Source organism: Ochotona princeps, chromosome 8, assembly GCF_030435755.1.
Source record: "Ochotona princeps isolate mOchPri1 chromosome 8, mOchPri1.hap1, whole genome shotgun sequence".
Taxonomy (NCBI): domain Eukaryota; kingdom Metazoa; phylum Chordata; class Mammalia; order Lagomorpha; family Ochotonidae; genus Ochotona; species Ochotona princeps.
The window spans coordinates 44,041,563-44,150,553 of NC_080839.1; the positions used below are offsets into that span (position 1 = coordinate 44,041,563).

At 44.1% G+C, this 108,991-nt stretch overlaps 2 protein-coding genes across 2 annotated transcripts; both read left to right on the forward strand.

Annotated features, from left to right (window-relative positions):
* The first annotated feature begins 2,395 nt into the window (after positions 1-2,395).
* On the forward strand, positions 2,396-60,696 carry ANXA4 (annexin A4). The gene is made up of 13 exons (XM_004580068.3): positions 2,396-2,500; positions 30,553-30,605; positions 37,415-37,502; positions 40,259-40,353; positions 42,455-42,568; positions 43,268-43,358; positions 46,310-46,389; positions 47,278-47,334; positions 50,525-50,618; positions 53,334-53,429; positions 53,978-54,036; positions 55,514-55,636; positions 59,679-60,696. Exons 2-13 carry the CDS (start codon positions 30,597-30,599, stop codon positions 59,736-59,738), a joined length of 966 nt encoding a protein of 321 aa, XP_004580125.1. The 5' UTR covers positions 2,396-2,500; positions 30,553-30,596; the 3' UTR covers positions 59,739-60,696.
* A 3,258-nt stretch (positions 60,697-63,954) lies between these two features.
* GMCL1 (germ cell-less 1, spermatogenesis associated) lies at positions 63,955-103,443 on the forward strand. The gene is made up of 14 exons (XM_004580067.4): positions 63,955-64,463; positions 71,961-72,084; positions 74,105-74,201; positions 75,474-75,571; positions 77,511-77,623; positions 78,250-78,315; positions 79,660-79,744; positions 81,985-82,075; positions 83,539-83,676; positions 89,676-89,745; positions 91,270-91,345; positions 96,176-96,321; positions 98,649-98,736; positions 102,768-103,443. The coding sequence occupies exons 1-14, from the start codon at positions 64,207-64,209 to the stop codon at positions 102,894-102,896; spliced, it is 1,578 nt and encodes a 525-aa protein (XP_004580124.2). The 5' UTR covers positions 63,955-64,206; the 3' UTR covers positions 102,897-103,443.
* The last annotated feature ends 5,548 nt before the right edge of the window (positions 103,444-108,991 follow it).

Consider the following 108,991-nt stretch of genomic DNA (forward strand, 5'->3'; position numbering starts at 1 on the left):
CTACACTATCACGTTGCTCCCTATTTGGTGAGGGAGTCAGCTTCCTCAGGCGTGCTAAGCCGGTTACCACCTGTCGATCTGCTTCCCAGGCTCCAGAGTTTTATTATTTTTTCCTCTCTTATGCCCTTGTCTTTGTAAGATTTTTTTTTTTAAATCTACTCTTGCTTTAATTGGATTTCAAGGAAGAGTAGAGATGAATGCATGTTTTCTTTCTGGCATCTTTAATTTATGGCTCTGTTGGTCTTTCATTGCAGCCATTGTATCACTTTGTAAAATACTCCGTCTTGGATCAGGTGCCTAACAGAGGGATTCTGGTGTACAAGCTCTAGCGAGGGAAATCTTTGGAGAAAGAAATCTTTGGTGAATGAGAGAGAGACATGGGTTGGGCTGAGCTGAGGAAGAGGCTGAGCAAAGACTTTGCTTCTGCTGAAGTGTTTCAGATAGTGTTTATTTGAAACACACACACACACACACACACACACACACACACACACGGAGTAAGCTAGCTCCCATCCAATGCCCCACCCCAAACGCCCACAGCGGTAGGAGTTGGGGACTCAGTCCAGGCCCCCTGGTGGATGGCAGAAACCCCATTGCTTGGGCCATTACCTACTGCCTCCTGGGTCCAGGGGAGCAAGAAGCTGGAACGGGGAGCAGATGTGCGGCTTGAACCCAGGAATTCTGATATAGAATATAGGGGTCTTCACGAACAAGTCAAACACCCACTTCTTGGTTTCTGGGAAGGTTTTGAAGACTTTTTTATTTTAAATTTGAAATGTGGAGCTAAAGAGAGGGAGAAATAGAGGGGACATTTTTATCTGTTGGTTCAACTCCCGAAATGACAGCAACCTGGAGTTCCACCTGGGTCTCCCTGGTGGGTTAAAGGGGCCAAAGGGCCTGGGATAGCTTCCATGCCTTTCCCAGGTGCATTAACAAGGATCTGAAGCTGAAGTGGAGCAGCCAGGACACCAACTGGTGTCCGTCTGGGATGCTGATGTCCCACGCAGTGCCTCTATGGAGGTTTAAGCTCAGTTTGATCCCATGGGAGGGTGTCACTGATTTGTTCCTGGTGTTTCCTATTTCACAAGAGGTAGCCTCTGACCTTGGCTTCCCCAGCCTGGTCTGAGGGCCATTAAGGGAGAAGCTGAGGCTCAGTGCAGTGGCCTAGCCGCCAAAGCCCTCGCCTTGAACATGCCAGGATACCATCTGGGCGCCGTTCTAGTCCTGGAGGCCCCGCTTCCCATCCAGCTTTCTGTTTGTGACCGGGAAAAGTAGTTGAGGACAGCCCAAAGCCTTGGGACCTGGAAGAGGTTCCTGGCTCCTGGCTTTGGATCGGCACAGCTCTGGCCATTGTGACCACTTGGGGAGTAAATCATCGGACGGAAGATCTTCCTCTCTGTTTATCTGACTTCACAATAAAAATAAAATAAATATTTAAAAATAAATGCCCAATTATAAAATAATAAATAAATAAGGGAGAAGCTGGCAGCTGAGAGCTCTGTGTACCCAGCAGTAAAGGTTATCGCCAACTAAGAGCACCTGTATGTTCCATGCTTTTGAGCCACATAATGGTCATTTTTAAAAAGACTTATTATTTATTTATTTTATTTTTGGAAAATGAAGGTACCTTCTGCCAAGTCAGCATGAAGTGATTTCTTCACTTACCCCTCCAGCTGTGCATGCACACACACTGTCACAAGTTACCTGTCCTCTAATTTGAAAAATCTAAATGTGCTTGCATACTCAATAGATTCCGCTTACATTCCCTGTGGGGTGCACACAGCACTGGACGCGGAAGCAAAGACTTACCAAACCTGGTTGGTGACTGATGTCCAGCTAAGCGAGCGAGAGGAACACATCGAGCCGGGTTACAAGGCCAAGGCTGTCCTAGGGACTGGTTCTCAGCTAAGCTGTGGTTCGCAGGTGAAGCAGAAAAGTTAGGCGGCTCCTAATTCCTACCTATTGCTAGTGGATTCCCCAGGACCAGCTGGGAGCACTGGGAAGGCGAACTGTCCTCCTCCAAGGAGGTACGAAAGTGCTGGAAACTTGGTGGGATGCGTGTTCCAACGCCAAGACCATGGGCCCAGCGTGGGCCTGTGGTGGACTGGCAAGGCGGTTTCACAAAAGTTAGCTTTGATTTGAGATGCGGGCTTCGGAGCGTGTGGGGCGCCCGGGACCCCCGAGGGGCCACGTGCTTGTAGCCTGAGCGGGCACCGCGGGCACCGCAGGACGAGGCCTCCTGGGCTCTGCCCTGTGCCAGGCACATCCGAGCCGCCCCCGAAAGGGCACAGTCGGCCCCTCCCAGGAATCCCGGCAGGTGCGCGGCTCCTGGGAGGGACTTTCCGGTCCCGTGAGAAGAGGGAAAATCAGGAACTCCGGCGCAGTCTCCACCCCGCGGCGGGGCGGGTCCGTTCCGGGATAAGACCCACTGCCCTGCCCCAACGAGGGTGTGACCCGCACGGCCACGGAAGACAAGCGCATCCCCGTCTTGGCAGCAGAGGTAAGGGGACTTGCGAGGCCGGGGTCGGGTAGCCGCGCCCGGCAGCGACTGGCGGTGGAGCCCGGCCCACGCCGCGCCCAGGACCGGGGCCCGGCTGCAGGCCGCGGGATGCCGGAGCCGCCGGGCCCGGGGCTCGTCCTCGTGGACAGGAGGGTGGCCAGCTCCGCCCTTCCCCGCCAGCACCGGGCAGGGGCCCCCAGAGCAGTCCCTGCGCTCTCAAAGCCGGTCGGAGAACCCGGCGCTTGGGTCTGGAATCCTCGTGCTGGGCTTGGGCTTTCGGAAAGAAAAGGCTGAAGATTTGATTTTGAAATCTTTTATTTCCTCCTGTTAGGAAGCGCGCTCCCGGCTCCTAGATTGCCGCTGCGTTCACTTCTGCCCTTTTCCTGAACGCCCCCGGCCCAGAGGCTGGCACAAAGGAATCTCACTGTTGGGAGATCTTGTGCCTGCCAGCGGTACCGCCTCACCCTTCGGTCCTGACTGGGGGCCTGGGAGCCCAATCTTCTGTCAAGTGCTTCCTTGGTTGGTACGAGCTGCTTGGAGCATTGTAGGCCCCTAGGAACTTGCACTGTTCCTCAGAACTGGCCGTATGCTCTCCTCCTGCAGGATGGTGGAAAGGTGTCCTCCCACCACGCCTGCGTTCCCACACACCCACTCTCCAGTGGCAAGAATCTCTGTGGATAGCCCAGCCCTGGCTCTGTAGTTGTCGGGGAAGTCTCAAAAGACAGATGGCCAAGTAGAAATAGCCACAGGCTTGTTATGTGTTGGGTCAAGGCAGTCTGTGGATTTTCCTCCAAGGCCTCCTTATATTCCACGAGGGGACCTTCTTGATGAAAGGGACTGAGAAAGCAGCAGGCATAGTTACGCTGGACCACACCAGTCCGCCTCCCATGCGTCCCCAGGTTCGGATCTTGTGACCTGTCTGTTTATGTCCAACCCCTCTTTTATTCTCCCCTCCCTCCCCCCTTTTTTGGGTAAGTTTGGTTAATTTGAAAGGCAGTCTCTCTCTCTCTCTCTCTCTCTCTCTCTCTCACACACACACACACACACACTTATTTTTTCAGACCACTGTTTTCCAAGGAAGGTCAGAGTGAATGGCCAGCCCGGGGGAAAGTGGAACTGTGCTAGGAGGTGCCTGAGGCTGCAGAATAAATGAGTGAGGGCTTTGTCCTAGAGTGTTCCTGTAACCCAACTATTTGAGGATAAAACTGCTTGTATATTAACACAACCAGAGATACATCATGGGATAGAAACCAAACATTATAGAATTTTCAAATCTCCAAGGAGAGACTTCAAAGTGTTTTGCTTGGGCTTTGGGGTGCCCTTTGGGCTAGACCTAGCCCTTGAGGGGTTGTTTTCATTGCAATTAGAGCTACAATGCAGGCAGTTTGATAAGCGGGGCAAGTGTCTGAGTGACTTGGAATAACTGCCTTGCTGGACTCCCACTGACATCGCTAACCTTGCTTTTCCTGTGAGGGAGCTGAAGCAGAGGCATGATCCTTGGTCAAGGCCGGACCGCTGGTGAGCTGAGGCTAATGCCATCTGCTGGACAGCATGCCCTACTCTCCTCTTCCCTATCTTACTGTGGACTCCATCAGTGCCTAGTCCATTGTGATTCGGGATTTGTGGCTTTCTGGTTGACTTCCTTGTTTAAAATTCTTTGGTGATGGTGGAGGGGGAGGCAGGGAGATCACCTATACCCGAGTTCACTCCTAAGTGACTCTGATGGCTGGGGCTGGACTAGCGCCAAACCTGAGAGGCTGCAACCCTGTGCAGGTCTTCCACATAGGTAGCAGGAACTCAGTTAAGCCACAACTGCTGCCTTCCAGGTTTCCCCAGCAGGAACCTGGGGCTGGGCACTGGAGGTGAATTTCAGCAGGATGTAGGCAACTTACCCAGCATTTTCACTGCTGGATCCACCGCCTGCCCCTGGCCTGTTAACTACATCATCAGATGTTTCTCTAGCCCTCCTTAAATTTCCTTTTGACCAACTGACATGTGGAATATAGTCAAGAGATTAGAGCTGTTTTGACTAGAAAGGGAGACTGGCTGGGCGGGTGTGGAGGAGCACATTAGTGGTCTTAAATTCTCCAGGGTCTCGGTGTCCACAGGCTGGGTGCTGTTAGTGTTGAGAACTGGCTGATCAGAGGGGTCTAGGCCAAGGCTCAGCAGCTGTTTTCTTTCTTTTTTAGATCTATAATTAATTTATTTTTATTTATTTGGAAGGCAGAATGACAGAGAGGGAAAATCAGAAAGAGAGAAAGAGATCTTCTATCCACTGGTTCATTCCTCACAGTGGCAGAGGCAGTGCCAGGCTGAAGACAGAAGCTTGGAGTATTCTATTTGGGTCTCCCATGTAGGGGACAATGACCTAAATGCTTTTGGCTATCTGCCATTGCTTTCTTAGGAGCGTTAGCAGGGAGCTGGATTAGAAATGGAACAGCTGGGATTAGAACCAGTTCTCCAATATGGGATGTCAACAATGTAAACAGCAGCTTACTCGCTGCACCACAGCACCAGACCCGTGTATGCATTCTTGATAAATTGAATAAATCGGTAACAGCATGGATTTCCCAAGGAATCTTAGGCCTATCATTATGGTGTAAACTAGGTAATGGAGTAAATGTTAAAGTCTTCCCACTCTAAGAATAATTTTTAAAAATATATTTATTTTTATTTGGAAGACGAAGTTACAGGAAGACACAGAGATCTTCCATCCGCTGGTTCAGTCTCCAAATGCTACTACAGCCAAAACTGAGCCATTCCGAGGCCAAGAGCCTAAAACGCCTTCCCAAGTGTGCCGTGTGGATGCAGGGTCCCAAGATCTTTGGGCATCCTCTGCTGCTTTCCCAGGCCCTAAGCAGGGGGCTGGATCAGAAATAGAGTAGTCAGGACTCAAACCAGCATCCATGTGGAATGCTGGCACCAACAGTGGAAGCTTAACCTACTATGCCATGGAGCTGGCACGCAGAATAATTCTTTTTTTTTTTTTAAGATTTATTTTTTAATTTCTATTACAAAGTCAGATATACTGAGAGGAGGAGAGATAGAGAGGAAGTGGAGCTGCCGGGATTAGAACCAGCAGCCATATGGGATCAAGGCAAGGACTTTAGCCACTAGGCCACGCTGCTGAGCCCCGCAGAATAATTCTTTAAAAAAAAATTTTATTTTTACTTATTTATTTAAAAGTCAGAGTTACAGAGAAAGAAATATTTTATTTACTGATTCAGTGAATCACTGATTTAGTTGAGGAGCTGGCTACAGTGGCTGAAGAAAGAAGCCGAGAGCTGCTTTCAGGTCTCCCATGTGGTTGGTCTTCCAGGTGCTCCCATGCAGGTAGCAGGGTCCAAAGCACTTAGGAAATCTACTGCTGCTTTTCCCTGGCCATCATCAGGGAGCCAGATCACAAGTGGAGCAGCTGGGACTCAAACTGGTGCCTATATGGGATGTTGCTTAGGACTTTAGGATTTCTAGCTAAGGTCTGTTGTTGGCTTTATATATATATATGTGTGTGTGTATGTTTATACATATATATGTAAAGATTTGTTTTTATTATTGAAAAGGCAGATATACAGAGAAGGAGATACAGAGAGAGAGAAAAATATTTTGTTTGCTGGTTCACTCCCCACATGGCCTCAACGGCAGGAGCTGCGCCAATCTAAAGCCTGGAGCCAAGAGTTTCTTCTGGGTCTCCGATGTGAGTACAGGGTCCTGAGGCTTTGGGCTGGTCTCTACTGCTTTCCCAGGCCACAAGCAGGGAGCTGGATGGGAAATGGAACAGCTGGGAAACAAACCGGTGCCCATATGGGATCCCAAAGGATGCAAGACGAGGATTTAACCACTAGGCTATCACACCAGGCCCTGTTGGTTTTATGTTTAAAATTTATTGATTTTGAAAGGCAGCAGTGTTGTGGACATGGGTGTATTCTAGTCTGTGCCTCACACAAAAATAAGTATTCTAAGTGCAGACATGGTTGAAGTGTACAAGGTGATAGCAAGGTTTATTCACAAGGTGAGAAAATAAACACACACACTTGCATGAATATAGGTTGCACCATGTGGAGAAAATCCCATTCTGATGGGCCAGAGAATTTCCCAGAAGGAGAAGGTGGGGAAGAGGAGAGCAAGCAGCCAAACAGAATTTCCAGATGTGGTCCCTCGGTCAGAGAGGGGCCTCTCCCTAATTGTTGGCCTCTTTTACGAGGTGGGAGGTAGCGCCCTGTCCGAGCTCTCATGGTTAATTCCATCTGTGTAGCTGAGTGGTAGACATGGTATAACGTGATGTGTTACTGTCCATCTCTTTTCAACTCCATGTTTAATGACAGCCATTAGCAGTTTAAAATCAGTCATGGTAGAAAGCTGTACACCAGAGAACAGCTGTACAACAGGGTTTTCTTTCATTGAAGAGCCAGCTCTTAATGGTTTCTAGCATGCCGTGACCTACCATATCTTATGTATAGCTTGGTCTAAGTTGTTAGGAATCTGTACCAGGCACTTGGAATCTGCCATCCCAACTTTGCTTGGTTCAGTTCTAGTAACCCTTTTCAACTCTTCCTGCCTGCCGGTGTTTTGCCATGCCTTAAAAAGAAGAGGTAATAGCAAAGTTTAGTTGGAGGAAGGGAACAAGATGACTCATGTTTAGCAAGTTATTTTAACCCCGTAGGCAAATGTCTGCATTGTAAAATGAAAGGAGTTGGAGAGACTACTAGCAGTAGCACTAGGTAAGGATACTGTTTTTCAAAAAGACTTATTTTATTCGTATTGGAAAGTCAGATATACAGAGAGGAAGAGAAACAGAAAGATCTTCCAAGCGATGATTCACCAAGTAGCCGAAATGGCCAGAGCTGCACTGATTTGAAGTCAGGAGCTAGGAGCCTCTTCTGGGTCTTCCATGCAGGTGCAGGGTCCCAAAGCTTTGGGCGGCCCTCAACTGCTTTCCCAGGCCACAAGCAGGGAGCTGGATGGGAAGCTGGGCCTCCGGGATTAGAACTGGAACCCACATGGGATCCTGGCGAGTGCAAGGCCTGGACTTTAGCAGTTAGGCCACCGTGCCCGGGCTGGAAGGATTCTTTTTTATACAGTTTTTATTATTGGCATTTTCCAGGATCCACCCCAGTGAGAAAATAGCAAAAAGAACCCACACACACCTATTCATCACTCAGCTCAGCTCTTAGGAACATTTCCCCCCAAAAAAGAGACTTCTAATTGCTGAAGGAGTAAGAGGGAGGACTACAAAGGGGAAAATGTATAGGTACATTTACAATGTTTCTTCTGAATTTTGGCTGTATAAAACTAAAATGAACATATTAAGTTGGAAAAATACTTATGGTTAACCTTAGACACAAAATACATTTATAATACAGTGTAATCTTATAAGTTCAGTTTATATAAACATATCAGTTAAGCGCCACCATTCTAAAAACAGGCCAGAAATGCAACTGTGTAACTCAAAATGCAAACAGCGGAAAGAGGAGGGAGTTAACATTGTGGCACAGTGGGTCAAGTCACTGCCTGTGGCGCCAGCATCCCATACTGCTGTTCTGGTTTAAGACCCAGCTGCTGCACTAACTGTCCAGCTCCTTGGAAATATACCTGGGAAGGTGGGGAAAGGGCCAAATGCTTGGGCTTCTGCTACCTAACTCAGAGACTTAAATGAAGTTCCAGGCTCCAGACCTTTGCCTCACTCAACTGTGGTTATTGCAGTTGTTTAGGAAGTGAATCAAAAGGTGGAAGATCTCTGTTTTTCTCTTTCTCTTTCTGCCTTTCAAATGAATAAATATTCAAGGAATGGGACAAAATAAGAAAATATCTATAAAGCTAATAATAAACATTTTGGTCATGGCATAATATTTCTGAGTAGCCAATAGTAAGGTCATTGAGAAAATTATATCAAAATTATTGAAGAGCATATTTCAGTAAAATCATAAATGTCATGATCATGTAGAATATATAAAATTAAGTGGAGAGAGTGAAACACTGAAGTGTGTGTGTTACATACACCGTGGCTGTAACTGCTAGAAACCTGGAACAAACAGAAAACAAGAGTGAATGGCAAGTTCCCACTGCTTTAAAGTTTCCTATTCAGTATTTAAACTTGATTTAAAAATGTACAACATTAGACGCAAGGGGAAACTAGATGCTGGCGAAAGCCCTTCCAGGCTGTAAATTCCGTGAGAGCCTTTCTCATTGGTAGGTAGGGGAAATGCGTTATTCCTAGCATTGCAGTGGGAAATCCTAACTTCACTCACATTCTGTAAAACTTGGGAAAACAAGTTTGTCCATCACCCGGGCAACTGACTGAAGGGAGGGAGACGTTAACCCTGGCAAGCCAGCACAGCTGCCCAGACCCCGGCTTCCTTGTTCCCGTGAGGTCCTGAGTTTGCTAAAGCAGAAATAAAACCCAATGGCAGGATTTCTGTTACTCATGAACTATCGTTAAAAATCCACAAATAGTTAAATGTGATTTTTCAAAAGCTATTTATCTTTCCTGTGACTTCTTGAGGTGTTAGTATTACATTTTCCATGACTTCTGTGGTCTGTTTCTTTTAGAAGTCCATTTTTGTGAAAAATGATGTAATTGAGACCAAACAGGAGTAGCAAGATGACATTTCAAAACTCTTAAGCCCTTGTAAACATACATGTGCTTAAAATCTGGAATCTCCTCTCACTTGATTAAGGGGGGAAAAAAACAACAACAAAAAAAACTAGGGCCCGGCGGTGTGGCCTAGTGGCTAAAGTCCTCGCCTTGAACACGCCTGGATCCCATATGGGCGCCGGTTCTAATCCCTGCGGCTCCACTTCTCATCCAGCTCCCTGCTTGTGGCCTGGGAAAGCAGTCGAGGACAGCCCAATGCATTGGGACACTGCACCCGTGTGGGAGACCCGGAAGAGGTTCCTGGTTCCCGGCTTCGGATCGGCACAGCACCGGCAGTTGTGGCTCACTTGGGGAGTGAATCATCAGACGGAAGATCTTCCTCTCTGTCTCTCCTCCTCTCTGTATATCTGACTTTCCAATAAAAATAAATAAATCTTTAAAGAAAAGAAAATGTATTTATTTTTTATTGGAAGGGCAGATTTAGAGAAGGAGATACAGAGAGAAAGCTCTTCCATCCTCTGGCTTACTCCCCTCCCAAATGGCCACAATGGCCAGATCTAAGCTGATCCAAAACCAGGAGCCAAGAGCTTCTTCTGGGTCTCCCACATGGGGGCAGAGTCCCAAGGGTTTGGGCCGTCTTTGACTATTTAAAGCCACAAGCAGAGTGCAGCAGCTGGGATATGAACCGGTGCTATTTGGGATTCTGGAAGTTGCAAGGCAAGAATTTAGCCACTAGGCTATCATATAGGATTCAGTAAATAAATCTTAAAGAGACAACCACATCTTTCATATAAATTGCCTAGGACAGTATTAGACCACAATGAATATTCGATTAGCATCGGCTATAGTAATTATTAAAGAAGGTGAATTATACTTAACCAGTAACAAATAACAGAAGGACAAAATGAGCTACAAATGTCAACTTGAATTATACAGTAGTTACTAGAAATAATGTTTTAAAAAGTAACAAGAATACTGGCTGTTATGGCCTAGAAGGGTAAGTTCCTACCTGGGACACTGGCATTTCATATCAAATTAATCTTTTTTAAAAAATTCATTTCTTTTTATTAGAAAGGCAGATTTACAGAGAGAAGGAGAGACACAGAGAAAGATCTTCCATCAGCTGGCTCATTCCCCAAGTGGCCGCAACAGCTGGAGCTGAGCTAATCTGAAGCCAGGAGCCAGGAGCTTCTTCTGGGTCTCCTGCAAGGGTCCAGGGGTCCAGGTACTTGGGCCACGTTCTGCTGTTTTCCCAGACCACAAACAGGAAGTAGATGGGAAGCAGAGCAGCTGGGACACGAACCAGCACCCATATGGGATTCTGGTGCGTGCAAGGCAAGGATTTAGCCACTGTGCTATCACGCTGGCCTCATCAAATGCATCTTTTAAAAAAATGTACAGGCAGGGGCCTGGTGTGATTGCTCAATGCTTAGTCCTCACCTTGCAGGCACTGGGATTCCAAACAGTCACTGATTTATGTCCCGGCTGCTCCATTTCCCATCCAGCTCCCTGCTTGCAGCCTGGAAAAGTGGTAGAGGACGGCCCAAAGCTTTGGGACTCTGCACCCATGTGGGAGATCCAGAAGAATGTCCTGTCTCCTAGCTTTTTGCGGAGGCTCAGCTGCTGGGGCTAAGGCAGACTGAAGCCGAAAGCCAGGATCCAGGAACTTGGTGTGGGTCTCCCATGTGGGAGGCAGGAACCATCATCTACTGTCTCCCAGTCACTTTAGCAAGAAACTACCTGGGCAATACAGAGTAGCCAGGACTGAAACTAGCGTTCTGATAGGGATGTGGGGTGGGAAGCCTAACTACTTGTACCACAGTGCCAGCCCCAGTCTATCATTTGTCCAAGTCAAGTCGTCAGCCCCTGTGCTGTAAAATTAAACACGCAGTTTCTCCATCTTTCCAGCCACATTCCAGCGACTCTGCAAGTGCATGTGTTTCATGGCAACAGTGGGTGTAGAGACTGGCAGAGGGCAGGGTGAACAAAGCGCCCAAGACCCAGTGTAGTAGCTTTTTTTCTGTGCTGGCATCAGCTTTACAGAACAGGTTGACTGCCCGGGTCTGCTCTCCAGATTTCTAGCTTTTTCTTCTCTTTTTCTGTTTCTACCCCAGATGCCTGCCTCTCTGCATAGCAATAAAAACATGTACATATTGTACTCCCAGCATGCGTTTCTGCCAGGGTTCTTCCCACGGAGCCTGACTTTATTCTGCCACCATGGCGTCTAGCCCTATACCTCTTGGCTGGTGAAGGGAGGATCCGGGCAGTGATTGGCTCTGGGCATGACTCTCAGATCGGACATTGCCGGTAGAGAGAACCGGTCTCCTGTCTCTCACCCACTCCATCTGACTTCAGGTCGTTTCACTTCCTCTCAGCTGCTGCCACAACTCGGCCGATGTTAGTCCTCTTGATTTTTGTACTGAGTCTTCCATTCCTTCCCCCACGTGTTTGCGAGGGTTCCAAGGAGAAACTGAGATCACCTGCGTCAGAAATAGCAAAGCCCCACCCTCCTCCTCCTTGTGAATCCCAAGTCCCCCACGGAAGGATTGGAATAGAAGGGTTTTGTGTTCTGCCACCAGTCAGCCAACCTTCTGGGAAGATGTGGCGACGGAGCGCTGTCCTGGCCCAGGGAGAGGGCACTGACCTGGGGAGGGGGTGTGTAGTCCTCAAAGCTGGGACTTACTTGTTCATAGCGTGTGGCTGAGCAGGTGTCAGTCTAGGGAGGAAAACCAAGCTTTTTCTCATGACAAACAGGGATGATGGATATGTGTTGTAACTTTTTTTTTTTTAGAGATTTGTTTTCATTGGAAAGGCAAATTTAGAGAAGAGACAGAGAAAGAGCTTCCATCCATCGGTTCACTCCCCGAAAAGATCAGAGCTGAGCCAATCCGAAGACAGGAGGCAAGAGCTTCCTCCGTGTCTCCCACACTGTGCAGGGTCCCAAGGCTTTGGGCCGTCCTTTACTACTTTCCCAGGCCACAGCAGGGAGCTGGATGGGAAGTGAAGCAGCCTGAGCAGGAACTGAACCAGCCCCTGTAGGGGATGCTGGGGCTTGCTGGCCAAGGTTTAGGTCGTTGAACCTTTAGGGGCCACCCTGGCTTTGTGCTTTTAGAGCCAGAGGAAAAGAAAGAGCTGCCTAATGTCTCTTACCCTTACTGAGAACAGGCCCCAGCAGGACAACTGGCAGTCTGGCCTCTCCATGGCTTTGTCACTGGATCCATTGCAAATCCCTTCCCTTCTGTCTTAAAGGTTGGTATAGTTGTCTAGATTTATGGGTTACAAAGTGAGTTATAATGTATGACTGTGATGTGCAATAATTAACTAAAGCTACTTAATTATGACCTCAGATACTTAATTTTTCTTCTGGTGATAACATTTGATTAGTGTCTTAGTGATTTTGAAATCTGTAATGCATTGTGGTTCAGTATATTGACCGACTATGCACCAGATCTCAAGGCACAGAGCCTGAATCTGTCTGGTAGAGGCTTTGTGCCTGTAACCATTGTCTCTCCATCCCACCCCCAGCCCATGGTAACCACCATTCTGTTCTCTGCTCCTTTGAGTTGGGTTGTTTTTCATTTTTGAGATGTGTTTACTTGAATGTCAGAGTTACGAGAAAGAGAGAGAGAGAGAGAAAGAAAGTCAGTCAGTCTGCCATTACTGATTCACTTCCCAAATGGTCATTCTGCAGGTGATCACACAATGGCCAATACTGGGCAGGCTGAGCCAGGAGCCAGAACTTTCTTTCCGTTCTCCCATGTAGGTAGCAGGGTTCCAAGGCCTTGGATCCTCTACTGTTTGTCCCAGGCCATTAGCAGCGAGCTGGATTGGAAGGAAACAGAACACAAGCCAATACTGATATGGAATGCTAACATTGCAGGCAGTGGCTTTAATCACTATGCTACAACATACAACACTGACACTGTTCTTTTCTTTTTATGGTGAAAACCCCCATATACTTATAATTAGTAAGCTGGAATAAGTTTAGGTGACCCGAATTATGTTAGCAGCGTTAATGGCACCAGGATCACATGCCTTCTTCTCTCCATCAGGCCTGATCAGGGTTTGACTTTGGCCACATCAGTGTCGTAGGTTTCTTCACAGTCTGTGTGATCTGCTGCTTGTTGGCCTTGACATCACAATGAGCAGACATGTGTGGCTGTGTCCTGTCTCCTTCAAAGCTGCCTTGGTGGTCCCTGGGAATCTGAGGATGCCATTGTATTCCAGCTAGTTTCTCCTGGGCATGCTCTTTCATGGATATCAAGGAGGGTTAGCGTCTTGGACCACTGGAAGGTGGGTGACAAACAGATCTTTGTTGGTGGCTGTGGACATCTTTCAGCACTGCCCTTTTGGCCTCACCAGGATCCCATATGGGTGCCAATTTGTGTCCTGGCTGCTCCACTTCCTATTCAGATCCCTGTTGTTAAATCTTTTTGTTTTTCTTTTTTATTGGAAAGGGAGATTCACAGAGAGAAGGAAAGACAGAGAGAAAGATCTTCTACTGTTGGTTCATTCCCCAAAGTGGCCACAATGGCCAGAGTTGAACCAATCCAAAGCCAGGAGCCCTGGGCTTCTTCAGGTCTCCCATGAGGGTAGAGGGTCCCAAGGCTTTCGGCCATTCTCTACTGCTTTCCCAGGCCACAAGTAGGGAGCTGGAAGGAAGTGGAGCAGCCAGGACACAAGCCAGCACCCATATGGGAAGCCCATGCTAGAAGGCAGAGGATTAGCCTTGGATTCTAAAATGACTCTGAGAACAGAGCTGGAAACAGAACCCATAGCAGAGCCTAGTCATGCTTGACAGAATTTTATTTTAAAATAATTGTTATACCTGAAGACATGAAGGTACCCATAATGCTAGGCAAAGCAATATAGATTTTTGGATTTTGCTGAGTTGAATTTTGCCTTAGAGTGGGTATTGCTAATGACAGGGCAATAGCAGTGTGCTATGGCTAAGAAACGAATGTTGCTTCACACAGCTGTGACCTTGGCCTTTAAGTTATATTGATGTCGATATCTTTATTGAGATATAATAAACATGCCATAAAACATACAGATCTTAAGTGATTAGGTTTGATGAGTTGCTTTTTAAAAAAGTTTACATTTTAAAAAAATTCAAAATTATAAGATATCCATCAGATAAAATTCATTATCTTACCTGTTTTAAGTGTATAGTTTAATAGCATTAAGTACAGGCATGTTTCACAGCCATCATGTGCCTAATTCTTTTAATCTCTCAAAAATGAAATTCGGTTCATGTTAAACTGTAACTCCTCATTCTTCCCTTCCCACAGTTCCTGTCTACTTTTAGACTCAGTGATTTTTATTACTCTATGTGCCTCACCTAAGTAGAATCATACTACATTGTTTTCATTTAGTGACTAGCTTATATCACTCCTTCTAAGGTTCATCTGTCTTGCAACATGTGGGAATTCCTTTCCTTTGTAACAGTTGAATAATGTTTCCCTACATTAGTTTGAGGGTCACTCAGTCATTCTACATTTAGCTGTTGCCAGTAACGCTACTGTGAATATGGTGTACAAATCACCCTTGTAGCACCTGCTCTGTCTGTTGGGCATATCCACAGGAGTGGGGTTGCTGGATCATACAGCAATCCTATATTTAATTAAAAAAATATGTATTTATTTAATTTATCTGAAAAACAGTCACAGAGAAAGACAGCAATCACTACTCACTAGGTCACTCCTCCAATGCTTACAATCACTTGGGTAGGGGCAGGCTGCAACTGGGAGCCAAGGGACTCAATCTTGGTTTCTCATGTGGTGACAGGACACAACCCCCTGAGCCATCACCCACTCCCCCCTCCCCAGGATGCATAATGCTGAGAAACTGGGTTGGAACTCACACCTAGGCAACTGTGTGTGGGATGGAGGTGTCCCAAGTAGCATCTTAACAGCTGAGCCACTCACTCACCTATATTAAAAAAATATATATATTTTTTTCAATCATCAGTTTGGGCCTGGTGTGATGGCTCAGTGGCTAAATCCTCAACTTGCAGGCACTAGGATCCTATATGGGCAGCAGTTCATGTCCCAGCTGCTCCATTTCCCATATAGCTCCCTGCTTGTGGCCTGGATAAGCAGTGGAAGATGCCTCAAAGCCTGGGGACTCTGCACCCATGTGGGAGACCCAGAAGAAGCTCCTGGCTCCTGGCTTCAGATTAGCTCAGTGTTGGCCATTGAGACCACTTGGGGAGTGAACCAGCGGTTAGAAATTCTTTCTCTGTGTCTTTCCTTCTCTCTGTAAATCTGCCTTTCCAATAAAAATAGATAAATCTTAAAAAAATAAATAAATAAAAAAGAATCAACAGTTTTCTAGTGCATGCACCATTGTGAATTCCCAACATTGCCCAAGGATTCTCCACATTTTATCACTGTTGCATTTTCTAAGCTTTTCATAATTTTTTTAAATAAAAGCCATTCCAATGGATGTGAGTTAAATTCATTGCATCTTGTCATGATGACTCCAGTCAAGATAGAGGATGTTCGCATCACTTTGTAAGCTCCCTCCCTCTGCTTTGCCCTCAGTATCCTGTGTGTCTCACAGCACTCCCTGTGCCTGACCCCATGCAACCACTACTGTGCTTCTAGCACACTTACATTATATTTACATGTTCTAGAACTTCTTATAAGTACTTTTTTGGCTTCCTTAACCCAGGCTAATGTTTTGGGGCCTCATCCAAACTCTAGGATAAAATCATATGTGATTAGAAAATTAAAGCCAGTGTGATGAGAATTTGAAACCATGCTGGTGATTGGTCACAGAGTAGCTGGGGCTCAAAACAACGTGAGAGGAGGAGCTGCTGGGAGGACTCTAGAGGGGATGGAGACTGGAGCCCTTCCTGGGGCCGAGGCTTCCTGGAGGCTCAGTAGTTAACCCATCTTTTGGCTACAGGAGCGGCTGCTCAGTTATCTCACACTGTTTGTGGGCCCACTGTGTGCAAGGCAGCACTAAGAATTAGAAGCAGGGAAAATGGAGGCCATAATGGGAATTCAGACTACTGTGAAGACAGGCACACTGAGGGCCTACTGACTTGGTGGCCAAAAGCAGCACAGCGGAAATGCTGCATGTTGGTAAATGGGAAAGCCTGAACTCTGTACACTTCAGATGTTTTAATATAAACATGTTTGGTAGCCCCACCTGGAGCAACTCACTAAATAGTGTGTACTGGAAATGACAGTATTTCAGAAGTTTTGAGGATAAATGGAATGGAAGGATGGTTATTGGAACTGGTGCTATGGTAGAGTGGGTTAAGCTGTCTCCTGCGATGCCCATATTCCACATTGGAATATGTTTTCAGTCCTGGCTATTCTGCTTCTGATCTGGCTTCCTGCCAATGCATGCTGGGAGGCCAGGTGCTTGGACTCTGCCACCCACATGAGAGATCCAGAAGGAGTTCTGGGTTCCTGACTTTGGCCAGGCCCAGCTCTGCCAGGAGCAGTCATTGGGAAGTGAAGCCTGGATGGAAGAATCTCTTTCTCCATGGCTCTGCCTTTCAAACAGATAAAAGTAAACATTCTAAAAGTGATGTTTATTTGGAAGTAAAACTTTTTTGAAATCTGTGCACAGTTTTTTGATAACACTTTCCATGAATTCTTTGAAGATCCTTCATATGCAGATATGGTGGATAAAGTTAGAATAGTAATAACAATTTAGAGGCTGACATTTGCTGAGTACATGTGTGTATCGTTCTAAGCCTTGACATCACATAAAACTGGATTAATCTTTGCAACAACTCTGCAAAGGAACAATTGTTGTTATACCCATGTTACCAGTGTTGCAGTCGATTCCCAGATCCCATAGTTGGGATGTGTGTGGGCAGATTACAAACCCAGGGGTTGCACTGCAGCACCCCACCCCATTTGTCACAGAGGAGGGATGGTGAGGTCTGTGAAGGAGGAGCATCTACTCATCCCAACAGACGACAAGCACAATTACTGACTGGGTTGGAAAGCTGGCTGTGCCATCCTGCACCTGCATGAATTTTGCTCTTTGAGGCTGAATCTGTACTGCCTAGGATTCCAGACTTAGAGTCTCCCAAGAGAATCCAACGTGTTGGTAATGTGCAGTTATCCAGAAGGTGAACCCGTCACCTGCCTGTAGACAGGGCTGAATCCTCTCTTCCCAATGAAGGGGCAGCTGGATACTCTAGAGTCTTCTTTCCCCTGCCAGTTCCAGCCTTGGCAGAAGCACAGTCTTGCAGGAGCAAGCATCTCCTTGCTAATTCTACCATCCCTTCTTTCTGTCCTTACATCTCAGACTTGGAATTACTCTCTCATGTGTGACTTGTTTGACTTTTTTATTTGAAATAGGGGAAAAGTCATGTCTGAGTGATCAGAATGTCTATTTTTAGGCAGGGACAGGTATTTCCTCTAACAGCGCAAATAACTGCCATGTCTTAGGCTTGGCATGAAAGCCCTTAAGGTTTTTTGTTCTTAGCAAACGCTACAAGAGCTGTTGTCTGGCATTCCTGTCTCTCGCTACTAGTGTGCACTAAAGTCTTTAATAAACATGGCCAAGGGGATCATTTTGTCCAGCCTCCTCTGATGTGGGATTCAGATCATTCCAAATGGCAAGACATATCTCCAAAGCACACTGCTGGTTGGGTACATTAAAGCTGTGGTTGGATCCACCGTGACCTCCCCACATGTGCTCAGCACAGGATGCTGGGCCCTGTTATAACAAGAATACAGAATGTTCCTGGTGGAACCCTTATGTCCTCTCAGCCAGAGATGGCATGACTCTGGCTATCTGTTCCAAGAGCTGTGTCAAATTGTTCCCCCACCAGAAACGCCATGTGGCTGAACTCTGGCAGGTGCACGTGGGAACTTGGAAAAGGGCAGCTTTCTTTAAATGGCTACCAGCCTGGTTTTAAGAGGAAGCTTTCTGTCTGCCCGAGGGTGGCCCCATTTCATCAGATGAATCTGGGAAGAGTGTTACAGTTCTTTTTTTTCCTATGTAACTTATGAGAGATATGAAGCATAAGGAAGCATGTAGCTCTGTAAAAAAGCATAACAAGCCAAAGGCTTTATTCCATTATTGTTCTGAAAACTTTTAGAATTGTTGTCTACTTTTCCAGTTAACTACACAAGTATATGCACACATGTGATTGGTATAATATAAAGATCAGATAGAGCTGTGAAGACACAGTTCCTACTGCCAACTTGTGAAGGACCTGAGGCACTGTGCTTAATTTCTCTTGAACTTAAATAATCATGCCTGCTACTCTGGACAAAGAAAGGGCAACATGATACAATACTGATGAAACACCAAAGCACTTGTACAACTAAGGAGTTAATAAATGTGTATTTAAATGTAAAGTCCCTTGGGGTTGGCGCATTGGCTCAGCTGGCTAATCCTCCACCTTCAGCACTATATCCCATATGGTCACTGGTTTGTGTCCCAGCAGCTCCACTTCCCTTCCACATCCCTGCTTGTAGCCTGGGAAAGCATGGAGGATGGTCCAAAGCCTTGGGATCTTGCACCTGCATTGGAGACCTGGGGAAATCTCCTGGTTCCTGGCTTCAGATAAACTTAGCTCTGGCTGTTGTGGTCACTTGGGGAGTGAACCAGCAGACGGAAGATCTTTCTGTCTCTCCTTCTCTCTAAAATCTGCCTTTCTAATAAAAAATAAATAAATCTTAAAAGAAATAAAGTCCCAAGGATTTGGCATTATGGTAAAGACACTCCTGTGATGCTAAGGGGAGTGTGCCCTGGGTCTCTGCCATGTGGGAAACTTGAATAAAGTTCTGGGTTCCTGGCTTCTGTCTGGCCCAGTCATTTGGAGAATAAACCAATGGATGAAAGATTCTCTCTCTCTGCTTGTCTCTTCCTCCTCTTCCTCTCTATCACTCTGCCTTTCAAATAAATAAATAACATCTTAAAATAATTCAGATGTGGGCTCAGCACAGTAACCTAGTGGCGAAAGTCCATACCTTGCATGCGCCCAGATCCCATATGGTCACCAGTTCTAATCCCCTGACCCACTTCCCATTCAGCTTCCTGCTTATGGCCTGGGAAAGCAGTTGAGGATGGCCCAAAACTTTGGGATCCTTCACTCATGTGAGAGTCCCAGAAGAAGCTCCTGGCTCCTGGCTTGGGATTAGCTCAGCTGTGGCCATTATGGTCACTTGGGTAGTAAACCAGCAGATGGAAGATCTTTTAAAAGAAAGAAAAGAGAGAGAGAGAGAGAGAGAGAGAGAGAGAGAGAATTCAGATGTGAGTCAGAGAATGGTGAATAGCAAGCAGCAAACATCTTATTGAGTCAGCAAAGGCAGACACTCCCCATAGTGTGGGCTGGCTCTGAAGGGAGGAGCCCTGTCTCTAAACTGAGTTTAACATTTGCATGACTTGTTTAATGCAATGGGGAGGTACATTTTATAATAAAAGGGTGAATATTCATGATTTCCCTGAGAAACAGATGGAGATTTTCCCGAATCTAGCTACTGCCCAGTTGTACTCCTTACGTGGTCCAATGTTTAGTGTCATGGCAGCTGATAGATATGTTGTTTAGCATGCTAATGTTTTAGAATGAGCTGGGGGTGGGTGTAAGCCAATCTTGGTCTATTAAACTGTTATAAGACACGTCCAGGCAGGGGGTCTGTTTATCTTCAGAGCAAGAGGAACAAAATCCTGTGGGCTTATAGACAGCAGGAACTCTCTCCATGTGGCTCAACTGTGCCTCTCCTCCCACTCTCACTGGGTTGGAGTACAGTTTTAGGTACCTAATTGCTTAGGGAACAGATGTTAAAAAACAAACCTTTGAGTCTGGCACAGTAGCCTAGTGGCTAAAGCCCTCGCCTTGCATGTGATGGGATTCCATATGGGTGCCGGTTCTAATCCCAGTAACCCTGCTTCCCATCCAGCTCCCTGCCTGTGGCCTGAGAAAACAGTCGAGGATAGCACAAAGCCTTGGGACCCTTCACCTGTGTGGGAGACCTGGAAGAGGCTCCTGGCTCCCGGCTTCGGATTGACTCAACTCTGGCCCTTGCAACCGCTTGGGGAGTGAATCAACAGATGGAAGATCTTCCTCTCTGTCTCTCCTCCTCTCTGTATATCTGACTTTCCAATAAAAATAAATTTTGGGCCCGGCGCTGTGGCCTAGCTGCTGAAGTCCTTGTCTTGAACACGCCTGGATCCCATATGGGCGCCGGTTCTAATCCTGGCAGCTCCACTTCCCATCCAGCTCCCTGCTTGTGGCCTGGGAAAATGGTCAAGGACGGCCCAAAGCCTTGGGACCCTGCACCCACGTGGGAGACCTGGAGGAGGTTCCTGGCTTCAGATCTGGGCGGCACCGGACATTGTGGTCACTTGGGGAGTGAATGATCGGATGGAGGATCTTCCTCTGTGTCTCTCCTCCTCTCTGTATATCTGACTTTGTAATAAAAATAAATAAGTCTTTAATAAATAAATAAATAAATCTTAAGAGAAAGATTTAATACATTTCACATTTGTAGAAGCAGACAGAATTATTCATTGTCTAGCCAGTATATCTGTATATCTGCCTTTCCAATAAAAATAAATTTAAAAAAATGAAATAAAGTTTGAAGAAAAAAAAGCAGATTAGGTTAATGTCAGGTTGCTTTCCTGGGGAGAGTTTCAGCAGAGGGAACTTCCTTACATTCAGGCTCAAGTTCAGTGGAGCCTTCGTAGTTGGTTGCTATGAATTACCTGGTTTTGGGGAGATTTACTGTTTTATTTTTAAATGTCAGTTTGATTGCATAGTACAAAGAACTTCGTTTTGGTTTAAGTTAGGAATCAATGCAGAAGCTCATTTTAAAACAATGGCTCCCTGCACATTTTATTTAGTACAGGCTTCCAAACAGGTTAATATCTACTTAGCATACATGCTCAGCCTCTGAATAAATGTTTGAAAACATTGATTCCTTACAACTGTAACTCTGTTTTCACAACAAAACTTGCTTTAGTTTTAGAAGGATCTAAGTTCCAAGCAAAAGATTTGCTTTCATTTTCTTGTTTCGTGGACAGCTTTCAAAGCCGGACTTGGATGGGACCAGTTACACCCTCCCCACATTCAGAGACCAGAAGTTTAAATTTGTCATCCTCATGGGATGTAAAATGAAACCACATACCAAAAGAAAAATGGTGACTCACTCCCATGTGACCTTCCAGGGAAGTGAGAATGTGCCAACCCGAGTGTTTTCTAAGGACAGCAAATCCCTTCACCATGGCCACTCGGGTTGCTTGTCCTGCAACGTGGGTCACTGTGATGAACAGGAATGGACGCTTCTGGAATGAGTTGGGCTCACAAAGGAGACGTGTTATTTCCAGGGTGACTTCTGCATAGGATGATGTGAAGTAGACCCAGAGAAATCGCATTCAGCAGCACACCAGGGCAAGGTTCAACTCTTGGGCCTAGATCCATACCTGCGCACATACATGCAAGCAAGCATCTACTGCTCATTTATGTGTTTCCATTAACAAATCTATTGTTGTACAGATCCCTAAAATCCTCCTGCACCAGGGGTTATAGACAGAGCCACCTAGGAAGCCATCCTCTAGTCCAGAGGTTTCTTGGCAACCAAGGAGTTAGAACAGAGTATTAGATGAGTAAAATGAATCTTTATAGTGGAGAAATATCTGACCACTGGATCCTCCCTTTCCTTAGGGTGGGGCCTTGAAGAATATTTCTGTAACTGCTTTGTGTGGGGTTTGCATTGCTGATGGGCAGTTTTTAAAAATATGTTAATGCCATTCTGCAAGGCTGCTTCAACCCAGGGACCTTCTGCATTGAAATAAGTTTGCATATCCTTGTTTTGATTGGTATTTGCTGATTTTACTAGCCTGCTCTGGGAAAGTCCACTTTGCCTACTTTCCAAACTCTGGGTGAGGGAGGAGCACCACATAGTTGCCCATTCAAAGGCTCTGTACTTGAAATCAGAGGTCCTTGCTCCACTACCTGTAACTTACCACAAGGACCAAGAACCCTTACGTTTGACCAGCATCTACCTCCTGATTTTGGGCAATGTGTGGGCTAGTGTATAATTATTGGACATCTAGTTGGAAAGCAATAGAGATGCAGAAGATTGCTTCAAGAAGTTCATGGCAAAGTTATTTAAAAGACATTTATTTTTAGGCATAGTGGCATAGAGGACAAAGACACTGCTTGCCATACACCATTCCATATGGGTGCTGGTTCGGGTCCCGGCTGCTCCACTTCTAATCCAGCTCCCTGCTAATGCATTTGGTAAAGCACCAGAAGTGACTGCAATGGCCAGAACCGAACTGATTCAAAGCCAGGAGCAAGGAGGCTCTTCTGGGTCTCCCTTGTGGGTGCAGGGTCCCAAGGCTTTGGGCTGTCCTTGACTCTTTCCCAGGCCACAAGCAGGGAGCTGAATGGGAAGTGGGGCCGCTGAGATTAGAACCAGCACTCATATGGGATCCCGGCGCATTCAAGGCGAGGACTTTAGCCGCTAGGCTACGGCACCCACCCACCCTTTTTATGATTTATTTTATTCTCATTGGAAAGGCAGATACACAGAGAAAGCGATACAGAGAGGAAGATCTTCCATCTGCTGGCTCACTCCGCAAGTGGCCATAACGGCCATAAGTGAGCCAATCCAAATCCAGGAACCTAGCAGCTTCCCCTAGATCTCCCACCTGGGTGTAGGGTCCCAAAGCTTTAGGCCATCCTCTACTGCTCTCCCAGGCCACAAGCAGGAAGCTGGATGGGAAGCAGAGCATTTGGGACACAAACCAACAGGAGGATTCAACCACTAGGTTACCATACTGGACCCACCATCCTTCCATTTGAAAGAGTTCTGTAACATTAAGGGCTGTCTGCACCATTCCTGAAGCTTTTTTTTTTTTTACAGATGTCACAACTGAAATATCATTCCTCATTCTTTCTACCACATTATGGGCCTCAAAAGAGATTTTACACCTGTAGCCCAAAGGCTGAGTTATGATGAGCTGCTCAGTTGATGGAGTCATAGGAAGGGATTCAGAGAGAAAGAACAAAGGAGTCTTGAAAGGTGAACAGCGAGGAACTTCCCACAGAGGCTCCGTGAGAGCAGGTGGAAATGTAGGAGTGTTACCAAGGGATGCTGGAGGAGAGAGCTGATTGTTTTCTACAACTAAGCAAAGCTCTTGCTGTCCCACTTCCTGCCAAGTCACTGAGGGCTTACCAGGTGCCAGGCGCTGCGCCAGTTAGCACGTCTGTGGGCTAATCTTGACATGTTCGACTTGATATCTAATGAAAGAATCAAAGCAAGCCTTTTTTTTTTTTTTGCTCTCCTTTCTGGAATTGAAAACTCATTCAGTACTCATAATCCTTTAATAAATAATGTACTCCAGCTGTCTCAATTTCAGTGCTGTCCACATTTAAAAATTAATTTTCTGGCTAACAGTGCCCAAGGTTCAGGTATGATACTCTTTTTTTTTTTTTTTCCTTTCTGGCTTCTTGAAGAATGACCCCATGCGTTTCCAGAGGACTTTGCTCAGTCTTTGCACTACTTGACCTGGCAAAGGGGAGTGGAGGTTTGGGGGAGGAGTCCTTGTCCCTTACGCTGCAGGTGTCCTTCACCCCTAAACAACCTGGGGGCCCAAGAAGGGCTCTGGTTCCTGGAAGCTGTGTCAGCCAGGACTCAGCCAATCTGTTGCAGCTTTAACTCCCGGGCAGGTCCTGTTTAATGAGGACTTTGTGAGTGCACGCTAATCGTTCCTGTCATTGGAGACAAGGCCCTCAGGTGAAGGCGTGACAGAGGCCTTTGTTCTTTCTGAAAACTCTGCTGGTGACTTTTCCTATTTTGCTTTTATCAAGGTTTGTTTTATTCACCTTACTTCTCCATCATTTAAAACTACCCATCCTGCTAAGAACAGTTACCTGATTCTCTGTGCCGGTACCCGTTCCCTTGTGGATCAGCCTCGCGTGTTTTAGGAGCATCTTAAGCGGAAGCTGAGAAAGCGAATTCAGTAACGCTTCCTAAGCTGCAATCTGACTCTTCAGCCCAAAGGCTTCTAGGAGCACTCCCTGTACCTGCTCGTGTTCATGCCTGTGCTTGGTAGGCAAGCACTTGCACATTACCGTGAGGTGCTAATGGCATCTTCCTGGGTAAACATCCCGATTAGCACATGGCTTACCCAAGAAGTACATCAATTTCCCCATCTGGGATGGTCTTTTCAAAGTGGATCTGGCTTTAGTGACCAAAGCTTAGAACCACTGAATCTACTCTCAAGGTCCAACATATTACTCTCTTTTACTTTCCTTTAAGCTACTGATAACAATAACTGAAAGATCGAATATTTAACCTTATCCTATTTATTAACCCCTCTTGTGGATCCAGTGAAACAACTTCTTGGGAGTTGGATATATATATTAATGTTTTAAAATTTTTTTTATTATTATTATTTTTTATTCATTAATTACATTGTATTACATGACACAATTTCATAGGTACTGGGATTTCCCCCCCTTCACCCCAAACCCTTCCCCCATGGTGAAATGTTTTAAATTTTTAAAAAATATTTATTTTATCTATTATCAGAGTGATAGAGAGAGATCAGCCATTCACTGGTTCATTTCTCAAATAACCACAATGACTGGGACTGGACAAGGCTGAAGCCAGGAGTTTGAATTCTATTGGGTCTCCCATGTGGGTGATAGGGATCCCAGTACTTAGACCATCTTCTGCTGCTTTCTCAAGCAAGTCAGCTAGAAGCTGGATCAGAAGAGTAGTTCGGGGGTAGACAGGAGGTCAAACTGGCAGTCCGATATGGAATGCTGATGTTTCAAAGCATGATTTAACTCATTGCACCACACTGCCAATGCCTGGATCCATATTTAAATTCCATTGGTAGCTTTTACCTTTGAAAATTCTTTTTAATTAATTTTACTTGAGAGGCATAGAGAAAGAGAGACTCCCGCATCCACTGATGCACTCCCCAAATGACCAGGAACCCAAAACTGAATCCAGAGCTTGGATCCAAGGTCTCTTACCTGGATGGCAGTGACCTCATGCTTGAGCCTTCACCTCCTACTTCCCAGGCTGCACCTTAGCAGGAGGTTGGATTCAGGGGTGCAGCAGGGACTTGAACCCAGGCATTATGATATGGGATGCAGACACCCCAAATGATGGCTCAGCTACTGTGCCAAATACCCAGCCCTAGATTTTTTTTTGAAAGATTTATTTTTATTACAAAGTCAGATATACAGAGAGGAAGAGAGACAGAGAGGAAGATCTTCCGTCCGATGATTCACTCCCCAAGTAAGCTGCAATGGGCCGGTGCGCTCCTATCCGAAGCCGGGAACCTGGAACCTCTTCCGGGTCTCCCACACGGGTGCAGGGTCCCAATGCATTGGGCCATCCTCGACTGCTTTCCCAGGCCACAAGCAGGAGCTGGATGGGAAGTGGAGCTGCCGGGATTAGAACTGGCCGGTGCATATGGGATCCCGGGGCTTTCAAGGCTAGGACTTTAGCCGCTAGGCCACGCCGCCGGGCCCCCAGCCCTAGATTTAACCTGCCAGCTCAACACAGCAGCTATTTCACATCATGGGTGATCACCCAGGAACCAAAGGCTTCTAGTCCCCAATCCTCTCTTTTTCCTTTCTGAGCAGCATGATTTGTGAGCCAGGGGCATTCTAACTAATCCCATTTCTGGTATCGAGTGTACAGGAGAAACAGGCTTTATCTTCATGCAATCAGCTGTCCATATTCTTGTTAACTCCAGAGATCCAACCAACTAAATATGTTTTTTAGGACGGTTGAATCTTGGGAATAAGCATTATGTTGCATCAGATTAAGTCTCTGCCTGCAGTACCAGAATCCTATGCAGGTACTGGTTCAAGTCCCAGATGCTCCACTTCTATTCCAGCTCCCTGCCAATGTGCCTAAGTAAGCAGCAAAAGATGGCCCAAGTTCTTGGAGCCCTGCTACCCAAGTGGGAAATGCATAGTTCGAGCCTCCTGGCTTTGGCCTGGCCCAGCCCCAGCCCAAACTTTTGTAGCAATTTGGAGAGTCAACCAGCAGATGCTTGTTCTTTCTCTCTGTAATGCTAACTTTCAAATAAATAAATATATATATTTTAAAAGATTTATTTGTTTTTATTCAAAAGGCAGATTTACAGAGAGAAGTAGAGGCAGGAAGATTTTCTGTCCATTAGTTCACCCTCTAAATGGCCACAGTGGCAGGAGCTGAGCTGATCCAACATGGATACAGGAGCCCAAGGACTTGAGCCATCCTCAACAGCTTTCTCAGGCTATAAACGGAGCTGGTTGGGAAGTGCAGCAGCTGGGGTCCAAACCAATACCCATTTGTGATGCTGATGCTAACATTAATTAAAATTGCATCCATATTGAACATATACACATGTTTTTGTTTCCTCATTATTCCATAAATAACACAGTAGAGAAGCTATTCACACAGAATTTCTGACACTGGTTAAAATCACGCCCATGTTCTTTGATGCTAGACAACCAAAGATGAGTTGATACAACAGAACGGGTTTTATTCCAGAAACTAGAAGATTTGTAAGTTAAAAGGAGGATTTTTAAAAAGAGAAGTTAGAGTGAGGCGTGGCTAGGGAAATTGGTTCCAGAGGTTTCCAGGATCCTACTGACCCCTCTTGGCTGGAGCTTCTTGGAAATGAAGCTTGGCTGGTTTGGACTGGTGGGTGTAAACGCCTCCCTTCCCTGGGGTCTGCTGTTCCAGCATCTCCTTGCAGTCAGCTCCTGCTGAGGTCCACGTGTGTTGAAACAATCTGAGCAGCCACAAGAATAGCAGTTAGCATTTATTAAGTAAAACATGAAAAGGAAAGGAAGACCTACTTTATGGTTGCAAATGTGTGGCTGGTCACAGGGTTAGATTGTGAAAAGGAGGATGTAGTCAGTAACATTTCCACTGTGTAGGGATTGTAAATATTCCTGAAAGAATGTGCACCAGTTACAGAAAAATACTCCTGCAAGTACACCCTTCTACCTTTCTGGAACTTGAGCAGTCTTGGACTTTAGTATCTGTGGTGAGCCCAAGAACCTATCCTCCAGAGATCCCCGGGGAAACTTCAGAAGCTCCATCCCAAACCCTACTTGTAGGCTACAGAAGTGTGAAGTGTACTCTGGGCTTGTCACTTCTGGCAACACTTAGGCAGAAAAGTGTCATGCTTTTCTTTACTCATGCTAAGGGTTACAGCCTTCACTTCTGTAATGGAAGACAGGTGAGCAAGATTAAAAAAAACTAACTAATTTATTCAATCCAAGTAGTTTTATGTGACATGGAAGCCCTGAAAGGAAGGCCCAAAGTCCCAGAGAAAACTCTGTTTTGATGCTTAGGCTCCATGAAGAATGGACGATTGGGTGGAAATGTGATTGACAGAGAGGTATGCCCAAGGGTAAGAGACAAGGAGGCGGGGTAGAATCCAGCAAGGCCTGTTTGTCCAGATTCTTCTTGGTCTCTCTGTAGAATTTCTTTCTCCCAAGTGCCCACTAGTACCTAGTACCCCTTTGGAGTGGGTATCTCGTGACCCGCCAGTAGACAGAGTCCAAGCGCTCAGAATTTCTTTAGGACTAGCTCCTGTACAGAGGAATGAAGAAAGGTGAAAGCTGTGTTTCTAGACCTTGAGGCTTTGGAGGAGAGGGGCTTCAGCTTCTTTAACCTACCCTGGGCAAGAGGATTCCTGGTATCTATGACTGACATCCTGGGAGAAGGAGGGGATGAGACATAACGGCGGGAGAAGGTCAAATCTGGGCTGGATGCTGCCAACAAGGCCTTCTAACCTCCTTTACTTCGAATCACTCAGCAAGCCAAAGCACCAGACTGAGCCACCACAACCACGTGTGTGGGGATTATCCCCACTGCAGGCAACTCTCCGGTTCTCCACAGATGCCTATGGGGTGGCCTGCGATTTAACTCCATTCTCATGCTACTTCCCTGGAGTTAGTGTCATACCACACAATGAGGGGCTCAGTCCCACAACACTGCCTGATGTCACATGCCAATCCCATGTCAATGCTGACATCCTTGCTTCTGATCAGCTGACTGTGAATATCTGAGGCTCACACAGCCTCTCCCCATGTTTAATCATTTGCTAGGATGTTTCACAGAACTCAAGAAAACAGTTTACTTAGGGACTTTTCCAGAGTCACTTTCTTAGCGTCACTCACATGTAGTTGTAAGAGGCTTTGTTACAGAGAACAGAGGACACTCCTCTCACCCTCATTGCTCTTCTTGCTAGGGAATTCCACAGGTTTGTCCTGTGGCAGGGCTAGGACAAAGACCAACCATATGTTTCTTGTTCTAAGTCACAGCATCACCTAGCCTTACTCATGCTGCTGTTGCTGCTGTTCATCATGCTTTGGTCCAACCCTCAAAGAGCAAGCTCATCTGTGTCCCAGGACCTTTGCACTAATACTCCTCTGCCTGAAAGTGTTCCCCTGCAAAACTCTGGCTGGCCCCATCCGTTCACTCAGGGTTTAGTCCAGCTGTCATCTCAGAGGGGCCTTCATGGTCATGCTGTCCAGTCAACGCCTATCTGGTAAGCTGATCACATGAGGTGGCAGATAGTAAATACATTCAGCCTTATGGGCCACATGATTTCTGTCACAACTGTTTCTGCTGTTATAGCAAGAAGCAGCTTGTTCTTGTACGTTATCTTCTTTTCAAAGCAATTATCTCTGTCAACTAAAATATTGGCTGGACTGTGGCCATGCTTTTTTACTATTTGGTGATTGAATGAATACATCTATATAGCCCATGAGCTGCTATATGCAATAACATCAAGTTCCAGAGCTCTCATGTATGTCCTATCCCAGGTGCTGCTTGCCACCTCTATTTGTGCCTGTGGTGCCTCCTGACTTCTTGTCCCTCAACAAGTCTCCCTCAGTCTGATCTTCCCAATGGTACAGTACCTTGGTAGAGTATGTCTTTTGTTATAACTCTTCTCTGCAAATAACAAAGGACTTTCCACTCTGTTCCCATTTCGTAGTATAAAGCTGAACTGCTCTGACAGGTCCTCATGGCTCTTCCCCTTGGTTCTTGCCAGCTTTCCCAACTGTGTCTCTGAGCCTTGTCTGGTGTGAGTTCTACTCCTGGGGCCTCATCTCCTCTTGGTCCCTGTGTCGGCTGCTTATTCCCCACTCTGCTCAGACCTCGTACTAGAACCAGTTGGCTTTCTTTTTGTGTAGGTAATGTATCTGTGTGGCACAAGAGGTCAGTCTGCAGTGAAGGGTGGGAAACCAACAAGAAAGAATAAGGCCTGTGGATGGCTGGAAGAGGAGAGGTGAATGTGACCTACCTGGCTTAAGTGCTAATAAAGAGGGTTATGTAGTACGTAGTTATCACTGAAAAGCACCGGTTGATTGCATTGTCTAGACCAGCGCTTTTCAAACTGCTGAGCAGATAGATATTTGGGGAACTTTGTTCAGATGTGGGCTCTGGCAGTGGGGCTATGATGGGGCCTGAGATTAGGCACTGTTATCAAGCTCCCAGGGCTGCCCACACATCCAGTTCTAGGACAGCTCTTTGAGAATCATTGATCTAACTAACTGCTCAAAAAGGAGCCTGTTCTGTATGACTTCAGTCTGGGAAGAGGAGGCCATTGCCTTTCCCTGCACATGCTGGGTATTATGAGGATCCCACAATGAAAATATCTCTTGCAGGCCCAGTGCAATGGCTTGGTGGTTAAGTCCTTGCTTTGTAAGCCCTGGGGTCCCATGTAGGTGCTGGTTGGTGTCCAGGCTGCTCCTCTTCCCATCCAGCTCCCTGTTTGTGTCTTGGGAAAGCAGTAGAGGATGGCCCAAAGCCTTGGGACCTGCAGCTGCATGGAGATCCCCAAGAAACTGCTGGTTCCTGGCTTCACATCAGCTTGGCTCTGGGCATTGAAGCCCACTTGGGGAGTGAACTAGCAGATGGAAGATCTGTCTCTCTGCAAATCTTAAACAAAAAATTCTTGCATTCTGAGTAATTGGAAAAAAAAAATCTCTGATGATTCCAGTCTTCTTGATGCAGCAGGGGCAGTGCTGGAAGCTGAGCACAAAGCTGAGTGTCATGGTTACAGCTTAAAGGGAAGAAGTAAAGAATCCTGACAATGCAGTCACTGGGAAACGAAACAGTTCCAGTGTTGACTGGGCTTGCAGCCTGTCTATATACACACATGCACCCCAAAATACACACATGACCTATCTCTCCTCTCCAGAGGCCCATACAGCAAATCCTTCAGAATCCATGTCTGGAGGGAATTCCCAACAAAGCAATAGGAATCCTTTCTGTAGGGTGTATCTTCAGACAAAAGCAAGTGGGAGAGTGTTTCACTGATATGATAAATTTGACTGTTGCAATCATTTCTCTCTGATGATTAACCTGGCCCTTATTTCTTTAGCTAATCAATAGCCGTGTGTTATTCTTAACTTCATGCAACTGCAAGATATCCTGATGAATGATTTTAAGGCCACTTCCTGCAGCCAGTTATTTCCCCTCTGCTTTATTCATAGGATCTTCTGCTCAGGCGGCTGAACTCTGACTTTGGGATAACATCATGGCCATGGTAAGTCATGGGTTGCCTCACCCTCCCTGGTGCCAGGTGCAGACAGGCACAGGATGTGTACTCAGGGACTGTTGGTTTAAACAAAGGTCTGTTTGCTTAGCAGTGGATGGAAGGTGGCAGGGGCAGATGTGAGAAAGGCAGGTTCTCCCCACCCCCACCCCCACCCCCCCCCCCGCTTCCCCGCCCCACATGCTCCTCCTCAATGCACTATTCTAATTTCTTTCATGAGTAATGAGTAATTCGACCCTGAAAATGATGTCAAAGAGAAAAATCCTTGAAATCCTTTTAACATCCTGAGAACATGAAAACAAGTTATAGTTTTGACTCTAACAGAAAGCTATGTGTTTCTTTTACAACATTTAGACTAATAAAACAAAGAATTCCTGCTCCTGTGGCTTCTGCCCCCAAGGGGTGGCCAGTGGGGACACTTTGGAATAGCCCACGTTTCAGCCTCATTGTACCTGACATCACAGGCTCCTCCTTCACCTTTTGCCTGCCTTTGGGATCAGGAGTCTCAGATTTCATCGAATCTTTGTGATGAGTATGAAATTGGATCCCTCTGAGAGTTCCGTGCGGAGGTGGGAGCCAAGCTTCCTGGGTGCCAGCACAGCTCCCCTGAGGCTGGCCGTCTGCTCTCTTCCTCTCCCCAGGGGCTTCTGGATAAGCAGTGGACTCCTGTTCCCACTCTCCAGGGAGGGAATAACGCAGGAAAGCCTCGTACCTGGCGAAGTGGCCATCCTGCCAACTGTAGACAGCTTCCTTTTGGAAGATGGATGTGCAAATTACACTGAATGAAGAGCAGCATACTCTTTTTTTTTAAATGCTTATTTATTTATTTGAAAGGGCTATAGAGAAAAGGAGACGGAGGGAGGGGGAGGGCAAGAGAGGAGAGAGAGAGAGAGCTGTTTCATCTGCTAGTTCGCTTCCCAGATGGCCACATCAGCCAGGGCTAGACCAGGCCAAAGCAAGGAGCCGGGAGCTTCATTTTGCTCTCCTGCATAGAGAGCTGGGATCCAAATACTTGAGCCATCTTCTGCTTTTCCCAGGCCGCTAGCATCCCTGCTGGGTCAGAGGTAGAACAGCCAGAGCACAAACCAGTACCCCTATGGGATGCTACCACTGCACCAGAACACCAGTAATATACTTTTTCTTACATTAAACATCCTAAAATTTTCAAAACTTATTGAAATCTAACTAAAATCTCTTATGCTTTACTTAAAATCAATTTCTTCTTTTTTAAAGATTTATTTTTATTGCAAAGTCAGATATATATAGAAAGGAGGAGAGACAGAGAGAAAGATCTTCTGTCTGATGATTTACTTCCCAAGTGACTGCAATGACCAGAGCTGAGCCAATCTGAAGCCAGGAACCAGAAGCTCTTCTGGGTCTCCCATGTAGGTGCAGGGTCCCAAGGCTTTGGGCCATCCTCGACTGCTTTCTCAGGCCACAAGCAGGGAGCTAAATGGGAAGTGGGGCTGCTGAGATTAGAACCTGCGCCCATATGGGATCCTGGTGTGTTCAAGGCAAGGACTTTAGCCACTAGGCTACCGCACTGGGCCCCTAGTCTTCCTTCTTTTCTTTCCTTTTTTTTTTTTAAACTTACTATCTTTTAAATTTTTCCATATAATATTTTAAAATTACATTATAGTTAAAGGCTAAAGGAAAAAGATCAGAGTCCTTAGCAGGAAAATAGGTAATGCTATAAGCAAAAATCAAATGAAAAGATCTTCAGCTTCTCTCAGATAAACTCTGAAAAGAGTCACGAGATCTTCTGACAAGGCCACAATGTCAAAATCCTCAACTATTTTCATCATTTTGTTATAGACCCTATTTATATGTATAAAGATTTTAAATAGCAGTAATGAGAATGGTAATAGGTTCTACTTTTTTTTTTTTTAATCATTCCCTTAGTCTAGGAGAATGATGATATGAGGCTGGCATTATGGTATAGGTAATCAAGCCGCCAACTGTGACAGTGGCATCCCATGTGGGTGCCAGTTCAAATCCTGTCTGCTTCACTTCCTACCCTGCTCTCTGCCAGCGCATCTAGGAAAGCAGAAGAGGCCCGGGTGCTGACTTCTGCTACTCTCGTGGGAGACCCAGGTAGAGTTTCTGGCTCCTGGATTTGGTCGGGCCCAGCTCTGGCTGTTGCAGCCCAGTGAATTACAATTCAGTCTTTCTGACATTTATCCTTCTCATTATTATATAACAATGATATTTCATCAATTGTGATATAGATTTTTATTTTTGTCATCCTCTCTGCTTATTTTGCCTTACTGGAATGGACCTTACTGGGATGGAATGTTTTATGTTTCTAGAATGGATGACAGCAGTTTATGCTTTGTAATTTAATCAATGTAAGGTTTATAAGATTAACATTTCTTGACATCTCTCCTGGTACAGAAACAAGCACGAAGGAGGCTAGCATGTGGCATTAGCATGTTAAGCTACTACTTGGGATGCCAGCATCCCATAGGGACAGCTGCTCTACTTCCAACTCAGCTCCTGCTAGTGCTCCTGGGAAAACAAAGGAGAATGGCTCAGGTTCTTCATCCTTGCACCCACAGAGAAGACCTGATGAAGCTTTAGGCTTCTGGCTTTGGCCTGTCACAGCCCAAACAATTGTAGCCATTTGGGAACTGAACCAAAAAATAGAAGATCTTTCCCTCTCTCTGTATAACTCTGCCTTTTAAATAAATGAAAAAGAATTTTTTTTTATTTATTTTATTTTTATTACAAAGTCAGATATACTGAGAGGAGGAGAGATAGAGAGGAAGTGGAGCTGCCGGGATTAGAACCAGCGGCCATATGGGATCAAGGCGAGGACCTTAGCCACTAGGCCATGATGCCGAGCCCCAAAAAGAAATGTTTAAAAAAAAAAAAAGAAGGAAGAAAGGGAGGAAGGGAGTCAAGGAGGAAGGGAGAGAGTAAGGAAGGGAGGGAGAGACAGAGAGATAAAGAAAAAAGGGGAGAGGGAGGAAGGGGGAAGGAAGGAGAGCCCTGCATGATAACCTAGTGGCCAGTGTCCTCAGCTTGCATGTTCTGGGTTCCCATATAGGCACTGGTTCATGTCTCAGCTGCCCCACTTCCCATCCAGCTCCCTGCTTGTGGCCTGGGAAAGCAGTAGAGGATGGCTCAAAGCCTTGGGACCCTGCACCCATGTGGGAGACCCAGAAGAGGCTCTTGGCTTTAGGTTGGTTCAGCACCGGCCTTTGCAGCCACTTGGGGAGGAGCCAACTGATAGAAGATCTTTCTGTCTCTCCTTCCTTCTGTAAATCTACCTTTCCAATAAAAATAAATAAACCTAAAAAGAAAAAAAAAAAGAAGGAGTCACTGAAAATCCTGATAGACTGCACCGCTCTGCAAGTCTTTGTTGCCTCATTGTGTTAGATACTCATTTAAGCCCTTTGCAATTGACTTTAAAGTTGAATGCAGTGTTTGAGTACCATCCAGAATTTTTTTAGTCCTGGAGTTCCAAACAACCTTGTGAAGCCTTTAACTCAGAAAGCTGCCTCATGGTGGGGCCAAAGGCCATGCTGGAACTTTGACAGCAGATCACCAATTTGCTTATTGTAGTGACAGACACCAAAGTTGCTGCATTCCTTTTTTGGGACTGTCATTGTAAAGTACTGTGGACCAGGCAGCTTAAAATAGGGATTTTTCGCCTTTTGACTCTGAAGGCCAGGAAGCCAAAATCAAGGTGTCAGCAGGAGCAGGCTCCCTCCGAACCTTGTTGAAGACACCGCCCTTGCTGGTGGCTGTCTGCTGGAAGTTTGCTGACAATCTCAACGGTGCCTCAGCTTGCTGCTGCATCACTCCCGTCCACCTCTGTTATCACAGAGGCTCTCTTCACACGAGTCATATTGGGTTAGAAACCTACCCTCCAGTGTGAACTCATGTGAACTAATTCTTCATTCCTATAATAAGGCCACGTTTTGTGGTCCTGTAGTTTAGGATTTCAACAGGCATTTAGGGGGCTGGGGGTGTATTTATGGATGGATAGCAGCATCCAGGGAAGATGATATCACAGATCTCTTTCTCTGTCAAGGGTGCAAAGGGTGATGGATCGCCGAGTGCAGGATGCTTAACTTAATGCAGGAAAGCCTGATGCTATTTCAGCAGAGGAGCTCTGCTTGCGTGCTATACCTGAGCACTTGGCTGAGCTTCATACGGACATAATGAATCGGACAAGTCCAGGTCAAGGTAACTTACTGGAGAACTTGCCCAAGGGCCTGGAAAGCCCCCATTCCCTTTAATACCCTTAGTGTATCCTTGGAGCAAATGAAATCACCAGAATGCTTTAGCTCCATTCTGCACTGTGTTCGCCACCTGGTGCAAATGCTCTCTTCCAGATTCTTCCTTGTCGTTACTCTCACAAGTTACATTAAACAATACTATAACAGATCGGAGCTTCTCACGGTATTTATTATGGTGGTATGGGCAAATTCATATTAAATGATGATAGCCATCTCATTTGAATTTGTTTTACTTTTTTTCTGAGTTTTATGCTAAGTGCTTTCCTGTATTATCCTGCCTGATCACAATGCTCTCAGTTGATATCATTAGTTACAAAATGTAAGTGAGAAAAAAGAAACTTGCCTAGGAAACACAGTTGAAAAGGGTTGAAGATAGGATTTAAACCAAGTCCATTCCACTCTGGGGTCTCTTCTTCCCAAGTAAGCTGCTTACTCTGGTAGGTGCTTCCCAGCCTCTGGACAACACACTACCCTGGTTTTCCTTTTACCTCCAAGACTGTTGCTCCTCAGTAATTCTTTCTCTGCAGGACCCGACCCTTGGAGAGACCCAGGCCCATCCAAGACCCTGTCCTCTTTATCTTCTCCTGCTCCCCAGGCCATCTCTCCAATACTATCCAATTGCTGGTGCAGCCCACATTGGTCATCTGGACTTGACTTTGGATTGAATAACTGACCACCCCTTTGACAGCTCCACCACAGGATGGTTAATAGACATCCTAAACATAACATTCTGAAAGTAGCACTTCTAAATCCCATCCCCACCAGCACCCCAAATCTGGCAGTCGGCCTCCAGTTCTCCCCATTAGACAAATGATCCCCTTCTGCACTCAATGCGGTGAGCTTAGACTTGCTGCTGCTGCTGCTTTTCCTTCCTCAGCTCCCACAGCAGTCCAACAGCAAGTTCCATTGCTTTTGTTCATTCTGGATCTGTTTATTTCCATTGCAACCACTTCACCCTTGTCTAGCATGGCATCCCACCCCCAGATCTTGGCCCAGACTCTTATCTGATATCTGCAGCTCCCCCACAGCAGGCTAAGTAATCTTTATAGTGTGTGAAGCAGCCCCCATGTCCCTCTCTTCTTGCTTGAAACCAGTCAGTGGCTTCCTACTGCACTTAGAATAAGATGCAGTCTCCCTAACCAACTTGGAAGGCTGCCTTGCCACATCTCTGGTTTTCATTTTTGCTTTTCTTTTTAATAAAAGTTTAATCATTTATTTTTTAGTTCATTTGAAAGGTATAATGTGTATGTATGCACACACACACACACGAGAGAGAAAAGGGAGAGCTTTTCCATCCGTTAATTTGCCTTCCAAATGGTTACAACAGTCAGGGCTGGGATAGGCAGAAGCCAGGCTGCTGGAACTCCATCTGGTCTCCCACATGGGTACCAGTGAGTCAACCACTTGGACCATCACCTGTTGCCTCCCACTGTACACATTGACAGGCAGCTGGCATGGAATGGAGCTGCAACTCAAACACTGGCACCCCAGGATGAAGCCGGGATCCCAAGTGGTATCTTAACTACTATTCCGCAACAGCTGCCCCTTTATCATTGCTTTTTTATTTTGAATTTTTACTACAGATAAGTTTAACTACATATAAAAGTAAACAGAACTCCTTTGTGTATCTGTCATAAATTATTAACTCACGATCAATCTTGTTTCTTCCTAATCTCTACTTCTCTCTCACTTCTGTTAATTTGAAAAATAATCAGACATCTTATCATTTAATCCATAAACTATGCTTATATGTATAATATTAAACCTCTTAAAAGTAAAATATAACCATAGTTATATGTTCCTTAGTGTCATTAAATAGTAACTTGATGTCCAAGTTCCCAATTGTCTCATAAATGTCCTTTTGTTTAAGGATCCAAATAAGGTTCACATGTACGATCGTGAATATGCCTTATTTTAAAATCTCTTTTAACTGTAGCTCCCTCTCTCTTTTTTCAAAATTCCCTTTACAATGTACTTTCTGAACAAACAGATCACTTGTTAAGTACTGATTTTGCTAATGCAACACTCTGTAATGGTTTCACATTCCTTTCTCTGTTTATTGTAAATTGGTTTTAAGCTCTATTGGCTTAATTGGATCCAGCTTTAATTTTTTCCCCTTTTGGGGGTTGGGAATAGGCTACTTAGTACATGGGGATGTACCTGCTCTTACCACTCCTCTCTTTGCCCACCACATTGGGCCACCCTGGCCTCTGACCCGCCTACCCTGGTGGTAACAGTTTCCTTGCCTGTAACACTTGCCCCCTGTCTCTCCATGGTCTGCTGCTTCATGTCACCCAGCTCCCAGCCCAAGCTTCAACCCTCAGAGCAGCTGCTCTGGGACCTCTTGTGGGTTTTGTAGCCTCTCTCACCACCAGGCACTAAGAGAACATTTATTTATGCCTGATTCCCCTGGCCAACTAGAACATTTACTCATGGGGAGCAAGAGCCTCGTGTCTTGTAGCCACCAGCACCTGGATCCCCAGCACTTGGAGTGATGTCTGGCCCACAGAGGAGCTCAGCCAAGGTTTGCTCAGTCCTTCTCTGTGTCCTCAGGCATCCAAAGGAGGAACTGTCAAGGCCGCTTCAGGATTCAATGCTGCTGAAGATGCCCAGGTCCTGAGGAAGGCCATGAAAGGGCTAGGTAAGTATCCTCTGGAGGGAGTCCCAGGCTGCCATGTTCACAGGCACCTGCAAGTAGAGCTGCCTTGAAGAAAATACAGTGGTTGGGAATGGGGAGGCAGCATGGTATAGCAAGCTACTCCTCTGCCTGCAGCACTGGCATCCAATATGAGTGCCTATTCATGTCCCAGCTGTTCCACTTCCCATCCAGCTGCCTGCTTATGGCTTGGGAGAGTAGCAGAGGATGGTCCAAAGCCTTGGGACTCTGTACACATGTCGAAGACTCAGAAGAAGCTCCTGGACCCTAGGCTCAGATCAGTTCGTTTCTGATCATTGCAGCCATTTAGAGAGAAGTGCTGGATGGAAGACCTCTCTCTCCATTTCTCCTTCTGTCTATGAAAATCTTTCAAGAAAAATAAAGAAATCTTAAAACAAAAGAAAACACAGTGGGGACAAGGTGGCCTTTGAGGGTAAAATGGATGAGAAGGCACAGATTATATTTTTTCTTTAGTGAAGAATTAGAACTCCTGGAGTGAGGGCCCGTCTCTGTAGAAAGAAATGGCTTGCAGCAGGAAGTTCTTGCATGGCAGGGTAGGCAAATTCTGAAGGGAGGTCCTGGGGCTTCTACTGAGAATGCCATCTGCAGAATCACAGACATAGAGAATGTCCCAAAGCAGTGGGAACAGCAAATGCCAGAACTGCTGTGCTATGTGGCAGCATTCAGGAAACGGGTAAGCCACCGAGTCTGGTGATGAGGAGGAGAAGGCAGTGCAGTACAGCTCCGCTGAGTGAAGTCCAGTAATTCAAGAGCTCCGTCACTGCGTTTGGCTGCCTGGTTATGCATCCATGCATTGTGTACAGCAGGAATGGGGCAGGAAGTGTCGAGGCCCCAAGCACAGGGACCATCCAGCCCAGGGTGGGGAGACAGTGTGGGTGTTAGAGCCAGGCAGGCACGTCATGAGAAGTTTCCTTTTAGGAAAGAGGCGTGTGGCAGAACTCTGGGCAGACTGGTTAGGAGGAAAGGGTATGGGCTGGGTGGGCTTTTATGCTTATCGAAGAAGAATCCCCCAAATCCTAAATTGGATCAAAGTGGTAGGAATTTATGGAGATGGGGGAACAGAAAAAGGCTGCTGAGCAAGCTTTTGCATGACTTGGCAGGAAGTTTGAATGTGGACGAAGGGAAAGGATAAAAAAAAAAAATCAAAGCTATTTCGAGGTTCAAGCTTGGTCAATGGTAGTGCCTTTCACAGAGCAAAAGGTCATGAGCCCAGAAGCTTCTTCCATTCTTGAGAATTCCAAAGAAGAAAAGGATGGTTTCTCTCTCTCCTCTCTCTCTCTCCTCGTAAGAGCAGGTAGTAGTTTCCAAAGACATATAAACTTAAACTTCCTAGCTTTCTCTCCATACCCCACATTTTTTTTTTTTTTTAGCATCTCTAATTCTGGTGAACCAATTTTTTTTTTCCTTTTTCCTAGACCTATTTCAGGAGACTCACTTCTGTAATCCACTACAACTTCTCATTCAGTACAAACTCACCAAATGTGCATGCATGTCCAGCTGCTACAAGGATGAGAGACACATTTGAGAAATCAGAATAAAGTCCCCTTGTAAAAGCTGCTGCTGCAAGAAACAGGCTGGCTTTCATAACTTATCCCTTTGTTTTGATAGGATGCTGTGCCATGGGGTTTTGCTTGCCATTTTAAAAAGGGAACCAACTGAGATAGGGAGACACACTTGGAAATGAAAAACACAATTGCAGATTTTTTTTTCTATTTTCATTTCGCCTACCCCACCCCACCCCACCCACCCATCAGTTACAGATTTTAAAATATTCTGAAGCAGCCTGCTTTGTCTTACTTTAGGATGTCCCCAGACACTTTTGGAACTTTGCAGGGTCCTCAGCAACAACAAGACTCTCACCAAATATGATCCCTCATCTTTGGACTAAATTTCTTTTATTAAAACAAAAAAAAAATTTTAAAGGCTGATGTGGTGACATAGCAAACTAATTGTTCAACTTCATTGTCAGCATTCCATTTAGGCACTGGTTCAAGTCCCAGCTGCCCCACTTCCCATTCAGCTCCTTGCTTACGGCCTGGGAAGGCAGCAGAGGACAGGTCTGATGCTTGAGACCCTGCACCCAACATGGGAGACCCGGAAGAAGTTCCTGGATCATGACTTTGAACCAGCCTTTGCAGACATTTGGGGAGTAAACTAACAAATGGAAAATGTCTGTTTCTGTCTCTCTTTCTCTCTCTCTCTGTGACTCTGCCTTTCCAATAAAAACAAGTATATGTTTTAAAATGTATGAATGCAGGAAGCTGCCAATTAAACTGCAAAATCAGGGAATTAAAATCATGTTTGAGTTGTTTCAAAACTCAGAGGAAATGATTGAGAGAAAAGGCAAGCCAGGGCAAGGCAGATGACAGGTGATCCAAAAGACAGAGTGTGGAGGAAGCACGGTCCTGGTCTGCATTGACTGAACCGTGAGTGGCCGGCACTGCACTTACTCGGTGATTGTATAAAACACCTGCAACAAGCCTGCAGGGAAAGTGCTAGGATGGGTCACATTTACAGAGTTGGGGCAGTATTTTGAGTGGTGGTAAATGCTCATCCAGCCTTCTGGCCCCAGTGACACAGGCAGACCCTATGAACAAAGGCCTCCGCTCTTAGCAAGCAATTAGTGTGTCTGTGAGAACTGCCATGTCCACATAGACCGCAACTGTCTGGTTCCTCTCTCAAGTGTGCTCACCCACCTGCTTTCTCACTCTTGCCCACAGGCACCGATGAGGATGCCATCATTCAAGTCCTTGCCTACCGCAGCACGGCCCAGCGCCAGGAAATCAGGACCACCTACAAGTCCACCATCGGCAAGGTAGGCACAGGTTCTCCTGCCGTTGGGGGTGGGTTGATGAGGGACATGGCTGACCTCTGCTGAATGGAGCTGCCTGCACTGGCCCCGTGCTTTAGAAGAGTAGGACCTTTGCTCTTATTTAAAGATCTTCTTGAAAGAAAAAGCAAAATGATTACAACACCTGTGTCCTCCTCTAAACTTGGCCGCAAGTGACTTCTGGGAGCTCTCAATTGTTGGAGTTCCCTTCCCTTCCAAGCCCTTGTGTGGGTGCCCCACCACCCTTTGGAGAACTGTGCCAGTCTGTTTCCAGACCTACTTCTCTGGCTTCAGTGACTTCTTCTAGGCCACTATGGGTTATAATTTGCCAAACTGACTACAAAATTTAAATCCAGTTTGCTTTCAGTAGATTTAGTGTCTATTCTGACACATCCACATAAACCCATTTGTAGCTTACGTTTAGTACTTTGATGAGTCACAATGACGGACACCACCAAGGTCTGGAATGGGCTTTATGTGTTTATGGGTGGCTGTATAACTGTATGAATGTACATGGAGTAGCTTGAAGGTCTATGCCTGCTGCATAGTCATATCTAAGTTTAATAGTAGGTTACACACTCAGAGGGTGTTTCCTCCCTCCTCAGGAAGCTTCTCTTTAGTCTCCATCTTCAATAATTCACTGATTGGAATAATTCTATCCAATCTTTCCACATCACTGAGAGCCCATCTGTGTGGTCATTGATACACTTTTTTATTGAGGAAACATGACCAGTGTCTCCAGCTCTTACAGTTACATAGTAACCCTATAGTAAATGCTTTTATCTTTGAAATACTTTACATCCAGTGAGACAAAGGTACTTCTCAGAGACAGGAAGGGCCAGCTCCGCTGTTGCCCAGAGCACCTGCCTGTAAGCCTTGGGCATCCCTGTAGGCAGTGGAACTCCTAGCATCAGAAATGATCAGACTAAGATCAGTCATGAATAATCACAAAGATACAACTAAATATTACTGTGTACCTAACAGTAGAAATATAGAAACAGAAAACTCAATAAAACTCAGACAACTCTATACATAGAATTTAACTGTTAAAAAAAAAGAATTTAACTGTTAAAATGTCATAAATACTGAATTGAAAATATACTCAGGTTATATTATTAAGAAAGTAATACATTTAAGTCAACATCTCCGATGTTTCCACCCTGAAATATCAAGGACTTTTTATGTGTTTTAAGTGATGTCTATTAACCAACTGCTGCCATATTAGCATTAAAGCTGAAGACATTTGGTACAGGCTTTGTGTCACAGCAGGTTAATACCCACATTCCATGTCAGAGTGCCGGCTCAAGACCCAGCTACTCCATGAGCTTCCTGGCGATGCATCCTGGGAGGCAGCAGATGATAGCCCAGGTGCTTGGACAGCTGCCATCCATGTGGGAGACCCAGATGGCATTCTGTGCTTAGGACTTGGCCTGGTCAGCCCTGGCCGCTGTGGATATTTGCTGAGTGAACACTCGATTGGAGATTCTGTCTCTTTTGTCTCCTTCTGTCTCTTTTTCTCTTTCAAAAATATGAAAATAAATAAACATTTGTTAAAAGTGACATTTGCAAATATGTATTTGTTCATTTAAAAATCATAAAAGTATTACATGTTACTATATTTATTTTAGGAGAAGCAGCTTTACGTGCCAAACAACAACAACAATTTAGTGAGAAGTTTCACATTCTGCAAATCTCCTGAAAGTCTGGCTTAAGAGAAGACAGCTGGGTTTTCATATCTGCTTTTGTATTCAGTTTGTTGTAGTACGAGTTTGTGTTGTGATTCTTGAAAAAATATCTGGTGAAGTACAGATGTAGAGTTGTAAAAGTGGTGAATATTTTAATAGTATTTTAATATTACATACATACATGGATTTGTCACGTCATCTTAGAAATATTCCACTGCTCACTTAGGAGAGAATGACAGCAAAAAGGCAGGCAGTGCTTTGATGTGCTTATGAAGGCAGCTTTGGCTTGTCAGTCCCTGCAGGATCTCGAAGCCCCAGCCATCCCTGCCCACCCCCCGCCCCCAGTGAGGGGCTGGGTGTGTGTCCCTAGCAACTCAGCAGAGTCCCTCTCTTGATTGCAGGACCTGATAGATGACCTGAAGTCTGAACTGAGTGGCAACTTCGAGCAGGTGATCCTGGGATTGATGACGCCCACCTTGCTGTATGACGTGCAGGAGCTGCGAAAGGCCATGAAGGTGTGTCTTCAGGCCCCTGGCCTGGGGCTGTCAGTGCGGAGCCACTAAGGTGCTTCCTCAGGAAACTGTAACAACTGACTTCAGAGAGGGGGATAGGAGAAAGAGTTGGAGAAGCATCTTCCCTCCTGCCAGACAATTTGAAAGTGTTGTAACAACTGTAGTAGCAAAAGTGTTCTCTGAAACCTTAGGAGTCATTGGCTCCATCTTGTGACTCAGTAATGTGACTTTATGGCAGACAGCATGTCTGCTATAGACCTAGCCTGGCCAAATGCCTCCCTAATGAGCCACTGTTTCCTGGGTGAGGTCTGCTGGTTCTCAGTGATAGAGTGTGACATGCAAATACAGTTACCTCTCTGTACCATGGCAGCCCTCAACCCTGAGGAAGGTTCTGGGGAAAGCAAAGAGTGAACAAAGTCTCTGCCATAGGATACTGCCCTTCCGAGGAAAAGAACAGGGGAGAGCAAAGAGGTATTAAGTACCCAGGAAGCAGGAAGCATGTTTACACCTGGCACGGTCATCAGTGCTGAATAAACCACCTGTAGACCTATTGGATTTGGGCTGAGACAACTAAAAGTTAACAAATTCAGTTGACAGAACCCAGTGCGTTGCCTTTCTTGGTGGATTTGGGACTGTGGTCCTGCTGTGCCTGGGAGTTTGTAAAGTGCCTCACCCTGAGCTGTCCTCTGGTTTTGTCTTCAGGGAGCAGGCACAGATGAGGGCTGCCTGATTGAGATCCTGGCCTCCCGGACCCCAGAGGAGATCCGGCGCATCAACCAGACCTACCAGCAGCGTGAGTAACGTCCTCCTGGCCCCAGCAGAGGTTTCGCTGTGATCTGCGAACAAGACCAACAGTGAGGGGTTCACCCACTGACAGTCTCTTCATATATGTCCATGGGAGTCATCCTAAGCTCTGCTTTGAGGCACATCCTTCTGTAGGAAGATACTTGGGTTGGCCTCATTTTGTTCAAATGAAATCTTAGGGGAAAAAACTTTGTTTATTTGAGAGACAGATTGAGACACCCAGAAAGAGAGAGAGGGAAAGACAGAGTTTCCCATCTGCTGGTTCATTCCCCTTGTGCCCACAAGAGTTGAGATTCTAAAACTCCAAGTCTCCCATGTGCGTGGTAGGAATCTGAATACCTAAGCCAGCATTGCTGCCTCCCAGGTCTGCAGGGTCAGAAGTTGGGGCAACATATCAAATCCAAAACTCTGATATGGCAACAAGTTTCTGAACTCCTGCTCAAACATCCACCCATGGGTTTATTGCTTATTTTTTCTTTTTCCTTCTGTTTTATTTTTAATTTTATGATACAATTCCATAGACTCTGGGATTTCCCTTATCCCCTCCCCAAACTCCCTTCCTCTAACCTGATCCCCATATAATTACAAGAGTATAGTCTTCCATAAGCAGACATAAGTCCATCCCTGCTATTTAAGTGTATTCAAACATTGCGGGTACAGACAGTGGCGGAGAGTCCAGCATCCTGTCAACAACAGAAATGAAGTTAAAAACATTTATAACACTATGGAGTTAAATAACATGCCCCTGAGTAACCAATGTGTTGATGAAGAAATGAAAAAGAAAACAAAAACCTTCTTGGGGTTGGCTTCTTAAGACTCGGGCTATCCACATAGTGCTTTGCTGCCCTGGAAGTTGGAATGCTGGAGGCTGGCACCATGGTTCAACAGGCTAATCCTCTACCTTCAAGTGCCAGCATCCCATATGGGTGTTGGTTCGTGTCCCTGCTGCTCCACTTCTGATCCACCTCCTTGCTTATGGCCTGGGAAAGCAGTTAAGGATGGCCCAAGTCCTTGGGCCCCTGCAGTCACATGCAGGATCCCAGAAGAAGCTCCTGGCTCCTGGCTTCAGATCAACTCAGCCTTGGTCATTATGGCTATTTGGGGAGCAAACCAGTAGATGGAAGATCTTCCCCTCTGTCTCTCCTCTCTGTAAATCTGCATTTCCAATAAAGATAAACAAATATTAAGAAAAAAGAAAATGAAGCTTGAATGCTGTCCCTTGTTATTAATCCAAGAATCAAAGGTGTGTGCTAATCAGCAGTGGCACTAGCAAATCTTAGCACTCCAAGGAACACCACAGAGGGCCGTCGGGCCCAACTCTGACCTTCAGACCGAACTGCCTGTCCTCCACCCAGCTCAGATTTATGTGCATTTACTCTCCTCTTAGAAACTGCCAGGGGCCGGCATTGTGGTTTAGAAGACTAAGCGTCAGCCTGCAGTGCTGGCATCCCATATGGAGCTGGTTTGAGCACCAACTGCTCCACTTCTGATCCAGCTTCCTGCTAACGGCCTGGGAAAGGAGCAGAAGAGCAAATGGCCCCTTACACCCTGGTAGGAGACTTGGAAGAAGCTCTTGACTCTTGACTTCTCACTTTGGGTTAGCCCAGCTGTGGCTGTTGCAGCCATTTGGGGGAATGACCGAGCAGATAGAAGATCTTTCTCTCACGCTCTCTCTTGACTCTCCTTCTTTCTCTGTAACTCTGCCTTGCCAATCAATCGATAGAAACTGTCGAGGTTGATAGGTCTTTAAAAATACTTACTGCCAGGCCTTTCACTGTAGCCTAGTGGCTAAGGTCCTCGCCACTATATCCTTCCATCTGTTCACCAGTTTGTGTCCCAGCTGCTCCACTTCCATTCCAGCTCTCTGCTTGTGGTCTAGGAAAGCAAAGCAGTAGAGGATGGCCCAAAGCCTTGGGATGCTGCACCTGTGTGGGAGACGTAGGGAAAGCTTCTGGCTCCTGGCTTCTGGCTTTGGGTCAGCTCAGCTCCGGCTGTTGTGGCCACTGGGGGAAATCTTTCTGTCTCTCCTCCTCTCTGTCAATCTGACTTTCACAATAAAAATAAATAAATCTTAAAAGTACTGCCTTAAGAATATAATAAAAGGATGTTTGTTCAGTGTTGTTGACACCAACAACATTAACAGCAGCAGATTGGCTAAACACAATGTGATACACCCACACAATACTATTCAGTTACATAAAATGATCTAGTGTATGGATCAGCAGAAAAGACAAGTCAAAACACAGTGTGCTGTTATCTCATTTTTTTTAGAGAAAGGGAAATAATATGTGTATATGGGGAAACATGATAAAATATATTTACTAAAATAGCCTCACTGATTATTTTAGGTAGTTATATTTTGGAGGCTTTCCACCACCCATCCCTTCCCTCACCCCCAACACAGTGTTCAACTTTTATGGGAAAAAAAAGGCAGTAGTTGCTTGCTGCTAGGTTTCAAAGCAGGAGATCCTAACCATGGAAGTCTGTGTTTGGAGCCCACTTCCCATTAGCACCCCATTGAGTTTCTCCTGGGGGACCCTCAGCACCTCCCTGGGGCAGGGGAGGGTATTTGGTGGAAGAGGCCTAGGCTAGGTCTGTGCTGCCCAGTTCCCCCTCCGTTCCCCCACGTGGGATTCTTGTATGATGGAGCAGTGGCCCCCCAGGGCTGCTGTGCTCTGTGTTACTGAACCCCACATCCAGAACAGACACTGGGCCATGGAAACCACAGAAATCCAGGATGGCCACCCAGTTTTAAGGGACACGAATGTCTCATTCCCACTGGGATAATGCATGTTGGCTGTTTTTCACCAGTTTAACTTTTGAAAAACTGTTTGGGATGTGAAAAATCTTCCTGATCTTGGAAGGGCCAGGGCAAACTGGAGGGTGACACAGTGCTGGGCTGCAGTCAATTCTAATGTAGCTAATTCCGTCTCTCCCTAGAGTACGGCCAGAGTCTGGAAGATGACATTCGCTCTGACACGTCATTCATGTTCCAGCGTGTGCTGGTGTCCCTTTCAGCTGTGAGTCGCTGCTCCTTCTGATGGGGATGGGCTTTGAGAAACCGCACACGCTCTGTGCCCTTGCCAGCCTCCTCTCAGGGCCCTCCCCCCCCCTCCCCCGGTGGCTACTCCCCAGATGTTGTTCTCAAGCCCCTCAGTTGTTTTCTTTCCCTTGGGAGAATTCGACTAGTCATGTGTGCCCATTTGTTCTACTTTCATTCAATATTTACAAGTACCCTATACCTGCCCAGTGTTCCTATTACTCAGTACTCTGAGAGTTGGCGGCGGTGCACTGGGTTTCTAGTGTCATAAAGGAATCTATCAGGTAGATATCCATGGGTTTCTCTGAGGCTTGAAAAGATCAGGTGCTACAGAAGAAGCCCATAGGAAAAGGAAGACTCCAGAAGAGACTTTTGTGGGCAAAGCAGAAAACTTTCAGGGCGTAAACAAAACCCTTGGTGGCCTAGATGGTGTGTGAGCAATCTGATGGGTTTCTAGGATTCCATGAAGCGGAGACAGGGGTGGGTAGATTACATGTGAGAAAACTGGCCAAAGCGAGGCAAGGAGGTGGGAAATAGTGTGTTTGGGGAACCATGAACTGAACAGCAGGGCTGGTCATTCTCAAAGCATAAAGTGGGATTTTGTGTTGGGATGAGTTGATACTTCAGTAGAAGAGGAGATACTTCAGTAGGGAGCCACCAAAGGGCTGGCAGAGCAGATAACTGATGATGATGATGGTGATGTGGTGGTAATGGTGATGATGATGTGTGATTGGAGCTGTGTTTTCAGCAATGCAGTAGTGACACGTTGGATGCCCCCAGGGGCTCAGGGACTCTCAGCCTTCTGTTTGAACAGTGCATGAGCTCTCCATGGCACTGCTCTCATCACCCTTGTTCTTCTCATCCTTAGGGGGGCAGGGATGAAGGGAATTACCTGGATGATGACCTCATGAGACAAGATGCCCAGGTTGGTACAACCACAGCTCCTTTCTTCCAATCTCTCTCTCTCTTTTTTTTAAGATTTATTTATTTATGTATCTATTTTGGAAAGGCAGATATACAGAGAGGAGGAGAGACAGAGAGGAAGATCTCCTGTCCAATGGTTCACTCCCCAAGTGACCGCAACGGCTGGAGTTGAGCCAATTCAAAGTCAGGAGCCAGAAGCTCTTCCGGGTCTCCCATGTGGGTGCAGGGTCCCAATGCATTGGGCCGTCCTCGACTGCTTTTCCAGGCCACAAGCAGGGAGCTGGATGGGAAGCGGGGCTGCCGGGATTAGAACTGGTGACCATATGGGATCCCGGCGCATGCAAGGTGAGGACCTTAACCACTACACTATTGTGCTGAGTGCCCAAATGTCTTTTTGCCAATAAGGCTGGCCTTGCTTGGTGGACAGTCTCTTATCTTTCAGAGTATACTAGCCAGGCTGGAGTACATTACGAAAAAAATTTCCCCATGGTTTCATGTAGAGGAGACTGGAGCTCGGGGGTAGCAGCCACTGGACATAACTGTATTTTAAGGTTCATAATTCTATCACCCTTGTGTAGCAACTCCGGAGAACTGCTGAGTATTTCACTTGGAGGTGAAGCGACCTGCTGTTGCTTTGTTTGCCGCACATTTTCACTCCCCAAAGAGAGAGCATTTCGTGGGACCTATGTAAAGTAGTTGGGCATCATTGGTTAAATTATCAGCAAACCTCAAGAGGCAGTTGCGTCCCTGGCATTCAGCTCACTACCAGTTGCCAGGGTAACAGCCCCTATCTAAGCAGCTGTGCTTTGGTGATACTAATCCTAAGAACTTATAGAATGTGAGTCCTTGGGGCTGACATTGTGTCTGAGCGTACCAGTTCAAGTCTTGGTTGCTCCATTTTCTGTCTAGCTGTATGATACTGTGCCCGGGAAAGCAACAGAAGCTGGCCTAGGTGCTTGGGTCCTGTCATGCAAGAGATTCAGATGGAGTTTTAAGCTCTTTGCTTTGGCTTAGCTGAACCCTGGATGTGGCAGCCATTTGGAGAGTTAACCATTGGGTGAAAGATCTCTCTCTCTTTCTAATTCTGACTTTCAAATAAATGGAATAAACTGTAGAAAAAGCTGGGTCCTTGTCAGGTACAAAACGCTATTGTTTAAGGGTATCATTGAACTTTGCACTAACCCTATCTCCATTTCAGTTAGGAAACTTAGGGAAGTGAAGTTTTTTGCTTAATTTCAGATGTTTAATAAATAACGTTACTGGGCTCTGAACTCAAGCAGTTTGCATCTGGGCCTTGGAGTCTTAACCACTGCACAGCTATGAACCACAACAGTGTATGTAGAAAAGAATCTGTTTTTTGGTTATTTTTAACATTGATGTATCTTTATTTGATAAGCATGATTTACAGAGAGAGAAGAAGAAACAGAGAGAGTATCTTCCATCTACTTCCAAATGGCCACAATAGACAGAGCTGAGCTGATCCAAAGCTGGGAGCCAGGAACTTCTTCCCGGTCTCCCTGTGGGTGCAGGATGACAAGGACTGGGGCCATCCTCCATTGCTTTCCCAGGCCATAAACAGAGAGTTGGATTGGAAGCAGAGCAGCCAGGACATGAGCCAGTGCCACAGGTAGAGGATTAGCAGGCTATGCCGTGCTGGCCCCAAGAACCTGTTGTTTTTATTAGAAAGAAGAGGGAGTATGTATGTAGCTTGGGCTTCCTGGGGCTTAGTGGCTGAGTTTCAAAAGGGAACACCCTGAAAGCAAACATTCCAGTGCAACCAATGGAAGCTACATAACTACTGATGAGCCACCCTAGAAAAATCACAGTGCCACTTCCACCATCTCTTCTCCATTGGAGCAGTGTATTGGCCAGGATTTCCCAGTGGAACAGAACCAGCAGATTGTATAGGGATGTGTGTGTGTAGAAATATATGGTGAGGAATTGGTTCACAAGAATGTGAAAGTGGGGACAAGTAGCAGGATCTGCAGGATGTGTCCCCAAAGTGGAGACCCCAGAGAGCTGATGGGTTCCGTCCAGTTTGAGTCAAGGCCTGGGTACCAGAAGAGCTGATGATGCAGTTGCCATCCAAAGGGCATCCAGCTTGAAACCAGAAAGAACCAGTTCCACTCTGAAAATAGGAACAAAGCAAAACAAAATAAAGCAAAGCTGACATTGCCAGCTGCAGGTGATGAGATGAGAGGCATTCCCTCTTAGTCTAATGTTGTCATCCTGTCTGTTCTGTTGAGGCCTTTAACTGGCCCAATAAAGCTCTCTGTATCTAGGAGAGCGCTTTGTTCTCCTAGCCTGTGGACTCAATCTCAGTCTTATCTGGGATACTGCAACAAACACCCAGAATACAGCTGGACCGAATATCTGGGCACCCCAGTGATCCCATCAAGGAGGCACATAAAAGTCATGGTGAGCAATCACAAACCTGCTGAGATTCAAGTTGAGCCACTTTGAATTAGGTGAACTCTGAGCCCTCCCAGCTGGGAAGTTCTGTGTTTCTGTGAATTGACTGTAAATCAGGGAGGGAGACAGAGGAAGGAGTGGAGACATGGAGAATATGGAGGCATGCTCCAAGGAGTGCTGGGATGTTTCACTGAGGAGCCTGTAGTGAAAGAAAACAGACTACCTACTAAAAATGAGCAGAAGTTTGATCTGTAATGTGAAGTAAGCACCTGCTTGGAATATAAGTCATTATCAACGGGTCTTGGCTGTGAGAATTTCTACAGCTTCAGACAAGTCACAGATTATTTCAGAGTAGCACTGCCTGCCCAATGGAACTTTGTACAACAGTGGAAACATTCTACATCCCCTTGATCTGTAGGAGCAGCAACTGGCCGTGTGCAACCACTGACCACTGGCAGTGTGCCTGCTGGGATTGAAGAATTGAATCCCAAACTGTATTTACGTTGAATTCATTAAATTCCAAGGACCGCATGCATAGCCGAAGTCTAGGACTTCCCAACCAAGCTGTCTGCAGATAGAGAGCTGTGGGTCCTAGCCTTGACGCCCAGGAAGACATCACACGATCCTTTGCTGTGATGCCTGAGGAAGAATCTTAGGTTGTTTCCACTTAGCACCACTGCCTCCGCCCCATCACCAGCCCTTTGAAGTTCTGGAAGTGTTGGCCTGTGTCCTGGCCCATCCTCTCTGGTGCTTTAAACTTGTGCTTTGTTTGGCTTCAGGACCTGTATGAGGCTGGAGAGAAGAAATGGGGCACAGATGAAGTGAAATTTCTGACTATTCTCTGTTCTCGGAATCGAAATCATCTGTTACATGGTAAGACCCTGACTCTACTGCCAGAAGAAACTCTGAAAGCTAGCAAAAGCAACATTTCCCCTTCACCTACAGTCACCTGACCATGCTGAACCATCTTAGAGGCTCACCTGGGACACAAGAGCCCAATGATGGGCCTAAGGGTTAGGAGAACAGTTTCTGAAGGATGTTGAACAATCAACAGATACATAAAGAATCCATTAAAATGTGGTATATCTGCTTCTAAGATGTTTTTAAGGAATTCTCATTCTTTAAACTTTTTTAAATGTTTATTTACTTTTATCTACTTGAAAAGTAGAGGGAGAGAGAGAGAGAAACAGAAACAAGAGTTCTTCCATCTGCTGGTTGAGTCCCCTGATACCAACAACAGCCAGGTCTGGACCTGGAACTCTGAATCTACCAGGAGCACTCGAACCATTATCTTTACTTTTAAAGGAAAAGTTATTTATTTGAGAGACAGAAAGAACTCCTGTCTGTTGGTGCATTGCCTAAATGACCACAGTAAAGCCAGGAGCCACAAATACAATCTAGATCTCCCACCAGGGATAGCAGGAACCAGGCCTTGGCAGGTGCATTAACAGGAAGCTGGAATCCGGAAATGGAAGACAGGTACTCCTGTGTGGGACATGGGTATCTTAACCACAGTCTTCTCACTAAGCCACACACCTGCCTCATATAGTCCTGACACACACCTTTATAAGGCAGCCCCCAGCCTTTCATTTTAATTAAGTTGTATAAGAAAATAACTATTAGTACAACAGGAAGCAATAAAATAAGAAATGTTGATTGCTGTTTATCCCTGTTTTATCTCCAAGACATAAAGCTAATAGAAGTGATTTCTTTAGGGATTATGCTGCCTAAGATAAATAGAGGATAATTTCAAATTTTATTTCCTATGTGTAATGCTTCTAATTTGTTTCTGATCATTCTAAACTTTATAATGTGCTTTTCTTTTGGGGAAAGACACTATGCAATTACAGAATATTTGTTGACAGGCTTCTTCTTGCAAACAGCAATAAAGTTTTAATAAGATATTTCATATTTTATATAAACTCTTTGTCTCTCTCTGTATAATCATTTTTTTAAGTCCACCAAGCCTCCCCATCTCAGATTTCCAAAGCCTGTGGGAAATTTGAAAAGAATGAATTTGCTAATAAAAATATAAAGTAACTGAAAAGTATAACATATTCCAAAGTTGTAATTATTTTGTGTATTCCACAGTGACCAAAAAATAGGTGATTACTTCTGTGGATACTTTTTATAGTCATCAGACCAACTTCTGACTCAGCTCTTGAATCGATCACCTTCCCTCACAATACAAATCTCCCCCTGGTGGTATTTTGCCAGAACTGCAGGTCCTCAGAAATCGACCTAGTGCATTAAAACATTTTAAAAAGAATTTCCGTTTCTGGGCAGTAATTATAAAATATCTGCTTGTAAGTCACTTGGAGAAAATAGTGTGTTCATTATCATTATAAATAATAATTTTCCTTAACTGAAAAAATAGTGAGTGTTCATAATAACCTAAGTTTTGTGAATAATTTCTACCTTCTCAGTGCAATGCTAAGTGTATGGTAACCATTGTTTCTTGCAATAAGCCAAATAATAACGATGCAGTCATCATTATTTCTCCATTTTACAGTGGATTGGAGTAAGTCTGATTTTACACTGTATGTCACTTGATGCTAAGCATCAGATGCTGGCTCCGTAATAAGTGTGAAAAGTGGAAATACTGTGAAATGAGACAAGAGGGGAAATGAAAAAATGATGACTCCCTGAATGGCAGGAAGAGCTGAATAACTGCAGAAAGAGCAGATACCAAGCAAGGGAGAAGGAAGTCATGAATTTAATTTTTAAGGCAGAGTATCTGATGTGTGATTTCCATGAAAAATGCTGACTCTTGAACCCCTACTTTAGTTCAGCTTAATTGGGACTTCGGGGAGTGACACCCAGGAAGTCAATAGCTTTCCCAGGTTTCCTTTGGTTCTCTAAGGGTGAGGCTGACTCGGAGCGTTGGGCCAACCCCTGGATTTTTCTCAGAAAGGGCAGGTGTGATAGGTGCCAACTGGGTGGACTGCTCACTTGTGTGGGAGGAATGCTGCTGTACATTGCTCTGTATGGATGCCCCTTAATTGACAGCCCTAGTGGGGGTGCCAGGAAGCACCCCAAAGAAAGTAAAGAGAATAAACTAAAGAGTTATCTGTTCTAAAAAGATTCCAGAAGGAGACAGCTTGCTAAAAAAAATTTTAATTATGTTAAACTCTATCAAAAAATGCATTGGCTGTTATCCAATGTGCCTTGGATTTGAAAAGATTGAATTGCTCTAGTTTGATGAGCCAAATGGAAGAGGAATACATAAGTGACTGCCAAGGTCAAAAATCACAAAAAGATACATTCTGCTGATGAAGGAAATAACGTGATTAGCAGGCAGAGGTCTCCAGAGGATGTCTCCAGGGCTGAGGGAAGAGGTCCCTGGGGAAGGGAAGGGTCTTGCCTGATGTCCTCCAAGAATCACAGCCTTTCTTCCTCCCTGCATGGGACCACCCTCTGTGCTGTCTTCCTCCTGGCCCCTCATTCACACAGCTAATTAGTTTCCTCCTAAAATATGGCAAAGAATAAACAGTGGAAGAGCCCGGAGATGCTGATTTCTCATTAGACTTGAATTTTATTATGGTAAATGTGTTAATATTGGTAATGCCATCCTGTTGTTGTTTGCAGTGTTTGATGAGTACAAAAGGATATCCCAGAAGGATATCGAGCAGAGTATTAAATCAGAAACATCCGGTAGCTTCGAAGATGCCCTGCTGGCTATAGGTAAGCTGGTGGTGGATAGGATGCAAGGGAAAAGCGACGTCAATGGACCTTGCTTCTCTGTCATCAGCCTGTTGTCATCAGATCTAGAATTATTTTTTTCTCCCAGAGATAAAAATTATTAGACTCACTCATGGAGGGATGTTAGAATTTTAAACAAGAAATGCACATAGCCTGATTGCTGACATGCCCTGTGGTTTGTGTATTTTGTATACTCTGTGCTTGTTTATCTTAGTGCCTGGGAAATACAGGACTGTAACAGCTGCACCTTGCAAGTCTGTGAGTACTTAGACTAAGGATTGTCTTCACTAGTCGAGGGAGTCATCATGACATTGAAATCATAGGTCGCTCTCTCCTGGATGGCCTTAGTAAGTGCCTCTCAGGATGGTCAGGTGAGAAGCTGTGTTCAGGAAATGTTTGGCTACAGTTTCTCCTACAAGGTCATCAGGAGACATTACTTGGTATTTTGTAGAAGCTGAAGGGACAGTTGTCACTTTTCTTTTCATAAAGGTCTTCGCTGTAACCTTTTCGTTTGTTTTTTCTCTTGGCAGTAAAATGTGTGAGGAACACACCTGCATATTTTGCTGAAAGACTTTATAAGTCTATGAAGGTAAATGGCTTTATTTGGGGGCTTCTGAATGATTGTGACACATTTTGGATCCACTTTCCTAGGCTTACTTATATCCCCCAGCCAAATTTTCACCGAAACTAACCAATTCAATTTCACTGATTACTTCATTGAATGCCTGCAGATACTGTGATATTTATTGAGCACTTAACAATGCGTGGGTCAATGTTTTGGTTTGTTTATTTATTTATTTATTTCAAAGAATCAGAGGGGAAAGAGAGAGAGTGAGAGATACATCTTCCATCCGCTGATTCACTCCCCAGATGGCTACAACAGCCAGGGCTGTGCCAGGCCAAAGCCAGGAGCCAGGAATTTTTCATCCAGGGAACCAAACACTTGGACCGTGTTTCACTACATTTCCCAGGCCTTTAGCATGGATGTGGCTCAGAAGTAGAACAGCTGGGACATGAACCGATGCACATATGGGATGCCGGCATCACAGGCTGCAGCTTTAGCCGCTGCATCACAACCCCAGCCCCTGGATCGCTGTCTTTAATTCTTTGTATGTGTGGATTAACTTTACCTCACAGTAGTTTTATAAGGTAGTTATGATTAGTAGTTCCCATCCTACAGATGAGGAAACTGAAGCATGGAGAGGGTATGCCATTCTCTCATGGTCCTCGAGGCGGGAATAATGGCTCCAGGCTGTGGGCCTGGCAGTCTAGCTCCAGAGCCCATGCTCCCACCCGTGTCGTGCATGCTTTCAAGCAACTTTGCCAGAACCCCAAGAGATGCAAGAAAGACCACGTTGTACTCTTGCTCAGGCACATCTAAGCTGCCAGTGGCAGCCATGTGCAAAATACCAAGGATAATAAAACAGAAGAACATAGACAGTTGCTGGGGAGCCAAACATTAACAGACCAGGGAGGAAAGGATATTTTCCCCCCAGTATTTCAGGATAGTTTCTCTGTGGTAGGGGAATCTGAAAAGAACATATTAAAAACTTGGTGTATGGTAGCAAGACTGGCCAGGAAGTTTGATACCAGAAGCTGTAACGTGGTAGACGAGGGTACATGACATTGCAGGGGGAGGAGCTACTAGAGATGTGGCAGGCAGGCTGGATGGCACAGGGTCTGTCCCCAGAAAAGCAGAGTGACATCCTTTGGTTGGAATATGGAGTGTTGGTAAGAATGGGGGCATACTCTGCAGGTCCCAGGAGAACATCCATGGCGTCTTGTTCTGCCAGGCATTGGGAGTGATTTTTTTCTCTCCCAGGGGCCATTTGGGTATTCATCACACCATTCACAGGCCATCCACAATGATCAACTTAAAAATGAACCTGCCATGGATTTATTAAATTTTCAGTCCTGCCTGTGGTTGCCTTGGCAGGGCCAGAGTGAATCAGTGCATAAGCGTGTATGGCCCACAGACCGGACGCTCCCCATCCCTGTCAGATGAAAGGAAGGCACTTGTGAAAGCAGTCAGGCTTCCCTGTGTGCATGCTTGTTCTCTTCTCTAGGGCTTGGGCACCGACGACAACACCCTCATCCGCGTGATGGTGTCGCGAGCGGAGGTCGACATGCTGGACATCCGGGCCAACTTCAAGAGGCTCTATGGAAAGTCTCTGTACTCGTTCATCAAGGTAGGTCACGGCAGCCAGGCCTCGACCCAAGGAGGGCACCAAGGGCCTTTCCTTAGCATCCATCATTCCCTTTAAAAATGGCACCTCCTTCAGATATCGCAAGACTATACCTTTGCCAGCTGTATTAGTCTGTTTTCCCCCACTCTCGCACAATATCCAGGGCTGGGTACTTCATATAGAAAAGAGATTAAGTAAGCTCACAGTTTGTGGGGCCCCTGACTGTCACATCAAAGCAGATGGCATCACAGTGGGAAAGAGGGAGGAGCACCAGTTGAGATAGGGGGCAGCATTGCTCTTTCAGGCTGGGAGTTCCACAACCAGCTACCTTCATCCTTGCGGAAGTCAGCTCTGCCCCCTGCTCCAATTACCCAGTCTCCTCCCACCAGCCTGAAGCTTTTAAGGGTACCTTCACCTCTTCCTGCCCTGTGGACCAAGCTTCCAACACTAGAGCCCCTCGGGGAACACTGTCACTCCAGATGGGAAGTTGGAGACACCTGCTTTATTAAGACAATGATGACGTCATGCTGGCCCCAGCCATAGACAGATTATGAGTTAATGCATACTTCCAAATGCACAATTTCCTTGTCTGCATAATTACAACAAAAGATAAGCAGCTGAAACCAGGATGCTGTGCAGGGCACGCTGAGTGCTGGCAAGGTGGGAGAGCAAAGTCCTTACCCTGGGTCACTGTTATTATTTGGCACCAGACACCCAGCAGTCCTCAGATGGCCTGGGAGTTACAAGAAATGATTCACATCCCTCAAAACCCTTGATTACTGGGATTTTGCTTCTTGAGGAAGCCAGAAGAGTCTTATGAACCTGAAACTATTAATTAAATATTCTGAATCCTCCTCCTGGCTTGAAGACATGTCCAAGAACACAAACATACAAACTCACTTTCTCCTGTATTCTCAGCCAACAACACACTTCTGCTACCAGGTGTATATGAGACTGCCCATCTGTACCACGTCAGCCATGCAGCAGCAGACGCCAGCTGGGCATTCTCCCCTCTCGTTCAGTTCTGATGCTGTCTGCCTGGAGGTAGTGTCAGACCTCACAGGCTGAGGGCTGAGCCCCCACAAGAGTGTCCCCCTCTTCCCAGGCAGCTTGTTTGACTTGTGCTTCAGACTGTGCATTGGAATTCCCATAGCCTGGGCCCAGGTTTGATGGATTTTCAGGGACTGCTCCCAGGACTCCAGGGAACACATTTAAGGGATAATCATAAAGGCTATTACAAGGAGACAGAGGGTGAGGTGCACAGGGTGTGGGCAGTGAGAAGAGGCACGGAACTTCTGTGCCCTTTGTGGGCTCCCCAGCGAACATCCAGAAGCTCATGGAATCCTGCCATTTTGGGTTTTAAGGAACTACCTGGGCATGACTGACTTAATCACTGCTCATTTGTGTTCAACATGACCTTTATTCCCACTCCCCTCCCTGCTGGTTGGTCTCTCAACTCTCTACTTGTTGCAGCATCCTGCCTTGGTCTTGGTAAGAAGCATCTCATATCCTGAAATCCCTCAGGGGCTGCCAGCCACCAGTCATCTCATTGGCATGGACAAAACCTTCTTTGAAGATTTCCAGGACGTGGGGAGTTATATGCAGTGAAACAGGCACCAAGTCTAAATGATTTTCACCAGGTCACAGATGTCACCTTCGCATTCGGTGCCCTGAGTTGAGAGTTTTATTACATGTCTACACAGTACTTAGGAACTAACTTCAGTTTCTATACAGACTGCAGCTTGGCAGAGCTGAAATATGGCTGGCTATCAGTAAGACAATTTTATGATTCAGGGGTGACCATAAATGCAGTTCTAGGAAAGAATATTTTAATATATAATATAGAGTTAATATTCGTGAATTTCTCTACAAATCATCAAGGCAAATAAAAAAGGATAAAAACTCCCAAAATATATTAACTATGCATTTCATGAAAGCTGAAATGCAAATGGCCAATAAATACAGAAAATATTAGTTGTGCTTGGCATTATGGGGCACTGGGCTAAGCTGCCACCCAGGCAGCCAGCATCCCATATTGCCAGTTTGAGTCCCAGCTGCTCTATTTCTGATCTAACTCTCTGCTAATATGCCTGGAAAAGCAGCTAAAGATGGCTCAAGTGCTTGAGCCCCTGACACCTGTCTGGGAGACCCAGAGAAAGTTTCAGGCTCTTTGTTTTTGGCCTGGCTCCATCCAGGCTGTTACAACCATTTGGGATACGAGCCAGCAGACGAAAGTTCTCTCCCTCTCTGTCTCTCCCACTTTCTCTCTCTGTCACTCTTTCAGATCTTTAATAAAGACAAAATATTAGGTCAGCTAAATAACATTGTATGACTTTCAAATAAAAACAAAAGATTTTTTACTAGTACCTTTGGGAAAGATGAGACTGTAAACTAGTAAAAATTGTTTTTATAAGGGTTTTGCAATCCAGAACATGTCTGATGGGAATGTAAAACAGTGTAACAACTGTGGAAAAATACACTGTCATTTCTTTAAAAACCATTTATTATATTATATAATAATGGCAATTATCCCATAACCAGGCAGTTCCAATTCCAGATATATATTTAGATGAAATAAAAACAGGGATTCAAACAGATACTTGTACACCAATGGATATGTTATTCACAGTATGCAAAAGGTAGAAACAACCTAAGTATCCATCAGCAGATGAAGGGATAAGCAAAATGTGGCATGCATACATGAAGGAAGAGGACATTCTCCATGCATGGATGGACTCTGAAACAAATCCAGTGTTAACAGGACAAATATTTTATGGTTCCAGTTACATGAGCTATGTAGAATAGTTAAATTCATGAGAGACAGAGCATGAGAGGTTACCAAGGGCTTGGAGGAGGAGGCGGGGTTGGAGCATCACTGCTTAGCATGAGAAGTTTGTGTTGGGGTGACAAGAGGGCTCGGAAATAGACAGTGATTATAACTGTTCAGTATTATGAATATAAACACTTCATATAATTAAAATGGCGACTTTTATATTTTTATATATTTGACAATAAAAGTATGAAAAGATTTTGAATAAAATTTTGAAATGTGGAGACAGAAACTATAATAATTTCATCACACCCGTTGTTTATGTTATTTACAGTAGTTGATTTATTCCTTTAAGGATTGATTTCTTTGAAAGGCAGAAAGGGAGAAAGGGAGAGACAGCAACAGAGAAACAGATCATCCTTCTCCGGTTCACTGCCCAGATGCCCATAACAGTCAAAGCTGCACCAAAGTCAGGAAGCAGGAACTCCATCCGGGTCTCCCATACGGCTAGCAGGAACCCAAGTACCTGAGCCATCGTCTGCTGCCCCTGTGTGCTGGGACTTAATCCCAGGCACTCCTCTAAAGGATATGTGTATCCTACGGTGGCCCACCCACTGTACCTGCCTCCTGCATTATGTCATATTACTTACATAAATATTAGCTGTTATAGAGTATGTGGGGAAATGGAATTAAAGATAGTTAAGTTTATTTTGATGAAAAACTGACATCCATGCAAACAAGAAGACTGGGAGTTTATGAAGGGCCTGGCATTGCAGCATAACACATGGAGCTTCTGCCTCCATCAGTGGCATCCCTCATGAGAAAAGAAGATCTGCTGGTTCATTCCCTAAATGGTCACACAGCCAGGGTTGGGCCAGGCTGAAACCAAGAGCCAGAAGCTGTATCTAGTTCTCCCACATGGATGACATCTTCCACTACTTTCCCAGGTGCATCATCAGGGAGCTGGATCAGACAATGGAGTACCTGGACTTAAACTGTCACTCATATGGGGTGCCAGCGTCGCAAGTGGCAGCTTAATCCACTGTGCTGCAGTGCTGGCCCCCAATGTTAGGCTTTTTTAAAACTGATTATTATCTATTTATTTGAAAGGCAAAGTGATACACAAAGATCTCTACTGGTTTATTCCCTGAAAGGTCACAACAGCCAGGACTGGGCCAGGTGAAATCCAGGAGGCGGGTGAGGTGGGCTTGGACTGTGTAATATTCCAGTTAAGAAGCCACTTGTGTAACTGTGACTTTGCTTGCCTTGCTCCAGGGTGACACATCCGGGGACTACAGGAAGGTGCTGCTTGCTCTCTGTGGAGGAGAAGATTAGACTCACATCCCACCAGGATAGCAAGATTCTCACCACCTTGACATTGTGTTTTTTTAACCATCATTTTTCTACACTGCTATTACCATGATCTCAGAATGTTCATTTCCAATTACGACGCCTACAGTTGCCTCCTAGGGTATAGCCTGTCTGTATTATTATTCATCTGTAATTAGTCATGATGATGCTTTAAAGCTGTACTTGCAGTTCAAAGCTTTGAAGACCTACGTGGAAATTTAAAATTAGAAATAAAAACATACGCCCTGTTTTTAACAAATTACTTCCTCATTTGTGCTCCAGATAAATTAAATATACTAAATTATTCCATATTTCCTTTTTGGTGAAAACCTTTCAAAATGGAAGGCTCCTAAAAACAGCTTCTTCCCTAATCCTATTGTTTCAGTGGTAATTTATTCACTTGAAATTGTGAGAATAAGTAAAAATAACTATCTAGTTTTCTCTTTTACAAAATCATAGATTGAAAGCCCATATCTACCTTTTTTTAAGGTTTTATTTGTCGTGTTAGTTGGCCTGTACCAAGATTTCCTTCATCCCATGTTTGATCACTTTCTCCTGATTGAAGTTCACTAAAACCAACTAACTTGAACAAGTTAAACCGCCAGTGTGGTTATACAGATCATATACAGCTGATTATTAGACATGAATGCTGCACATTCCACTATATTATGGTAATGTCTTAATTCAACTTAAAGCAAATAGAAAATAAATGAAGCTTCAAACTTGGTATTCTGTAATGGTAAAATGCTCTGAAGTTAGAGAAAACTTCCTGGGCTCAAAATAATCTTTAAAACTTTTTGTGATTTTGCTGGTTTGTACTTATATCTGCCCTATGCCTTTCCTCTCTAGAATCATTTAGAAAGTATGTTTAGAAATCATTTGAAAGTTCAATTTGTATACAACCTGAAAAAATAATTTTAATAAAAAATGGTCTCTAAAGAGAGCTATATTCTTTCTCTGATTTTTTTCACATCTGCGACATTTCATCCTGGGCCCTAAAAAACATAATTTTGGGGCCCAGGGTGATGGTTCAGTGGCTAAGTCTTCACCTTGCAAGTACCAGCATTTTATATGGGCACTAGTTTGTGTCCCAGCTGCTCCACTTCCCATCCAGTTCCCTGCTTGTGGCCTGGGAAAGCAGTGGAGGACGGCCCAAAGCCTTGGGACCCTGCACCCATGTGGGAGACCCGGAAGAGCTTCTGGCTCCTGGCTCTGGATTGGCTCAACTCCAGCCGTTGTGGTCACTTGGGGAGTGAACCATCGGACAGAAGATCTTCCTCTCTGTCTCTCCTCCTCTCTGTATATCTGACTTTGTAATAAAAATAAATAAATCTTAAAAAAGAATGACCTATTTAGTCTTCTGTTTGTCTGATGTTATCACATTAAAGTTCACATATACCAGACGCTACTCTGATAGAAAATGTTACCTTACTCCCTGGAAATGAGCAGTATTCTCTGAATAAGAACATTTATATTAACTATGATCAATGTTGAAAGGACATTCCTATTTTTGCTTAGCAAGAATACTTTCCTTCTATGTTCCATGATATCTATTGTATTTCGGTGGGTGAAATAGTAAGAACTTATTTTTCAGTATAATGTTACCTGCCTACTATAAATGCTGGAACTATTGGTGAATCTACTTATGTGAGTGCTTGGTTGTTGAAGTTAATTATAGGAGAGAACACTACCACTTCAATATCTACAGAGAACACCATGAAGCCTCCAAATCAGCCTTGTCCTTGGAAGTACGATGAATTTTTTGGTAGGAGTTTTACTTTTAAATGACATATGTCTTAGCCAAACTTTTTATGTTTTAATTATTACTACTATTATTATTTTATTATACAGTTTCATAGGCTCTGGGATTTGCCCCACCCCGTGGCCAAAGTCCCCTCCTCCCCCATTGATTTCCCGTCTAGAATTACAATGAGTAGTCCTTCATAAACAGTCATAAGTCCATCATTCCGCTTTTGAACTGTTTCCTGACATTGTATTAGCCAAACTTTCTTTTTAAAAGATGAATGTATTGGCCAGAAACTTTCTAAAAAGTGGAATAAAAACACCCTGAAAGAATGTTGGTTTTACTGAATAAGCATGCCCCTGAGACACAAGTAACTTTGTTTTCTTCTCCTACATTGATATAGTGGCCTGGTTCTCCTGTCTTTAGATGTCAACTCAGTCAGCTGGGGCCATGACTTTTCTACTTATTTTTAGGTTTAAAAATTCCATTGTGTAGTTCCTAAAAGGGTGTCATTTCAAAAAATTCAAATAGCCAGGCAAAATCAAAACTCATAGTTCTGCCTTCTTGCCAGTAGGAAGGTGGCTCTGGGGGAAGGGGAGATGGTAGGCTTGTTGTCTTTCTCCTCTTAGGCTACTTCTCCCCTCAGCCTACTCTGGCTGGGCTACAGCAGCTGGCAGGCCAGTGAAGAGGTACAAGAACATTCTTCCTTGAGTGTTGGTGGGTGGTGGTAGAGGACCTTTGTGATGTTGTTAAGACATGTGAAGCTGATTCCCCTGGGTTCCTCTGCCAACCCATCACCAGGGAACAGGGACAGTCACATAGCAGGGTTCCCTCAGCAAGGTAAACACAATTCTCCTTTCTCCGTCCTAGAAATCAAACTGGTGATGCCTGCAGGTTCTCACTGCTGGCCTGTTTGCCCCTTCCACCCAAACCTCTGCACCGAAGCTAAGATAATCTCATGCCACACCTGGGGAACACCTGCATATCCTTGGTGCAGATGAGCTGTGCGTGCACGCTGATCCCTGCGTAGTTCTCCATCCCTGCTTCCCACCTCCACTCCAAGCTGATCCAGCCAGCCTTTTTCAGGACAGATTTTGCAAGCATGAATCAGGCACTCATCCACTGGGATCCCCAAATTCCGTGTATTGCCAAGGGCAGCATAAATTGACACACTGATGCAATCAACTCAGGGAGGATTCAGCAATAGCAGATTACTTGCGGGTCAAACAATGAGCAGCAAAAACAAGCAAGCACTTTATCTCCAAAGGAAAATTTTGAGAGCAGAATGGAGCAATTTGATAGATTCAGTATCATTCTATTTTATAGGTGTAACTATGTGAAGGAAAATCTGTGGGTGTGCAGGTATGGACATGTGCAGTAATAATACACACCATTGGTGGGATGGTGATCACTGCTGGGGACAGTGACACAGGGAGCTGCTTCCTATCTGTATTCTACTCTAGAAGAATGAATCGTTAGGCATATCACAATAAATCCAGGAGGGAGGGGTTGACGAATCAAAACTGAAAAGATTTTAAGCCAATGGTGGGTGCCACAAGCATCAAGTCTGTTTGAAATAATTTCTCCTATTGTATTTTTAAAAAGTAGAAGGGCAGACCTGGTGCTATGGCTCAATTGGCTAATCTTCCTTTGGTAGGCGCCAGGATTCCATAGGGGCACTGGTTCACGTCCCAGCTGCTCCACTTCCCATCCAGCTCCCTACCTTTGGCGTGGGAGAGCAGTGTAAGATGGTACAATGCTTGGGACCCTGCACTTGCATGGCAGACCCGGAAGAAGTTCCTGGTTTCTGAATTAGGATCAGCTCAGCTCCACCTGTTGTGGCCATTTTGGGGGGGAGTGAATCAGCGGATGGAAGATCTTTGTATCTCCTTTTTCTCTGTAAATCTATCTTTCCAACAAAATAAATCTTCAAAAAAAAAAAAAAAAAAGAGAAATGCGTCGGGTAGTGGAAACTGGCGCTCTGGAGGATCTAGGGCGGCTCTCTACGTATACACCTGTCAGCTAGGCTAAGTCCTCCTCAAGGCACAGTGAGCAGATGGTCCGGTTCCAGGCCCTATCCAGAGCGAGCACTGGAGCGGGGAGGGGAAAGGGCTGAGTTTCGGGAACAGGCGCGGTAACTCGCGGGTTCTTTTCACGTGCACAGCGTTGGTGTTGGATTAACCTGGGCGTCCCACACACCTGCTCCTTCCAAGTCCTCCACTGGCTCCAACCCCGCAGGGCAGGTGGGGCCCCATCAGTCGCTCGGCAGGAGTCCAGGAAGCTTTGTGTCCGAACGACCTGGAGTCTCGAGAATAGCCAACGCCAAGGCGTGTGTGGACTACCCCTAAAAGCGACGTTCACCCCAAGTCTGTGGTTAGCCATCCGCCAGCCGCAGAAAAAGCACCACCCCTGCGCACGCAGCCCGCCCCTTCCGGAGGCTCGCCGCGCGCACGCGCCGCCAGGCCCGCGCTTTGTTGAGAAGGCGAGGGGGAGAGGCCCTGCGGTCCTGGCGCGCCGCGCGGCGGGACGCGGCGGGCGGGGCGGGGATGGAGGTGGGAGCGTCCGCTGCAACGGTTGGGGCTGCGCGTGAGAAGGTGGCTCTGTAGGCACCGGAGCTGTGGGGAAGCCGGCGGCGGCCGGCCATGGCGGGAGACCCTCTCCTCTGGGATCCCTGAGTGTGCTCCCTCCAGTCCCGGGGAGCCGTGGCTCATGGGCTCGCTGAGCAGCCGAGTTCTGCGCCACCCGGTGCGAGCCCGAGCTCAGCAGGAGCCGGGGGCCGGGGCCGGGTGTTCTGCTCGAAGGCCGGAGCCTGGAGGCGATGCGTCCGGCCACGGCTTCTTTTACTACCCGGTCAGCCGCAAACGCAAGCAAAGCAGCGGGGCCTTCTACTATAGCCCCGACTCTGAGACCGACGAGGATGAGGAGGAAGGAGACGAGCAGCAGCGGCTCCTCAACACCCCTCGGAGGTGAGTGACAAGGGAGAGGGGCGAAGGGGAATGTCCGTGCCCGGCTGACCCGCACCTGCACCTGTTGGGCCTGGGGACGAGAGGGCGCCCCGGCCTGGGCAAAACAGATGTGCCCTTGACACACAGTGGAGGTGGCAGCTGGCGCTGGAACGGATAGGTTCGGGGAGCGCCCTCGGAGGCGCCGGGGACTGTGCAGTTGCAAACCACAGACGCGCAGTTGGGGTGCTGATGTAGCTCCACAAGGAAACAGAAGCAGAAATGCCAAGTCGAGGCCTGCGTCGCTGTAACCGCAGAGACGGCCGGCTGCCCACTCTGAGCGAGTAGCCGCAGACTGAGTTGCTTTGCGTCCGGTTGCCTTAAATAGTACAAAGAGGTGTAGTTGTCTCTGAGTTTGGCACTCCTGTTGTCGCCCACGCCGGTCGGGGGTGGGGGGTGGGGAGCATTGTACACAGATGTGTTCCTTAACTGTGAAAGGTCGCCAGCAGTGTACTTTTGTGCCTACTTGGGAGCAAACTTTCAGAGCCTCTGGGAGTTGAATTTTCCTGGAAAAGTTGAAAAGCAAAGTCATCACTTGTAAACTAAAATGTAGTGAATAAGGAGGTTATATTGCCTTATAAACAATCTGGCTGCTTTTCCTGTTTTTATTTTTGCGTATTGAGAAGGCAGAGAGACACTGATTCCCCATCTGTTGGTCAGCTACCCAAAGGCTCACGGCACCACATTATAGCATTGAGCCTAGAACTCATTCTGGGCTTCCCATGTGAGTGGCAGTAAACCAAGGACTTGGGCGGTCACTGCAGGCTGTCCTGGATTGCAAACAGAGGAGCCAGAAACCAGGCCCCCCAGTATGGGATGTGTATGTCCACTATTACCAAATGCCCACCCCTGTTGTTTTTGTTTTATAGAAAGTCACAGGTGCGGGCCAGCATTGTGCAAAGTGAGTCAAGCCAGGGCCTGCAACACTGGCAGTCCAGATGGTCACAGGCTTGGGTGAAGGCTGCGCCACTTCAGGCCCAGCTCCCTGCTAATGAGCCTGGAAAACCGGAAGATGGCCCAAGTGCTTGCCCCCTGGCACCTACTGGGAGACCAGCGGGAAGCTCCTGGCTTTCAGATAGGCTCAGCTCTGAGTAGCCACCAGCAGATGGAAGGTCTCTGTCTCTTTTCTCTCAGTGTAATTCTTTCACATAAAATAAAAATTTTTAAAAAAAGGTCATCCATGAGATTACATAAATGTAGTTATTTGTTTATTTAAAAATCTTTGTTTCTTTTGAAATGCAGAGAGAAAGATGGTCTAGTTTCTGCTTCACTCCCAAATGCGTCCAGTGAGCTAGCACTTCAGCCATCACCTGCTGCCTTTTAAGATGTGCTGTGGCCAGAAGCTGGAGCCAGGACTTGAACTCCATAGGAGTGAAAAAAACCAAAAAGAGGCAGGTGGCTGGGCCCAACGCAATAGCCTAGTGGCTTAATTTCTGCCTTGCATGTAACCAGGATCCCATATGGGCGACAGTTCATGTCATGGCTGCTCCACTTCCCTTCCAGCTCCCTGCTTGTGGCCTGGGAAGACAGTAGGGGATAGCCCAAAGCCTTGGGACCCTGTACCCATGTGGGAGACCTGGGAGAGTCTCCTGGCTCCTGGCTTTGGAGTGGCTCAGCTCTAGCCATTGTGGTCATTTGGGGAGTAAGCCAGCAGACGGGACATCTTTCTTTTTGTATCTCCTTTTCTCTATATATCTGCCTTTCCAATAAAAAAAATGAAATAGTTTTAAAAAAGGGGTGAGAGACCGGCATGGTGGCACAGGAGGTTAATCTTTTACTTGTGGCGCTGGCATCCCATGTGGGCATCGGTTTATGTCCTAGTGCCCTACTTCTGATCTTGCTATCTGCTTATGGCCTGGGAAAGCAGCGGAAGATGGCCCAAGGCTCTGAGCACCTGCACTGGTGTGGGAGACCTGGAGGAAGCTCCCGGCTCCAGGTGTCAGGCTTATCTCAGGCCATTGCGGCCAGTTAAGGAGTGAACCAGCAGATGGAAGATCCATCTCTCTCTTTCTGTAAGTCTGCCTTTCAAATAAACAAATCCTTGAAACAATTTAGTGTAGTGTTTTGCTTTGTTTTGTTCAAGATCTGTTTATTTGAAAAAGTTGGGGAGAGAGAGATCTTCCATCTGCTAATTCACTCCTCAAATGTCCTCACTGCTCGGGGCTGGTCCGTGCTGAAGCTAGGCCCCTAGAACTCCATCCTCGTCGCCTACGTTGGTGTCTAGCACGTGGGCCGTCTTGTGCTGGTTTTCCAGGCACGTTCACAGGCAGCCAGATCCAAAGTGGGGCAGCGAGGACCCTAAAGGGTACTGTGCCATGGATGCCAGCAGCTGAATCTGGCACACAACACCCGCCATCCGTGGGTTTTTAAGAGCTCAGATTCTGAGTTCTTGTTTGTTATTCTTTAATTAATGGTCTTATTTCTCTCCTCAGTAAAATAAACACATTCACACCTCCTTTGTAAGGTTTGACCAATAGGAGAGTGAACATAACACATAGTACTTGGCTTGTGAGTGCTCAGTAAGTATTGTATTTTCTTGATGAATGAGGCCCCTTCCTCATTACAAAATGTGTGTTCCACTATATCACTGAAAATACAGCCAGTACCACTGTCTTTTGAGATTGTTTGGATGGTATTTTTCTTCTATTTGTTCCTGTTTTACACATAAGTATTTGTATTTAAAAGTAAGTATTATATAGACAGCAGATCTTATATATTTTTTAATTTAGTGGGACGATCTCTACCTTTAATTAGCATTTAGGTTACTTATATTTAGCATAATTATTTAGTATAAATATATGTCAGGCTCCATTTGATAAAGATACAACACAATAGTTTGAACAGGAAAACACCATCTAAACGTTAAAAGGTACGTAGAACTAACTGGCAGAATACTAGGTAAAGAAGTCTGAAAAACAGGAATAGAAAATTCAGGGAATGGTCACTGTTTCTCAGGCTGAAGCAAAATACCCAATCAAGGAACAAATCTGGGACCACTGTTCCCAAGCTAAGATTAAGGAGGTATGACTGTAACTAACCAGGTGGTGGAAAAGTTTGCTGAAATGTGGTAAACTTAAACTGGCAAGCAAAAAAGTCTCCACTGGGTTTCCATCAAAACTGTGTGGAGGCCATGTGGCTCATGAAGTATGTGAGGAGACCAGAATGGAAAGTTTTACAGAAAAGTTTCTTCTGAAAATGCATATCAGAATTTGGTGTGTGCCTGTTAGTGGGAGAGGCCTGGTCACTCGGACCAGCATGAATAGAGTATTTAAGGAAAGAAGACCTCAGATTTTGAGTGTTGACACTGATAGGCCTCTTGAGGTTGCCTGGTAAAGTGCTGCATGAAGCATCAGCTCCCGGAGCAGGTGTGTTCAGCGTGCAGTGACGAAGCCGCCTGTGGGACCCTTGTACCCATGGGTTTGCAGCTTTCTGCTGTGGGCACCCTGAGAGGCAGGGGGATGCCAGCCTAGCCTAGGACCTAAGCATGGGATGAGTAACGGATGGAAGATCTCTTCCTACCTCCCCCTGCCTTTCAAAGAAAAAGTGAAAGAAAAAAAATCACCTACTAGAAGATGTTAGCTTCTAGACTTATCTTCCACCTCAGATCATTTGTCAACTCATGTTTTATACTAACAAGACTGTTAAAACACAGCAGTCTATTTTGTAACCAGATCTTGAGTATTTTACCCATTCTTTAAAAAAAAAGATTTATTTTATTTTTGTTGGAAAGTCAGATATTTAGAGAGGAGAGACAGAAAGGAAGATCTTCATCCTATGATTCACTCCCCAGGTGACTGCAATGACCGGTGCTGCACCAACCTGAAGCCAGGAGCCAGGAACCTCCTCCAGGTCTCCCACGCGGCTGCAGGGTCCCAAGACTTTGGGCCGTCCTCAACTGCTTTCCCAGGCTACAAGCAGGGAGCTGGATGGGAAGTGGAGCTGCCGGGATTAGAACTGGTGCTCATATGGGATCCCAGCACATTCAAGATGAGGACTTTAGCTACTGGGCCCTATAACCTATACTTTTTTATTTTTCTTTCTTTAAAATCCTGATTTATTTGAGAGGCAGGAATTCCCTCCCTCCCCACAGCACACAAAGCGAGAGAGTGAGCACACCCACCCACTGGCCTGCTCCCCAACTTGCAACGAAGCTGAAGCCAAGAGTGGGAATGTCATCCAGGTCTCCAGTGAGGGTGGCAGGAACTCGTGGAATCTTCATTGCTCAAGTTGTTGCTGGCACTGGGAGCAAGCTGGAGCTCTTAGTGGTGCTGGCTGTCAACCCAATATGAAACATGAGTGTGTGGGGCCCGGCATGATGACGCAGTGGCTAAATCCTCACCTTACATGCGCCAGAATCCCATATGGGAGTCAGTTCTAATTCAGGCAGTCCTGCTTCCCATCCAGCACCCTGCTTGTAGCCTGGGAAAGCAGCAGACTATGGCCCAAAGCCTTAGGACCCTGTACCCACATAGGAGACCTAGAGGAGGCTTCTGGTTCCTGGCTTCAGGTTGACTCAACTGTGGCCATTGTGGCCACTTGAGGAGTGAACCAGAGGATGGAAGATCTTTTTTTCTGTCTCTCCTTCTCTGTCAGTCTGCCTTTCCAGGAAAGGAAGGGAGGGAGGAAGAAACATGAGCATCTTGACCTCTAGGCCAGACACCTATCCCTCTGTCTTTTGCTTTCTCACTCTTTTTAGAGAACTGCATCCTCGAGCGTTTTCCCAAGAGAAAGGAAGGAAAGGGGCTAGTGTCAATGTAGTCTCTCCACTCATCCTTTGAGGGGGTGTGGAAATCTAATGTAAAACAACTCTTCACGATACTAAGTTGTTTTCTGGTTTCCAGTTTTGATTTTTTAAAAATTTTTCAGTTTTCTTTTTAGGTGGTTTTTTTCCTCCTGTCTGGAATTGTTGGTGTTTTGGAAGTTGGAAGTTGCCTAAGTGTGTGTCTTTTAGTGGCCCTGGTGTTTGGTCATCAACAGCCTAGATCATTTACTACTTTCTTTTCCAGAAGTTTTCTTGCCTAATTTCCCTTCTCTTGTTACCTTAGTTTTCTCTTTCTAGAATACCCCTTGACTGGATTTTGGGTTTCTTGGATTACACGTCTTTTTTCCTCTCTAGGTCATTTGTTGTATGTCTGGGAAACTTCCTTAACTTTCTCATCAGCCTCCTGTAACCATGTTTTAGTTCTAAGAGCACTTTTATTCTGAGTAATCCTTTATTATAGCATGTGGTTTTTTTATAAATGAAATAATCCCATATCTTAGGATATAATGAGGTTTTTTTTTTTTTTAAAAGATTTATCTATTTTATTACAAAGCCAGATATACAGAGAGGAGGAGAGACAGAGAGGAAGATCCTCCATCCAATCATTCACTCCCCAAGTGAGCCGCAACGGGCCGGTGCGCGCCGATCTGAAGCCGGGAACCAGGAACCTCTTCCGGGTCTCCCACGCGGGCGCAGTGTCCCAATGCATTGGGCCGTCCTCAACTGCTTTCCCAGGCCACAAGCAGGGAGCTGGATGGGAAGTGGAGCTGCCGGGATTAGAACCGGTGCCCATATGGGATCCCGGGGCGTTCAATGCGAGGACTCTAGCCGCTAGGCCACGCCGCCGGGCCCTATAATGAGGTTTTTAAAAAGTTCGTCCTTGAATTATATATTTTACTCTTGGCCAGTTTCATCTTCCTTACCTACTCTCCTGCGTCTTTCTCACCTGCCTCTCTTAAGCTTCTAATTTTCTAATTGGTAATCCTTGATTGCCCACATGCAGTTAGGAGTAAGTAATTCTGGGGTCAGTGCTATGGCGTGGTAGGTTAAGCCTGTGCCTGCAGTGTGGGCATCCCATATAAGCTCAAGTTCATAGTAATGACTATTGTCCCAGCTGCTCCACTTTCCACCCAGCTCCCTGCTAATATGCCTGGAAATGCAACGCAGGATGGCCGTCTCCCTGGGCCCCTGCACTGCACCCATGCGGCTCCTGGCTTTGGACCAGCTCTGCTGCAGCTGTTGTGTCCATTTGAAGAGTGAGCCACCAGATGGATGGCACACTTTCTCTCTGTAATTCTGCTTTTCAAGTAAAGAAATAAACCTTAAAAAAATATAAAGGACCTTCTATGGAAATTGCACATTATCTTTGGAAAAAAAAGTAAGTATTTCTGTGTTCATGCATGGTGGGTTGGATTTTGTTTAATTATTAGAGAGACAGAAAGTTGCCATCCACTTGTTCATTCCCCAGATGCTTGCAGTGGTTAGGATAGGGCCAGGCTGAAGTCAGGATCCACAAACTCAATTCAGTTCTCCCTCCTGGGTGCCAGGGACTCAGCTACTTGAACCAGCCCAGCAGCTGCGTTAACAAAAAGCTGGAGGTGGGACTGAGTGTGTTTTGGTTGAGTCATTAGTTCTAATTCCAACCAGCCTCCTGAGTGGGAGGAGTGGATATGAGTGGGGCATGCCCTGTTTTAGAGGAGAAATTCTTAATCTTTCTTGGTTCACCAGTACCCTTAGTGGCCTACTAATTTTTTTCATAACATCCCTGTCAAAGATGGGCTTCATAGATAGGTATATCTAATAGTAGTAAATTGCGGTCCAGCTGAATCCTCATCTTGCATGTGCTGGGATCCCACATGGGGTGCCAGTTTGTGTCCCAGCTGCTCCATTTCCCATCCACTACTTGTGACCTGGAAAAGCAGTGAGAGGGCCCGACGCCATGGCCTAGCAGCTAAAGTCCTCACGTTGAACGCCCCGGGATCCCATATGGGCACCGGTTCTAATCCCGGCAGCTCCACTTCCCATCCAGCTCCCTGCTTGTGGCCTGGGAAAGCAGTCGAGGATGACCCAAAGACTTGGGACCCTGCACCTGCATGGGAGACCCGAAAGAGGTTCCTGGTTCCCGGCTTCGGATTGGCACAGCACCAGCCGTTGCGGCTCACCTGGGGAGTGAATCATCGGATGAAAGATCTTCCTCTCTGTCTCTCCTCCTCTCTGTATATGTGACTTTGTAATAAAAATAAAATAAATCTTAAAAAGAAAAGAAAGAAAAAAGCAGTGAGAGACCTGGAAGAAGCTTCTGGCTTCAGATCAGTTCAGCTCCAGCTGTTGTGGCCACTTGGGGAGTGAACCAGCAGGTGGAAAAGCTTTCTATTTCTCCTCTCTGTATATCTGCCTTTGCAATAGAAAAAATAAGTCTTTCTTTAAAAGTAACAAAATAACAGACGACCAGAAGGTGAGTGATCTGCCTCCCCTGCTCCCCATCTGTCCCCTTGACTTGATACTACAGGAAACATTAGCTCTAGCAATAAACATCTATTAACTCTTTAGCCACGTTCAGATCTAAGCAAATTTGAGTTTATAATGTTCTTTTTCATAAAAGTTGTCTCTTTAACAGAAATTGAACAAAAGAATTTTGAAATATGCAAAATCAATAAAACATTCCACAATATGTGTAACTTTTACATTTCTCTTAACAGGAAAAAATTAAAGAGTACGTCCAAATATATTTATCAAACTTTATTTTTGAATGGTGAAAATAGTGATATTAAGATTTGTGCTCTAGGAGAAGAATGGAGCTTGCATAAAATATATTTATGTCAAGTAAGTATTTTATTTTTCTGTTTAAATAACTGGTGGTAACAAAAATGCAACTTCTTTGAATCCATAGTCTTTCTTACTGTATTTTACAGTAATCTACATGGACAGTAGTTGTATAAATTATCTAATAAAAAGACGGTTTTATTAGAAAAATGTTTATCAGTGTAGTGAAAACTTAGGTTTACTTAGAAACATTTTGAAATTTCGCTTCATATGAGCTCACATTATTACTTTGCCATTACTTCAAAGAGATGGTTATTTTGATACCTTCTGTTGCTGAAGTAGAAAATGTTTAACATTACAGCGAAGACTGGTGAGTTCCTCTGTATAGGGCAGATTCAGATAAAATGTTGGCTTTCCAGTTTAGGTTGAATGTGAATGGAAAGTTTTTGACACTTTTCCTTCCCTGGGAAAACCCAGTTATGTTCACAACAAGATCAGAAATAGTCTATAGACTGTGACAATTATCCAATATAGCTATTTAGTTTTATTTAGTTAGTTAATATTTGCCACTTCATTTTAAAGATTCAGGGCTTTCAGAGTAGAATAAAATGTTCTGATGGCTCAGCTATTTCATATAGATGAATATTTTTAATCACATTTATGCGTTAGGACTTGGGAATATTTCAAGAAGCTGTTCTTATGGAGGTTATGTTTCTCCTCTCGGCTTTACCAGTTGAAGATAATGATGCTACTAAGGTGCCATAGTATAGCATTTTTCATTAAAAGCATTAGATCAGCAGTTTTTTCTCATGTGTTATAATCACATTTTTTTTTTTAGTTTAGCAAGTTTACTTTGATTTAATTAGGTGGCCCATAGGATACATTCGGTTATCAAACTTAGCTTAAGGATGTGATCCATGTCTTTCTAATATAAAAGCAAAACTTTTTTTTTTGTGAGCATGGAGATTTCCTCTGTTAAAACCTTCTCTGTTGTGAAAGCTGGATTGGTACTCAAGCCACATGCTCAAATGTGAAACCTCCTGTGGACAAAAATGTCTGTCTTGTTTGCTGCTCTATTCACGCTGCCTTCATCATTTAGCTGTGCCTCTGTAGATGCAAGTTTGGAACGTATGGATTCAACCAACCATGGATCACAAATGTTCAGACAATTTGTGTCTCTGACCTTGCACACACTTTTTCTTGCCCCTATGCCATGAACAATACTATATAACAACTGTTTGTATAGCATTTATGTTGTATTAAATATTATAATCACCTAGAGGTGATGGTAAGAGTATAGGAAAATATATGTTGATTATATGTAAGTACTGTGAACATCCATGGTGTTAGTACCTGTAGTGGGTCCTGGAACCAATAGCACTCAGTAAAATTTTGAAATAGTTAATATTGGATCCATCCCAAAGTACGGATTCCAATTATGAAGGGTACTTCATATGTCTAGAAGGCATATAGAGACTTTATCTTTTCTAGTACTTTTTCAAGGCTCCACGTTTGCTCTGGAATATTCCAATGAGATGTCCCCAATACCTTTGGGGATCATCCAGTTGGTGCTGACTTTGGCCTGGTCTGGGCCCTCCTCCAGCTAGAGAAGCAGACTGAACATCCAGCCTTGGGAAAGCTTGGTTTCTCCTTCTTTCCTTTTCATCACATTAGTATGTCTTCACTTGACATGATTGTGAGAGACACTTAAATCTATCATAGTTTCTGATCTTGAATTTTTAATCTGATTGTGAAGGAAAATATGTATTAATGAACTCAGAAATTGTTATAATCAGCTAACCAGGTTCAAATAATAGCATAAATTCAGTTCAGATAATAATGTAAGGATTCGGTTTGGTTTTTGTTAAATTAGCAGTAAGCAAGATATGTTTTGATTTACCTTTTTTTGGTACAATAATGTCCTTGATGTCTTATTTAGATATATTTAGCAGTTTTTGTTTTAACTGAAATAGTATAATGGATCAATTTTGATAGAATATTTACTTGGAGGTAGAATGGGAGCGTAATTTGGAAAACAAAGTGTTGGATAATCATTGTTATTTTTTGTTTATTTTTTAAGTCTGGCTACTTCTCTAGTATGTTCAGTGGTTCTTGGAAAGAATCCAGCATGAATATTATTGAACTGGAGATTCCTGACCAGAATATTGATATAGAAGGTAACTACTACTGTAATTGCGATTATGCAAAGATCATAAACTCATAACCCTTCATTACTTTTTCTATTTTCTATTTTTCTGTTAAGAAAACATTTTCCTTTAACCTTGTAGACCAGAACTCTATTTAAAACCAAAGGCAATCATTTTATGTTGATTGTGATCCATGGTTTCTCAGTTCTGCTCTTCCTCTCGTAATCTGTTTAGTCACGACAACCTTGTCAGTCTGTTTGCTGTCAGTTTGTTTATTATCCGTGGGAATGTATCTGCCTGGCTTATGGAGGATGTAGGGAAAGGAAGGAAAAATATGGCTTTAAAAATGCGTAGAAAATCTGGTAAATAAAGCTCATCGATTATTTCTTGTATGAATGATGAATGTCTTTCCTGGGAGCAATAGGATATGAATCATACAGTCAACTTTAAATTTTTATTAATTACAGAAGCAGAGTGACAGCTGTGCAGTCTTCTGGTTTACCCTTCTTCCTTCTCTCCACCATGCCCTTCCTCCCATGCCTTCAACAGCCAGCGCTGGACCTAGGCCAAAACCAGAAGCCCAGAACTCAGTGGGAGTGTCAGGGACCTAAGTACTTGAGTTACCACCTGGATATTGTTCCTCCCAGGGTCTGCATTAATAGGATCTGAAGTCAGCAATGGAACAAGGACTCACAGACAAGTACTCTGATGCGGGATGCAATCGTCCCAGCTAGAATCTACCTACCTCATCAATGATGCTTCAGAACTGTCCATAACTGGGCCTGGTGCAATAGCCTAGTGTCTAAATTCTCACTTTGCATCCGCCGGGATTCCTTACGGGTGCCACTTTGTGTCCTAGCTGCTCTGCTTCCCACCCAGCTCCCTCTTTGTGGCCTTGAAAAGCAGTTGTGAATGGCCCAAAGACTTGGGACCTTGCACCTGCATGGGAGACCCGGGGGAAACTTCTGACTCCTGGCTTCTGATCAGCTCAGCTTTGGCCTTTGTGGCTACTTGGAGAGTAAATCAGTAGATGGAAGATCTTTCTCTCTGTTTCTCCTTCTTTCTGCATATCTGCCTTTCCAATAAAAATTTAAGTAAATAAATAAAGCCTGTCCTTAGCTAAGAAAACTGAGGTACAGAGAATAAGTAGAAATGTACAGCATTTCTAAATCAAAACTAGCCTTTTACATATGTACCATTTTGGACAAATGTCTTTGTGAAGACAGTCATCATTACGCTTGTAATTCTGTTAATTGCTATAATTATTGTTATTTCATCCCACATGTGACCTTTTGCTTTCAGCACTGCAGGTTGCTTTCGGGTCCCTGTATCGAGATGACGTGTTAATAAAGCCCAGTCGAGTTATTGCCATTTTGGCAGCAGCATGTATGCTGCAGCTGGTAAGTGTGCACCTTGTTTAAAGGAAAGATCGCAGCAATAGCTCTGTATCTATTCCAAAAACGAAATACAGCGTAGCTTTTTATAATTGTCAAGTTACAAATTAGATGAACAAATGTGCCTTTGTTAGAAATTATTTGAAAACACTGAACCAAAAAGAGTTTGTCACAGCTGAGGTCATGATGTGTGTATAAGATGAATGCACACTGTTTTCTGTGCAGATACTTGGTATGACTGCCATGTGGGAAACATTCACTTAATTGTAGATTTCTAGTCATTAGTAATCTGTCTTGAACTCAAAAACAGATGGCTTATGAGTACTAATTGGTTCATGGGTTCAAAGTTATTGAGTACCACTCTTAGACTTTTTTCTTTCTTAAGAAGGAACTCTTCATCGCATACATATTTTAATCCATCGGTAGAATGGCAGATTCTTTCCTGCAACAGAAGTATGTTGAACAATGTGTCATCTGAGGCATAGAGATCCACAGATAAGATGTGGACTCTGCTTTCAGGGAACTCATGGTACAGGTGTGTTGCACAGGAGGGAAGGTTGAAAACATAAACCAGAATATAAAGTAAGAGCTGTCCACTATTTGAGATATAAAAATAAATATCCAGCAGGATGTAATGGATGCATAAAGAGGGAAATGGTCAGTTCTCCTGGCAGATTGAGTCTTCAAAACAGAAAATCTGTATTTTAGAAAATAAGAAGAAAAAAAGGAAGAGCATTTCAGAATCTTGGGGAAGGGGTTGGAAAGGAGAGATGATGGCCCTAACATAAATGTGAGAAGAATTAGAGCCACATCTCAGTCCCCTTGTACGTTGCTAAGGACCTTTCGAGTACTGGACAATTTTAATTAGAGAAAAGATTAAGTTGATTTTATGAAGACTACTTCAGAAATTATATAAAGACTGAATTGAAGGAAAGATAAATACATTAGAGACAAAACCCTATTGCAGTAGTCCAGGTGGGGATCTGAATTAGGGAAATGGTGGTAGGCATGATGTGAGACCGTGGATAGCGAAGATGGTAAGCAGGAGTGAGCCACTGGGCTCGGTGATAGATGAGATGCTGAGAGGACAGGGAGGAATCTGGAATGATTTTCAAGTAAGTATAAAATCCTCATAGAGTCAACATTTTAATCCTTTTTTAAAGTTTCCTTTAGTATGGCATTGTTTACTGATTTATTTGAACTAATAGTAGCTTGCGAAGTATCATTTGTTGAAATCGTTTGAGGTCTAAAATGTTTTGAACCTTTCAGTACTTATTTCTAATAAGTATGCTTATCTTCTAACTTGGTCCTTTTGGTTTTGTTCTAAATCCACTTTATGCATTGTTTTTATGATTTACTTACTAACTTTAATATACTTGCATGACAAATGCATTTCAGCAGTTTGTATGAAAAATGACAGTATTACTGAAGTTGAAGTGTGTTCATTTGAAGCCTCTAAAAGCATTTTAGATTAAAATTTTAATTTAACTTCAAAGCAATAGCATTTGTTTTAGATGCAACTCTTATATTTGATAGGTGTTTTAAACTTTAATAAATATTTTCTGATCATTTATACTGTTTACTGATCTAGCCCATCACATGGTTAGCTAAGTAGAGTCTTTTAATTTAAAAAGAACAGGTGAAACAGGCTGCTGCCAGACAAGAGGGAAAAATAAAATAAAGAGAATAGCAATGTTCATTTCTATTTTACTGCTTTCCTCCCTACCGTTTTTCAATTCCAAGTATTTAGTTAAATACTTGCTGGATTTTTTTTTCAGTGTTTTTATTGGACTTAAAAAAACTTAGGCTTGCTGCACTTAATGAGTTTTCTTTCTTTTCTTTCTTTCTTCCTTTTTTTTTTTACTTTTTAATATGTAAAAGCACATGTCAGAGCTAATATTTCCCACGTGAAATGGGCCTTTCCAGTGCTTATTTATATTTACAGGATGGTTTAATACAGCAGTGTGGTGAGACAATGAAGGAAACAATTAATGTGAAAACTGTGTGTGGCTATTACACATCAGCAGGGACCTATGGATTAGATTCTGTAAAGAAAAAGTGAGTGACCTTTTCTTGTTTCTCCCAGCCCACTTCTGGGGATTTGGTTGCTTTTGTTTCTTAAGAGAATGCATAGCTATTCATAAAGAATCAAGGGGAAAAAAGGGGGCGTGGAATAAAATTTTGTTATAATTTTTAAAAAATACTCTTTTTGCTTTTCAACTGTTAGTAAATGCCTCAGGTGTTGTGTTTGTTACTGGCCATGCGCAGATAAAGGCTGTGGTCACTCTTTACAGTGCGTTTTCTCATGAGCTTATTTAAGGAGCAAGCATATTAGACATCACATCTTGTATCAGTCCAACTGCAGGCAGCCTTTTAACTCTAAATCATGATAGCCATTTCCAGATGTTAAAGAAGTTTATAGAAATAAGCAAGCTCGTTTCTAAACCACTTAACAAAAACTTTGCAATTTTCTGGGTTAGAAATGCCCTTATTAATATCAAGAGAATGTTCTCCTAATAACTAATGGCCAAAACAATACTAAATTTCCAAGTATTAAGCCAAAACGTTTGAGCTTACTCCAGCAAGATTAACACTGTGTTTTTGTCCTAACTGTAAGTTCTACTCAGTAGGTGACAAATATGTACTAAATGTGTAAATGTAATAATTATATGCTTTAATTTCAGGTGCCTTGAATGGCTTTTAAATAACTTAATGACTCACCAGAATGTTGAACTTTTTAAAGAACTAAGGTATTTAAATTTTAAATCACTTTATACTTACTCATTCTAAAATAATGTTTTTCATCTTTTGTAAGATTTATTTTAAAAGCAGTCTGTCAGAGAGGAGAGACAGAGAGATCGGTCTTATGTCTGCTGGCTTACTTCCTAGATGGCCATAACAGCCAGGGCTGGGCCAGACTGAAGCCAGGATCTAGAAACTCTGTCCTGGTCTCCCAGGGGTAGCAAGGTTCCAGCACGTAGGCAAGCCTCTGTCTTCCTAGGCCCATTAGCAGTAAGCTGGATTGGAAGCACAATAGCTGGAATTCAAACCAGCACTCCAATATGGGGTGGTTTTTTTTTTTTTTTTTTGCTTGTTTGTTTTGTTTTGTTTTGTTTGGTGGTGGTGGTTGTTTACGAGCAGTGACTTAACATGTTGTGTCAGCTAGAAGTTGCATGTATGTATATACCCATATGTATCTATGTTTATGTGTGTGTGTATTTACGTTTGTTTACTGAAAGAGTGACATGGAGGGAAGGAGCTGGACCAGGCTAAGTCAAGGGCTCAGAAGTTCAGTGAGATGTCCCATGTGGGTGGCAAGGACCCAAGAACTTAAGCCTTATCTGTTGCCTTCCTAGGTACATCAGAAGGAAGCTGGATTTGAAGTGAAGGATCTGGGATTTTAACTTGTACTCTAATATGGGATGGGAACATGCTAAGTAGCAAAAAGAAAGGCTGCCGTTTTTAACATAGTGTACTAAAAATGACCTTGGGACCTGTCTTTGACTTGGTCAGTCAGATCTCAGGTCTTTGTTTCTGGATCACTGTGAAAGCAGACCTTCCCCCCAACCCCGCACAATCTGAGTTCAAAGTCTAAGGGTAGGTGTTTGGCAAAGAGTGAAGACATTCTTCCTCATCCCCCATTGGAGTGCTTGGGTTCAGTACCCTCCAGCTCCATACCACTGCAGAGGCTATGGTGCAGCAGTCATAGCTCACATAATTGGGTTCTTACCATCCACATGGAAGGCCTGCATTGAGGGCCCAGCTCCTGGCTTCAATCCCTGGCCCAGCTGCAGCCACTGCAGGCATTTGAGGAGTGAACCAGTAGATGAAGGCTGTTTTCTTTCTGTCCCCCACCCCCTCTCTCTGGCTTTCTTACTCTCAAATGCTTCAAGATAAAAATGATCATTGTATTCAAATAGGTTGTTTTTTAAGATTTTTTTTTTGTCTTGGGCAAAAAAAGAAAACTAGTATTTAATTCCTTATTTATTTATTTATTTATTTATTTTATGAAAGCTTAAAAGTGATAAGTTTTATCAGGTCTTACAAACCTGTGTGTGAAAATAAGCTCACTACCTTTATTTTATCTTTCCCAGTATAAATGTCATGAAACAACTCATTAGTTCATCTAACTTATTTGTGATGCAAGTGGAGATGGATGTATATACAGCTCTAAAAAAGGTATTGATGTAATGTATATAAGATGTTGCCTCAGCATTGCTTATAATGATGAGAAATTGCATACAGCTAGTGTCTAGTGATAAAAGGATAGATACAAACTAAGAGAAAGGAAATACAAATGCACCATAAGCCACAGTGGGCTTACATCTCAGTAAACACATAAGTTGGAATTGTTTAAGTCAGAAATGCACATACCACACATCAGAGTGTAGACTAGCTCCCTTAAATGTTCCCAGAACACTTACACTAGCATACATTGAACAGAATCATCTAATGTAAAGCCCGTTTCCTAATAGAGTATTGAAATTTCCCATAATGTGTTGCTTACTGTACTGAAAGTGAAAAACAGGAAGGTTATATGGTTTAGGTAAAGGATTCCTGGGTGATTTTTACCATTGTTCATTATAGTTTTGTATTTTCAGAATAATTTTTTTCCCCGGAATTTTTTCCAGTAGTGTAATGTTATTTACATATTCAGAAATTTATGTAAAAATGACTGTCTCACAGTTTTAATGTCTCATCAGAGTTTAACTTGATGCAAGTTAAAAATTATTTCATGATGAAATTTTCACACACCCATCTTCTAGAAAATGCTGAAAATTCTTTTAAAGGGCTTTTTGTACTGTTGGGCATATGTTTTGCTTCTTTTTTAAATATTTCAACATAGTTTATTACTACGCTCTTCCAAAGCAAACACTCAACACAGCACATCCTAATACAGTTTTATCTTCTCAACTCTCTGAATAGATAAGGCAGCTGTTATTTTTGCACTATAGATAGTGAAGAGATCCACAATTCCTAAAGCCACTAAATCCTTAGATAGGGTCTCAACATTATGAGTCCTGATCCATTGCTCTCTTTCCTACTATCTAAATTTGCTTTTAACCTTTTATCTCCAACAAGAAATATGGTCTTGCCCGGCAGTGAAATCCATTCCAAGATACACCATTGGGATTGCTGGTTTAAATGGGAGAGATGACATTTAATGTTTGGGTTATTCAACCTTGAAAGGAATGAGTGGTAGTACATCTCTGAGCCACTATATTATTCACTCATTCCCATTGTTATGACTGCTTTGATGCGAGTAATGGTAAATGCTAATACTTACAAGGTGTCTACCATGTGCCACGCACCATTTTAAATATATTAGGTAGTAATTCTTTACATTTTGTCATGCTCGTTTCATAAATAAATTAGTCCCAGAGGAAGTAGATTTACTTGCCCAACTATTAAGTGGTAGATCCGGGTTTCTTTTCTTCATATTTGTTTATTTGAAAGGAACAGTGATAAAGAAGGACAATCAGAGAGAGGTCTTCTGTTTTTGGTTCATTCCTCAGATGACTGCAACAGCTCTAGATGGGCCAGGCTGAAGCCACACGGGAGGCAGGGGCCCAAATACTTGTGCCTCTTCCACAGTTTTCCTAGGCACATCAATAGGGATCAGAAGTGGAGCACCTGAGGGTTACGCCAGCATACTTAATGCCAGAATGGGCCTAGCATGATAGCGGCTAATGTCCTGTCCTTGAACGTGCCAGGATCCCATGTGGGTGCTGGTTCTAATCCTGGCGGCTCCACTTCCCATCCAGCTCCCTGCCTGTGGCCTTGGAAAGCAGTTGAGGACAGCCCAAAGCTTTGGGACCCTGCACCTGCGTGGGAGACCCAGAAGAGGCTCCTGGCTTCGGATTGGCTCAGCTCCAGCCGTTGGAGCTACTTGAGGAATGAACCATTGGACGGAAGATCTTTCTCTCTGTCTCTCCTTCTCTCTATATATCTGCCTTTCCAATGGAAAAAAAAAAAAGAATGTCACAATGCAGTGGCTCTTTAACTTGTGGTGCCACAATGCTGTCCCCTCTCCCACCCTGATCCAGAATTTAAACCCCTGTTTTAACTCTGCTATATATAGTGTCAATAGCAATAAGACAAATTCCATTGTCCATTAGTATCATTTTCATCATCTCACAGAGTAATGGAACTTTAATTAGTAAGTAGAATAAAATAATATAAAATTACTCAATAATAGATACTTGCTTTTCCTTTTACACAGTTATTTAAGATAGACTTGTGACCTAAGCACTTTTCATGAATCAGCTTGCTTCTTCCCAGACATGGGTGACCTGGTTTCTGTCAACAGACTGATAGTGCTGTGATGAATTTAAAGCTTCAGTTGGAAGCAGATTGAAAATGTAATCCTAAAATGATCAAGTTTTACGATTTTGGTTTTTTGTGTGTTTTTATCTTAGTGGATGTTTCTTCAACTTGTGCCTTCATGGAATGGAACACTAAAACAACTTTTAACTGAAACAGATGTCTGGTTTTCTAAGCGAAAAAAAGGTACCCTGAAATTTTATTGAGGACTTGCCTTTAGTTTTTAATGTAGTCCCCTTGCTCATTATATTTTCGTGTATTTATCTTAAGTTTCCTTTATCTTTTTCAGATATATATATATATGGGTCAAGACACTAAGAAATAGTAGAAAATTTTACACAGTCATAATTAGGCATTACAATTGAATTTGGCTGATTAATTATTGTTGCCTTGTTAGCCTGAAAGACATTTGAAATATTTTTTTGGATTCCATGAATTCTGAAGGAAAGAAAATGAGCCAGTGTGTTCCTCAGCCCTGAATAAAAGGTTTCATGGGTAATTTTCAGATTTTCATAAAACATTCTAGAATTCGATTTTAAATTTGCTTGTGTGACAGAAACCTGCAGGAACAAAATGGTATCCCCAGTACACTCCATGAACTCAGCACATTTAATTCAGCCTACGAACCAGAGCTAGTATTGTCATTGTTAAAATGGCAAGATATGAATGTCTAGAGTCACAGCAAAGCTAACTATTAATTTTTAAACTCACTTTACTTGTTTGCTTTGGCAACTATATGAGTTAAAAATTTGAAAATTCTTTTTATTAATTTGCCTAGTTTTTCACAATTTGCAAGAAAACGTTACTTTATTGAGGATCCCTTTTCCAGTTTATCAAAACTCTTTCCTCTGTGTGAAGCGTGGTGTGAGCCTTAACGGGCTACTGTAATGCACCGCTGACCTTCTTCCTTTTCCTTAGTGACTAGACTACGTGTACTCCTCCGAGTGTGCCTTGGACCTGTGCTCATGCATGAGCTTGATGCTAGTAGCCGGACATTGCCTTCCCACTCATGAGAGCACATCGGAGTACAGTCGAGAATATTCTTTAGGAGTAACCTGAAATCCTTCTTAAAAGGTGGAAATTATCCAGACACTTCATAAACTTGAATTATTTGATATCCATATTTTGCAAATCTGTAGCTACAATGTTTTTCTGATTTTGTATTTTAAAATAGAATTAATATATTAACTGGTGTTTCCACCTGTAGCTGAAGCAGGAGTTTGAGGCATCCCGAGATGTTCCACGTGCTGTGTGCCTTGGGAGGACTCTTGAGCAAGACACCTGAGGTCTTGAGTTGCTCAGTCCTTGGGCAAGGGGATTCTGGAGAGAAAGCCCATATTGGATCTTACCCCAGGCTTTCTTCTCCACCTCGCTGCACCGTAAGCACTCCACACCAGAAAGCTTACGTAGAGCTGAATTCCCAGCCCAAGAAACTCATTAGGACCAAAATTAGTTTCCTGGGGCTTTTTTCTAAATCTGAGTTTTTGTCCATACAACTTGAGGTTTATAAAGTCAAAACACTTCTAAGTGGTCTTCTGTGTATTCTAATGGAGTGTTGTGTTATATTTCTCCCCACCCTAAAAACATTTAGGAATTAAATGAAGTAATAGGTTTGAAAATAATCGCTATTTCCACTTTTCTTTTAATAGATTTTGAAGGTATGACCTTCCTTGAAACTGAACAAGGAAAACCATTTGTGTCAGTATTCAGACATTTAAGGTTACAGTATATTATTAGTGATCTGGCATCTGCAAAAATTATTGAACAAGATTCTCTGGTACCTTCAGGTAAGAGAATATGAATTTATTATTTTGAAGTAATACTTTTCTGATTATAACAGTAGCATGCATCATAGTCAGTAATGTTGGGAGCGAGCATGAAGTACAGTGGTTAAGATTTCCTTGGGAAGTCCGCATACTGTATCAGAGTGCCTGGGTTCGAGTCCTGGCTCCACTCCCGATTCTAGCTTCCTGCGTACTTACACCCAGGGGAAGCAGCAGGTGAGGCTCAAGTGCTTGGATTCCTGCCACCCATGTAAGAAACACACCGAGATCCTGATTGGTACAGGCATTTGGGTATTGAACCAAGAAAGGGCAGCACTCTCCCTGACTCCCCATCTCCCAGGCTCTCAGCTTAAATGATTTAAAAAAAATGTTTTTAAAATATAATGAAGGAGTGGGTGTTGTGCAGGAGAAGGCTAAGCCCCTGCTTAGGATGTCCACATCTCACATCAAAGTGCTGTTTCAAGTCCCACCTGTTCTGCTTCCAATCCGGCGTCCTGCCGATGAAGTCTGGGAAACCCCTGCCACCCACGTGGAAGACTTGGATGAAGTGAGGGGCTCCTGGCTTGGAACTGACCCTGGCCGTAACGAGCATTTGGGAAATGAACCAGTGTGTGGAGGATGGCTCTCTTGCTGTGTTTCTTTCATTTCTCTGTTGCTGTGCCTTTCAAATAGATGAGAATAAGCAAATAAATGTTAACCACATGTGAACTACCTTATGTTTTTAAAAAAAGATAATAAAAATGAAAATTATCCTAATCCCGAAAATGTATATGTGTTTTTATACCAAAGACCTAAAAAGGTAATTTTCTGTGCTCATATTATATAGTGTGTGTATTTTTTCCATATCCTATTTAAATATTCTCCAGAATATTTAAACAGTGATGTTCTTTTTTTTTTTTTTTTTTTAAAGATTTATTCATTTTATTACAGCCAGATATACACAGAGGAGGAGAGACAGAGAGGAAGATCCTCCGTCCGATGATTCACTCCCCAAGTGAGCCGCAACGGGCCGGTGCGCGCCGATCCGATGCCGGGAACCAAGAACCTCTTCCAGGTCTCCCACGCGGGTGCAGGGTCCCAATGCATTGGGCCGTCCTCGACTGCTTTCCCAGGCCACAAGCAGGGAGCTGGATGGGAAGTGGAGCTGCCGGGATTAGAACCGGCGCCCATATGGGATCCCGGGGCTTTCAAGGCGAGGACTTTAGCCGCTAGGCCACGCCGCCGAGCCCAACAGTGATGTTCTTTAATTTGAATTTTTTTTCAAGATTTATTTATTTGACAGGCTGAGTGACTGAGCTTCCTTTAGCTAGTTCACTCCTCACTTGTCCACAACAGCCCAGGGGTGACTCAGGCCAGAGCTGGGAGCCAGGAACGCCATCCAGGGCTTCGTGTGAGCAGCAGGGTCTCAGTTTGGACCAGTGTCTGCTGCCTGCCCAGAAGCAGAGGAGTTTCATGTCCCCTGGGATGCAGTTGTCCCCTGGCAAATGGCTTAACCCACTGGTACAACATTGCTGCCCCATGTTTTTAGTTGTAAAAATTATGCAAAAGTTGTTGAGATTTAAAGTTTAAAACAGGCCCTTGGCCCACTATTGTGGCACAATGGTTAAGCCTCCACTTGCGATGCCAGACCAAGTCCTGGCTGCTCCACTGATTCAGCTCCCTGCTGATGTGCCTGCAAAAAGCAGCAGAGAATGGTTCACATGCTTGGACCCTTGTCAACTAGGTGGGAGACCTGGATGAAGTTCTTGGCTTCTGGCTCCGCCCTGACTACTGTAGCCAGCTAGCGAGTGAACCAGCAGATAAAGGATCTCTTTTTGTCAAATGAATCTTTAAAAACTAAGTTTTAAACATTTCACAGAACATATCTCATGTATATATGAGAATATATTAACTTTCCAAGTTCATAAATGAATCATGAAAATCCATATCAATGAGTTTGGAAATCGAGGCATAACTTATTAGTGCGTTGAAAAACCGCTTTATCCATAGGGACTAGCGTTTTAAATTATTACTACAGTATGTAGAACAGAATTTTTAGAAGTTCAGCTGCATTCCAAATAAGTTACAAATGTATATATGCATATTGACTTATGTAAAATTTACTACAGGTTTTCCTGTGAAGACAAATTATCTGTGGTTTAGACATTTAGTAGTTATTCCTATAATGCCAACAATGTAATTTAGAGGTTTTTGAAAGAAACATTCGAAAGTGCATTTAGGAGGAATCAATATGATGGAATAGGGTAAGGACACGTATAAGGACACATATAAATGGACGGAGAAACATTTAATCAGGATGAAGCAGAGAGGACACATTCCAGGAAATAGGAGAGGACAGAACAACAGCAGAGGGGTACCTAGAGACTGACAGACACAGGAAAGCAGCAAAAACAATGGTGTGGTGTTGCAGTGACTGATACTCCAGCAGCATTCAGCAATCAGCGATCTGAACTCCACAAGCAGCCAGAACTCAACCAGCAACCAGGTGGGAAGAGACTTTCACTGGGAGCTTGGGAGGTGAACCCAAAGAACTGTCCGTCCTGCTGGTCCATTTGATTTTACCAGGAGCAGATACAGAGCAGCAGATCACAGATGGGCAGTGCAAGAACAGGGTGGAGTTCATAGCCCGGTCAGCCCCCTATTGCTGAATTGGGTTCCATTTTGTGTAATGAGGCAAAGGCAAGGGAAAGGACTGAGCCTAGGTTGAGCTGGGAGTGAACTTTTTTCTGAGTTAGAGAACTGCATCAATGTGGCATTCTCAGGTTCCACCCAGGACAGGTCTGAGTAGCCCTGACCTGATGGCCAGCAGATCAAGAACTCTAGTAGTGGTGCGTCAGGCACCATTTTGTACACTGTGGCAATAGCTTTAGGACTTCAGGGGACAACAGTGAACTGTGCATGTGCTGAACTTGTGAGAACTCAGAGTTCAGTGGATTGCACTGGTCCTGCAGGAAAACAATGCCGACTGTGGCATCATACAGGTCAAAATAGGTCCGTGTGACACCCAGACCTAACGTCCAACAGGTTCTGACAAGATCAGTGCCTCCAACAACCTAGCTATATAGGACTATATATAGGTGTCTGCCTAATCCTGGGACCTGCTCCAACCGGAAGTGGGAGAAAGGATGCAGAGACAACGGTACAGCCTCAGCACAAGATCACAGGAGGTGGAGAGTGGTGAGCCAGGAGTTGGGACTACGGAGACCATGGTGGAAATCTAACATAAGAACCCAGACCTGGACTCGCTGGAGGGAGTGGCACAATTGGCTGCAAGCAAAGAGTTGTGTACCAACTGCAATAAGTAAAATTGAACTGTAGACCTGTGGGTGACAGAGCTTAGAATTCAGAAAACTCATTTTAAAGCTTCTAATCAGAAATGAGAAGCACATAAAAGAGTTCAAAGAATTTAAGGAAGCAATAAAGCAAATCAAGGCTGGTATATCAGAAATTAAGAACACAGTAGAGCAAATTAAAAGTACAGTGGAGAGTCTGCAAAATAGAATGAAGCAAGCAGAAGAAAGAATCTCAGCATTGGAAGATATTTCCTGTCATCAGGGGGAAGCAAACAAAAAGCTGGAAGCAGAGCTGGATCAGGCCAAAAAGAGTATTCAAGAATTGAAAGACACTATTAAGAGGCCTAACATAAGAGTTATGGGAGTCCCAGAAGGTGCAGAAAGAGAAACTGGTTTTACAAATATATTTAATCAAATAATAAAGGAAAATTTCCCTACTCTAGAGAAAGAGTTGGGAAACAACATCCAGGAGGGGCACAGAACTCCCAACAGGCTTGATCAAAGAGATCTTTACCAAGACACATGATCATCAAGCTCTCTTCAGTCGAACATAAGGAAAAGATCCTTAAATGAGCACGTGAAAAAAATCAACTGACATACAAAGGAATGCCAATTAAGCTCACAAGAGATCTCTCACAGGAAACTCTACAGGCAAGAAGAGAATGGAGTGACATATTCCAGATTCTAAAAGAAAAAAATTATCGGCCTAGGATAACATATCCAGCAAAGCTTTCTTTTGTCTTTGAAAATGAAGTAAAGTCTATGGCCATACCACCCTGAACGCACCCGATCTTGTCTGAAAATGAAATAAAATTCTTCCAAGGTAAAGTAAAGGTAAAAGAATTTGCCTCTTTCGGGGCCCAGGAGCATGGCCTAGCGGCTGAAGTCCTCACCTTGAACGCACCGGGATCCCTTATGGGCGCCGGTTCTAATCCTGGCAGCTCCAGTTCCCATCTAGCTCCCTGCTTGCGGCTCGGGAAAGCAGTTGAGGACGGTCCAAAGTCTTGGGACTCTGCACCCATGTGGGAGACCTGGAGGAAGTTCCTGGTTCCTGGCATCGGATCGACGTAGCACTGGCCATTGCTGTCACTTGGGGAGTGAATCATCAGATGGAAGATCTTCCTCTCTGTCTCTCCTCCTCTCTGTATATCCGCCTTTGCAATAAAAATTAAATCTTAAAAAAAAATTTATTATTTATTTTTATTACAAAGTCAGATATACAGAGAGGAGAGGCAGAGAGGAAGATCTTCCATCTGATGATTCACTCCCCAAGTGAGCGCAACGGCTGGTGCTGTGCCAGTCCGAAGCCGGGAACCTGGAACCTCTTCCAGGTCTATTTAATTTTTATTGCAAAGGCGGATATACAGAGAGGAGGAGATACAGAGAGGAAGATCTTCCATCTGATGATTCACTCCCCAAGTGACAGCAATGGCCGGTGCTACGTCGATCCGATGCCAGGAACCAGGAACTTCCTCCTGGTCTCCCACATGGGTGCAGAGTCCCAAGGCTTTGGACCGTCCTCAACTGCTTTCCCGAGCCGCAAGCAGGGAGCTAGATGGGAAGTGGAGCTTCCGGGATTAGAACTGGCCCCCATATGGGATCCTGGCATGTTCAGGCAGAGGACTTTAGCCGCTAAGCCACGCTGCCGGGCCCAAAAATAAATAATAAATCTTTAAAAAAAAAAAAAGAATTTGCCTCTTTCAAACCTGCCCTACAAATGATACTTCAAGATGTTCTTTTGACAGAGAAGAGGAATAGCACCCACCAAAACCAAAGGCAAATGGGAAGAACATCCCAGTAAAATGACAACAGAAGACTAAACCAGTGAACAACCCATTCCTAAAATGACAGGACCAACATACCACCCATACATATTAACCCTGAATGTAAATGGCTTAAACGCGATCAAACGGCATAGATTAGTAGACTGGATTAAAATAGCAAAGACAGATCTTTCATTTACTAGTTTACCCCTCAGATGTCCTGATCAGGCAGGTCTGAGCCAAGCCAAAACCAGAAGCCTGAAACACTCCCAGGTGTCACGAGTGACCAGGACCCAAGCACCTGCAGCCATCCTTTGGCTGCCTTCCAGAACACACGCTAGTCGGAAAGCAGAGCAAGGAATCAAACCTAAGCCCTCTGATATGGGTGCAGGTTTCCTAGATGGCATCTTATCCACACCCTAGTTCTGGTCCCAGAGTATACATGCCTCATCTGCTGATTTGGACAAGACTTATTTCCCCCAAAGTAAGTTCAATGCTACCTTTAGAAAATTCAATGAAGGAAAACCCCACTGTTCAGTTTTCCAGAAGAATGTTTGTAAAAATTATGTATATTGTGAAGAAAAAAATTAGTGCTTAGGTATGATTTTCACAAAAGAAAATTAACATGAGCTGTGAAAAGGAAACAATTAATACATGAGTATATTTTTAATTAAGGATTTAAACCCTAAGTTAAGTATATGTAGTCTAAGTAGATTCTAGTTTATGTAATCTAAGTAGATTCTATCCTAAGGCAAAGCTAGATTCCACTTTAAAGATCAGTAAACATACTGTCACAGCATGTTTGCAAAATATAAGCTGTCTGGCTTTTTTAGTTGCTGTTAAACTTTTGAATTTAGGAGTGGTAGCAATTTTACCAATTGCTTGGAATGTTTAAATTCTTTGTTTTTCCATTTTAATTATAAGTTAATAAACGTTTACATTTCAGAATGGCTGTCTTGTGTGTATAAACAGCAGTGGCTTGCTATGCTCCGAGCAGAACAAGACAGTGAAGTGGGGTAGGTATATATCACATCGTTGTTCATTTAAAAAGTAAGTTTTGATAGGTTTTTAAATGCATTCATTATAATGAATAATCAGGAATTGTTGAAAATGCAAGCTGTTGAAAGAGGGAAAAAACACACAGTCAATTTTTATTATATTTTTATGACATCTATTTTGCAAATATTTTTCTGGTCAGATAGTATAATGTAGAGTGAAGTCTAGAGGAGGACAGGGCAGTCCCTGGGTACTGGGTTACTGTCTAGTGAGGTACCTCCAGTGTTCCCGTCACCCAAACACTCCTGCTCATCGCCTCTTTCTAAAATAGAAATCAGTGCCACCTGTGATAGTTAAAAGATATTACTAAGGATGATTATTGAAGCTGAATAAAAATTTTAGCTCCTTAAATCTTTTTACTGTAATATATTTGTAATTTTTCAAAATAAAAAGTTTAAAAGTGACAGAACAAATGTCTGGCAGCCCTCTATTACCTATACAAACAAACAAACATTTTAAGCGTGGCCTGTGGGGGATCTTGAATTGTATGTGTCCTCAAATGCTTTTGGCTTCCTTGCCTCTCATGTTTGTCTGAGGCCCAGCTGTGTGGAATTCTTCATGCATCTCATAATCTCACCATTCACTTATCCCTGTTCACCTACGGTTCCTTCTCAGCAAATACTCTTCCTCCTGCTCACAATTCCCCACCTCTCTGCACTCCAGCAAGCTCCTATGGGAACATAAATTAACACTTGCTTGGGTGTGCTACCCAGTTGCACCACAGGCTACAAATTTGTGCCTTCTTCAGGCTTTTAACATCACAGCCACGTCCTCATTAGTATAGTCATTAATGCATCCAGTTCCCTGCTGGACAGAGCTCTGGACTGTTCTGTTGGTCTCACTCACACTGACCATTTGTTTCATTGTTTTATTATTTTCTTCAGTTTCTAGGCCCTTCCTATTATAAATAAATGATTATATTTTATCATCTGGGATTATTGGGAAGGTAGTGTCATTAATTGTTGTAAGTTGAAATAACAGTTTCTCTTAGTTGATTAAGACTTTTAAAATAAGGAATCAAGCAGGCTAATGAAATTCTGCAACTGTTTTCATTAAGTATTAATTTTAAGAGTTATACTACATAAAAATGGTTTGTGTGTGAAATTAGTAATACCAAATGATAGGAGTTATCAAGTAACATCTTAGAGAAATAATAGATTTTAATTACTTTTACATAATAGGTTTGTAAATATAGCACTGTCCTGGTACACAGGATTTCCCATTTTTTCTACCCCTTCTCTAGTTTGAGCCTTAAAGAAAGTTAACTAGAAGTCATGATAATAAAATGAAACCTTGAGGATTTAAAATCATTTTTATTTAGCAAAGGCAGTGAGATAGGTTTAGCCAATACAATGATATTTTTTTTTATCTAAACCTAAATGTATTTTTAGAATTAGTAGCAAAATTTTCTGTTCTTTTTAACTCAGTTCCTTCTCCATTGTAAGTTGCCTATTTGAGAGTCTTTGTCTTGTGTACGCGTTTAGGCCTCAAGAAATCAATAAAGAAGAACTAGAGGGAAACAGCATGAGATGTGGTAGAAAGCTTGCCAAAGATGGTGAAGTAAGTATGGGTTGCAGTTGTTAATACGTGAGTTGTTGTAAAAGTATTGTCAATGATAACGCACTTGAACAACAATCATGATGTCTGTGATGCCTCTGGAGAGTTTGTTTGCTATTCTGTATCTGTGACGTGATCTCCTGGGTAGGGAATTGGTCACCAAAACGCAGTGTCTATGGATTACTTGGCCTTGCATGAGAGTATTGAACTTAAATTTTTGGTTCATATTAGAGGGGTGAAGATAGATATTCAAGGAATCAAGAAATTAAGATTAAGAAGTTACATGGGAGCTGTTATCTGCGTCTTAAAAGTAACTATCTTTTTTTTTCTAAGATTTATTTTTATTTGAAAGACATATTTTACAGAGAGAGAAGGAGATATGGAAGATATTTTTATCCACTGATTCACTCCATGATGGCTGCAACGGCCTAAGCTGAGCTGATCCAAAGTCAGGAACCAGGATCCTCCTCTAGGTCTTCCACATGAATAGAGGGGTCCAAGGACTCGAGCCATACTCCACTGCTTTCCCAGGCAATAAGCAGGCAGCTGGATTGGAAGTGGAGCAATCAGGGCTACAACGGGCACACATGTGGGATGCTGGTACTGCAAGTGCAGGACTAGCCTGACACACCACTATGCTAACCCCAAAAGTGATTCTCTTTTACACACACCCTAAGACATTCAAACCTTTGATTGCTACCGACATTAAGAGCCACATTTTTTGTTAGTACTCAATACAAATGTATATAAGTGGAAGAAAAATATTTGAAATAATTTTGCAGCCATGTCCCAAAAGCTTACTTCCTATTTTGTTTTTTTTATGTTTATTATGACCCATTACGTTGATTTTACAACCCATTAATGGGACATGAATTAGATTTACAGTTACTCCACCCTAATATTTTCATTAAGAATTTTTTCAGTCTATTTTAAATAATTACTTTTATCCAAATTTTCCTTCATTTTATTTTGATTTTTAAAAATTATTAACTGTATGTTTATATTCATAATTGTAGTGAGTGTTCAGAGTATGAAAGAGAAAACCTCTTTGTTCCCCATTCCTTATTGCTACTTCCAGATCTTGGTCTGCCTTAGTCCCTCAATGCACATAGCTCCTTAGAAGCATCTGCTATAGCACCCAGCATGGGCATCATGCACTCATGAGCTCACTTCATTGTCACTCTGGTCAGCAGACTTGGTGACTCCAGAATCCCGTTCCGCCCATGACCTTGTGTTCCACTCTACCTCAGGCATCCACAAGAGGGCTGGGCCAGGTTGCAGGCAGCAGCTTCTTCAGGGTTTCTCTGTGGGCAAAGGAGACAAACACTCTGCTGCTTTCCCAGACATATTGGCAAGGAACTGAATCAGAAATGGAACAGCCTGGGACTGGCACTATGGCTCAATCCCTAAATCCTCATGTTGCCCACACCAGGATCCCATATGGGCACCAGTTCATGTGCTGGCTGCTCCACTTCCCTTCTATCTCCCTGTCTGTAGCCTGGGAAAATAGTGGAGGATAGCCCGAAGTCTTAGAACCCTGCACCCATGTGGGAGACCCAGAAGAAGTTCCTGGCTCCTATCTTCAGGTTGGCCTCAGCTCTGGCCATTAGGGCCACTTGGGGAGTGAACCAGCAGATGGAAGATCTTTGTGTCTCTCCTTCTCTGTAAATCTGCCTTTCTAAGAAAAATAAATAATTTTTTGAAGGTTTATTTATTTTTGTTACAAAGTCAGATATACAGAGAGGAGGAGAGACAGAGAAGAAGATCTTCCGTCTGATGATTCACTCCCCAAGTGAGTGCAACGGCCAGTGCTGCGCCGATCTGAAGCCAGGATCCAGGAACCTCTTCTGGGTCTCCCACGCAGGTGCAGGGTCCCAAAGCATTGGGCCGTCCTCGACTGCTTTCCCAGGCCACAAGCAGGGAGCTGGATAGGAAGTGGAGCTGCCGGGATTAGAACCGGCACCCATATGGGATCCCAGCACATTCAAGGTGAGGACTTTAGCCACTAGGCCACGCCGCTGGGCCCAAAAAATAAATAAATCTTAAAAAAAAAAAATGAGCAGGAATCAAACCATTGCCCAAATGGGATGCTGGCATTGCAGAGGGCAACTTAACTCACTATACCAAATGCTGATCCCATAAACTCCAGTCCTTGTTTAATCTCAACTTGCCATATCGCCATGTCTGCCTCCAGACAGTCGAATGTGTCTGAAGATGAAACATCATGTCCCACTGGGTTTTGCTTAAACGTTGTCACCATAAATTTCAAACATATCTTCAATGCTGCATGATTATCCTTCTGTATTTCCCTAGTGAGTATATCCTTACACTATTTGAGGTGACTCATCCCTTCTCAAAAGGACAGTGCCACCACCCTATTCTTATCTATTGATCTTGTTTCGTACTATAATAGGAAGAGAATCTACATGTCCTCTTACCAATATTTCATCAGTCGGCCTGTATCTAGCTGTGTGTTGTGTGGTTGCACATATTAGTGTAGATGCACTGTCTGTTTCTATCCTGGCCCATCCCCTCTCCTTTTACCAGATCCCCATTTATTCTTGCCTTTTGGAAGCTTTGCTCCTACATTTACCATCTCCCTCTCTCCTCCTGGATCATTTTCACTTAATTGAATTTAAGTGATCCCATGGTATTACCCGTCTTACACTGTACCTTGGCCCCCTGTCCCCTTCTGGCTACCACTCCCTTTCCTGACACCCTTTTAGGTAAAATGTTGCATGCATTTGTTAGTTGTATTTCCTCTATCTGGTGCCTTGTGGAAACCACTCCAATTCATTTGCACAACGCTACTGAAACTGCCCTACCCGTGGCACCAGGGATCCCCCATATTGCTAAACTAAGTAGTCAGTTTTGAGGCTTATCTGAAAGCTCTTGGCACCATGGATGCACAAATGTTTACTCCTTGTTGAAGGATAATTTCCACTTGATTTCAGGACAGCACACTGCTGGTTTCCCTCCTGCTCCATATGGTTTTTTTTTTTTTTTTTTTTTTTTACTTTTTTCAATTATTTTATTTGTAAAGCAGACAGAAGGAAGGATAGATAGAGATGTATTCACTTCCTGCAAGAACCACGATTAGGCAAAGCCAAATCCAGAGGGGATGCATCCCAAGTCTCCCATGTGGATGGCAGAGACCAAATACTTGAGCCATAACTTGTTGCCTCCCAGAGGGCACATCTGGCAGGAAGCTAGAATGAGGAGCAAATGGGAGACTTACTTGAACCCCAGGACAGCCATTAAGCATAAGCACCAAAATGGCATTCTTAACTGCGGTGCCACACGCCTGCAAGGCAGTTCCCTCTTTGTCCAGTCCTTTTCCTCTCAGGCAACAACTGCTGCTGTACTGTTGTGACTAGATGCTTAGCTCTTGGACATCTTAGCTATGCTCTTAGGTGACCCCATCAGTCTCGTGACTCCACAGCTCATCTGCATACTGACGACTCCTAACTCCAAATGTGTGTAGCCAGCTACTCTGTTGGCAGCTTTCTTGGATACCCAATAGCATCTCAAATCTAACAATCCCAAGAACTCTAGAATTTCATTCCTGTACCTCCTTTTTGCCAATTATTCGCCAATACATAGATGGCCTCTCTTTGGATCCATTGCATATACTCCAAATAGGATTTGTTTTGGGTTCTTTTTTATTTTATGTCATTATTGGTGTACATAACAGCTTACTCAAGACTCTGCTCCCAGAACGTATTCTTAGCATGTGACCACCTAACACCTAACACCTGTGTCACTGCCTTCTCTAAAGTATTCCATTCACTGCCTACCACACTTAGAAGAAATGCACCCAAACTCTTCCTCGCTGTGGGCTGCCAGGCCCCACCTTTTACTCCTAGCTACTGCCACAAGCCCTTCTCTGGCTTATGTACCGCCAGTCGCGCCACAGCCGTATAGCCCATTCTTCTCACTGTTCCTCAGAGAAGCCAAGTGTGGTTACACCTCTGCTGTGCTCTGTCGGGCTGTTTCCTGAGACAGCTCCTTCAGTTGATTCAAGTTTTCACTCACCTAGCACCTTTCATTTCTGAGCATCTTTCTAAACCAACTGCTCTCCTCCTCCACCCGACAGTGTCTCCTGACATTTCTGTCCCCTTTCATGGGTATTAATCATCTCTTCTCTTATCACATTAAAATACACACATATTGGATTATAAATTCTGCCATAGCAGAAACTTGATTTATCACTCTCCCCACTTCTTAGAACATTGCCTATATAGAGATAAATGCTTATTACCACTTAAAACATGAGTTCATGATGTAATTCAGGGATTCAGACACATACTTGAAGCAACCTAATTTCCCTAAATCGTATCACCATCTTACATAATACTCTGATTAACTGCTAGCTAAGGAATCAAACATGTGATTCTCGTGATACTTAAAATAATCTAGTTGTGTGTCTGTTAAGATACTTTATTAACGTATTTTTAAAGCAGGATGGGTTTTAGTGGTGGTTCTTATTACTCCTGTCTAGATTCCTTGTATCCTAAGCTAACCTTCTTAGAATTGTGACAAGCTTATTATTTATGAAAGGATTGCAGTATGTAGGGCAGATATAGAAAAAGATCATCAAGAGGCAATATTAGCAGAGTAGACAGCGATCTTAAGGGCTGCTTTCCTGGCGTGGATACATGGTTCTGTGTGGTACACCTTAAGGGAAAGTCCCCAGCAAAAAAGCAGAGAACTCATGAGAGAAATATGTGCAATGAATTTGGAGAAAGAAGACACTCTGAACTTTCAATTTTTGATTTGCTGTTATACTAAACTGGAATGAGTCTCTCTCATTTCTCTCTCTTTTATTTCTAGTACTGCTGGCGGTGGACAGGTTTTAACTTCGGCTTTGACTTACTTGTGACTTACACCAATCGATACATCATTTTCAAACGCAACACGCTGAACCAGCCATGCAGTGGATCTGTCAGTTTACAGCCCCGAAGGAGCATTGCATTTAGGTAGGATGAAATCTCTCCACCGCACTTCTCACTCCACAGGAAATATAAGAAATAAAACTGCTCATTTATACTACCAACAGTAAAGCCTTGGTAGCAAGTGGTGTATGTGAAAGTGTTAGGAACTGATAAGGCTGCATTCCTATCAGATGTATTAACAAAAATCATAAGATCTGGTATCTCAGAATGAATAGACTAGAATATAAATGATATTGGATTGATAACTGGGCTTGATGTTGTCAACTTATTATAAAAAGTCCAAATTAGAATATGGCAAGGTGTTTTTGTAGGAAAATATGTCTGATATCATGCTTAACTTTCTATAGGCTTTGACATGTCCAACTTTGCCAAACAGCTGAACAGCCAATTTTTTTTTTCTGGAGAGGATACTAGATGCTTGCAGATTCAACAATAGCTGAATAAATAGATTATGTACAAATCACATAGTTTTGTTATACCACATACAAAAACTATCTCAAAGTGTATAAAAGATCCAAGCCTAAGAGCTGACGCTGTGGGGCACTCACTGCAAGACAGAAGAGCTGCATCCCATCTGTCAGTGATTGCTTTGCTAGGCTCCGGAGGCACAGGCCACCAAAGGAAACACAGAGCAGTGGGAGCTTATCGGGGCTGAAAACACCAGTCACCAAAGGACGCTGTCAGGCAGTCCACAGGCAAGACATGGAATGGGAGGACATACAAACCGTGCATGGAGTTGACATCCACAATGTACACAGAGCTCCCACAACTCCGTAATTTAAATAAATGATTGAAAATGGACATAGGGCTTACACAAAAATTGTCCCATATGTAAATAGCTAAAAAGCACACGAAAAACCACTTAACATCACTGAGTGGTAGGGAAATGCAAACAAAATCTACAATGAAATACAATTTAATATTTACTGGAATGGCAGTTATTAAAAACAATGGAAAAAACCGTGAAGATGTGGAATAATTGTTCACTACTAGTAGCCATGCAAAATGGAATAGTCATTGTAGAAAATGGTAAGGGTTATTTATTGTGGGGAAAAAATGAACCATATTATTATTTATGAATCAGTGGTTCTTCTGAGTGTTTACTCAAAAGAACTGAAAGCAGGGACTTGTGTTTACAGTTTCATTATTCTCAGTAGCCAGAAGATAGAAGCAACTTGTGCCAATTGGCAGATGGATGGATTAGAAAAATACATAAAACCAAGACATCATTCAGTCTTTAAAAAGGAAGATAATTTTGAAGACATTATGCTGAGTGAAATAAGATAGTCACACAGTTTCAGTCATGTGATGTAACTCAAGCAAACAAATTTATGACAACAGAAATTGGGCTGGTGGTTGCTAGGGCTGGGGAAAGGGGAGTTGGTGTTTAACGCTTAGAATTTCATTTGAAGAAGATGAAGATGCTCTGGAGAAAGGGTGGTGGTGATTGTTGCAGAACAGTGTGAATGTATTTAGTGCTATAGAACTCTGAACTTAAAAATGATTGGAGGCACACAGTTGGTCTAATGGTTAAGATACCAGTGTCTCCTGTTAGGGTCCCTAGGTTCAGTTCTGAGCTGTGACTCCTGACTCCGGGTTCCTGCTAATGTGTACCCTGGGAAACAACAGTGATGGCTCAAGTAATTGGGTCCCTCCCACTCGTATGAAGATGTAGATTGGGTTTCTAGTTCCCAGCCTTGACCCAGCACAACCCCAGGAGTTGCAGGCATGTGGACTGTGAACCTGCAGGTGGAAGCTCTCCTGTCAATATCGCTTTCTCTTTCAGCCTCTCAATTTTTCTGAACAATTATAGTGGCAAATTTTATTTATGTACATTTTACCATAATAAAAAGGCATTTATAATTTTTTTTCTATTTATTGCATATATTTATTTGAAAAGTCAGGGAAGGAGAAGGAGAAAGAGATAAACATCTTCCAAATGGCCACAGTTTTACCCAGAGCTGGGCCAGGATCCAAGAGCTTCCTCCAAATCTCCCATGTAAGTGCAGGGACTCAAGGACTTAGGGCCATCCTCTGCTGCTTTCCCAGGCACATTTGTAGGGAGCTGGATCAGTAGTGGAGCAGCCAGACTCAAATCGGCTCCCATATGGGATGCTGGCACCACAGGCAGTGGCTTTAGTTGCTGTGTCACAGTGCCAGCCCCTTGTAAGTTATTTTTATATCTCAGTTAAGTATAATATCACAGGTCTGTAAATCTGAGTGGAATCAGTTTCAAAGTCTTATCAATTAATACTTAACAAAAGAATACGCAAGAGAGAAAATATTAAAGGAGAGCACGTCTTTAATTTCATGTGTGATTTAATTAGTGGTTTTTTTTTTTTAAATCCTAGATTACGTTTGGCTTCTTTTGACAGTAGTGGAAAATTAGTATGTAGTAGAACGACTGGCTATCAAATACTTACTCTTGAAAAGGATCAGGTATGTTTGCTTACTATTGTATCATTTTCCTTTTTGTCTTTTGAATACTCCTGAAAATTCTTAAGAGATGCTATTTGAATTGAAAGACTTTTGGAGATAAATCTAAGACCACTGACCCAGCCCACACATATGCCGATGGGTGCTGCAGCCCTGCCTGGCCTATCCCTAGCCCCAGCTTTTGTGTTCCCCAGCGGGTGCTGCACCCTAATAGGGAAGTTCCTCAAGATCCCCCCACCAGGCCTGCTCCCAACCCCAGATTCCTCTCATGCTAGCAAGGGCAGTAGCCCTGCCCGGCATGGTCTGCCCTCAGTCCCAGCTTTTGCATGTGCCAGCGTGTGCTGCAGGCTGGCCCCACCTGGTCTCCTCTCCGCCCCACTCCCAGAGTGTCAGGTAGATTCCTGTCAGGTGAGTTCTGTGGTTCAGGCTGGCTCGGGCTGCCACTTTCCCCAGTTTTCCACATAAACTAGTGGATGCTGCAGTCCCACAGAAGTGACTCCACAATTCCCCTACAGAATCTGCCCCAGATCTGGTTCCTTTTGGTGGGTGCTGTGGCCCAGCCTGAAGTGGCCTACCCCTGTCCAGCATTCTTGGGCAAGTACTACAGCCTAGCCCATCCAGGGGTGCTCTCAGCACAGGTCTCCCACATGGATGGGTACCTTGGTCTTACCCATACACATGCCCTCCAGTTTCCTTCCTCTAAACCACTCCATCTCAGCTCCCTCACCACCGGCAAGTGCAGTGGTCCAGTCTGTAGGAGATCCTAAAAGTCATTATTATTTTTTTAAGATCTGTTTTTTGTTGTTGTTTTTTTAATTGGAAAGGCAGATATACAGAGAGAAAGATCTTCCTTCCAATGGTTCACTCCCCATAGAATTACAATAGTCAGAGCTGAACAGATCCAAAGCCAGGAGCCTCCTCTGGGTCTTCCATGCAGGTGCAGGGTCCCAAGGCCTTGGACTGTCCTCAACTGCTTTTCCAGGCCACAAGCAGGCAAATGGATGGGAAGCGGGACTTCTGGGATTAGAATCGGCGCCCATATGGGATCCTGGAGGATGTAAGATGAAGATTTAGCCACAAGGCTATCACGCCAGGTCCTAGAAGTCATTGTTCCTCTGACATTTTCTGTTGCTTCTGCTGTGATATGTCCTCAGACTCCCTTCCCAGGCAATTTGCAGCAACACCCCCTGCCCCTTCTACCTGGGGGGGCTGGAGTGGCATGTTCCAGCCCAGCATTCCCTGCCTCCCCTACATATCTTTAAAAAAATAAAAATAAGGGCCCGGCACCATGGCCTGGTGGCTAAAGTCCTCACGTTGAACGCCCCGGGATCCCATATGGGTGCTGGTTCTAATCCCGGCAGCATCCAGCTCCCTGCTTGTGGCCTGGGAAAGCTGTCGAGAACGGCCCAATGCATTGGGACCCTGCACCCTGCGTGGGAGACCTGGAAGAAGTTCCTGGCTCCTGGCTTCGGATCGGCGCAGCACCGGCCCGTTGCGGTCACTGGGGAGTCAATCATGAAACGGAAGACCTTTCTCTCTCTCTGTCTCTCCTCCTGTCTGTATATCTGACTTTCCAATAAAAATCAATAAAATCTTTAAAATAGATAAATAAAAAAATAAAAATAAGTAGCTTTACTGACATACTGGTATAGTTAACACAAATTTAGCGTTAACCAAACCCAAACTGTCTACTAGCTACTGGCTGCTTTTCTCTCAGCAGTGTAACACTTGCTTAAGTACAAGATGAGGACCAGGTCTGTGCAAACTGACTGGGCTTGGCTGGGCCACAGCACCTGTTCATTCACATGAGGTTTAGGGCTGAGGCAGAACTGGCCAGGTAGCTTCATCTACCAGTATATGCATCGTTTGGTACAGCTAACAAACTGAACCTGACTTTGCACAGGCTGGCGCATATAAAAGTCAAGTCTGAGGTCACCCCAGGCAGTCTCTTAGGGGACTCCCTAACTGATGGCTGGACTCAGACCCCAGCCATAGGGGAAAAAGAAATCACAAGATGTGTGGTCTGACCTTGGAGTGCATGTATTGGGACTGGGCCTCCTCATTTACTGATGCATGTGCAGTGGACAGCATGCCCAGATGCACACAGAGGACATGATGGCCAGCTCATCTAGGGCAGCAGGGGATGTCCAGTACCTTGTCAGAGGACGGAAAGCAGAACAGGTTGTACAGTTCTCTTGGCCAAGCTTTGCAGCATATTACTGGTCTGTGGATGCACTAAGGTGGACTTTATCAACCAGTAGCCCTTGGAAATATTTTCTCAACCCTGGAGCAGTGAAACCAACAACATCTCAGAACTATCAAATCCACTCAGGTAACACCCTTGGAACACTCTTCCCCTCATCAGGATCTCAATAAGCTGTCATCAAATGGCCGTCCCCAATGCCCCATGCTGACGTAGTTTGACAGCAAGTAGTGCTCTCCCCTCCCTGCTTCGGACACAGGAGAAATTCAAACATGTGTCCCACCTGCCTTACTCTGTACCTAACCCTCCCCACCCTAATCAGAGACCCACATGGGTGTGCATCTCTCTTGATTATATAAACAATATTAAAAATAAGATTAAAAAAAAAAGTCAACAGTGCTTAACCATCCTTCCTCTCAATGCCAGTGTCATCACCTGCTTAACACTGGCAGTCCAAGTAGCGGCTTCACCTAATTATGTTCACTGGTGTTTCCTTCAGATACCACAAGCCCTCTTGGGCAAGGGGAGGGCAAATTGAGACTGTTTGGGTCCCATCTGTATTTCCTACTCTTTTTATACAAATTTCTCTTACTGCTGCCTTAACTCAGAAGCTGTGTCTAATTGAGCCTAATTCAGCCACACAACTATTAGGTGTTAGTCTTTCTTAATTATTGAAATACATGCCTTTGGTTAAAAAAAAAAAATTTAAACTCTGGGTTTAAACAGTAGCTAATAGTATAGTCTCCAAAATGTGTAAAACTGAGCAAAAATGATACATATGCTTGCAGAAAGAGTATCACGGGATGTTTCAGGCTAATTGTCTAAGGACTGCTGGCAAAGGGTATTGGTGCTGCTTGTACTTGGGGTTCTTAGGTACTTGGTGGAAACTCCTGGCTGTGTATCTGGAACATTCTCACAGGTATTGGTGTAAGTGAAGTTGAAATTGCTTTCTCATGATAATGCATGTTATGTTCCAGGAGACATAATAACATGTCTGTTATATGGACAGGGAGAAATTGGAAAGAATCTTGAGTATGGAGCCCACTTGCTGATGACAGTCATGACCCCCCTCCAACCCCCCAAACCCAATGATTTCGCTATCCCTAAGGGCCATCAGAAAATGAAGCCATGTGAGATTGTGGTTTTTTGGACACCACGTTTGTTCATAAATATGTAGATACTTGGTAAAAATCGTTGCAGTAATGAAAATAATAACAAATACTGTCCAGCTGGTTTTGCTATACCCTCTGTGCGGCGCCTTGCTTCTGTAAGGTGGCCCTTGTAATGTCCCCACTTCTGAGGAAGCTGCAGCTGACAAGGTCACACAGCTCGTGGGTGGGAGTTGTAAGTTCTGAGCCGTGACCCTAAACTAACTCCTACATTATCTCCTTCAATTCACTCAGTTTAGCAATTGGTTTATTTATATTCGTGTTGTAATATTCTTTTTTTTTTAAAGATTTATTTATTTTATTACAAAGTCAGATATACAGAAAGGAGGAGAGACAGAGAGGAAGATCTTCTGTCCGATGATTCACTCCCCAAGTGAGCAGCAATGGGCCGGTGCTGTGCCGGTCTAGAGCCAGGAACCTGGAACCTCTTCCTGGTCTCCCACGCGGGTGCAGGGTCCCAAAGCTTTGGGCCGTTCTCGACTGCTTTCCCAGGCCACAAGCAGGGAGCTGGATGGGAAGTGGAGCTGCCGGGATTAGAACCAGCGCCCATATGGGATCCCGGGGCGTTCAACGTGAGGACTTTAGCCGCTAGGCCACGCGGCCGGGCCCGTGTTGTAATATTCTTACCTACTTGTCATTTAACCTTCCAATCTGTCTTACAGGAACAGGTGGTGATGAACTTGGACAGCAGGCTTCTGATGTTCCCATTGTACATCTGCTGTAACTTCTTGTATATATCATCAGAGAAAAGAACTGAAAATAATCTTCACCCAGAAAATCCAGAAAACTGAGGATCTCATCGGAGGGAAACAATAGCACTTTGAAAACTTTTACAGGCCAGCTTAATTTAATGGCCCTACTGGTATCCACACCTAAGGTGACTAACAATGACAAAGGCCTTACGAACTGTACAGACAATATAGGAGATTATCCCTACCCTCATTACATCTCTATGCATAGATGAAAAAAGCATTTTAAAACCAAGAAAGTATCTGTCAAACCGTTTATGTTATAAAGATGTCAGGTCATAATTTAGCATCAACACAAAACTGCTGTAGGTGAATTTCCCATTTCTCTGCAACGAAGTAAAAATTTCGTTTTTCGCTTAAGCTTTGAACCTGCTTAATGTTGGTAAATCTCATTTACACATCTGTAAGTTTATTGTTATTTGGCTAAAAGAAAGCTGCAGGAATAATTTGAATGGCAAGTTAGAAATACACTTTGAAATGATGTGTTAGAGCGCTCCTTTCATTTCCACTGCGCATTATGATTTTTTCGTTTTAGTCTATTATCTTTCCAGGATGTTATTTTTATTAGTTAAGTACTTTTTTTCATGGTTTTGAACTTGAGGAACTTTTTTTTTTACTGTAAGCATTTCCATGCAATTTTTGAAAAAGCTTTCTTAGGATTTCAACCATCAATATCAGCTTCAGGCCTTTTGAATGAACTTGAATAAGGGAAAAATCAGTTTGGCTCATAGGATAGTCCTTTGCCTTACATGGTCTTTTCTTTGACATTCTGTATGCCTTTCTTCTTAGGTTATGACTTACTTATGTAGCAAATATCATATTTTTTAACATTTTCATCATCTGTGATACTTAGAATTATTTATGCTCAAGTTTTAGTTGGGAACCCCATTTCCTACTTAAGCTCAGGACTTTATAACTTCGAATTGAGTGCCTTTGAGTTCTACATGCTAACAGAAATTTCACAGTAAATGTAAATAAGGTCAGAGGATCTAATGTAGAGGCTGATAATAAAGCATTAATGTAAAAATAGAGTTTATTTTTGTCAAAAATGGCATATACACATGTCCTGATTTATATATGTTGGTTTCTTATGTTTATTACTGTTTGAAAATAGCCATGCTCATTTTCTTTCCAGTCAGAGTAAGTACTTTTATGTATATTTTTAGTATGTTTTTAAAAATGGGAATCATTTTTATGTATCTGTGCAAATAATAAATGTTCATTTGGAAAAAAATAAATAAGCTCTTATATAAAATGGACCGAAAGAAACTTAATTGAAACCAGAATGTTTTTCCTTTCTAATTAAGTTATTTTTCCCAACGACTTTATAAGTTTAGAATACATTGATAGTTTTTCTTTCCCAGGAATATGTCAATAGATTCAAACATTGCTTTTAGTCTCTCAGAATTCACCCAGTTGGTTTAACTCAAAGGAAACTTAAATGCCATCCACTCTGCCCCCCAGAACTGCAATTTAAATATTCCCAGTATAAACATTTAGTTGTATCAGAAGGCCACACTTATTTTTATATATGGCTATAATTTTATCTTTTTCATGAGATGTTTCTTTTCTCTCTCTTTCTCTCTTATTATGACATAACAGATGAAATTATTAAGTTTATAAATCTTGAAAATAAGGAAAGTTTGATTCATATTGAGTAAAATTAACCATTTGATTTCACTTATATAAATCACCTGGCCAGAGTGGAATTATATATAGTTTCTGTTGGTTCTTTTCTGGTCTCGTTGCTTATGTCATCCATGCGCAGAAAGTTATTTCTTCAGCTACAAGTAGGTGAAGTTCTTGTTTGAGAAATCAGTCATCGTGAGCACAGTGATAGTAAATATCTGCTTTTGTTTTCTTGCCAGATCCTTTTATGTGTTTTGCATACTGCTTGTTTTTTTGAATAGGAATATTTTTAATAAAGTCTTACAGTGCCTGCTTAAGTATCTTGTCAACTATTGGATATGAAAGATTCTGTCTTATAAGCTGTACAAGCCATTCTTTTGTTTTTAACTGCTCGGGTTAGAAAATATTATTTACCTGTTAATTATTTTTGCTTGTCTCTAAGTATAATGATAGCCATAAAAGAATGTTCTAGAATTTCATGCTAAGCTTTTTGTAATGATTTTATTTTTATTTGAAAGGCAAAATTACAGAAAGGAGAGACACAAAGAGAAATACTTCATTTACTGGTTCACTCCCTAATGGTCTCAATGGTCAGAGCAGAGCCAATCCAAAGGCCAGATCCAGGAACTTCCTCCAGTTTGCCCACTGGTGTAAAGGTCCAAGGATTTGGGCCATCCTCCACTGCTTTCAGAGGCCTTAAATGGAATAACTAGAACATAAATCTGCATCCATATGGGGATACTGGTGCCTTCAGAGGAGGCTTAGCCTACTATGCCATGGTGCTGGCCCCGTGCTAAATTATTAACAAAGAATATAACACACTCCTCACCTCCACCTTTTTTTTTTTTTTAAGGATTTTTCTTGAAACAGCAAGATAGACATAAAAGACAGTGGTAGTCACTGGTTTTCTACCCAAGGTGTTTAGTAGTTAACATTTTATCTCATTTTGGGCCTGGTGCTGTGGCCTAGCATCTAAAGTCCTCGCATTGAATGCCCTGAGATCCCATATGGGTGCTTGTTCTAAGTGGATCCCGACAGCTCCCATATGGGCGCTTGTTCTAAGTGGGTCCCGGCAGCTCCACTTCCATCCAGCTCCCTGCTTGTGGCCTGGGAAAGCAGTTGAGGACGGCCCAATGCATTGGGACCCTGCACCCGTGTGGGAGACCCGGAAGAGGTTCCAGGTTCCCGGCTTTGGATCGGCGCGCATCGGCCCGTTGCAGTCACTTGGGGAGTGAATCATCGGACGGAAGATCTTCCTCTCTGTCTCTCCTCCTCTGTGTATATCTGGCTGTAATAATAAAAAAAAATGAATAAATCTTTAAAAAAATATTTATTTATTATTTTTATTACAAAGTCAGATATACAGAGAGGAGAGACAGAAAGATTTTCTGTCCAATGATTCGCTCTCCAAGTGACCACAACGGCCATTGCTGTGCCGATCCGAAGCCAGGAGCCAGGAAGCTTCTGCAGGTCTCCCAAGCAGGAGCAGGGTCCCAAGGCTTTGGGCTGTCCTCAGCTGCTTTCCCATGCCACAAACAGGGAGCTGGATGGGAAGTGGAGCTGCCGGGATTAGAACCGGCGCCCATATGGGATCCCGGGGCTTTCAAGGCGAGGACTTCAGCCGCTAGGCCATGCCGCCAGGCCCAATAAATCTTTTAAATAAATTTTTATCTCATTTCAAGTGGGCTCAAAAGGGTTACCATAATATGTGAACAGTTTTAGACACCAAAGCAAAATAGAGCTACTAGGGCGCCACTATGCCCACTGAATTTAAGTTAATAAAAATTTTCAATTTAAAAAAAGAGCTCTCATCTGCTAGTTCACTTGCCAAATGTCTGCAGTGACTGGGACTGGGCCTGGCTAGAGCTGGGAACTCAATCCAGGTCTCCATGCAAGTGGTACAACCCCAATTCCTTTAGTCATAAGTGCTGCCTCCCAGGGTCTGCACTAGCAGGAGCCTGGAGTCAGGAGCCTGAGCTGGGTATCATATCCAAGCAGTTTAATATTGGACACAGGTGTTTTGATTTCTAGACTAAATGCCTGCCCTAATTAATAGTTTTCAAAATTTATTCCTGGGGGGGGGGTGAATTATTCTTGAGACCAGCATGGTGACTCAACCACCTGCAAGTGCCAGCATCCCATATAGGCATCAGTTTGTGCCCTAGCTGCTCTATTTCCCATCCAGCTCCCTGTTTGTGGCCTGGAAAAGTAGAGGATAGTCCAAAGCCTTGGGACCCTGCATCCACATTGGAGACCCAAATGAAGTTCCTGGCTTTAGATTGACCAAGCCTTGGTCATGGCGGCCATTTGGGGAGTGAACCAGCAAATGGAAGATTCTCATTCTGTCATACTGAAGGTAGTTGGACATTATTTCTCTGGAAAGTTGAGGATACTCCCTGACACACTCAGATAATCATCAGTTGTGTTCGGCACACCCTTGACTTGTTTGTAAACCTCATGGACCTGCAAGCCACTCAAGAGCAGAACTGTGTCTTCCTCCTCTAGTTCTCTTGTACCACGTGTGCAGTAAATAAGGTGGGGGGGGGGGTAACGATTCAACCTACTTGCTGTTTTTCTTTTCTGTTGTTTTGACAAATGCCTCTCTGCTGGGACTGCCCCTCTGAGGACTAGTGAATTCCTAGAGGATAGTAAAAGACTCCTGACAGCATGTTCCCTTCATAATCCTGCCAACTCTGAATTCACATCTCCAGTCCACGTCTCTCCACAGATCTAACTGCAGAATCCAACATCGAGATGCAGGTAGTTGTGAAGTGCGGCAGCCTGCTTCCTGATGCAGCGATGGCCATGGCCAGTTGCTGTGATCTCATGTGGTAGGGGAGAAGCTCTCAGCCAGCTGTCTGACAAAGCCACCACGCCATTCAGGAAGGCATCACCATCATGGCAAAGTCACTTCCAAACCACACTCCCCAAGTCCCCCAATAATAGAAATTGATTTGTTTTCAGCATAGGTGGTGTGATGTGGGGGTGGTCTGTAACAGGTTCCTTAGCTGTGACATTTCTAGAGAGGAATCCATTCATTGCCTCTTTCAGTTCTCGTGGCTGTCACCATTTTCTGACACCATTTTTTTGGCTGCGTTATATCACTGCATCCTCCTCTTTTAAAAACTTTTAATTATTTGAAGTTACATTTGGAAGCCAGAGACAAGGATATCCGTGGTGGCGCTTATGCCTCAACACCTGTACAGTCCAGGATAATCTCCCTGTCTCACCATCCTTAACATTGCCACAAACTTTCCCATTAAGGTAACATTCACAAGGCCCAGGCATCCACAGGGAGGAAGGGGAGCATTACTGCACCTGGCACACTGACCATTCATTCTCAGTCCTCCCCAGGATAGCACACCAGTGAATTCTGACTCTGTTCACCGGCATATGGGAATCTGACAAGTAGTTCGGTTTCCTCTCCTGTGGAAGCCCACCTGTCCCCCATGCTCTGTCGTTGGCTTACCTCTCCTTTCTCCCCCCACCTCTCTCCTCAATTTCAGCCCCAGGCTGCCAATAATCACATGCCCGCCAGCAACCTCCATCTGGCTGTTCGCCAGGTACTTCAAGCTTCATGCTCTTCATCGCCTGGAAGCAGAAGTGTGATTAGGTTCTTATTATATGTATTACATATAACATAATATATATATACATATATATAACAAATATATATAAGAGCACCCCTTAATTGATGATCTAGGGCTAGCAAAGGGCTCACATACCATTCCTGACAGGAGCTGTCACCTCAACATGGCGTCCCCCCTTTCACAGACTTCTGCATAAGGACTTTAAACCACAGGATTTCAGGGTGGTGGCAGCTGACAATGGTGCCATGCAGGGGTTCCTTGTAAGGGCAGGACCCTGTGCCATGTGCACAGGTCGCACACCTGGAGAACTAGACTTGCCTTGGAACTCACTTCTCTTGCTTCCCGATGCCAGCCACTAAAACCTGCCAGGCCAACCCTTAAATGTCTTGTGCTAGAATAGTTCTGAAGGAGCCTGTTGAGGGTAGGGGGTGTTCCAGCAGGTTCTCCAAGAAGCTGGGTTGAGACATCAGAATGGATGACTCTAATGACAAAGTTGGGACTGGGGCTTGCTCCCTCCAATGTATTCCTGGTTCTGTGTATGTTAGAAGCCAGGTCCTTAGACTTGGCAACCCTGGAGAGAGCTAGTAGAGAATTGATTTAACTGAAAATAAAGTTTGGCGTGTTTTCTGATGGAGTGTATGTATGTCCAGCTAGGGATGGTTTGCCCTTGTGGGGGTCAGACAGCCTTCCCCCGCCTTCGCCAGTGGACACTCAGGTCTGTCATTTTCAGACCGTGGCCGCTGTAGGTATTTTGTGAAAGGAAAAAAAAAAAAAAAAAACCCAATAGCTCATACCTGTCTGTTCAAAGTTGTCATCTGAGAAACTAGAAAGCAGCGAACTTGGATCTTTTCTCTCCTTACAAGAGAATGTTATGTGAAAAGCTGAAAAGCATAAACTGCTCATGCTATTTTTAGATAG

Bases quoted from the DNA above. Each gene is read 5' to 3' on its own strand.
- ANXA4 (XM_004580068.3), top strand. The intron at 40,354-42,454 runs GTAGGCACAGGT...TCTTGATTGCAG, and splicing joins ACAAGTCCACCATCGGCAAG to GACCTGATAGATGACCTGAA. The intron at 42,569-43,267 runs GTGTGTCTTCAG...TTTTGTCTTCAG, and splicing joins AGCTGCGAAAGGCCATGAAG to GGAGCAGGCACAGATGAGGG.
- GMCL1 (XM_004580067.4), top strand. From the start codon at position 64,207: ATGGGCTCGCTGAGCAGCCGAGTTCTGCGCCACCCGGTGCGAGCCCGA. The intron at 77,624-78,249 runs GTGAGTGACCTT...CTTTAATTTCAG, and splicing joins TTAGATTCTGTAAAGAAAAA to GTGCCTTGAATGGCTTTTAA. The intron at 83,677-89,675 runs GTAAGAGAATAT...TTTACATTTCAG, and splicing joins AGATTCTCTGGTACCTTCAG to AATGGCTGTCTTGTGTGTAT.